The 121,896-nt window shown below is 40.5% G+C and overlaps 6 protein-coding genes and 1 long non-coding RNA gene across 7 annotated transcripts; all 7 read right to left on the reverse strand.

Annotated features, from left to right (window-relative positions):
- Positions 1-13,139: 13,139 nt before the first annotated feature.
- Positions 13,140-28,217, reverse strand: LOC311289122 (scavenger receptor cysteine-rich type 1 protein M130-like; the record flags this gene model as incomplete). The annotated part of the gene is made up of 12 exons (XM_084406879.1): positions 13,140-13,477; positions 17,738-17,833; positions 17,932-18,132; positions 18,237-18,551; positions 20,711-21,013; positions 22,315-22,632; positions 22,670-23,032; positions 23,125-23,439; positions 23,543-23,848; positions 25,675-25,989; positions 26,158-26,454; positions 27,908-28,217. The coding sequence occupies 12 exons, from the start codon at positions 28,215-28,217 to the stop codon at positions 13,140-13,142; spliced, it is 3,477 nt and encodes a 1,158-aa protein (XP_084263005.1).
- Positions 28,218-48,980: 20,763 nt separating this feature from the next.
- LOC311289124 (scavenger receptor cysteine-rich type 1 protein M130-like) lies at positions 48,981-55,681 on the reverse strand (the record flags this gene model as incomplete). Its single annotated transcript, XM_084406880.1, has 10 exons — positions 48,981-49,057; positions 49,529-49,624; positions 49,723-49,923; positions 50,019-50,333; positions 51,130-51,432; positions 51,587-51,904; positions 51,981-52,304; positions 52,389-52,703; positions 53,012-53,335; positions 55,654-55,681. 10 exons carry the CDS (start codon positions 55,679-55,681, stop codon positions 48,981-48,983), a joined length of 2,301 nt encoding a protein of 766 aa, XP_084263006.1.
- A 1,568-nt stretch (positions 55,682-57,249) lies between these two features.
- Positions 57,250-58,117, reverse strand: LOC311288805. The gene is made up of 2 exons (XR_014627004.1): positions 57,790-58,117; positions 57,250-57,666 (listed from the first exon to the last, which is right to left on the reverse strand). It is a non-coding gene; the product is annotated as an uncharacterized lncRNA (long non-coding RNA).
- Positions 58,118-59,808: 1,691 nt separating this feature from the next.
- LOC311289125 (scavenger receptor cysteine-rich type 1 protein M130-like) lies at positions 59,809-77,053 on the reverse strand (the record flags this gene model as incomplete). The annotated part of the gene is made up of 12 exons (XM_084406881.1): positions 76,777-77,053; positions 75,902-75,952; positions 74,643-74,957; positions 73,877-74,203; positions 73,555-73,757; positions 63,008-63,137; positions 62,460-62,783; positions 62,066-62,383; positions 61,122-61,424; positions 60,826-60,916; positions 60,313-60,611; positions 59,809-60,008 (listed from the first exon to the last, which is right to left on the reverse strand). Exons 1-12 carry the CDS (start codon positions 76,862-76,864, stop codon positions 59,809-59,811), a joined length of 2,649 nt encoding a protein of 882 aa, XP_084263007.1. The 5' UTR covers positions 76,865-77,053.
- Positions 77,054-78,455: 1,402 nt separating this feature from the next.
- Positions 78,456-121,695, reverse strand: LOC311289126 (scavenger receptor cysteine-rich type 1 protein M130-like; the record flags this gene model as incomplete). The annotated part of the gene is made up of 23 exons (XM_084406882.1): positions 78,456-79,183; positions 79,370-79,432; positions 79,563-79,616; positions 79,697-79,765; positions 79,863-79,916; positions 80,136-80,195; positions 81,733-81,828; positions 111,787-111,987; positions 112,077-112,391; positions 112,594-112,665; positions 112,748-113,050; positions 113,278-113,595; positions 113,672-113,995; positions 115,507-115,821; positions 115,929-116,243; positions 116,457-116,771; positions 116,909-117,211; positions 117,361-117,675; positions 117,865-118,140; positions 119,248-119,562; positions 119,702-120,004; positions 121,131-121,472; positions 121,629-121,695. The coding sequence occupies 23 exons, from the start codon at positions 121,693-121,695 to the stop codon at positions 79,137-79,139; spliced, it is 4,842 nt and encodes a 1,613-aa protein (XP_084263008.1). The 3' UTR covers positions 78,456-79,136.
- LOC311289037 (scavenger receptor cysteine-rich type 1 protein M130-like) lies at positions 81,862-101,288 on the reverse strand (the record flags this gene model as incomplete). The annotated part of the gene is made up of 17 exons (XM_084406790.1): positions 81,862-82,127; positions 82,232-82,546; positions 82,920-83,222; positions 84,611-84,928; positions 84,966-85,328; positions 91,793-92,107; positions 92,211-92,525; positions 92,662-92,976; positions 93,660-93,959; positions 94,339-94,653; positions 94,825-95,121; positions 95,536-95,700; positions 95,819-96,121; positions 96,374-96,688; positions 98,062-98,203; positions 98,467-98,484; positions 101,223-101,288. 17 exons carry the CDS (start codon positions 101,286-101,288, stop codon positions 81,862-81,864), a joined length of 4,431 nt encoding a protein of 1,476 aa, XP_084262916.1.
- Positions 108,435-111,732, reverse strand: LOC311289038 (uncharacterized protein; the record flags this gene model as incomplete). Its single annotated transcript, XM_084406791.1, has 8 exons — positions 108,435-108,534; positions 108,764-108,826; positions 108,917-108,979; positions 109,209-109,271; positions 109,393-109,467; positions 109,779-109,841; positions 111,596-111,688; positions 111,726-111,732. 8 exons carry the CDS (start codon positions 111,730-111,732, stop codon positions 108,485-108,487), a joined length of 477 nt encoding a protein of 158 aa, XP_084262917.1. The 3' UTR covers positions 108,435-108,484.
- Positions 121,696-121,896: the final 201 nt, after the last annotated feature.

Raw genomic sequence — 121,896 nt, forward strand, 5'->3', positions numbered from 1 at the left:
TATAAATGTCCACCAGCAGTGGGTCTGCATTTCAGAGGAGTTATATTTTTATAAGTTGAAGGTGCTGTGAAATGTTAAAAACTGTTGTGGTGGAGGCTTAAAGGTAAAGACATTTTTTTCCCTCAAATTTCTAAGGCTACATGATAGAAATGTATCAATTCAGAGAAATAGCAAAAAAGAAAAAGAAAAAAGCATGGTCTGCAAAAACTAAAACAATCTAATATTTTGAAAGCAATGCATTTTTTTTTTTTTCTCAGAAATTATTGAATTAGAAGATTTGAATACAAAGTGCAACATAAAACATTGCTGGACTGCAGCTAAAACATACAGTATATAGGATCTTAAACACCTAAACTCTGCAGACCACTTAAAAACTGAAAATTGATTTGCTGCAGTGGGTGTGGTTTGAGTTATAAAGTCCCTCCCTGTTCTCCTGGCTCCTCCCCCACATCATCATAGTCTGTTATTAAAAAACAAGAGCAAATTCATGTATCAACATGATTTAAAAAGTATTATAATGAACACAATGTTTTCAGTCCATTTAAATTAGCTTTTGAGACAACAGAACAAGAGAAATTTATATAAAAATATAATAATAATTTAATATAAAGCTATTATAAGAACTACACCAAAATTATTCAGTAAAAAAAAGTGTCAATAACGTACCAGATATGTCACTCATATATTCCCCGACATTCTTCACATCATCATACTCCTCCTGAACACCCTCTGATATAAATGTGTCTATTATTAATTACATGCAAAAAGTCTTCATACTTTACATGCTACTATAATTTGACAAAAAAATAAATAAGAAAATAAACCCTGTTCTAATGCATAAATGAATAATTTGAAACCCACACCTGCTTTATCATTGAAGAACTGTCGTACGATGACGACATCATCATAGTTTTCTGCTAAACAAAATAATGAAATGATATAAAATGATTATTTATATGTATTGTGTTAAGACCTAACAAAATAATTAAAAGAAATAAACCTGTATGATGATGTCTCCGTTCAGCACTGATTACATTGTAACCCTGTCAATTTTGCCCCAATAAAGTCCTGAAATGACCTTTAATGCAAACACTTAAAACTAGAGTAAAGTGCAATATCTAGTTCGCCACTAGGTGGCAATGCACAATGAAACGTTCTTCTTCTGCTGTTTTCTGCCATTCGCCTTGCCTTAAAGCAGCACTCAGTAGCTTCGGGATTTCTTCGCTGTATTCTCGCTTTTTGCTCGCAGGTTTCTCTCTAGAGCTCCCCCCACAGCTTCGGAATAGATATTTGACAACACTGTTGTAAAAACTCTTTGGTGATTCTCAGACACCAGAGGCTAGTAGATCAACGACATCAAAGCAGATGGAACATTCTTTAAAACGTCTTCTTCCTTTGGGTTCGGACAGCGTGAGGGAGCGCAATAATGACAGTATTTGAGCAGATTTCTTTTGGCCGTAAAGCAATTGTTTACATCGCGAGACCTGATATCACGCGATACTTCCTGCCGCGGCTGCCGGCGGCCCGCCGTCTCAAAGTTGCAAGTGCGAATTTTCCGCTCACGGGCACCAGGGGGGTGCGAAACGACCACCATTCAACCCGAAATAAGTAATATAACCATTCCAATGACTCCGAAGCTGTTCAGTTAAGGTAAAAAAGTTACTTAGTTCACCTTTAAAAAAACCTGGAAAAACAGGAGCTAGAGCAGAAGTAAATATTAAAATTGAAATTGATTTAGAAAACGAAATATATCCTCGAGGTTGAACTACATTGAAAATTAGACTACACCTGTTGTAAAACAAAGTTATCTCGGTGAGTGAAAACTATAATTTTGTGTTGATTAGCTTGAAGCTAAAATGGTGAAATTACTAAAAAGTTTACATTTCAAAATTACAGTGGATTACAGTGGATTAAAAAAAACCCCAGTCTGGCTATCTACAATAGCAGTGGATGTTACCACACAGGTACATTGTGTTGTATATTCTAGTTGTACATCTGTTGTATATTTTGGTACAATGAAAAATGCATTTTGAAAGGAAATAATTTTGTTTTGAGTCAAGTATGTCAACTTTGAGTTACTATGCTATACTGTACTTTTGTTTGTCCAATTCCATTTTATTGATTTTAATTTTAAGTTGTATTATTGAACATATGGACTTTTAAATGATGAAAAGATGGAAAAATGACATTTAGTTGAACATTAGTTAATCTTCTGCACATTTTTGTGTAGACTGTTTTTTTTTTTTTAGGCTTCTTCTGGTCCCGGATCCCTGGTGTTCTTTCCACCGAAGCTGGATTCCTCTCTGTTCGCCCTGGTGCCTGGTTCCCTGGTCCACTGCCTCAACTAACAGCACTGCAACGGTTCCATTGGGTGGTTTGATATGGACGCTAAGTATTTAAGGGGTGGTTGGACAATTAAAATATTTTGAGTGCACTCAAAGGGTAACTAAATTTTCTTTGAAAGATTTTCCCTTTTGTTTTTTGTTTCATGAGATCTCAAAAGTTGTGGCCGATTTGTTAACATCAATGGTATTAATGCTGTGTGAACTGAACTAAATATTGAATTTTGAATAAGAAAATAAGAAAAATAATTTGAATAAGAACTACATTTAAACTTTAATCTATTGTCCTGTGCGTCCTTTGGAGTGGAATCTATGAGTCCTTTGACCATATGATTAGTACATAACCAACCTCCTCATCGAATCTAGATTTAGATAACTCCTACAGTAGATTCTTAGCCTGCCTATAAGCAGAACTACCACCGTAGGGTTACAGTCGTGGCGAGCCAGCCAGGAGGTTGGTACAGTGTGTAAAATAGACTCCACCCCAAAGCTGAAGTAAACTAAGATCGTGTTTACTGCAAAATGGATCTTTGCAATCAGTTTGATGTGCATGGGCCTAGTTGTCTATATGTCACAGGCATAGACGAAGCCTATTCTGATGATGACATTACAGAGTTCTTTAAAGTTAACGGGGACATTAAGAAAGTAGTCAGAGTTCCCAACGACCCAGAACAACCCTGAGGCCGTGCACTTATTGAATACACAGCAGAGCGAACAATATCCAGACTCGACCCAGTACAATTAGGTAGCCTGCCCAGTCCCAATGATCCAGCAGTTACCTGGTGTGTCAAGACAGTCCGTGAGCTATGCCAAGAAGAACTAGGACGAGAACTCGCTCAGAAATGTTTAGCTGAATTGAGCTCTCTTGCTGAAATTAGTAAAGCTGGCTTTTGGGAAGCACTTCAAAGTGAACTGCAGAGTGCCCAGCCCCAGACAGAACTTGCCCCTCCGCAAAGCCCAGATACTCAGCTACAGCCCTCTGAGATTCCTGTTGCTGTCTCCACAAATGGTAGCAGTGCAGATGGTGATATGCAAACCAACAATGATATTGCTAATTCATTTGATGCAGTCACCCGCAACATCCCAGCTACTGCTACAAGGAGTCCATTTCTTGATGAAGGCACAGTTAACCCACCTCATGTACAAAAAGTTATTGTTGAACATTTCATTCGCAGTGACTCCACACCATCTAGCTACAGTCAAAGCAGGATCCGTACATTCTCTGGGCGGCTGCCAAAACCAAATGGAGAAGTTGATTATGATTCCTGGCGTACTCAGGTAGACCTACTTCTTAAGGACGTGTCTGTCTCTGATTCACAGAAAGTAAGGAGAATATTGGAGAGCCTCCTCAGCCAAGCAGCTGACATTGTTAAGCCGCTTGGGACGGATGCAACCCCTCAAGCTTACCTCACCCAGCTCGAGTCAGCATTTGGGGTGGTCGAAGATGGAGAGGAGCTATTTGCTACCTTCCTGGGCTCTAACCAAAACTCAGGTGAAAAACCCTCTGTCTATTTGGGCCGTCTCCAGACTCTCCTCACCAAAGCTGTAACCAGAGGGGGAGTTTCAGCTGCAGAGTCTGACAAGTACTTGCTCCGGCAGTTCTGTAGGGGATGCTGGGACCAGAGTCTGATCATTGGCCTGCAGCTCGAACACAGGAAACCCAATCCCCCCTCATTCCCAGAATTGTTGTTGCTTTTGAGAACGGAGGAGGATAGGAGAGCAGTAAAGATGGATCGCATGAAAAAGCACCTTGGAAGCATGAAAGCTGCTGTACATGTTCATTCAGTTATGAGCATGCCAATATTCGAACCTGAAGCTGCCCCCACTACAACAAAGAAACATGAGACAGATTCTAAACTAGAAAAGGAAGTTGCAGAGTTGAGGATACAGGTTGCAAAGCTAATACAGCAAGGAAAGAAAGGAGAAAGGCATGAGGGAGTGCAGAGCCGGCCAGCCCAAAGTGAACCGCCTGCTAAGACTGAAAGTTTACTCGTGCAAGCTTCCAATAGAGACTCAAACCCCCAATCTCCGACACCACCTAAGCCCTGGTTCTGTTTTAAATGTGGGGGTGATGGCCACATCGCTGCAAAGTGCACTTTTGAACCTAATCCAGGCCTTGTCCGCAAAAAGAATGCAGAGCTCAAAGAAAAACGAAGCAAATTCTGGGCCAAGCAGGCAGCCAACAAAACATCTTTAAACTTCTAGAGGCTCCTGCCTTGGGGCGACCAGGAGCTGAGGACAAAGAATGTCCCATAGCAATGACTCACAATGAGTGCTCTTCTGAAAGCAGTAGTTCTTCTGGCTGCAAATTGCCGCCTGGACTTGTGGGACCTCGTTGCACTTCGAACATCTCTGTTGGAGACATGAAATGTGATGCCATTCTCGACACTGGATCCCAAGTAACAACAATTTCAGAGACTTTTCATTCTAAATACATGTCAGACTTACCTGTTCAGTCGATACACAATCTTCTCGAGGTCGAAGGGGCTGGAGGTCAAGCAGTGCCTTACCTGGGGTACGTGGAAGTCCACTTAACCTTCCCTGAGAATGTTACTGGAACAGAAGAGCAAATGTCTGTTTTAGCACTCATTGTCCCTGAAAACCAGTTCAATAGCAAGGTTCCTGTCTTAATTGGCACAAATGTCTTGCTTGAGTTATACCAACGTGGAATAAGCTATGACAAATCCAAGTTTCTCAGAAGATCAGACAGTTTTGCAGTACTACTCCAACATGTGGCCCGAGTACGCGAAAGTGAAGCTAAAGCTTGCCTAGTGAAATTGCACGGAGAAAAGCCCATTACTATTCCGGCAAGACACAAAATGTATCTTTTTGGAGATGTTAGAGTCGGAAAAGCCAATTCCAATATGACATTTGTCGTTGAACCCCCCGAATCTTCCTTCCTGCCGGGTGGGTTGTTCATTCAGTGTGCACTAATAAACATAAACACAAGAGCTTCAAACAAGATCCCTGTAGTCCTCAGCAACACCACAGATCACACTGTCACCCTACCTCCAAAGTGTGTTATTGGTGAAGTGTCTGCAGTTCAAAGTGTAATGCCCATGACCTCCTCTGCACAAGTCGATTCACAAACATCAAATGGCAAACATTCATTCAATATGGATGACTCCCCAATGCCAGAGGAGTGGAAGACACGCATTCGAGATAAACTGAACTCCATCCCTGAGGTTTTTGCGCTTGATGAGCTGTCATTTGGCCATACCATCCCCGTGAAACATACCATCCGTCTGCAGGACGAGACGCCCTTCAAAGAAAGATCCAGGCCGATACACCCCAGCGGTCGAGAAGCTGTCAGGCAACACCTTAGAGAGCTTCTGGATGCTGGTATAATAAGGGAATCCGAGAGTCCCTTTGCATCCCCAGTGGTTGTCGTGAAAAAGAAAAACGGAAAGATCAGACTATGCATCGACTATAGGAAGCTTAACAGCCACACTATTAAGGATGCTTATGCTCTTCCTAACATCGAGGAGACGTTTTCTGCCCTGAGTGGAGCAAGGTGGTTCTCGGTGATGGATCTAAAGTCTGGTTATTACCAGGTGGAAATGGTGGAAGGAGATAAACACAAAACTGCGTTCACATGTCCATTAGGTTTCTACGAATTCAATCGTATGCCGCAAGGTGTCACCAACGCACCTAGCACCTTTCAACGCCTTATGGAAAAGTGTGTTGGTGACCTATATCTGAACGAGGTTTTGGTGTTCTTAGACGACATCATTGTCTTCTCCCAGACTCTAGAAGAGCACGAGGCAAGGCTCCTGAAGGTGCTTCATCGTCTCAAAAGCTATGGCCTAAAACTATCCCCAGAGAAGTGTCAGTTTTTCAAGTCCTCCGTGAAATACCTGGGCCATATTGTTGATGCTCAAGGAGTTCACACAGACCCAGATAAGGTGTCAGCTCTGAAAGATTGGCCCCGCCCTGGAAACAGAGAAGAACTGAAACGCTTCCTCGGATTTTCCGGGTATTACAGAAGATTTGTGGAGGGCTACTCAAAAATCGCCAGGCCTCTCAATGCTCTCACCGCTGGGTACTATCCACCTAAAAAGAGGGGTAAAGTTTATAAAACACTGAGACCCAACACTGGTATAGAGCTGGTAAGTCCCGCCCCTTCCGCTAATCCCCCTGGACCTCAAAGTTGAAAAACCGTCAATGCAAGTGAATGGGAGAAAATAATTATTTTCTGGTCCCGTTTGAATTTTGCCATGAATGTGAACATAAGTTGTCTGTGAATTTTTTATAGAACTTTTCGTGTAAAGAATGCTACAATTTAGCGGGTAGAAGTTTGATACGGTTAGACTTTGTGTGAAAGCACTTTGTGGACTACAACTCTTCGCTGCTTTCGACACGTTTGAAACGTCACCACCACTAGCACACGGCTCTAGCTCACGGATCCCGCTAAACATGACTGTGTCTTTGGTGCACTTCACCGCCTTCTTTCAGGGAGAGGACAAAATCGTTGAGGTTGGTGAAAACCACGGGTAAGTAAACTTTATGGGGTGACGTCACATAGGCGACATGTAGTCTTTCTCGTTATGTCTTTTCCACAACTGCTAGCCGACGAATCATACCATATACTGTCAAACTTGTAACATGAAAGATTATATAAAAAATTCACAGACAACATATGTTCACATTCATGGCACAATTCAAACGGGACCAGAAAATAATTATTTTCTCCCATTCACTTGCATTGACGGTTTTTCAACTTTGAGGTCCAGCGGGGTTTTACGGAAGGGGCGGGACTTACCAGCTCTATAAGCCCCAGAGCACCCTTTGGCTCAGAGTGGATGCCTGAGTGTGAGTCCTCTTTCAGAACACTGGTTGAAAAGTTGACATCGGCCCCTGTACTCGCTTTCGCAAATCCCAAGCTCCCGTATGTGCTACATACAGATGCTTGCTGTGAGGGGTTAGGAGCAGCTCTTTATCAAGCTCAAGATGGAAAGCTTAGAGTAATAGCCTATGCCAGCAGAGGCTTATCCAAGAGCGAGAAGAACTACCCTACTCACAAACTAGAATTTCTAGCGTTAAAGTGGGCAGTTTGTGAGAAATTCTGTGATTACCTGTATGGTACAGACTTTTCAGTCCTAACAGATAACAACCCGCTTACCTATGTCCTTTCATCCGCAAAGCTCGACGCAGCCGGACACCGCTGGCTAGCGGCCCTCTCAACCTTCAGATTCAACATCAAATATTGAGCTGGACGTGCTAATGGTGATGCGGACGGACTGTCAAGGAGACCTCAAGCAGCTCCTCAAGAGGATCATGAGTACCTGCAGGAAAAAGAACGGATCAACTCAATGACAAAACGCCTTATAGAGGGGGAGATTCCATCTGACGCAGTCTCAGCTGTATGTCAACGCCATTCAGTAACCATGCACTTACCTGTCCTTGCTGAGTCCCTTGTTGTTGACGTCTCCTCCTTACCTGATCTATTCACTGGTACTGGACAAGACACTGTACCTGGCATGACAAAAGAAAACTGGCATGAAGCACAAAGAATAGATCCATCAATTGGGAAAGTCATCACCTTGGTCAAAAAAAGACAAAGGCCCCACTTCAAATCTGTAAAAGCTGAGTCACCTGAAGTCAAGTTGCTCCTTCGGGAGTGGGATAAGTTTGAGCTCATTGATGATGTCCTTTACAGGACGTGTTTTGACAGAGGAAACAAAATTCATCAGCTCGTCTTACCTGAGGAATTCAGAGAAAGAGCTCTCAAAGGCTTCCACGATGAGGTTGGTCACCTAGGGCCAGAGCGTGTGTTCAATCTTGCTCGTGCCAGATGTTATTGGCCTAAAATGAAAGAATCAGTTGAGAAGAAGTGTCACACATGCGAACGTTGTTTCAGAAGGAAAGCTCTGCCACAAAGAGCAGCACCCATGGTGAATATTAAAACAACTTACCCGCTAGAGCTTGTTTGCATGGACTACTTGTCCCTTGAACCCGACAACCGTGACATCAGAAACATACTAGTCATCACTGACCATTTCACCCGCTTCGCAGTAGCTGTGCCAACAAAAGACCAAAAGGCCAGAACTGTTGCTAAAGCTCTCTGGGAAAACTTCCTGGTCTACTATGGGTTCCCTAGTCGCCTTCATAGTGATCAGGGACGCGACTTTGAATCCCACACAATCAAGGAGCTGTGTTCACTGATAGGGGCCGAGAAAGTGCGCACCACCCCATACCATCCTCAGGGGAATCCTGTGGAGCGCTTTAACAGGACCCTTATCAGCATGCTCGGTACCCTTGACGAGAAAGACAAACATCACTGGCGAGACTTTGTGAGGCCTGTTGTACAACTGCACCAGGAATGATGCAACAGGTTACTCACCGTATGAGCTGATGTTCGGCAGGCAGCCGACTCTGCCAGTTGACCTCATACTTGGCCTGAAACCTCCAACTGAGACTCATACAACTCACTCAGAAAATGTCCAAAACTTGCGCCAGAGACTCAAAGAAAGCTATGCACTAGCTGCAGAGAACTCCAAAAAGTCTGGAGAAAGAAATAAGCACAGATTTGATGCCAAGGTGAAAACTGCTGAATTAGAAGAAGGGGACCGTGTCTTGGTGAAGAATGTCAACGTCCGTGGCAAACACAAGTTAGCCGATAAATGGGAAAGGCCCATCCATATCGTTGTGAAACGGATTGACGGTGGTCCTGTGTATGTAGTCAAGCCAGAAACAGGAAATGGCCCTCAGCGTACACTTCACAGGGACTTACTTTTACCATGTGGATTTCTGCCAGTTGAGACTACTCCTGATTCAGTGCCACACCAAAGCAAACAAACTCAAATGCGCCTGAGGAATAGACAAAACCAAGAGATGGAATGCGAATATTCGGACAGAGAAGAAGAGGATGATGGCTACTATGTGAATGAACCTCCACAGGACCCTATGTGCAAGAGTTCGAAGTTATCCCCGTCAGTGGCTCTCAGTCTTCTCTGAACCCCATGGCTCCTGAATTCAAATCGCCAGAACCCCAACCAATTCCTGATCACTCGGTTGCACCTCTTGACACAAATACAGCTGTCCATCAGTCCCCAACCCAAAGTGACCATGTCATCATAGACATTCCTGAAAATGAAATATTGCAAAGCACAGTGGTCACAGACCCGACACCAGCTCACGACACGGACAATGCTCAGAACAGGTTCCCTATAACCCCTAAAAGGCACTCAGAAATTACTTGTGGGGAAGAACAAGGTGAGCCCAGACGTTCACACAGAGAAAGACATCCCCCACCCAAGTTCACCTATGAAGAGCTAGGGAAACCCCTAATCCTTGCCCTTAGTCAGTTTTTTGGGAAACTCCAAGACATTATTCCTGACCATCAGATACCTTGACAGGTTTAACACACATGCAGGGACTCATGTGGTTTAGAGGGGGAGGGTGTAACCCTGTCAATTTTGCCCCAATAAAGTCCTGAAATGACCTTTAATGCAAACACTTAAAACTAGAGTAAAGTGCAATATCTAGTTCGCCACTAGGTGGCAATGCACAATAAAACGTTCTTCTTCTGCTGTTTTCTGCCATTCGCCTTGCCTTAAAAAAACCTGGAAAAACAGGAGCTAGAGCAGAAGTAAATATTAAAATTGAAATTGATTTAGAAAACGAAATATATCCTCGAGGTTGAACTACATTGAAAATTAGACTACACCTGTTGTAAAACAAAGTTATCTCGGTGAGTGAAAACTATCATTTTGTGTTGATTAGCTTGAAGCTAAAATGGTGAAATTACTAAAAAGTTTACATTTCAAAATTACAGTGGATTACAGTGGATTAAAAAAAACAGTCTGGCTATCTACAATAGCAGTGGATGTTACCACACAGGTACATTGTGTTGTATATTCTAGTTGTACATCTGTTGTATATTTTGGTACAATGAAAAATGCATTTTGAAAGGAAATAATTTAGTTTTGAGTCAAGTATGTCAACTTTGAGTTACTATGCTATACTGTAGTTTTGTTTGTCCAATTCCATTTTATTGATTTTCATTTTAAGTTGTATTATTGAACATATGGACTTTTAAATGATGAAAAGATGGAAAAATGACATTTAGTTGAACATTAGTTCATTTTCTGCACATTTTTGTGTAGACTGTTTTTTTTTTTTTGAGGCTTCTTCTGGTCCCGGATCCCTGGTGTTCTTTCCACCGAAGCTGGATTCCTCTCTTTTCGCCCTGGTGCCTGGTTCCCTGGTCCACTGCCTCAACTAACAGCGCTGCAACGGTTCCATTGGGTGGTTTGATATGGACGCTAAGTATTTAAGGGGTGGTTGGACAATTAAAATATTTTGAGTGCACTCAAGGGTAACTAAATTTTCTTTGAAAGATTTTCCCTTTTGTTTTTTGTTTCATGAGATCTCAAAAGTTGTGGCCGATTTGTTAACATCAATGGTATTAATGCTGTGTGAACTGAACTAAATATTGAATTTTGAATAAGAAAAATAATTTGAATAAGAACTACATTTAAACTTTAATCTATTGTCCTGTGCGTCCTTTGGAGTGGAATCTATGAGTCCTTTGACCATATGATTAGTACATAACCAACCTCCTCATCGAATCTAGATTTAGATAACTCCTACAGTAGATTCTTAGCCTGCCTATAAGCAGAACTACCACCGTAGGGTTACAACATCATCATAATTTTCTGATGTGATTTGTTGCTTTTCTAAATAATAGAAAAGAGAGAATAAACAGAAACTAATTCACAAGCCAAATAGGTAATTAACTGATCACAGAAATTCACTTCATTTAAAGTCACTGACCTGTTGGGCCTTCAGTGGTGCTGACGTCATTATAGTAGTCAGCTGTGACTCCTACTGCAGATTTTGATGTGAAAAAGAAAATACACACATACATAAATACCAACATACATACAGTACATACTATTATTACTATACAGTACATATATATTATTGCATATAATTATTAAACACTGCTAAGATAACTTTTTTTATCTTAATGTTTTTAATTTAACAAACATAGCCTACATACTTTTCTGTATGTAACATTATTTTCAGTCCTCTAACCTGAAAGAAGCTCATCAGCATCTTCATACCCAGAATGCTGTTCGGTAGAACGGACACTTCCTGTTAGGAAGAAGCAGAACTATCAGATACATGTTCACAATCACAAATCAGCCAAAACCCCCGTATGCTTTGGATCATTTCAGAATCAGAAATCAGAAAGAGCTTAATTCCCAAGTGTGCTTGCACACACACAAGGATTTTTTCTTGTAAATGAAGCTTCCAGTGCACACATATAAGTACAACAACAAGACACATAATTATAAAAATAAGTATAAAAATATGAAAGGTATAAGACACAGACTAGGCATTTTTACAGATATTAACATATTTACAGTTAACAGTATTATGGTTAATAAATAAATATTTCACTAAATAGTGGGAGTATTGCACTAAGAGAGGCCTTATGGGGCATTTAACTGTTCAGGAGGGAGATGGTCTGTGGGAAGAAGCTGTTCCTAAGCCTAGATTTTCTAGTGCCTAGATTGTTCTGAATCGCCAGCCGGACGGCAAAAATGCAAAGAGGTTATAGCCAGGGTGAGTGGAGTCTGTGATGATTTTATCTGCCCTCTTCCTCACTCTGGAAGAGTACAGGTCCTGGAGGGTGGGAAATAATAATTTCAGCAGTCCGACCTGTCCATAGTTACCCTGGATGCCAGCCGAACTTAGCCCCGCCCACAAAATTTTTAGGTTGGGACGTTCGGTCTGGACTTGATCCGTTGAGGAGCTATTATGCCCGAACAAAAGTTGTTCAGACCAATCAAATTGTCAGGGCGGGCTTTATACGATGATGGGCAGATGATCAACAGTAACGTAATCATACGTCACCAACGAGCGCTTGGGTTGAATTTGTTTACAACAAAGATGACTGCCGCTGGAGAATTGAGATTTCACGAGTTCACACTTACAAATAAGTCAGATAGAATAAATGCATATTTGGCGTATTGTCCGAGGAGCTCCGCGGGCTTGGTATTCGGCCCGAACCCAAAGTACTCCCCCCGTATTCCAGTCTGTGGAAGAACAAGCTGAGACTAAGTGGAGGGATGCTGAAAACTGTCAAGGAATGTTAGGCAAGTTGACAGAGTGAATAAATATATGCTTCCTCTCATGCTGATTGGGTAGACATGGTAATAGTTTGATGACAAATTGATTGGATTGATTATTTGAACGTGCTCCTCCCGAACTTTGTTTATAAAACATCATGTGCAGATTCCGCCATCGCGTCTGTTATAGAAGATATCGACCGCGATCAAGGCATTTGTCGATCGGAAACATGAATGAAAAACATACGTCACTTACTCCGTTGCTCTGATTGGTTGTAGGTCTATCCAATTGAGTGCAGAGGCATTTTCTTTCCTGGTTCGGTTGAAATATGCCCCATAATCACAGCCCAATGGAGCAGTATCAGACTCACATTCTGACTAGATGATGAAGTATGACGACGTCAGGCTAGTCCATTGTAGTCTTCTGATGGCTTCTGATTTGGTTGCTGAACTAAACCAGACTGCTACTGAAGTGCATAGAACAGACGGCTGAATAAAACTGGCTAAGCAGCTCCTGTAGAAAGATGAACTTCCTCAGCTGGCGAAGCATTTTTCTCAATGGAGTCTATCTGGAACTCCCACTTCAGGTCCTGAAGAGATGGTAGATCCAAGGAACCACGAGGCCACAGTGCTGTTCATGATGGTAAAGGAGGGGAGTGCTGGGATGTTCCTAATGAAGTCCAATATTATCTCCACTGTTTTGAGCATGTTCAGGTCAAGGTTGTTGTGACCAGACAGCCAGCTGTTCAACATCTCTTCTGTATGCAGATTCATCACCATCCTGGATGAGGCTGATTACTGTGGTGCCGTCTGCAAACTTCAGGAGCTTAACAGCGGGATCAGTAGTGGTGAAGTCATTTGTGTAGAGGGAGAAGAGTAATGAGGAGAACACACATCCTTGTGGAGCGCCAGTGCTGATTGTGCAAGTGTTGGTTGTGAATTTTCCCAGCCTCACTAGCTGCTGCCTGTCTGTCAGGAAGTTGGTGATCCACTGACAGATGGAGGTGGGCACAGAGCGCCGAGTTAATTTGGATCTGAATAGAACTCCTCTGACTAAAATGTCCAAAAGATTGGGGTGTGTGCATTGTCTAATGTCCAGCAGTTTGTCTCTCATAAAAGTTATAGGTAAAAGTTGACTGAAGACAGGACAAACAATCAATAGAAACAAACACTGAGGAGCTCCAAAACAAGGCAGCCATCTGTGGCGGTGTAACGACTGAGACAAGTCAGACACAAGTATTTGTTAGTTTAACAACTGATATTTGGAACTCATTCTGGGAATCTGTGGCCACATGCCCCCAAACAGGGCAAGAAGGTCTTAGTTACCCTGGCAACAATCAGATAAGTGTTTTTATGACTCTTAGCAATGTGAACAGGGCCTCTGCTGCAATACCTATAGATATTAGAACAGACTCTCTTGCATTAATTTATCGATGAACTGACTAACATGAAATTAACATGCATTCCAGAATTCTTTTAATTGCATTCTTTTAATACTATTATCTGTTGATACTATTGTCTCTTTGATACAATGTACTTAGAACCAACAGTCAACATAACCTCACGCATACCATGTTTGGTCTCTATAAATTGGTACTTTGAAGTAGAGCTGAAGATCTTTGCCCGAACCCGACGGGTTTGGTCGGGTTCGGTCTTAATTTCTATTATTTTACACGGGCTCGGGCCGGGCTCGGGCTTGCGCTTCGGGTTGCGTGGTAAATGAGCGGTCAGGTGATGTGTTTAGATTAGCGTGAAAATGGATCCTGAGGAGGTGAAACGTAGGCTGGTCTCTGGAGGACTTATTTTATTACTTTGTTCCAACTTCCAAGTGGCCTCTAGCCTCTGTTAGTTATGAATAAATGAAGTTAAAAAATGTATAAATGACTCCTTTTTTACGAAAGACAAAGGTGCTGTGTGCGTGCGGCGCAGTCTTTTTTCTTTCTCTCCCTTTTCCGCCGAGTGGTGCGTGTGCCGGCTCGCGGTGTGAAGCGCGTGTCCGCGCTATTCTCCGACACTCTAATCACTGCTGATAGACGGCCTTTTGGATAGTCGGGCTGTAAACGGGTTCGGGCTTTTAAAAAGCTGTCAATCAAAATGTACTTGTCGGGCTCGGGCCAAACTCTGTCGGGCTCGGGCCTTTTCGGGCCGAACTTTTAAGGCCCGATTACAGCTCTACTTTGAAGATCGAAATGATTGTGTACATGATATGCCGATAGCTGTGCAACATATTAGTATTACAAGAATCTTTCTTAGTTTCGTCATCAGACACCAATCCAGCGTGCCATTGCAAATGAGCACGCTTAGAACAAAAACTCATAAATCAACCACAGAAGAATCTCCCACTTGGGAAATTCCACCCTTCTCATTGGTCAAGCAAACCCGGAGAGGTGGGGCCTTTCTCAGGCTTTATTAGAGACAATTGTAAGGATGGACTTTTACTAAGACTGAATTCAAGAATTTGAGCCTGCAATAAAACAATTAAACTCACTAATCTTAAGAAGAGATCTATGGGACAGAGAGCACAACACAACTTCTCCAATCTCGTCTCTTCGCCCCATGCTGAGTTCCTGACCCCTCACACTATCTTCTCTCCTCCAGGTCTCATTCAGTCATGCAAAACACACAAACCTACTGTCTCCAGCTGTTTTATGAGAGGTCAAAATAAATACTTCTGGTGCGAATGGTAGAGAAGCTTCATTCCCGCAGCAGCAGAACAGTCAGAAAAAAGAAAACAATGCCTGTTCTTCTGATGTGGGAAGATGCCCCAATAAAGATAATAAATTACCATTTGTGTTTATCCCCCAAAACTCAGGCGTGACCACTTGGGGCACGAGAAAGGGTCCAGCAAAAGCTGAATAAATATTTGGGTGCTAGATGTTTATTGTTCTTTTGTTCCACTTGGGTATTTAAAGGGAATTGGCAAACCACTCAAGGAAGCATCTGTAAACAGAACTTCCCACACTGTTGCTGTGTGTCTCTATTGCCAGGTATGCTGACTCTTTTAAACTATTTTTGATATTGCATTTTGAATTATGTTTGTATTTTATGTTGATCAGTTATGTATTGTGTATTCTGTTTAATCCTTTTAATTTATGCTTAATCCTGCCTGGCAAAATAAATGTTACATCTTGATTTATTCTGAAGTATTCTGAAATCATTATTTTAGTAAATTAAGGAGGCTGATGCTACCGCAAATCTTAGTTAAGGTAGGTCAAACTAAAGGCGCATGTATGAACGGAGCAGTAGGCACGTCATCTGAAGACCTTTTGATTTCTGTCTATCACTGATTTAGCAAGTTGTATGGAAATGGCTAAAATAAACTACACTCTCTTGTTCGAGTGAGCAGTAGGCAACCGACTTTAGAGGTATTAGCAAACCCTACATCCTCTAACTAAAATCAGAATTAACAAGTTTGTGTCCGTGAGAAACACGATCCGGCCGACGTGATCTCTATGTGGCATTGGGTCCATAATGAATTAATAACTGAAAGTATGGAATGTCAAGAATAATAAAAGATCTAAATTAAATCACAATTCATCTTTTGATCAGCTGTTAAGAGAGAAAATCAGTAAATACAAAGAGTCACTTAAATTTGGAGTCAGATTAAATTATTCATGGAGTCAAAATTAAAATTGGAAATCAACTGTTTAATAAATGAAAGTGATTTTTCCAGAAGTGCCCGAAAAGACATACATGTTGAATTTTTTCGACCAAGAGACACCGGACGCCGTCTTTGGGCCGGTGATTGGAGCTTACACAATCCACAGTGACCTCCCTCTCTCTTCTCTTCCGGCCTCAACTGCTGCTTTTGCTGATTTCCTGTTTCCGGTTCCATATCACTCACCATTTTACCTATGAATGTGCATGTATGAATGTATGTATGTTTGTTTAGTTTTAGTTATGTTTGTGAGTCAGTTAATGAGTTAGTTGTGCACAATATGTATTTGGTTTCTGATTCTCTGCTTGCAACAAAGTCCATTTTACGATTTTGATCTTGTTACATGCTCTAAGCGCTGTACATGCTGAGAAATAATTATCTTTCGGTGGCCATGAAAGATACACTTTTTTTAGAATAAATGAATAATCAAAAGAGTTCGTTGGAACTGATTCATTGATTGTAATATTAATTTAGCTACCTCAAGTTAATCTAATTAACTGACCCAAATATTAATAATTAATCATAATTGGTATGAGTTATAAATTATGAGTTATTATTAATATTTCCCCTTTGCGCTAATATTGTTACAGCGCCATCTTCAAGTTCAGCTCATACTAAGGCAATCCATTCCTTCTTGACTCTATAACACTAATATAACACTAACCCTTAAAGGGGGGGTGAAATGCTATTTCATGCATACTGAGTTTTTTTACACTGTTAAAGAGTTGAATTCCCATGCTAAACATGGACAAAGTTTCAAAAAATAAGTTGTACGTTTGATGGAGTATTTCTTTGCCAAAAATACTCCTTCTGGTTTGTCACAAGTTTCGGAAAGTTTTTTTTCGAGTATGGGCGTGTGTGACGTCAGATGGGGCGGAATTTCCTTATAAGGGTCCTAAGGGCACTTCTCCCAGAAGGGCGCGCACGCACCCGTAGACCAGAGCGAGAGAGCGAAAGCAGTACGCCCATCAAAGCGCTGTGCTCGGCTTTAGCACAATGTCAAAGAAAGAAGTGTGTTTTTGGTTGCCATGGCAAGACAACCCTGCACAGATTCCCAAAGAACCCAGCGTTAAGGGACCAGTGGATGGAGTTTGTTTTTCCAGAGCATCAACGGAGTTGTGCAAGTGTTCTTGTTTGTTCCCTGCATTTCGACGATGATTGTTTTATAAACAAGGCCCAGTTTGACGCCGGATTTGCAGATCGTCTAATGCTTAAGGATGGAGCAGTCCCAACGATAAAGGTTCACGGTTGTGCATTGGAACTGCTTCATGTAAAACTGCTTCATGTCTGTGTGTTGTTAGCTATCGGCGCGTAAGCACAGCAAGTAAACAGTGAACAGCGCTCGTGATTCTTTAGCTCCGCCCACACGGCACGCCTCCAGCCGCTCGTTTTTTTCCAGAAAGACTCGGTACAGCCTATCTTTCTTTTATAAATATAATAAAACTAAAGACTTTTTGGAGATAAGAAGGATGCAATACTACTCTATAGGTACTCAAGATTAACATGAGATTGACTGAAACTGAGTGTTTCACCCCCCCTTTAATCATCACACAAACAAGGTCACAGATGAATCTGTGATTTACTCCTCTTACCCCTCTGAATTCAGTGATGAGTCTGTTGATCACGACAAATCAAGCACTATGACATTTACTCACCCCTCTGAGTGAAAACACTCTGTCTATTAGTGGGTCTGTGATGAATCTCCTCATAAACGGCCTCAGTCTTCGTCTTGTGTCTCCTCTTAGAGAGAGCTGTGAGTGTAGACAGACAAACCTGCTGTCAGTTCACAACACATGACTGATCACACACTGAATAAGACACAATATGACAGTCTCTGGATCTCTCCTACCTCTCCTCATCACTCTGTTCTGCTGAATCAGTATAAGCAGTGGCACTAAGAGCAGTAAGAGCAAAACTCCCATAACAGCCACAAGCACAGAGAGAGACGCTGGAGGAGTTTGTGGAGGAGTGACTGATGTTGAGCGCACTGTCTGAGAAACTGGAGGAGAAGCTGATGTTGTTGTGGCAGGAGTAGTGGACACTGACAAATCTGGCAAAACAGACACAAACACATTGGAAAAAGCCAATACACAAATATTATTACCACTTAAACGATTTAAAAATTAATAATATTGGTCAGTGTGTTGCTGTGACCTGCACAGGTGAGTCCAGCGTGCTCTTTGTGGGAGCAGTCAGTGTGGTTCTTCAGGGAGAGAGGACAGTCCCACAGGTGAATCTCATTCCCTCTGCACTCGACTCTGTTCAGCCACACAACACCTTCACCAGCACCAAAGACTGAATTCCCATCAGCCCTCAGTGCTGCTCCACAACCCAGCTGCCTGCAGACCACCTGAGCATCGCTGATGTCCCACAGATCAGCACAGACTGAACCCCACACAGCGTTATGATACACCTCCAGCCTCCCAGAGCACCGGCCCAAACCTCCACTCAGTCTGAGAGGGACATGATCTAAAATCACAGCCAAGTGGATACATTATTGGCCAACAGAGTTTTGTCAAGACAGAAACACCTACAGTGGGGCATGTCTGTGGAGTGAGATTAAATCCTCTTGGTTCCCCAGAACTAAATCACATACATACAATACATACACACTAAAAACTCCTGGGTTATTTCTTCAACCCATTTTCTGGGTTATTTGTGTTGGGTTAAAATTATGGGTTTTTAAACTTCAGAGAGTAACCATTTTCTGGGTTATAGGGCTAATATTTTGCCCCAATTCATGGGTTGTTTGGGTTTCTGGGTTATTTTTCAAAGAGTAACCCATGTTCTGGGTTATAGGGTTGGCTTTCTCTCTCTCTCTCTCTCTCTCGCCCGCCCACAGTTGTTCTTGAATTTTCTCACAACAGTAGTTTGAAATAACCGTCGCTTCGCGCTCGATCCGTTTTGGCCGTGCTTCTTCGGTGCAACTTCATCTATATTCAAGGTAAGAGAGTATTTTCAGTGTTGATGTAACGTAAACTTTTCTGTGTCCATGTCCCTGTTGCTAGTTTAGCACTATTTGCTAAAAAAATACGTTGTTGAGACTAGAGTTAACTGTGGTAATTCTGTGGTTGGCATGTAGCCGCGGCTATCACGACAACTGAACCTCTCGAGGTATCGCACACCGGACGCGATTTTTTTGTCCAGATTTCGTCATGAGTCATTTTGTACCCACCACTTTTAACTTCCGTCCATATTAATTTGACTTTTGGTTCGATTTTTTGGACCGTTTTCAGTGGTTTCAGAGTTAAAGAAGTGGGTCAAGTCTTCAAATTGTTGCTAACCTCTATATGTTTTCTCCAGGTCATTTTGAATGGACAGTTTTGTCGCTGATCAGCTAACTGAGTGGCAGCTGATAGAGAATTTTAGAGGTGAGCATTTTACTCTTATTGCCCTTATATCATCTCTCTATACCTAAACATTTTTCTTTAATAAGGATTAAATGTGTCAGTGCAAGATTTTGTGAAAGTCACAACTTCTTCGACAGTGGGGTATGCATATCTATATAACCCTAAAAGATTTTTGTGCCTTGTCTTTAAGCTGTTATGCATAAGAATGGGCCAGATATTCACCTTTGCATTAATGTCATTACACTTTTTAATGAAAGAAAAGATTGACAATATAGACTGTCATTCACACAAAATGGGTAATGCTGCAAAAGAACCACATTAGTTAACTAGCAATTTGGGCCACGTAAAAAAAAAAAAAACCCACAGCATTCCCTTAAAAGTGATTATTTGTTAGCTTGATAATGAAAGAGTGTCTGGTGAGTGGTTCTCAATTGTCTCGACTTATTACAATACTCATGTTGTCTTGTTTTCTGTCTTTCAGATGAAGACATAGATGAGGAGGCATTTCTTCTCTTTGATGAGGACACTATCAAAAATCTTGTCCCCAAAGTTGGCCCCAGGCTTAAATTCCTGAGGCTCTTCAGAGAATTGTTGTTTATTTTTCTATTTTTTATTTCTAGTATTGTTATTACAGTGTGACCTAAAATAAATAGGAAAATAAACATGTCCAAGTGTGTGTTTTTTCATATAGATTTTAATTTAATGCAATAAAAATGTCAAAGTGCTTGAAGTGTGTAATATAATGTAAAACAAAGTTTTATTTTCTGAAATAAGGCATACTGGTAGTAACCCAAGTTAGTTTATTTTTGACCCAACTTCTGGGTTAAAAAAGGATCAACTAATTTTTGGGTTATTTCTACCCAGATTTTGTTTTTTTTAAACCCAACATTTGGGTCAGGTATTTAACCCAGAATTTGGGTCAAAAAGAATAACCCAATTTTCTGAGTTGAAATTATCCATAAATTAGTTGGTCCCTTTTTTAACCCAGGAGTTGGGTAAAAAATAACCCATTATGGGTTATTTTTGACCCAGGAGTTTTTAGTGTGTATGGCTGTTATGATTTTTATGTTCTTCTAAATCAAATAAACTTACTCGAACACTGTCTATGATGTGGAGATGTGGAGCAAGTCAAATAGCTTCTAGGGGACTCATGACTCTCCTGTTCTGTAATCACAAGTAAATTCAATATTATATAGACACATTTTGTTTATATACTCAATAATGTTAACTGATTATTGTTGTATTTAGAGATGGAAATTGCAATGAAATCAGTCTTACCAGAGCAGGTGATTTGGGCCACTTCATCTTCACCACAGTCATTCTGTCCCCAGAGTGAAGACGGACACTGCCACAAATTGGAATCAAGTGGTCGACATTTCAATTTATCCAACCAGTTTCGAGCTGATTCCAGTCTTGGGATAGAACTGGAAAAAGCACCAGATCTTCCACAGTTCAGCTCTTGACAGATCAGACTCGTAGTGTCTCTGTTCATCTGGTTCCAGCACACATTACCCCAGGATCCATTGTAGAAAACCTCCACGTTCCCTTCACAGCCCTCAGTTAACCTGATCTCTTTAAACTCTAGATGGCAACATGAACACAACCTCTGATTTCATCCAACCCCATTCATTTCAACCACAAACACATACAGGTAACATTACATATATACAGGGGTTGGACAATGAAACTGAAACACTGGCCAATAAAGTGTTGGAGGTTTAATGCCTATATATGCCTATATGTATATATATTTGGTGGACATTCTTCACTGATTTTACATTCTATCAGCAAGAGCAGAATGTGAGAAGGTTGAATTAGTAGAGCAACAGCACAGCTGTACATAAAATATTGCAATCCACACAACATAATGGGAGACATATCAGAGTTCAAAAGAGGACAAATTGTTGGTGCGCATCTCGCTGGCTCATCTGTGATTAGACCAACACGTTTTTGTGGTGTATCGAGAGCTATGGTATCCAGGGTAATGTCGGCATACCACCACGTAGGACGAACTGCATCCAACAGGATTAAATTGACACATGAGGAAGCTACTAGGACGAGGATATCCAGGTACTAACACGGATTGTGTCCAAAAAACATAAAACCACAGCTTTTCACAGTTTCCACCAAAACTGTTTGTCGGGAGCTCCACATGGAACAGATGGTAGGGCTGTTATAGCCAAACCTTTGGTAACTCGTCACAATGCCAGATGTCGGTTTCATTGGACTGTGGACAATGTGAAACGTGTATTGTGAGTTCACTGTCCACCTTCACTGTCTTTCCCACATGCATGGGAGTTACAGTGTGGAGAAGCCCTAAAGAGGCTTAACACCCGGACTGTTGCGTGCCCAGAGTAAAGCACAGGGGTGGATCAGAGATGGCTTGGGCTGCAATATCATGGCATTCCCTACTGTGCTTGATGGGCACGTCACTGCCAAAGACTACCGAACCATTCTGGAGAACCATGTGTACCAAATGGTTCAAGCATTGTACCCTGAAGCACATTGTCCCGTGTATCAGAATAATAATGCTACATACAGCAAGACTTGTGACAGAATGAATTGATGAACATGAAAGTGAAGTTGAACACAGCCTGAACAGTCACCAGAACTAAATAATATTGAGCAACATTTTGGAGTAGCAAGTCAAAAAACATTTTCCTCCACCAGCATCACATAGTGACCTGGCCACTGTTCTGGAAGAGGAATGTCTCAACCACATACTACACCATACTAATCAATTATTGTGGTCTCAAACCACAGTTTCAGTTTCACTATACAACCCATGTACGTGTAACTGAAATTTTTTAGATATTCCCAGAAGATTTGTTAGATTTTAAATGTTACTGAATAAAAAATGTTCTCAACACTGAAATGTTTACCTGAGCACACGACTCCTACATCCTCCTTGTGTTGACAGTCATGTTTCCCCCAGCCTGGAGAAGAGCAGTTCCACAGGGACGTCTCATTCCCCTCACACTCCACCTCATCCAGCCATATGGGTCCAGAACCAGGACCAAACCAGGCTGGTACCTGCTGGTTACTGAGGGCCACTCCACACTGCAGCTGTCTGCACACCACATGGGCATCTTTAATATCCCAGGAGTCATCACACACTGTCCCCCATGAGCCGCTGTGAAAAACCTCCAGCCTCCCTGCACAGTCTCCCCCAGAACCCACCAGCCTGATGGACCCGCGACCTGATATTCAGAGAGAGAAAAACACATTATTGATCACTAACAACTGAAGAATCTGCCCAGATGTTGTTGTTCTCACCAAAGCAGGTGATTGACAGCTGTTGTGTGGAGCTGCAGTTGAGAGTTTGTGGAGAGCTGCAGTTCCCCAGATGAGCTTCACTCCCAGAGCACTGGAAGCCCGTCACACACTCATGACTGTGTTCAGGACTGGATGAAGAGGAGCCGGAGAAGTTCAGCACAGAGCCACAGCCCAGCTGTCTGCAGACCACAGAGGATTCAGTGAGACTCCAGGAGTCCAGCAGAACTCTCCTCCAGACCTGATGGATGGAAACTTCCAGCTCCCCCTCACACTGTCTCTCTCCAGACAACCGCACCAGACCGTCATGAACAGCCAGAGAGGAATCTGAGGAGAAGATCTCATGTTTTACTAAAACAAGAATTGTTTCATAACATGGTGAAAAAGAGTACAATGCTCTCAGTGTCAAATAAGTTTACCAGAGCAAATGACTCCAACATCTCGTCTATGAGAACATTCAGCTCGACTCCATGAAGAGACGGAACATTCTGAGAGTTTTGTTTCATTCCCGTCACAATCAAACACATCAGCCCAGATTTCAGCACTTCCCTCTCCAAACCAGTCTGATCCCACAACAGACACAGCAATCCCACAATTCAGCTGTCTACAGAGGACACTGGCAGCTCTCATATCCCAGCATGCATCACACACTGAGCCCCACTCATTAAGGAACCGAAGCTCCACTCTTCCAGAACAGGAGTCTGAACCGTTCATCAGTCTGAGATCGGTGTAACCTGAATAAAGAACATAGAGGTTAAAATAAAGTAAAATGCAGCTGACAGAGAACATATACTGTTTTAAATACAAACAAAGAGACACTGAATATTTATAATTTACCAGAACAGATCAGTCCCACATTATAGTCACTGGTACAGCTTTGTTTGTGTGATAATGAAATTGAGCAAAATGAAATCTGAGACTCATTTCCTCTGCACTGAATCTCTTGTGTCCACATCTGAGAGTCTCCTTTGCCAAAAACATCTTCTCCCAGCACCTGTACAGGAGCCCCACAGTCCAGCTCTCTACACACAACCTCTGCATCCTGCTGGTCAAAGGCAGCGTCACACACTGAAACCCACGACTGATCATCAAGTATCTCTAACCTCCCAGAGCACAGGTGAGATCCATTGACGAGTCTGGAAGCTTGATGACCTGTTAATATTAGGAATGACAGTGCACAGTAGACAAAAACAAAAGCTTGATAGTTAAAAACAATAAACATACAAACAGTTTTCCAAACAAAATATTCTTTATGTCACACCAAATTAATGGGCAATCAGTTAAATTATTCACCCGAACAGATGACACCGGCATCATAACTGTGAGCACAGGCATGTACGCCCCATCCTCCTGACCCACAGTTCTTCAGTGTTGACTCTGATCCAGTACATAACACACCACTCATCCAGACTGGTCCTGATCCTTGTCCAAAATGAGCATAACTCAGAGCATCTACAGGTTCTCCACAGTCCAGCTCTCTACACACCACTGCAGCATCAGCCAAATCCCAGAAAAAACCACACACTGTTCCCCACTGACCTCTATGAAGAACCTCCACTCTACCAGCACAGCGACTGTTGCCACCAACCAGCCTCACATTCTTTTTATCTAAGTGGCAGAAAAATACAGATAGAGACTGTGATTGCATCTCCGTAAGCACACTAGTTCGTGTATCAGTATATTGTGTACACAAATTCGGCACTGGTAAAGCACACTGGCTCACTACACATTTGGACACTGATTTTTCAATTCCCGGTGATATGACTAGTGCTTGTGTCATAAAACGTCACCACTGGTATTTATTAACAACACACATAACATCTTTCTGACATTTTTTATGCTGTTTAAAGTATGTTATGAAATATACTTTGATTGTTGTTATATATATCTGAAACATCTTAGCCAAATTTTAATTATAAATATGTACTACACTGTTCACTACCTATGTTTATACTGACATATAATTAAATAACGATTTGTCTTTTCAAATCTTTCATCCCATCTCATGATGATATTGTGTTGATATTGTGTTGGTTTGTGCAATTTGTTTTGCACTTAACAGAATTTCCATTAAGGGGAATGTAGTGAGCATCTAGTTTTTGAAGTGCATTGTGGGATTTTTAGGGAGCGAACATTCCAGTGAACTTGAAGGATTTTGTGATTGAGACAGACCTTAAAATGGCTGGCTCCTTGGTCAGAGTTCTGACTGTGAAATATGAAGCTGACTGAGATGCACCCTATTAGTAAAAGGTATGATATTACTATATTCTTTTAACTCACCAGCACAGATCAGCCCCTGGTAATTATAATGTGAACAGCTGTTTTTGTGTAAGGATGTTGGACAGAGGTGAATCTGAGACTCGTTTCCTCTGCACTGAATCTCTTGTGTCCACATCTGAGCGTCTCCTTTGCCAAAAGCATCTTCTCCCAGCACCTGTACAGGAGCCCCACAGTCCAGCTCTCTACACACAACCTCTGCATCCTGCTGGTCAACGGCAGCGTCACACACTGAAACCCACGACTGATCATCAAGTATCTCTAACCTCCCAGAGCAACTCGAGTTTCCAATAAGCCTGACACCTGAAGTAGCAAAAGATAAGAAACGTTTCAATTTTGTTTATCTAAAGGCGTGTAATTCTTGTCATTATTAATAAGCACCACTTATTAATGTGAAAGGAGTAAAATAGTCAAATTACTCAATCTCTCATGTCAATCCATATCATCTGACTTTAATTTTTATGGAACATAAAAGAGGAATTCTACAGCATATCCTGGTACTCTTTTCAATATAATGAGAGTAAAATAAGAAAGAAAAAAAAAACATTGTGTGCTCTACAGAACAAAGTCATAGAGGTTTGAAAAGACACAAAGTAAATGATGACTGATTTTTCAGTTTTGGTTGAACTTTCCATTTAAGGCAGTTGAATTATCAGTGATGTAAAAACAGTGCAGGGTTTGGAGCAGTTTACCTGAGCAGATTACTCCTGCATCTTTAGTATGATCACAGTAATAATGCCCCCGATTTACTGTTCCACAGTTCTTCAGTGTAGATTCTGATCCAGTACATAATGTGCGATTTGTCCAGATTGGTCCTGATCCTGGTCCAAAATGAGCATCACTCAGAGCATCTACAGGTTCTCCACAGTCCAGCTCTCTACACACCACTGCAGCATCAGGCATATCCAAGCCAACATCACACACTGTTCTCCACTGACCTCTATGAAGAACCTCCACTCTACCAGCACAGCGACTGTCACCACCAACCAGCCTTACTCTCAAATTGTCTATAAAATAAATAAAGAGGGAGTAAAGACATTGGACAAAAGGAAAGAATGAGGAAAAAAGTATCACAATAAGAGAAAAAAACTATGATAAAATTTACTAATATTTAGTGTAGATTTTGGTAACATTAAATTTTATTTCAGTTTATTAAAAAAGGCTCAAACCTGCACACACTAGTCCAACATCATTTTCATATGAACAGTTGTTTTCATCTAACAGTGATGTTGGACAGAGGTGAATCTGAGACTCATTTCCTCTGCACTGAATCTCTTGTGTCCACATCTGAGCGTCTCCTTTGCCAAAAGCATCTTCTCCCAGCACCTGTACAGGAGCCCCACAGTCCAGCTCTCTACACACAACCTCTGCATCCTGCTGGTCAAAGGCAGCGTCACACACTGAAACCCACGACTGATCATCAAGTATCTCTAACCTCCCAGAGCAGCGAGAACCTCCAACCAGCCGGACTCCTGAAAGAACAACACAGGAAAAAATGTAAAGTTAAAGAACTTCAATAATGAGTCAGTCATATACAGTAATTAATATATCAATCAACGAGAAATCATATTTTCCTTTATCTTCTGAAATAAAAGATATTTATTATGAAAACATATTATACATGTCAGCAAAACTTTTTCCCAGTCCAAAAGGACTTGAAAGTAACCTACAAAAACAGCTCATATACAAAACAGTGTATAGTTATTGTTAATGTAAAAATCTAAATGCATTACATGACTGCCCACATTTCAACATTTTCATGTCAACAATGTCTATGAATGAATCCTATCAGGGATTTACATTAGAATGTAGAGTTAGAAACAAGCTTCTAAATTTTATTTTTAACAAGGTCTCTGATTATTACAGTCTGACCTTAACAGTTTGTGCTGTCAAAAAGAAGCTGGAAAATGAAATTATGACTGCTTTTGGTGCAATTGTTTTGTACATTAAGACAGGATTTTTAGCTTTAGCTTACCTGAACAAATGACTTGAGCGCTCTTATCAAGACACACATCAAGATCAGTTGGTTCTATGAATCCACATTTCTTAAGTGTAGACTCTGATCCAGTACACATTGCATTTTTCATCCAAAACGGTTTTGATCCCAGTCCAAAATGAACATCATACAGAGCATCTACAGGTTCTCCACAGTCCAGCTCTCTACACACCACTGCAGCATCAGCCAAATCCCAACCATCACCACACACTGTTCCCCACTGACCTCTATGAAGAACTTCCACTCGACCAGCACAGCGACTGCTGCCATTTACCAGTCTCACATTTCTTATGTCTATGAATGTAAGAGAAAAGGCTATTGTAAATTTAAATTGTTATAATAAAATGAAATGAAATCTGCTTTGTTGTACTTTGAACTGTTACCAGTACACAGCAAACCAATGTTGTGCTCATGTGAACAGTTGTTTTCATCTAATGGTGATGTTGGACAGAGGTGAATCTGAGACTCATTTCCTCTGCACTGAATCTCTTGTGTCCACATCTGAGCGTCTCCTTTGCCAAAAGCATCTTCTCCCAGCACCTGTACAGGAGCCCCACAGTCCAGCTCTCTACACACAACCTCTGCATCCTGCTGGTCAAAGGCAGCGTCACACACTGAAACCCACGACTGATCATCAAGTATCTCTAACCTCCCAGAGCAGCGAGAACCTCCAACCAGCCGGACTTCTGAATAAGACAACACAGATCAACAAAAGCATGGCTTATTTATGGGGCTTCAAGATAATGATTTGTACATCAAAGCCATTTTATTTTTAGTCTTATAATGAATAAAGTAAAAACACAAAAGAAAACCACAACAATTATAAATATAAAATGTATTCATTATTGAAGTCAACATTTTAAAACTTCTTTAAAAATTAGAAGCCAATCTGGAAGCGCATATGAATTTTAATATGTAAAATACTTTACCTGAGCAAATGACTCCAGCATCATTAGTATGATCACAGGTGCTTTTAGCCCATCCTAATGATCCACAGTTCTTCAGTGTAGACTCTGATCCAGTACACATGACACCACTCATCCAGATTGTTCCTGATCCTGGTCCAAAATGAGCATCACCCAGAGCATCTACAGGTTCTCCACAGTCCAGCTCTCTACACACCACTGCAGCATCAGCCAAATCCCAGAAATCATCACACACTGTTCCCCACTGACCTCTATGAAGAACCTCCACTCTACCAGCACAGCGACTGTGACCACCAACCAGCCTCACATCCATACGGTCTAAATATTAAGCAGTAACAATGAGAGATGAAAGATGAAGGGATGAGAGTTAAAATTACAGCATTACAAAGTGGGACAACTGGGAAATGGGACTCATATGTCTGAGTATTTAAAATGAATATTCAGAGTTCAATATAAGTTTAGCTCAATCAATGTTGAGTTATGTTGGTATGTTGATTAACAAAAAAATTATTATGCTGACTCCCTTTTATTAAAAAAAATAGGGTTTCAATTATCCTAATATGTATTGTTTCAGTTGTAAATAGTTAAAAACAATGACAGGGTTTATACCATTATGTTGTCATGGAAACAAAGTTTAAAACTGGAAATAACTTTGCAGAGAAAAGATTAGTGAGCATTTTTTTCCAGACTATAATCATGTTAACGCATATTTGTTTAAGTATTGTTTCTATGTTATTGAGACAGTGAGTATTTTAAAGTCTACAGAAAACTTTTTTTAAAGGGGGGGCAAGTAGAAATTTATTATTTAGGTAAAAAAAAAATTTGCCACAAATTATGTTGATTGAGCTTAAACTATATTAAACCTGGTGTATTCTTTTAATATATATATTTTTCCTCTATATAGTTCTTCTGTAGCTGAGGTCTTGGCATTGTTTAAGACACTAACATTGTAACCCTAAAATCAGAACTCCAAATGTGTGATCAATTTTACGGCCACCCAACTCTAGGGACAGAGATGCCTGCATGGTTATAGAATAATGTTTGACACATGGCGATTAAATCGTTTTCAGAGAAAAGGTGATCAATGTATGATTGTTTTTTTGTTGTTTTTTTAGATAACAGAAGATTGAGACAACATTTACAATGTTGATATCACATGAAATTTTTTATTGCGATCACAAGATAACAAGACAAAAAAACTACAATAATGGCCTCTTAGGGTTTCAATAAATAAATATTAATATTATTTTGATAACAATATATTATAATGAATAAAAAGAAGACACTCATGTAAAACTTATTTGTAGCTCTTTATAAATTGGAGAGACAGAGAGAAAAAGAGATAAACTGCCTGTTAAACACAGGAGCACATTCATTATATAGTGACAATGCGATTACACGGGCATCTAAAAAAAAACACATTACAATATAGTTTAATTTTAAGATCTTAAATAACATAACCATAGCCCTTCATTTAAAATAAATAAATAAATAACAACAAAAAACAACAACAATCTCTTTAATTTCACGTCTACTTACCAGCTGTGATGAGTATTATAACTGAAGTCAGTAAAATGAGTGTCAGGCATCTCTCCATCTCTCTCTGCTTGATTAATTCAACATCCAGTACAAGCTTCTCCGCACTGATGATACAGAAGTACAGGCGTCCTCTCTCAGCCCCCTTAATGAGAGAGAAAGAGGTTCAAAACCCTCCAATCACACTCGCTGTTACCTTATTAGACAGAACAGAGGAAATCATCAAACAACTTCAGTGACAAATCAGATCAGGCTTTTATGATTTTCTCCATATATATATATAACTGTCAGTGCTTATGAACTCCTCCTCCCCACCCATCAAGACTGAGGGGATGCAGAAACACACACACACACACACACACACACGGCTTACAGGATACAGGAAACTCTCCAGTTATTTACAGCATCAAAGCCCAACACCTGCAGAGAAGAGATAAAAGCACTGATAACTGTGATATTAGTGTATGCATATGTTAGCATGATATTAACATGTAATAAACTCAACTATTTAAATTAAATATTATTGTCAAATAGCATTTTTTTTTTAAAAGAGGCAGAAAAGACATTCTCCTTAAAATGTATTTTTGTGAAACATCTCATCACTTTCTCAAGATAATTCTCATCTTTTTTAAATGCATGTACATTTACCACTTAGTTTGTATTATATTACAAAAAAAAAAAAAAAAACTACTTAACGCTGCTCTGGGGGTGTTTCTACAGCGGCTGTGACAGTAAAGTTGACATCTTTCTCTCTTCTGACTGCAATTATCAATCTCTCTTTTTTTTACTCTTTTTGAAAGTTGTGAAAACTCTGTTGTGGCGTTTTTTTCTTTTGCTATTTGAGCAAATGGAAACACAAAAAATATATATTTAATGTAGTCTCTCATGCACTGCTATAGAAGTTTACACGCCTTTCACTTCTGAGACTGTGATAGGCAATTTCTTTAGCTAATTTCCTTAATGTTTAAACTGTTATAGAATATATATATATATATATATATATATATTTTTAATATATATTTTTTATAATAATTAAGAATTACATTTTACATTCTAAAATAGCAGAGGGAATAAATATGAAAAAAGACAGTGCTTCGGAAAATCTGAACTTTGCAATTTATGTATGAAAAAGATTATGGCCTTAGAAGGTACTTACATCAGGAGCTGCTAAGTTAAGACTGTGTCTTAAGAACTAGTCTGACCAAAAGCAATTAATCACTGCTAATCAGTCTTACTTTTCGGATTCAAGTTCGACCAAATAACATTTTTTATGTAACTGATAAAAAATAAATAAATAAAAAGTCCAATCTCGAAGAAAATAATGAGATAACTACCTTGTAAGTCTAATAAGTTTGTGCAACCGGCCCCAGGTCTTAAATCAGCTGCCTTCCCATAATACCTTTCAGCTGCCTCATCCTGTCTGAAGACAAACACACACATTTACTAGAACCTGTAAGTTGTTATGAAAATGATTATGCATAAATACATGATAATAATAATTATTATTATTATTAAAATAACAATGCAACTATAAGTATCTGAAACACTTAATAATAATAATAAAATACTTAAATTAAGTATTTGACAAAAACAACAGCAACGCAACATTATGAAATTTTTGGTCTTCATGATTAAAACATTGACTCCTATAATTAAATAATTATACATATTATGCATACACTGTAAAAAAAAAAAATCCCATAAAAAAAAAAAACCGTAAATCTCTGGCAGCAAAGTTTCCAGACGGATTCTGTTAAATTACAGCAAATAACCATTTCACAAAATTACAGGCAAAAACCGTAAAAATACAGAATTGACTTTACGGTCAAAATTAATTAAATTACAGTACATTACTGTTGATAATGGCTTATTATACCGTGGAAAAACTTATACATTATGTCAAATTACATAAAAAGCACATTTAACTTTAAGGTTAAACTGTAAATTTAGGGTTTTATAAAGTTATTTTATAATAATGCTCTGTCTATCTACAGTAATTATCTTTTAATATATAGTTTTTCTGTGTAAAATAACTATGAAGTTATGTATAAAAATGCAATAAGTACATAAATTCAAACACAAAGTTTGTATATTTACAGTTTTAATTTTTGCAGATCCAGTTTCACAACTTTGACCAATCTCTAATTAAGTACTTAATAATAGCAAATGTACAGTCAATTTCTGTTAAATTAAAACTAAACGTACAAGTACAGAATACCTGCACATTTGCAGTACTCATTAAACAAACACTGAACATCAAGATACGTGAATGATAGGAAATACAAGCTTAGTATATAATTTAGAACATGTAAAAATATCCACATTAAAAGACAATTGCTGTATACCTTTATACTCTAATAACTTATTTTACACATTTACAATTACATTTTATCCAAAGTGACTTTAAATTAAGAGAACAATAGAAGCAACAAGTGCAGTGACAAGTCCCAGTTAGTGTAGCACAGTGCACAATCTTTTTCTTTTTTTTTTATTAAAACAAAGATTTAGTATTATTGGGTCAAGCGTTTATGAAAAGATGGATCTTTAGCAGTTTCTTGAAAATGTGTTGAGTTGGGCAGGTCATCCCACCAGCAGGGAACAGTCCAGGGAAAGGTCAGTGAAAGTGATTTTGTGTCTCTTTGGGATGATGGCACCACAAGGCACCGTTCACTTGCAGAACACAAGCTTCTGGAGACACACAGATCTGAAGCAGTGAGTTTAGGTCTTGCTGCAGCATCTGGATCAGTTGCAGAGGTTTGACTGATGCTGGAAGAGCTGCCAGGAGAGCATTACAATAGTCCAGTCTGGATAGAACAAGAGCTTAGACAAGGAGTTGTGTGGCTCCGATAGGAAGGGCCGGATCTTTCTGATGGCAGGATCACACAGCAAGGATGGTTTGGCTGAAACCATAAGCAGTTCTGTCTTGGCAAGGTTGAGTTGAAGGTGAAGGTCATTCATCCAGCAAGAATCCATCAGGTAGGCTGAGATGCGAGCAGCAACCGTCAGATCCTCTGGCTGGAATGAAAGGTAGAGATGTGTGTCATTAAGTGGTAGGAAAAGTCATGTTTCTAAATGACAGAGCCTAGTTACACTACAAAAAAAAAAAAAAAAATCCATAGATGGGTGAAATGATATCTAACACAATCGTGGTCTTACTGCAGTAAAACCAAACCTTGTGCAGCTACAGTGGCCTCACAAGGATCAAATGAATATTCACATGGGAAAATACAGTATAAAACAAATTAAATTTTCTGCCACTTTTAGTGCAATCATATGGCATCAGAAGACTCGGCTATTACAATATTTTAAATGACTTCTTCCCATACCTTGTTTGCCATGATCCTTCTGCTTTCCACTTGACCTTGTAGCGACAATGGCATCTGCTTTTCAAATTAAGGAATCATGTGACGCCAAAACACAGCGCCTTTGTCCTAACTGGTTAATAATTACCCTACAAGGACCAATTTGCCAGCGCCAGTTTGGCTGGGTCTCCCCCGACTTTACAGCCTCATGACATTCCACACACACACACAAACACCCTTTTGTGTATAACTGAGAATACGAGAAATATCTTTTCTTTTCTTTTCATAATGTGTGGACATTCCTATATGCACGTGTAATAGAGGTGTGGGTTGCTAAGAGTAAAATCTTGAATTCTAAAGATTCATTGAAAGGAAATCACTCCATAGTGTCTTGTAACTCGAACCTGGTCATAAACTTTTATGGCTCCAAAGCTGCAGCTCATCCAGCTCCTTTGCAAGCCAACATTCCAACACCTTAACACACATGGAACATTTCAGAGAAAACTCTTCAAATGTTTGATATGTATTCCTGTGTCTCAAGTGTCTTCACATGCCATAACGGAAATACTGACCATTTTATTGTGTGTTTAAGCAAGCTTTATTTGTGTGTAATGATGCATATGAACATAATGTTATGTGTGTCCAATATCTACCTGTAATTCTTGGTATCTGTCTGACCGCCCTGTTTTAATTCAACCAGTCCCGCACATAGTATTACAGTAAGATGTATTGTTCCAGGTGTACAATCTTAAGAAGAAATATGAATTCTTTCTCTCATAAGACATATGGTGAAAGTAGGCGTTTTCTTCTTCACACAAAGAGAATTTTCCCGCTTCAGAAAAGACAATCTGATTCGCTGTCATTCCAAGAGAAGGCGTAAACAGATGTTTGTTAAAAGGCAGAAACCCCCTCATCACTCCCTCTTCCTTCTTCGACCTCTCTTCTCTCTGATCGCTCTTCTCTCTTCGATCCCTGACCTCCTCCTCTACTCCCCGGCGCAGCGCTTCTCCAAGGATCATCTGAAGAAGGCCTTAGTCTTCTCTATCGAGCGAGCACATGTCCGAGTCGTAGCTGCGTCCCTTGCAACAAAGACTTTAAACCTCTCCCATCCAGGGAGATGAATCTGATTTTCCGGTAACTTTACATTCAGTGAGCCTTTTCGAACTTCGCGGCACCGGAAGACCCAGCAAAAACAGGACGCCACCCTCAGCATCAGCCTCACCCGAAAGGGCACAGAATCGCAAGTACATTGTCTGATAAAAGCTGTTTCCCGGTGTCTCGTGAACCTAGGTTTCTGTATGTAATAATTACTAGCTTTTCCCTTCTCTATATTTCTTTCTTGCTTTCTTTCTTTCATTTCATTTCATTCTGATCACTTATGTTATTGTTTGGTTATATGTTGTTTGTTTATTGTTTGCATTTTTACGTACGTTTATATTCGTAGCTCATATAATCTCTAGTTTTGCATTTATTAAAATTCATAAATACTTTTCACTGCCTCTGTGTTTGAAGAATCCACTTTTTATGAAGTCAATGAAATCAAAGATCTTATTTAAGCTACAAGCTCGATATTAGACTACATTCAGTAGTTTTAATTTATAAACTCAGAAAGTTGGGTGTCCGTGGCCAGGACATGAAACTCTTCTGAAGTTCGTGAATACCTCTTCTTGACTGTAATGATTTTACATTTATTTCGCTGGACGAATTAAATGTTGGTCAGATAGTTATAGAACAAGGTAATCTCGATAATTGATAAAATAAATGTACATGCGACTTATGAATTATGACCATGAGCCATAAATATTAATATTACCAAGATTCCCCATATCCTTGAGCTAATTCATATTTACCCAGAGTCGTATTCGTTACATGTTTGGTGGAGTTATTTTAGGCAGTTTCAAACTTCATATGGTGGTGGAACAAATTCAGTTTCAGTGAATGTGTATTATTGGTATTAATAATTGTAACGTTACACGCGCGTTTTGAATTGTGAGGTAAGTCGCTAAGGCGAACTCACCCAGCTGAAGGCAGGCACAAAGCCAGCTCAGCTCTGCTAAAACTGCAGTTCATGACATTACATTGTGTCTCTGTAAAGACGAAGCAAAACTCTTTACAGTTAGTTCATGTAATACGATTTAAACCGACTAAATGAAGACGAAAGGATCTCTTTTAGGACGAAGACGTAAATCTGACCTGAGCAGTGACTCAGTTGTTTCAGTCGTAATAGGCCTTATTATATACAATACGTTAACTATAAGCTCCTGGTCAGAAATTGGCCTCGCGATCCAATTTCGTAAACCTACGCATTATCATAAAGTGCTATTTTGATTATTGCTTATGGGAGATGAGCAGATGGTATAGTTCCTGCTCACAGCTGTTCTGATGCCTGTCGTGCTCACAGCTTAAGTAAATAGATGTTTTGATGCCTGTCGTGCTCACAGTTTCTAGTGATTAAAACAAGAAGTTTTAATACCTGTTTCTATTGTAAACCATATGTAATGTGTAATTGGAGACCAGTTTTATGAATTAAGAAAACAGATGATAATCCCTGTTCTTCTTCTTTAAACCGTCTCATGTGTATAATATATAATGTGTAATTGGAGACCAGTTTTATGAATTAAGAAAAGATGATAATCCCTGTTCTTATTCTAAAACCGTCTCAATGTGTAATGCATAATGTGTAATCCCCGTAGTCACGTGCTGTAAAACTCGCTCATTTTCCGCATGCAACAGAGCGCAAAATACTCGCGATTCCACAGATAAAAAATCTGCTGTCTTAACTGCTGAATCACGTCACCGACCCTAGAGGGCAGCCTCTAGAGGTGTGGCAGTGCTCAAATTACGCGCCCCCACCGACGTCATCCTGCGTGAGCGTCGCCTCCCACTGACGTCAGCCTGCGCGAGCGCAACTACGCCATCTCGTGGCGTTCTAAGATAATACCTGCTATCAATTTCTTTTTCTCTCTGCATTCATTTTCTCTCTCAAATACTTAACTGCATTCAAAGCTTAGCTTATGCTGATATTATTTGGAGTTAGACAATTCTCTTTGCTATTTTTGACTGTCACACTTTAAGTTAAGTTCGAAAAAAAAAGAAAACTTTTCGAATTAAAAACTTAGATTTGATTCACTCAGTTCATTGATAAGTCCACCCAGGAAGAAGCACGCCACCGTGTGGCCATCGTGGGTCGACTCATCAATATCTGTTTCACCCCCAAGTCTCATTGAAGTGTCTCAACATTGCTACCCTTCTCGTTTGATTATTTTATAATCAATACTAATAGCTTCAGTGTTATTGTAAGGATTATGGGAAGTCATTCTGAATTTCAGTTTTGATTATTTTTAGTATTGATACTCCCCTGTTATCATTCTAATTTTCTTTCCTTCCTTATTATAATTATTTTGGACCTCTCCTTGCATGCTTGTTTGAATTTTAATTCAAACAAGTTTGCATTTTAATTCAAATTGTGTCTACTCAACCAGGTGGACCACTCAGAGGAAACACGCCCCTCACCTTTGTGGCACAAACCCACTGCCGAGGCCTATCCCTCTGCCTGCGTCTCAAGCCTGTGTTGTTACTCACATTTTATTTCATTGATAATTTTTTTCCTCTTCCCTCTTTTCTCCAAAAGGGGGGGGGGTGGGGTAGTTTATTCTGATAAATCACCATCAGTTATCATAATAATTTTTTTTTTGTATCACTATTTTAGTAAAGCCTTCGCCTCGGACTCCTGCATACATATTTACTCAATTTGATGACACCAGAAAGCCTTAATTTACATTAAGTCTAACATCTTAATCCCTTATTGTGTATCTATTGGCAGGACTCAGTCAGTGTTTAGGCTTAGGCCTCTTTATTTTTATTTTATAACACTCCCCGTGTTATTGTTTGTGACATTTCATTGCAGACCAATTCACTTCCTTGTGTTGTGTTCCCCTTTTGATCTTCCCTACCTTCAACTTTGTTTTATTTTAATTTCTCTCCATTTCTGTTGTGATTTGTTTCTCTCATTTCACTTACAGACAGAACCTAAGAGAGACCCCAGGAAAGCGAATAGAGTAACGATCAAAGCCGGCGTCATTAGACGACCCCCAGGCTACCGCCTGTCAAAATCTCTATTGTGGGTTTAGCCATACCCACGAAATTGGCTCCGCTAACTGTCGGCATCAGTTAGCCCGAAATTCTCATAAACGGCCTAGCCCGTATGAGTATAGCTCATTTGACCCTAAAACAAACTTGCATTTTGTCTCTTTTTGTGTGTGCTGTGCTTCTCTCGCCAACAGTAAGCCGAGATGTCGAGCTCACCCTGTCCTGCAGTCCGCTGGGACGACCTTGAGGCATGGCTGAGGGACATAACAAAGACCGTGCTGCCCCAGGACCCACATCGCTCGCGCCAAGAGCAACGGGACACAGACCTGAGCCAGTTCGAGTCCCATGATCCAGCCCAGACATACAGCCACGAGCAGCTGTCCAAAATCTTCGGAAACCTCGCACTCAAACTCGTCGCCAGGGCCCGGGACAGCGAAAGGAGCAACGCCGACCTGCAGCAAAAGACAGCCGCACTACAGCTCCAGGCCACAGAGGCCCTGGAGGACCGAGCACACACACAGAGCCGTCTAGACCAGCTACTCTCCCTGACCGAGGAAGAGGACGAGACGGATACAACGCTACAACAGGAAGTTGAAAGACTTCAAAATGCCCTAGACGATCTTCATCGGCACACAGACCAAAGACAACAGTCGGAGGAACTCACCCGGAAGGAACTCAACGAACGGCTCCAACGGGCTGAAGCTCTCCTTGAGAGAGCAGAGACTAAAATCCATCAGCTCACTCAGCAGAGACACGAGCTCCAAGATGAACTTGACACTGTTCATGCAGAACTAAAACATGCTTACAGATTGCAGAGTGTCTGGAACGGAGAAACACACATCACAGAGTTTCTCCCGGTCAGCCAAACACCAAAAGCTGAAGGGGGCGTAGCTGTAAAGGGTCAGAATCCTTTCCAGACGGATTGGGCCCCCAGCAACAGCTCTCCTCCCCGAGAACTTGACAAGCTAGCTCGAAACATTCCTATGTTCGATCCAGTTTCTGCAGGAGACTGCAGTGTTCATGCGTACCTTCAAGACATTGATTTTCACCTGCAAACTGTCGCTAATGTGACAGCTTGGGACAAGTTGTACTTGTTACGAATCACCGCAAATAGAGAAGTGCGTAGCTTCCTGGATCGCCAACCAGAGGCGGTCAAAGCAGATTACAAGCAACTGCGACAAGCTTTGATCCGTGAATTCTCTGATCCAGAATCAGACCAAGGGTTTATCACAGCCTTTGACGTCAAACAGGCCCGACTTGAACACCCACACTCCTACTATGGCCGACTCCGACAAGCGTACTTCGGAGCAACCAACACCCCACATATGGAAGAAGATGTAACCTTCAGAACTTTGTTTCTGCGAAATCTACATAGCACTGTGAGTAAACATCTCGGTGTGCTCGTCTGCCCACGAACCATGTCTACTCGAAAACTCAGAGACTTAGCCCACAAGGCTTACACCAAGCAAAGGGCTATGGATGAAAAGACTGTCAAAACACACACAATTTACTCCGTCTCTGAGAACTGCTCAGAGCCAGACAGCAGGTGGCAGCACGACTGTGACGGTGCTCATCCAGAGCGTCAGACCGAACGCTCAGAAAGATTCTGGAACCAGCATCATCCGCCATCCAGAACTCCAAGCCCAGACCGTCGAACCTGCAACCTCTCTCCCCAGAACACTGGTGAGCCTGAGTCTTCTTACACGACAGATGAAGACAGTGCAGCCACGTCTGACACCGACACAGAAAACGAACACTGACACCTGCTGCTTCAAGGTCATCTCTGACCTGCAGCTGTGCAACCAGACCAATGTCTGCGCCACATACCTACCACCATCACGATTGCAGTGACTACACAGCACAAACAAACTTTACCAACTACACTGCACGCCTCAGAGCCGCTTACGCCACCTCCGCTGTGTACAAAGAAAGGTCATGCGGGCCTCTGATGAACAGACCTTTCCTATACCAACCTCAGCGAAGCAAAAGGGACCGTCCTACCAACCAAGGACAACCTTCGCTGAAAATGTTCCTCCCTTCCTCTCTCTCTCTCTCTTTTGCCTCTAACAGGATGCTGTGGTGGTTCGCGAGAAAGCAGCCACAATCGGAAATCACCAGGTCCGGCATCCGGCATCGCATTAAGAGAGAACACCCCCGACTCCTGATCACCAAGGCAGGACTCACACTCAGAAAGTCTAACACGGTGATGGGCATCACCACGGTCACCGACCACGCCCTGACACTCGTCTTGGCTTTCATCCTGTACCAGACTCAACGAGACGTGAGCATCCACAGCCAAGCTCACAAAGCCGTGTCTGGTAATTTCCTACGAACCCTGGAAAAGGGGTGGTCCCACACCATCGACCACCTCAACCTCACTTGAGCTGAGTCATCAGCCTAGCAACCACCTGCTATTTGACCAACATGATCCACCTGCTGTCCATTGTGCCCATTTGTTGTTCGACGAAGTCCATCCCGGATTTCGTCTAACAACAGGGGGGATTATGTAGCGACAATGGCATCTGCTTTTCAAATTAAGGAATCATGTGACGCCAAAACACAGCGCCTTTGTCCTAACTGGTTAATAATTACCCTACAAGGACCAATTTGCCAGCGCCAGTTTGGCTGGGTCTCCCCCGACTTTACAGCCTCATGACATTCCACACACACACACAAACACCCTTTTGTGTATAACTGAGAATACGAGAAATATCTTTTCTTTTCTTTTCATAATGTGTGGACATTCCTATATGCACGTGTAATAGAGGTGTGGGTTGCTAAGAGTAAAATCTTGAATTCTAAAGATTCATTGAAAGGAAATCACTCCATAGTGTCTTGTAACTCGAACCTGGTCATAAACTTTTATGGCTCCAAAGCTGCAGCTCATCCAGCTCCTTTGCAAGCCAACATTCCAACACCTTAACACACATGGAACATTTCAGAGAAAACTCTTCAAATGTTTGATATGTATTCCTGTGTCTCAAGTGTCTTCACATGCCATAACGGAAATACTGACCATTTTATTGTGTGTTTAAGCAAGCTTTATTTGTGTGTAATGATGCATATGAACATAATGTTATGTGTGTCCAATATCTACCTGTAATTCTTGGTATCTGTCTGACCGCCCTGTTTTAATTCAACCAGTCCCGCACATAGTATTACAGTAAGATGTATTGTTCCAGGTGTACAATCTTAAGAAGAAATATGAATTCTTTCTCTCATAAGACATATGGTGAAAGTAGGCGTTTTCTTCTTCACACAAAGAGAATTTTCCCGCTTCAGAAAAGACAATCTGATTCGCTGTCATTCCAAGAGAAGGCGTAAACAGATGTTTGTTAAAAGGCAGAAACCCCCTCATCACTCCCTCTTCCTTCTTCGACCTCTCTTCTCTCTGATCGCTCTTCTCTCTTCGATCCCTGACCTCCTCCTCTACTCCCCGGCGCAGCGCTTCTCCAAGGATCATCTGAAGAAGGCCTTAGTCTTCTCTATCGAGCGAGCACATGTCCGAGTCGTAGCTGCGTCCCTTGCAACAAAGACTTTAAACCTCTCCCATCCAGGGAGATGAATCTGATTTTCCGGTAACTTTACATTCAGTGAGCCTTTTCGAACTTCGCGGCACCGGAAGACCCAGCAAAAACAGGACGCCACCCTCAGCATCAGCCTCACCCGAAAGGGCACAGAATCGCAAGTACATTGTCTGATAAAAGCTGTTTCCCGGTGTCTCGTGAACCTAGGTTTCTGTATGTAATAATTACTAGCTTTTCCCTTCTCTATATTTCTTTCTTGCTTTCTTTCTTTCATTTCATTTCATTCTGATCACTTATGTTATTGTTTGGTTATATGTTGTTTGTTTATTGTTTGCATTTTTACGTACGTTTATATTCGTAGCTCATATAATCTCTAGTTTTGCATTTATTAAAATTCATAAATACTTTTCACTGCCTCTGTGTTTGAAGAATCCACTTTTTATGAAGTCAATGAAATCAAAGATCTTATTTAAGCTACAAGCTCGATATTAGACTACATTCAGTAGTTTTAATTTATAAACTCAGAAAGTTGGGTGTCCGTGGCCAGGACATGAAACTCTTCTGAAGTTCGTGAATACCTCTTCTTGACTGTAATGATTTTACATTTATTTCGCTGGACGAATTAAATGTTGGTCAGATAGTTATAGAACAAGGTAATCTCGATAATTGATAAAATAAATGTACATGCGACTTATGAATTATGACCATGAGCCATAAATATTAATATTACCAAGATTCCCCATATCCTTGAGCTAATTCATATTTACCCAGAGTCGTATTCGTTACAACCTGAAATCACAAAAAATATATTTTTTTTAACAACTCAGTATTACATTTACACATGTAAGAATATGTTCCACTGAGACAATGCAAAACCTCAACTGACTATGATCTGGAAGCTGAGCAGGAAAGGCTAACAGTTAAGTTTTGAGATGAGACACCTTAGGGGTGTAACTGTCTGTTCATCTGGATCAATGCAATTTTCATAACCAATGATCACAAGTATCCTATGAAAAAGGCTACTATGATGACCCCAGGCCATCCAAAATGTAGAAGTTAATTTCTTCATCAGAACACAAACATTCTATCAACTTTTATTTTATAAGCCTAATATATGCACATGTATGCATTCTATAGCTACGTGTTAACACGCAGATGCAGCCAGAATATGCAATTTATCATGTTGTGTTCATATTCTAGTCTCATGTGCTTTCCTGTATCAACAAGTACAGTATTTACTGAATTCGTTTTCTTAACAGTCTTGATAGCCACGTTAACGTTAACCCTTACGAAAATTAACTATGGTTTAACCACAAAAAAAATTAAAATAAAACATGGTACCGTAGACTCACCATGTTCCGTACACTTTTCACCTTTCACCGCCGTTGCTGAGAGCATGACTAGCATGTTTGTGTTATCATTCTCTGGGGGAATACCCATTGATTGGTCCACAGTTTGATTGATGTCTTTTGGACCAATAGTTTTTTAGAAAAGTGGGAAAAAGTACCTCCTCCGCCTGTGTACGGATGATGATAGGAGTTAACGATGTTCTGTACAGGCATAAAATGGTGTTCCGTACAGAGCGCATCATTTGATTTCAACCGCGAAAATGGACGTTTAACTGATCAAGAAAACATCATTTAACATCATTTAAGTGAATAAGAAAGGTGAGTACCTTTTTATTTGATTAAAATGTTAGTTAATTGCTGCTTTAATAAGCTAGAGGACCATGCAAGTTAGGCATGATTGTGTCCTGATATTAATCATGGCATGTGAGTTAAGCATGAACCATGTGAAATGTTAGTAAATAACCATATCTTTCTGAAGACAAAGGACAAACAATTTGCATTGATTTTAAAAAAAAAACTAAAATCTGCTGAGGTGAAGTGACGCGGCTAACAGCAGACAAACGGCTAGCATTGACATCAGCGGGAATCCACCTGTCACTCAAAAGTGGACACACCCTTAATTATGCAGAATTTTAAATATTAATCAACTAAACGGATGAGTTATAAAAAAATTCACCCCCCTCACAGTTGTTATGAAGGGCAAAATTAGCTGTATAGACCAAAGCCACATAGAGATCCAGACTGTAAACATGCTTTTTTTCTGCTGTAAAGTTGGTAATTTTAACATGGGGGAGATACAGATTTGACTCACTTCTGCAGCCAGCCTCAAGCGGCCAGTCAATGAATTGCAGTTTAACTCACTTCCGTGTTGGTTTCAAGAGAGACGGGGAGGTTGCCGCTCGGTATTAACGCAGATTTTATACACAATTAAACGGACTTTGATATGTATAGCAAGTCTACGAAAGCTTGTTTTAGGTCTTTTGAGATGTGGGTTAAACTGATCTTTCTTAAAACAGATGGAAAATGTAAAGACGCATGCTACATTTTCAGTGTTTTGCCCTCCAGCTCTCGCCAGTTAACTGAACATCATTTAAGAATGTTAACGTTAGCTTGAAAACTGTAAACTTAACACAAATGTAATATAAAATATCGTTCACATGTAACTTAGTAATGAGACTCTTACCTCAGCCGGTGATCGGTTGGCATGATGTCCGCTGTGACGAACAAGGCTCACTGAAAAGAGCGTTATTTCCGAAGAATCCAAACGGACTGACTGACAACAGGGCTCCTGCTCACGGCTGCTCTTGACGAATACGATAGCTTTGAACCACTGTTGATCTCACAATCCACTTCACGAGAGTAGACTGAATTCAAATCTCCCGCTTGCCCAAACTCGACTGATCAGCTAACGTTAACCGTTGTGGGCGGAAGTAAACAGCGGAAAAGTAATGGCGGCGAATTTGAATCTGCGTCATCCCGCGCGCGCGCACTCACACACACAAAGACTGTCCCAAACTCCAAACACGACGGGCTCACAGAGAGCGCGTGCAGGTCACCTATGCGCTTCACTGAAGCAAGAGCCAGCAAGAACACTGTCTTAAATGACAGATGTCTGAGGCTAATCGTCTGGATGGGCTCGAAAGGGGAACCTTTCATGGCCTCCAGAACCGTAGAGAGGTCTCAAACAGGGACCGATGGGGGTCTGGGAGGGTTCAGTCTCCTAGCTCCCCTGAGGAAGCGGATGACCAAATCATTCCTTCCTATCGACTGACCGAGCTTTGTTTCAGCGAACGCTGCGATAGCCGCCACATATACTTTGAGCGTGGAGGGGGCTCTGCCCTTATCCAACAGCTCTTGAAGGAAGGAGAGAACCTCCGTCACCTCACAGTCGAGGGGTGAACATCCCCGAGCTATACACCAGCTGGAGAATACCGACCACTTTGAGGCATAGAGCCGTCGAGTCGACGGTGCTCTAGCCTGAGTGATAGTATTTAGCACTCCTACTGAAAGATCAGCGGGTAACCTTTGAGAGCCCACACGTGTAGGGACCACAACTCCGGTTGAGGGTGCCAAATCGAGCCCCTGGCCTGCGAGAGAAGGTCCCTTCTCAATGGCACCGGCCATGGGGCAGTGTCTGCTAACTGCATCAGCTCTGGAAGCCAAGGTTGGTTCCTCCAGAGTGGTGCTACAAGTAGCACTGAGCATTTCGTTTCCCTCACCCGTTCTATCACCTCTGGAAGGAGGGAGACGGGGGGAAAAGCATAGAGCGGGCAGCGCGGCCACCTCTGGGACAGCGCGCTTTCGTTCTTGGAAAAGAACGCGGGGCAGTGAGCGTTTTCGCTGGACGCGAAGAGGTCCACTTCCGCTCTGCCAAATCTCTCCCACAGCAGCTGGACTGTTTGTGGGTGTAGAGACCATTCGCCCGCGGGAATGTTGTTCCTGGACAGTCTGTCTGGACCCAGATTCTGTAGCCCAGGCACATGAGCTGCTTTCAGCGAGCGCAAGTTGTGCTGAGCCCACACCAGGAGGCATTCCGCCAACCTGTACAGATCTCGGGATCTGAGACCGCCCTGGCGATTTATGTAGGACACCACAGACATGTTGTCCGAACGGACTAAGACGTGATGGTCCTTGATATGGGGACGAAAACGCATCAGCACGTTTTCCACTGCCAGCATTTCCAGACAGTTGATATGTCGGAGCTTTTCTCGTTCTGACCACAGGCCACATAACGGTCTGCCCTCGAGCAGCGCTCCCCATCCCGAGGTGGAGGCGTCCGTCGACACCACTCTCACTCTCGAGGAAGTCCCCAGGCTTGCACCTGATTGGTACCAGCCGTTCGCTGTCCAAGGTTCTAGAGCTGTAACACAGCTCTGGTTGACCTTGAGGCGCAGCCGACCGGAAGTCCACGCTCTGCACGGTACCCGCGCTTTCAGCCAGAACTGCAAGGGGCGCATGCGGAGCAGCCCCAACTGAAGAACTGGTGATGCTGAGGCCATGAGACCTAGCATCTTCTGAAACGCCTTGAGCGGGAAGGACGCGCCGCAGCGGAGAGATCTCGCTGCGCGCTGAATGCCGAGCGCGCGCTGTGATGACAGCCGCGCCGTCATAGACTGTGAGTCCAGAACTATACCCAAAAACGAAATCGTTTGACTGGGGTTCAGTGAACTCTTCGTCCAGTTGACTCTGAGACCAAGTTTCTCAAGGTGATCGAGTAACATGGTCCTGTGTTCCACGAGCTCTGATCGTGATTGAGCCAGAATCAGCCAGTCGTCCAAATAGTTCAGCACTCGCATGCCTCTGAGTCTGAGAGGAGCGAGCGCTGCGTCCATGCACTTCGTAAATGTGTGAGGTGCCAGGGACAGGCCGAATGGCAGGACTGTATACTGGTATGTCTGGCCCTCGAAGGCGAATCTCAAGTATTGCCTGTGACGTGACGCTATCTGTATTTGAAAATACGCGTCCTTCAGATCTATTGACATGAACCAGTCTCCTCTGCGAATATGCGTGAGGATTTTCCTGGTCGTAAGCATTCTGAAACTGTGTTTCACTAATGCTTTGTTCAGCTGTCTCAGATCCAGTATGGGTCTAAAGCCCCCGTCTTTCTTGGGCACCAGAAAGTATCTGCTGTACAGCCCCCGTTCGCTTTGAGCTTGAGATATAGGTGTGCTACTTCCGAATTCACCGTAGTTTCGACACGCGCCGTAAAGCGGGGAGGGCGTTGATAAAACTGTAGCGAGTAGCCTCTCTTTATAATGCCTAGCACCCATCCCGAAACCCCTGGAAGCGCTGCCCATGCATCTGCATGAATGGCTAAGGGTTGGATGCGAAGCACACTCTGTTGACTGGGCAACAAGAGCGCTTCGGTGTGCTGTAACATAGGCGTTATGTCTGTGACATTCGAGGCGGGGGGCGCGCTGATCACAGCGGGCAGAACGCTCGTCCTCGACCCCGCTACGGCGCTTAGCCGAGTGAGGGAGGGCTGAGCGAGTCCCGTGGGACTCGTACCGTCTGTGAGTAAGTGTGGGCTGGAAGCGTGCACATTCACTGCTTTTGGCGCGTTGTCTGTCTGAGCAGAACGAACGTGCACGGGTTTCGTTTTTAAAGAAACCGCATGAGGTGTGTGACATAGTGTTTGTGGGCACTGAGGAGTGGGCACGTTTACTATGTAGTGCGCGCGATCGACCTGAGTCGATTTTATGGGCGCGAGCCCTGTGTGAAGGGCTGTGCTTGTGTGTACGGATGGGCACTGAATTGTGGGCATCAGCACTACATTTATAGCACCATCGGCCGTGGCCGGGACACCAGAAAATACACTCTTTTCGGGATATATCTGGGTAGCCGTAAAAACGGCTTGTGTGTGCAGGCAAGCGGGCAACTGTACAGGCTTGCGCGTTGCATAGGACGCTGAGACAGTCGCAATTCCTGGGACTGAAACAGCGAGCTTGGGTGGGAGCCCGGCCGCAGCGGGACTCGTACACCGGCGCTTTCCTAGGCGTGCTAGGATGTGTTCGGAGCTTCCGGTTTCACCACAATCCTCTGCCGTGGTCCACGCGGCGCGGGGCGACGGCTGGTAGAGCGAGAGCGGGGTCTCGAGCTGCGTTGCTGTCGTGATGACGCAGCAGGAGGAGGGGGCTGTGGCTGAGAGCTCCGCTGGGTCGGTTTAGCACGACTCGCTGCAGAACTGGAGCGCTTCGGCAGGAAGTGCTTAAAGGCTTCCAACGCTTTCTGATCCTCGGCGAATTTCTCTATAAACTCGTTGACAGAGGATCCAAAGAGGCCAGCGGGATTCAGCGGGGCGTCGAGGAACGCGGTGCGTTCAGACTCGGCCATGTCTGAAAACGTCAGCCAGAGATGTCTCTCAGCCACAGTGGCGGAAGCCATAACTCGTCCCATAGCCTGAGCGGCAGACTTAGTAGCGCGAAGGGTGAGATCTGAAGCGCTCCTTAAATCCGCGGGGCAGATTGAATCAGGTCCCATCTCGTCCAGTTTACGGAGGAGATCACCCTGGAAAATCTGCAGCGTGGCCATGGTGTGTAGTGCAGACGCAGCCTGCCCAGCAGCGATGACGTCATGCGGCAGGCTTTGGATGGCAATACTGGTTTCGTCCGCCGTCCAGCAGTGGGCGGGCAAAGGTGCGTCGCTATCGCCTGTTCCACCGGCGGAAGTGACTCGTAGCCTCTGTTTTTAGCATCATCCAGAGCGGAGAATGCTGGTGAAACAGACGAACGTGTTCGTGCTGAGAAGGGAGCGTTCCAAGCCTTTGCCACCTCTTCATGAAGCTCAGGAAGAAAGGGGGCGGGCTTAGACTCAGGAGAAGTACGCTCACCCGGAAGAAAGCTACCATCCAGCCGGGTCCGAGAGGGAGATACTGGTGCAGACCACTCGAGGCCGAGACTCGTCGCGGCCAGCGTGAGCACTCGCATCAGCTCCTTCTCGATGTTAGCTCGTCTGTTAGGCTTACGAGCAGCAAGTGCGAGATCCTCGGAGCTCGTCCAATCACTGCTGCCCGAAGCTAACAGAGAGCACGTGTCCTCATCCCCCGACGCGGCTCTGAAATCGACTTCCTCTGATGAAGCGGCGGCAGACGGCGGGCGCTGAGCATCAGGAAGTGATTCAGGCGAGGCCGGTGAAGCAGGCGGGCGCACCGGCGAGCTCGGTCGGGTTGTAGAGGGTTCCGGGATCCGCTGAGAGCGGCGCTTTTTACGGCGCGGCAACGCGGTGGGGAGTGCAGGCTCGGAGAATACCGCCAGGCGAGTCCTCAGAGTCACCATAGGCATCAGCTCGCAGTGAGGGCAGCCGCCGTCAGCGAGCGCTGCATGGTCTTCACCCAGACAGGAGACACAGATCACATGACGGTCTCCCTCGCTGAGTGGGGCTCGGCACGAGCCGCAGGAGGGCATCTTTAAAAAGACGCAAGCTCTTTTACGAGTGTGTGTCGCGGGGCGAACACACACACACACACAAGAACAGTTGGAAAAGCACATGAGCGCCGGAAAGCGCAGCAGGTACGGCAGTGGAAGGCGGCGAAGGCCAGCAGCTTCAGATGGCTCGTCCCGCTGAGGTGCTTACACTCAAACGACGCTTGCTTCTTATCGAGATCCAACGATGCGTGAGCTTCGCTGAAGAGATGAAAAATCAAGTGAGTCAGCCTTTTCAAGCTACCTTTATAGGGCTAGGCCACGCCCGTGTCGGCGGGAAGTGGCCTCATTGGTCTGATGTTGCATCAGCCTGCGCTCGATAGGCTTATGCATTTGCCGTAGAGCAGCCAATGAGCAAGCGAGCCGTCTTGCCTGTGGCTGTATACTGCTGCAAATGCGTTTTACAAATATTATAAAATTAAGGATAATTTTTTGCTTCAATATTCGTGAAAAGAGACTTTTCCCCGCAGCGTCTTAGCTAAGACGCAGTACGAGAGAACTCTCGTAAGAGAACTTAAATGCTTTAAAAGGATTTGAGGCAGTGGGTGTGGTTTCAGTTATAAAGTCCCTCCCTGTTTTCCTGGCTCCTCTTCCACATCATCATAGTCTGTTATTAGAAAACAAGAGCAAATTAATTTATCAATATATGCTTTAAAAAGCATTATAAATGAACACATCAAAATTGGCAGTCAAGTTAAATGAACCATCATGATCGCAGAAATTTATATTTGAAAGTGATTATAAAAAACTACATGTAAACGTTCAGTATAGGGTTAAAAGGTGTCAGTAACGTACCAAACATGTCACTCATATATTCCCTGATATTCTTCACATCATCATATTCCTCCTGAACACCCTCTGATATAAATGTTTCTATTATTAATTACATGAGTATAAATGCCACTATAATTTGACAATAAGACAATCAAATAAACAAACAAAGAATTTTTTTTATTTATTTGAGAGAGTAATTTGAATCCCACACCTGCTTTATCCTTGGAGAATTTTCGTACAATGATGACATCATCATAGTTTTCTGGCAAGTCAAAAGAGACAAATAGACAAAATAATGAAAAATTAAATGCATCCAATAAATGTGCACAATTTGGGATTTTGAAACAGTGCAAATGTATAATTATGCATATAAATCTATATTGTTAAAACCTGTAAATGATAATAAGAAATAAACCTGTATCACGAGATCTCAGTCCAACAGTGATTATATCATCATAATTCTCAGGTGTGATTTGCTGCTCTTCTAAATGAGTAAACAACAAAGAGGGAATAAACAAAAACTGCTTTTACTATTGAGAGGCCCAATAGTTCATTTAATTTAGTGAAATGAGTTAAAGTCACTGACCTTTATTTGACCCTTCAGTGGTGGTGATGTCATTATAGTAGTCAGGTGCTGCTCCTACTGCAGAATTTGCTTTAAAAAGAGTAGATGAAAGAAACAAAAGATTCAATAAATCCTTATCTGAATTATTACATGATGCTGAATGGTTTATATAATTTAAACTTAGTAACCTGCTAAGTGAATGTTTTTAATTAATTTACTGTAACATTCATTCATTTCTGTATGTAGAAGATAAGATTTGAGTTATATTGATTTATATTTGAGTCCTCTAACCTGAAAGAAGCTCATCAACATCTTCATACCCAGAATGCTGTTCTTCTGAAAGGACTCTTCCTATTATGGAGAAGTAGATTCATCGGACAGACACGTTCACAATCGTAAATCAGCCAAAATCTCCACTTCCTTTGAATCACAACTGTACACTGTATAATTTCAGATAACATACAAAAGTCCCTCAAATGGATATATGTGATTAACTCTACTCTCCCCTACGAATAAAGTGATTATAATCTCCTAAAATCAGACTCTATGACATTTACTCACCCCTCTGAGTGAAGGAAATCTGTCTATTAGTGGGTCTGTGAAGAAGCTCCTCATAAACGGCCTCAGTCGTCGTCCTGTGTCTCCTCTTAGAGAGAGCTGTGAGTGTAGACAGACAAACCTGCTGTCAGTTCACAACACATGACTGATCACACACTGAATAAGACACAATATGACAGTCTCTGGATCTCTCCTACCTCTCCTCATCACTCTGTTCTGCTGAATCAGTATAAGCAGTGGCACTAAGAGCAGTAAGAGCAAAACTCCCAGTACAACCACAAGCACAGAGAGAGACACTGGAGGAGTTTGTGGAGGAGTGACTGATGTTGAGCGCACTGTCTGAGAAACTGGAGGAGAAGCTGATGTTGTTGTGGCAGGAGTAGTGGACACTGACAGATCTGGCAAAACAGACACAAACACATTAAAAATCCTGCAAATAGACAAAGATTATTAGCATTAAAATGACTACTATTGCTCAGTGTTTTGCTCTGACCTGCACAGGTGAGTCCAGCGTGCTCTTTGTGGGAGCAGTCAGTGTGGTTCTTCAGGGAGAGAGGACAGTCCCACAGGTGAATCTCATTCCCTCTGCACTCGACTCTGTTCAGCCACACAACACCTTCACCAGCACCAAAGACTGAATTCCCATCAGCCCTCAGTGCTGCTCCACAACCCAGCTGCCTGCAGACCACCTGAGCATCGCTGATGTCCCACAGATCAGCACAGACTGAACCCCACACAGCGTTATGATACACCTCCAGCCTCCCAGAGCACCGGCCCAAACCTCCACTCAGTCTGAGAGGAAGGCGTTCTAAATTGCACATAGAAGACAACACATTAATATCCAGAAGAGTACTATTCCGGTCACATAACTGTTATGATGTTCTTTGCCATCAAATTAACTTACCTGAACACTGTCTCTGGTAGGGAAATGTAGACCATGTCAAATAGCTTCGAGGGGATTCAAGACTTTTATGTTCTGGATTCACAAGTTAGAGCATTATAAACATTATTCATTTTTGTTAATGTTTATTAATAAACATGCTAATGTTCACTAATGAAACCCTTTTGTAAAGTGTTACCAAAAAAGGATATGTCTCCATAATGCTGACAATTTACAGTGTCGCAATGACTGTCTTTTGGCAGTACCACAGCTGTCAAGAGTTCAGTGTGAGTAGATGACATGAAGCGGCCTGAGTTAAACTACACTGATAACAGGTGGGCATTAATTTCCCAATACAGCTGCAGATCGCAGTGAAGTTCAGTGGGATTTTTGTCCCCAAAATGATAAGCAGCAGTCATATACCTTATTTGGGAGTATTTTAACTTCTGGTGCTGGAAGCCATGCTCCCATTCTCTCATTAGTATTTAGCACAGAATGCAATTCATACATGTTTGTGGGGTAGTGCTCAAAACAGAATTCCTTAATTTTATTGGCTTGACCCTGAGCTTATTTGTATTCTTAGTAGTGTTTAAAAAGTTTCTGTTTAATTAATTCAGTTGCTGTTTTTATCTAGTATTGACATGGAGAACAGAAATAGGACAACGGAAGTTAGAATCTGTCATGGCAGCACTTAAGGTGGAGAATATATTATATTATACCTTACCTGAGCAGGTGATTTCGGCCACTTCATTTTCACCACAGTCATTCTTTCCCAAAGGTGAAGACGGACACTGCCACAGATTTGTATCATGTTGTCGACATTTTACTTCATCCAGCCAGTTACGAGCTGATTCCACACTTGTTATAGAATTGGAAAAAGCACCAGATCTTCCACAGTTCAGCTCTTGACAGATCAGACCCACTGTGTCTAATTCCATCTGGTTCCAGCACACATTACCCCAGGATCCATTGTAGAAAACCTCCACATTCCCTTCACAGCCCTCAGTTAACCTGATATCTTTAAACTCTAGATGGAAACATGAACACAACCTAATAGCTTTCATCGAATTCCATTTATTTCAACTACTGAATTTTACATATATATGGATGACTGAAATATACCAAATAATATTTTTGATTTTAAATGTTACAAAATAGTTTTGTTTTTTAGTTGTGTTCACCTGAGCACACAACTCCTACATCCTCCTTGTGTTGACAGTCATGTTTCCCCCAGCCTGGAGAAGAGCAGTTCCACAGGGACGTCTCATTCCCCTCACACTCCACCTCATCCAGCCATATGGGTCCAGAACCAGGACCAAACCAGGCTGGTACCTGCTGGTTACTGAGGGCCACTCCACACTGCAGCTGTCTGCACACCACATGGGCATCTTTAATATCCCAGGAGTCATCACACACTGTCCCCCATGAGCCGCTGTGAAAAACCTCCAGCCTCCCTGCACAGTCTCCCCCAGAACCCACCAGCCTGATGGACCCGCGACCTGATATTCAGAGAGAGAAAAACACATTATTGATCACTAACAACTGAAGAATCTGCCCAGATGTTGTTGTTCTCACCAAGGCAGGTGATTGACAGCTGTTGTGTGGAGCTGCAGTTGAGAGTTTGTGGAGAGCTGCAGTTCCCCAGATGAGCTTCACTCCCAGAGCACTGGAAGCCCGTCACACACTCATGACTGTGTTCAGGACTGGATGAAGAGGAGCCGGAGAAGTTCAGCACAGAGCCACAGCCCAGCTGTCTGCAGACCACAGAGGATTCAGTGAGACTCCAGGAGTCCAGCAGAACTCTCCTCCAGACCTGATGAATGGAAACTTCCAGCTCCCCCTCACACTGTCTCTCTCCAGACAACCGCACCAGACCGTCATGAACAGCCAGAGAGGAATCTGAGTTAAAATATATGGCATTTTAATCAAGGTATTGCAAGTTAATTTATGCATTTAATAATTTTTTCAATAAAACTCCCTCACCAGAGCAGACGACTCCAACATCTCTTCTATGAGAACATTCAGCTCGACTCCATGAAGAGACGGAACATTCTGAGAGTTTTGTTTCATTCCCGTCACAATCAAACACATCAGCCCAGATTTCACCACTTCCCTCTCCAAACCAGTCTGATCCCACAACAGACACAGCAATCCCACAATTCAGCTGTCTACAGAGGACACTGGCAGCTCTCATATCCCAGCATGCATCACACACTGTGCCCCATTCAGTGAGGAACCGAAGCTCAACTCTTGCAGAACAGGAGTCTGTGCCGTTTACCAGTCTGAGATCAGTGTAACCTGTGCAAAGAACTTTTGTCATTACAATGCCTATTACAAAGAAAACAATATATCATGTAAACCAATCTTGTTTGAGAAAATGCTTCACTTTATGTGTGCAATATAATGTAAAGAGGGGTCAAATATTACTTAACCATTCAGTAACAATGAAAAAAAAAAAAAAAAAAAAAAAACACTTAGGGAAAGAAAGTTATATAATCTAATAGATTTAAGACTTATTATAGTATATCTAAGACTTGATAGAGTATCAGTCAAAATAAAAACAGAGATACTTAATATTAATAATTAAATTAAATTAATTAATTTACCATAGCATATCAGGCCCACATTATTGTCACTGGTGCAGTTCTGTTTATGTGATGATGATATTAAACAGAATGAAATCTGAGACTCATTTCCTCTGCACTGAATCTCTTGTGTCCACATCTGAGCGTCTCCTTTGCCAAAAGCATCTTCTCCCAGCACCTGTACAGGAGCCCCACAGTCCAGCTCTCTACACACAACCTCTGCATCCTGCTGGTCAAAGGCAGCGTCACACACTGAAACCCACGACTGATCATCAAGTATCTCTAATCTCCCAGAACAGCGAGAACCTCCAACCAGCCGGACTTCTGAATGAACATAAGAAAATCCTTTGAATTAGTGAATGAAACTTACATCAGTTATTTTATTTTTCTTAAACTTTTAAAACAAAATATACATAAAACATAGGGAATTTATTTTTTAAAATGTGCCTTTTTCTAAAATAATAAATAAATAAATAAACCTATATTAAAACTAAGCTACAAAAATGGCTCTTAAAAAAAAAAAAAAGATTATTAATCATTTTGAATAATTATGGTTTGCTGACATCCCTGTTTTTTGTATGTTAATGAATGCATTATATACATATACAGTTCAAAAATGTGGAATCACTTTCAAAAGGTTATATTTTTAAGAAAAAAATGTGTTCTTACCAAATTGATAAAAAAATACAGAAAAAAACATTTGGGTAGCACTTTATTTTACAGTTGTGTTTCACATGTACATACTATTTACTGTGATTTTTTTTAAAATCATAAATAAAAATAAATGTTCTTGCAGGCTTAACATTTATATGCTTTTGAGAACAAAATGTACCAACACTTTAGCCAAAGTTAGAGTGTTGAAATTACAGAAGCATTTGGACATGGCTAGCGGCTAACTAAATATAACAAAATATAACAGAAAAAAATGATGTAATGAGTCATGTTACCTTGGCCATGTACTGTACCTATTCTATATAAACTGTTAGAATATTAAATTATTATTATAATTCTTAGGCTAGGTTTTTCAATGTGGTCAGAGTAGCTACATATTGGCATCTGGGGGTCACCAACACGGTCAGAGTGGCAATCACCTGAGGATAATATTGGAGTTGTCGGGGACACCTGGTTTAACTTAAGTCAGGTGCATACCTCCTGTAGTTATTACAATAACATGGTAATAAGGTACTAGCCCTGAACCGACCCCTAAACTTCAGTATTTGCATTCACTGTTTGTTCTCATCTATTTTATGTCCAAATGGTAAAATAGGCATAAGTAAAAAAAATTATAATAATAAAAACAAATATTTTATATATATATATAAATAAAAGATGCTCTATTGGGTTGAGATCTGGTGACTGTGGGGGCCATTTTAGTACAGTGAACTCATTGTCATGTTCAAGAAACCAATTTGAAATGATTTGAGCTTTGTGACATGGTGCATTATCCTGCTGGAAGTAGCCATCAGAGGATGGGTACATGGTGGTCATAAAGGGATGGACATGGTCATAAGCAATGCTCAGGAAGGCCGTGGCATTTAAACGATGCCCAATTGGCACTAAGAGGCCTAAAGTGTGCCAAGAAAACATCCCCCACACCATTACGCCACCACCACCAGCCTGCACAGTGGTAACAGGGCATGATGGATCCATGTTCTCATTCTGTTTACGCCAAATTCTGACTCTACCATCTGAATGTCTCAACAGAAATCGAGACTCATCAGACCAGGCAACATTTTTCCAGTCTTCAACTGTCCAATTTTGGTGAGCTTGTGCAAATTGTAGCCTCTTTTTCCTATTTGTAGTGGAGATGAGTGGTACCCGGTGGGGTCTTCTGCTGTTGTAGCCCATCCGCCTCAAGGTTGTGCGTGTTGTGGCTTCACAAATGCTTTGCTGCATACCTCGGTTGTAACGAGTGGTTATTTTGAGTCAAAGTCGCTCTTCTATCAGCTTGAATCAGTCGGCCCATTATCCTCTGACCTCTAGCATCAACAAGGCATTTTCGCCCACAGGACTGCCGCATACTGGATGTTTTTCCCTTTTCACACCATTCTTTGTAAACCCTAGAAATGGTTGTGCGTGAAAATCCCAGTAACTGAGCAGATTGTGAAATACTCAGACCGGCCCGTCTGGCACCAACAACCATGCCACGCTCAAAATTGCTTAAATCACCTTTCTTTCCCATTCTGACATTCAGTTTGGAGTTCAGGAGATTGTCTTGACCAGGACCACACCCCTAAATGCATTGAAGCAACTGCCATGTGTTTGGTTGATTAGATAATTGCATTAATGAGAAATTGAACAGGTGTTCCTAATAATGCTTTAGGTGAGTGTATATTTATGATTGATTGAGGGCTGAATGATGGGAAGATTGATCATTTAGTTTAACAACCATTATAAATAACAAAACGTGGATTTATGAACAATAAATTAACAGAAGGCAATAATGAGAATTTAGACTAAGTAAAGCTGGTACAAGCTAGAGACATGTTTAGCCTTCTGTGTTTATACGGCAATTATGTGAATGATGAAACAAGTGGAGTTCACCTGAAACAAAAGTGTGCAGATGTAGCATGTGAATGTTTGACACACACACACACACACACACACACACACACACACACACGAGTATATAAGCAGCGCTGAACACCACTCAAACTCAGAACTGTCCAGCTCTGCAGCTTTCTGTGCCATTACTGCTGCCACTCCCAGACGAGACTCTTCACACAGAAACTGGCCTGAGAGAGAGAGAGAGAGAGAGAGAGAGAGAGAGTCAAAACAAACACACCAAGCCAGAAGACCGCAGGTTCAACCGTCGAAGATCAGATATGCAGAACAAGCAGCCAAAAACACAGAGATAGAGCAAAGAGAGAGAGAGTGGAGGATGGAGTATACAAGGCAAAATAAACCTTTGCTGCTTCAGGATTTAGTAAGATTACTGATTCATTTCAGTGATAAATGAAGTGGTTTGGTGAGAGATGAGATTTGGCTATTTGCTATCTGTTTACACAGTCATATTTTTAATTTATGTTTTTATTCAATTTAATTTAAAGGTGCAGTAAACTATTTAAAAAAAAAATGTTGTTGGTATTTGAAATCCCCAAAACAAACATGCCCCTACCCCAAAGGATCACACCCCCATCTTAATAGCCCAAAATTCACGAACACTCTATATGCAACACAGGCACCTCCCCCCTAATCAGTGCATACGCCCCTTACTGCTGATTGGCCACAAGTGTATTTTGGCACTTGGACTCCGATGCACTTTCAACAGTGTTTCTCAGAAATCGCTTACAGCACCTTTAATGTACATGACTCTGGTACACTTCATCCCTCTATATAAGTCCCGATCATTGTCCAAAGTGAGTAAAGCCAACTGCACGTAATGCTTTACCACAGTCCTGCTCTCTACACACCACCCCAGCAGCTTTTGTATCCTAGCCATCTGATTGGTTTCTCAAGGATCATCAAAGATGTTGATCCAAGAACATGTATGATCCGAATCAGGTTCACCAGCACTTGTTACTGATGTGACTGGCTTGTCGGGCATTTCTCACTCACCACAGTCTAGCTGATCCCACAAAAGTGCAATGGGGTTAGGATCAGGTGTATCGGCCAGTCCATCCTGTCAGTCCTCCTGATGACTGCTTTGTCCCAAATAGTTTTTGCTGTGTTAGGACCACCCATTGGCCCAACGACGGAATCCAACAAGGTGGGCGAAGGTATAATGCATTTAGGTCTTTTACATGCGCTTCTGTAAAGTTTACTTAATGTATTAGAATTTAGTTTCAATTTTACTTCAGCTCCATACTTAATCTAACTCCAGTTCCATATCACTATAAAGTTTAGACTGAGATTATTACTAATTTTAGTTTTGTTGTTAATTTAGATATTTGATTATTCTAGTATCCCCTTACTCTTCAGTTCCTCATTTATTAGGGACCCGAATGCTGGCCGGGTTACATGGATCTTCACGGACACAAACACACCAGTCTGACCTTAGTCGTTAGTCTTAGTTAGGGTTAATTACCTTTTTAGTCGGTTGCCTACTTCTCGCTCGTACAAAAAAAAGTGTAGTTTATGTAGTTATTATTAACTCGTTAATAAGTCGTTGATAGACAGAAATTAAAAGGTCTTCATATGATGTGCCAACTGCCTACTCCTCCATTCATTCATGAGCCTTTAGTTTGACCTATCCTGGACACGTATTTGAGAAAACACCAGACTCAGCCTATACTGATTTCAGAAGAATACAGAATCAATCAAATGTAACAATTTATTTGTCAGGTAAAAATGTATCATGCCTACAACACAATTAAACAATTATAAGCCAATTCAGAAATGATAAATACACAACATCACTTGCTCAAAGATATATCTAAGAGTGAGAAACATTCCTTAACATTCCATGTTATGCTCTATACCCATGCTATTTTAATCATATGTTGGTAGATAAGGCTGTTAAAATGATGTCTAAAATTATTTTTGCTTTTTTTGTGGTAAATATAGGATGAATAGGAAAGATTTATCCAAAATCATAAGGCACTGGATCTTTAATAGCAATATAAGAACCTCCCAGCAGCTCCCATGATTTCATGAAAAGATGAAGTGGGTGTGGTCATTGAGTCATATGGCCCCACCCTCTTTATTTGACTCCTCCCCCACATCATCATCATAGCCTGTTATTAAAAACAAAGGCAAATTCACATTCTCTGTTGTTTTAATTGCATTTAGGCTTAGTTTAGTTGAGCAACATACAAATTAAATGTATCTGGCTATATAAACAGATGACAGTATCTTACCTAACCGTTTTTTTCCCATCTTTATTGCTGTTCTTCACATCATCATACTCCTCCTGATCGCCCTCTGATACACATGTAAAATAAAACCACATTATAACTTGTAATACACTTTTAATACCATAGATCCCTCAGATTATCCTCATGACTATTAGACTATTAGTCTATTAGATTATGATGCAGTGAGATCCAGGCAGACGAGATTATTTCTTGAATTATTAAGGAATAACACATTTTATTAAAATGTAGCAAATAAGTTTCAATATAAGATAGAAAAGTAAATACAAGTATTAATATCCAAAAGAATTGTATCTAAAAGATAAGATCAGAGTGTAGAGAAAGAAGAACCCAAAATAAGTATAATATTTGCAGAATGAAAGGAGAAAAAATAAATCTCAGGAGAGAAAAGAAAGAAGAGGCAGAAGAAGAAGCCCAGAGTCTTCTGAAACGAAACATTTTATTTGCAGTGCCTACGTAACAGGAAAGGACTAGGGAAAGTACCTATTGAAGTTCTTCTCTTGAAACCATTTAATGATGGACACAAGACAAAATGTACCCTAGCAGGTCTGATTATGGTCTAGTGACATGGATTAATTTAATAAGCAATTGTGGTTTTGCACCTTTAAGACCTTTAAGAGAATATTGCAGATTTTGCATTATCTCATGTCTGCAGAGTTAGAAAGAGACTTATTTTGATACCATGTTACATCACATAATCAATCCTGATGGAAAATACCCCAGTCAACATGATGAACCAATCAATTGACGAAAATTTATGAAAATCAATGAACATGTAAAATAATAATCGTGCAACACAAGGAATAGAACAATTAGGCTAATAATAGTTAAATTAATATAGCAATCAATGACTAGAATTCATAAAGAGAAGATTAATAAGATGCATAGAAAGGAAACATTTCTAAAAAAAAAAATGAATAAAAGACATTAGTAAAAATCTTTGATCTCGGTGCATGTTTTTTTTTTTTTACAATATATATATATTTTTTTTTTTGTGAAAAAACATCACCAGCCATTCAGAAAGATTATAGAGATGCACCGAATACAATTTTCTAGGCCGAATCCGATTTTTCATTGAGTTTGACCTGCCGATACAGACCTGCCATTCCAATTTCATTTTTTCAAACCACTTTACAGCACACACAAATATTTATTTTCATATATAAAAATAATTTATATTTTATATATAATATATATAATTATTTATATATTTATACATTTTCATTTATATATATATAATTTTTTTTAAACACCACTTTTACCCAAACTTATTAATAAAAACAAGTTTAAATGGGTAAATTTTCTATAAATATTTTTTGCGTCTTCATTTTCTTTTCTGACATAGCATACTCCAGTTCTTGTTAAAACACACTATACATGCAAATTATGTGCATTTTAGGTAGCCTACCTTTTGTGTGAAAACATTTATTTTGTCCATCAAAAGTGTGCTTTCACTTTAATTAAGCGTGAGCAGCGCAGCAAAAGTAGACTCGGCGCCGAAACCCTCCGCCTCACTACTGCTCACCCGCTGCTCCTGCTCGCGGTGTGAATGCACTCACTGAACATGCACGCCGAAAAAAAATAAAATAATTCGCGCTGCTCACGCGCGCGGTCTAACGGCCGTAATTCACAAGGTTTCCTACATGTGTGCACATTTCCATTCCGTGTGCACATGTGATGCTGATGTTGCGCGATGTTAATCATGCAAATAAGTGCATTTAACTGGCATAAAATCGGCATTTCAGACTGAAAATCACGTGAAAATCGGCCAATTCTGGTCACCAGCCGATCAACCAGTTCATCTCTAAAAGATTAGCATTAATAGTATAATTTTCAGATAGGTTATGCAACAAATTATTATAATGCTATTTCATAACAATACTCATATGAACAAATATTTTTTAAGTTTTTTCACTTTTTGTTTTCTCACTTTTTTTCCCAACTTGCTGCGGCCCCCACAAAACCCTGTGAATAAGACTCAATATGACAGACTCTGGATCTCTACTACCTCTCCTCATCACATAGTTGAATCAGTATAAGCAGTGGCACTAAGAGCAGTAAGAGCAAAACTCCCAGTACAACCACAAGCACAGAGAGAGACACTGGAGGAGTTTGTGGAGGAGTGACTGATGTTGAGCGCACTGTCTGAGAAACTGGAGGAGAAGCTGATGTTGTTGTGGCAGGAATAGTGGACACTGACAAATCTGCCATGACAGACACAAACACACTAAAAATCCAACAAATACACACATATTATTAACATTAAAATGACATTGCTCAGTGTTTTGCTCTGAAAACTCAAAACTCCCAGACAGTACAACCAAAAGCAGAGACGCTGTTTGTGGAGGAGTGAGTTATGTTGATGTGGTAGTGGACACAGATAAATCTGTCCTTGTAAAAACAGACAGACACAAACATTTAAAATAATGAAAATGATCTTTTAATATAAAAATATTATTAGCTCTAAATGTAAAAAAATATAAATAATTCTCAATGTTTTTCTCTGACCTGCACAGGTGAGTCCAGCGTGCTCTTTGTGGGAGCAGTCAGTGTGGTTCTTCAGGGAGAGAGGACAGTCCCACAGGTGAATCTCATTCCCTCTGCACTCGACTCTGTTCAGCCACACAACACCTTCACCAGCACCAAAGACTGAATTCCCATCAGCCCTCAGTGCTGCTCCACAACCCAGCTGCCTGCAGACCACCTGAGCATCGCTGATGTCCCACAGATCAGCACAGACTGAACCCCACACAGCGTTATGATACACCTCCAGCCTCCCAGAGCACCGGCCCAAACCTCCACTCAGTCTGAGAGGAACATGATCTAAATCACACACAGCAACATCACTGACCAGCTTCAACACAACATTTACAACAAAACACACTTAAGCTTAACTAAGACGGCTTTAAATGTATTATTAGTGGATTACATTTATAAACTTGATTATGATTTTTAAATGTAAATAAATTCTTGTTTAAATGCACATTTTAATGGAAAACAGTCTTAATTTAAAAATCTTACTTGAACACTGTCTCTGGTGAGGAGATGGAGAGGTAGAACATGTAGAACAACAGACTCACGACTTTCCTCCACTGATTAAATATTAAGGGAACTGAACATTAGGACACAAAAATCATAACTTCTCTCAGTAAAACATATCAATGTGAAAACAATTTAAGCCTCATAAATGATTGTGGCTCTGTCCAACATATTAGTTTAGTGTTTCAGAAACAGTTTATTCACCACATTATATACAAACATTATGTTTAAAGAAACATAACTAGTTAGACCATCTTACATTATTTAAACAATCTCACTTGAGCAGGTGATTTTGGCCACTTCATCTCTATTGCAGTCGTTCTGTTCCCAGGGTGAAGATGGACACTGCCACAGATTTGAATCATGTGGTCGACATTTCACTTTATCCAGCCAGTTACGAGCTGATTCCAGTCTTGGTGTAGAATCAGACAAAACACCAGATCTTCCACAGTTCAGCTCTTGACAGATCAGACTCACTGTGTCTGTGTTCATCTGGTTCCAGCACACATTACCCCAGGATCCATTGTAGAAAACCTCCACATTCCCTTCACAGCCCTCAGTTAACCTGATCTCTTTAAACTCTAGATGGAAAAGGATGTGCATTAAAAATATCAGAATTTAGGTTGTGCTAAACCTAAAATTTTTGGGTGAGTGGAGTGGTTCGGTTCTAATAAATTAGGTTCGGGAGTATAGATAAAAGCCCGCCCGCACTGACAATTGATTGGTTGGGTCCTTACATGCGCTTCGTGAGGAACACACGCACACTAGCACAAATGCGCAAGGTCTCTCGCTCCCTCTCTCTGCTCGCTCGCTCTAAATTCCGGGAGATTTTAACTAATTTGCGGGCATTAGGGAGCCGCGATCAACATGTGGGAGACTCCCGGAACTTCCGGGAGACTTGGGATGTCTGGCATGCTGCTAGCACTGATAGCATATGAAAAAGATACTTAATTATATTTGTATAATACATTATATATCGTACTGTATGTATTACTTGATTCTGCTTGGTCAATAAAAAAAATATTTAAAAAGTAGCAGCATCCATGGCAGCGCTGTCTATCAGACCGTCGATACAGTAAGATGGTCTTTGTTGTAAAATATGAGCCATTCGCTCCTGATTATCCTGGTGTTTATTTTGCAAAAATTATCAGCTGCACATTATTCCTTTAAACATTTGAAATTATATATTTAAAAATAGATCACATTATACTTTACTGATTACCTGAGCACACGACTCCTACATCCTGCTTGTGTTGACAGTCATGTTTCACCCAGCCTGGAGAAGAGCAGTTCCACAGGGACGTCTCATTCCCCTCACACTCCACCTCATCCAGCCATATGGGACCAGAACCAGGACCAAACCAGGCTGGTACCTGCTGGTTACTGAGGGCCACTCCACACTGCAGCTGTCTGCACACCACATGGGCATCTTTAATATCCCAGGAGTCATCACACACTGTCCCCCATGAGCCGCTGTGAAAAACCTCCAGCCTCCCTGCACAGTCTCCCCCAGAACCCACCAGCCTGATGGACCCGCGACCTGATATTCAGAGAGAGAAAAACACATTATTGATCACTAACAACTGAAAAATCTGCCCAGATGTTGTTCTTCTCACCAAGGCAGGTGATTGACAGCTGTTGTGTGGAGCTGCAGTTGAGAGTTTGTGGAGAGCTGCAGTTCCCCAGATGAGCTTCACTCCCAGAGCACTGGAAGCCCGTCACACACTCATGACTGTGTTCAGGACTGGATGAAGAGGAGCCGGAGAAGTTCAGCACAGAGCCACAGCCCAGCTGTCTGCAGACCACAGAGGATTCAGTGAGACTCCAGGAGTCCAGCAGAACTCTCCTCCAGACCTGATGGATGGAAACTTCCAGCTCCCCCTCACACTGTCTCTCTCCAGACAACCGCACCAGACCGTCATGAACAGCCAGAGAGGAACCTGAAATATGTGGCATTTTATTAACATATTGCAAGTTTGATAATATGCTTTACAATAATAATACATTTTACATAATAATAAATTCAGAAATTAAGGGCATTAATCATTTAGTCTGAAATGAACATGTGAAATACAGTACATGGAAAGAAATGAAATATTTTATTTATACTATAACATTTTTCAACAGCATGAAATCAATAATTCTTCCAGTTATATGGACTCACCAGAGCAGACGACTCCAACATCTCGTCTATGAGAACATTCAGCTCGACTCCATGAAGAGACGGAACATTCTGAGAGTTTTGTTTCATTCCCGTCACAATCAAACACATCAGCCCAGATTTCACCACTTCCCTCTCCAAACCCAACCTGGTCTCACAGGATTCCGTGAAATGTCCACGGGCCCTTAACTCAAAATCCGTGTAGCCATCACGGAATCGCCCCAAATTCCGTGATGCTGCCACGGATATTACTCCAATGCAAGTCAATGACACTGACCTTCCGTGGTCCACACACGGATACCCGTTTCAATGACGGAGTACAGATCTCACTCAACGGACGTGCTTTCATTTGAAGTATTTGTTTCTTTTCCAACATCAAATGCCATAATGACGTTAACCTGACTGTTATTGTAGCTATTGCATTGTCCTGCCATCATAAAAATTCAGTCTGATTTTGTTAGCCTAACTGAAGTCCCGTGATGGCACCACGGACCTCAACAACCTGACCTCACTCACTGGATGTTGTAATGTTGCTCACTTGTTTAGACACTTGAAAGCTTTATGTCGACTGTGTTGCAATTTTGTCTTGTCCTGTCATCATAAAATCCAGTTTGATGGCGTTTTACACCTATTCATTCGGTTCACGTGACGTCACTGTAGCTTTGCGCCGCCATCTTTGCGACCGATCTTAGTAATGCCTGCAATATGTTGTGCAGTTGGCTGCAACAACAGCCGAAAGAGGAACCCTGAACTGGTATTTTATTCTATACCAAAATAATAATTTATTTAAAAGACTTGAAGTCTCGATCATGTTGGTTTGTGGTTAATTATATTTCCATTATACTCTCAGTGGCCAACATTATACAGACAGATATCGACAGAGAATGTTTTGTCTTCATTTTATTGTTGGATCTGTTTAAATGCATTTTATCATGGTAATTAGTAAGATTTGGGGTTGTTTTGAATATATCTGTCTGTCTGTCTGTCTGTTAGTTAAAAATATGTAGATTTAGGTAGGTATTATGAAGTTCATAAATTGTCTTCGTCACATGCGCTTTAGATGTTATTTTGTGTAAGTAACGTTAACGTTAGCTCTGCAGACGATGCATAATCTCAGCCTTGAAATGCATATTAAAGGACTAGCAGCTAGTTCTTCCAAAAATGATAATTCTGCCGTCATTTACTCGCCTTCATGCGCAAATCCTTGTTTACTTTCCGTGGAAGACAAAGGGACATTTTTGAATATGTAGCCTAATGGAGACTCTTCTTGTCGATGTAATGAAAGTGAATGAGTAACATTAGCCTACTGGGGGCTGTCACACAAAAAATTATAATAATAAAAGACAAAAAAACATCACTAAAGTATCATAAAAGTGATACGACTCGTCCGTTATATTAATAGCGTTATTTATTCATATGATAGCTTTATGTGACGAACAAACTGCAATTTAAGTCGTTATATTATAATCACTGGTGAGCTTACCTCTTGATAGCTTTTAATCGCAGCCGAATCATTCAAAAAGATTCGACTCAAAAGATTCTTTCGATATTTGTGTGTATTAAACCTTCTCTCTGTAATTGAACATCTGTTCTTTCGGACAGATATGGCAGTCTTTTATGATATTCGGCTGATGTCTCTGGCTGTGCTGATGGACGGATTAGATAGATTCATTCATGCCAGCCGAACAGCTGCAGATTCATAGATTCATTCATGACATCGCCTCGACTCTCATGAACGCGCGCCATGAAGCTCTATGACTTTAAGTATTTCTATATCATGAAAGGCCAATTGGGGCAAGCCTGGGGCAGATAATAATGGACTAAAGAAAACTGGCGGTAACAAATAAGGATCGGAGGAGCCTAAATAGAAATTTTCTCCAGGTATCTCTGTCTCTCTCTCTAATTCAAATGGGCAGTTTGGGCGGCCATACCGGGCGAGTCGGTCGCAAATATGGCGACGTTCTATTTTTAGTGACGTAGGTGGCATCTATGAATTGCTAAAATCTGTGATAGGAGCACGGATTGAGTCTGTGGTGAGACCACGGATAACTCCAACGTTCGTGATATGGTCACGTAATTTAATCTATTGATTCGTGCCACGGACACGTTTATTTCGTTATTTTTCGTCTTTCGTGATCACAGCTCGATTCTTTCTGCCTGTCGGCTGCAGCAGAGAAGCTGTTTACATTTATTCACGAGATCTTATCTTATCGTGGTTTATGTATTTTTTTAATGTTATTATTTCGGTCTTATTGCCAGGGAAGCTGGATTGCTTTGCTGTTTATTGATATTTTTAAAAATGATATTTTATCAGTAGGAAATCGCGCTGAAGAAGTCTCGTTCTGAACACATCGCGATATTTGGCATCAGTCACGTGTGCTGTTGGTAAGTAGCCTAGTAAATACATACCTAAATACGCTGTCCTAATAATGTGTGATATAATGTCTTTTCTGTTTGTCGATATTAATCTGCCATTATATCTGCCATTTCCAAGGAGACTTTGCTTCATTGCTTTCTAATTCAAAATAGGGTGATTAAACACTGCCTGTCACGTGACGTGCTATAGGCCTAGATATTCATATCAGATTAAAAATAGTACAATTAGTTCCAAAGTTGTATTTGTAGTAGAAGCACAGTAAAAACAACACTTACCATGCTTTTACCACAGTAACATTAGTTTTGCTGTGATAAGTGTAGTAAAAAGACAGTAATCACAAAACTTACCATGCTTTTACCACACTATTGGTAGTTTTAATGTGATACTTATTGTAAATGCACAGTAACCACAACACTTACCATGCTTTTACCACAGTAACCCTAGGTTTACTGTGATAGGGTGTGGTAAAAGGACAGTAACCACAAAACTTACCATGCTTTAAACCTCAGTAACCTTAGTTTTACTGTGATTGGTGTAGTAAAGGACAGTAATCACAAAATTTACCATGCTTTTACCTCTGTATTGATAGTTTTAAAGTGATATTTGTTGTAAATGCATATTAACCACAACACTTGCCATGCTTTTAATGCTTTATAATGTAACATCCAATATTTGTAAGGTAAATCAGTACTTTTTCCTTTAAATAATCCTATATATTATACATAATGATATTTTATTTTCTCTTTTTTCAGCTGAAAAGACCAAAGGGGCCTTTCGGACTCAGTCAGCCCATTATTGTTTGAGGAGAAGTAAACGGGGGAGACGGACAGCTGCAAAGGCAAATATTCACAATGGTATGTATGTGTTGGTTTTAACCCTAAATCAAACGTTTTATCAAGCATTTGTTGTTTCTTAAAAAAACCCATAGCCCAATCAGTACAAACATAGTCTGAAAGTCTTAATAATTCACAAGATTTAACAAGTTGTCAAATTCGTATGATACTCGTACATATTTGTATACTCGTACACAATCCTGCAGCTTTTACTCCTAGTGCTGTCATTGGCTACTGCCTCAATTCCTGTACATATTTATCGCGATATTTGTAAATCAGTTGCGCCCCTTCTTGGAAAGTTGTCGGATGTCACACACACTGTCAGAAAGTTTATATTAATTGCAAATTGGTCCCTGTCTGTTCATGTTCCAGTGATACATGATGTCTCTCCACACCTCATAACCTACCTCTGTTTGCAAGGGTGGAAAAGCTTATGTGACTTGTCACATGACATCAGATACTCGATTATTTTGTCATAATCAGATCAGTTACACTGCTGATAACTGTCCCGTTTGCATGTAAATCATTTTCATATGATTATTGCTTGCTATTAAAGACATACTTTTATTCATAGAAATGCCCACATATCAGTGAACTTATAACATAAAAATGCTTTTAACATTTAATTATGCAACACTCTTTACAGAAAACATATCCCACGCTTATGGATAAACTCACAACGTCATCATCAAGTGCTGTGCTGGGCACATTGGGCAACAAGTGTCCTCCAACGTATTCAATCCGTGGCCAGGTTCTTCACATCTTCCCATGGGACACTGACATTCTTCAGGTCTTCGTGAAACATCTGTCTCCGTGTCTTCTTTGGTCTTCCCTGTCTCCTGCATCCTCCTGGTGGTGTCCACTTCATCACTGTGTTTGGGTGTTGTTGTTTGGGCATGCGTAGGATGTGTCCAGCGAGGTGCACCCTTTGCTCTGTCACAGTTTCTGAAAGTCTTCATGTGGAGTCCCACTCCTCCTCAGGATCTCTCTGATATATGTAGAACCAATATTGAAAATAGTGATTTATCTTTTTCCATATTCTTAAAGTATTTTGTTTTCTCTTTCAGCTTCATAAACTGTACTTGATTTCTGCCTAATACCTTTATCAAAAAATTGTCAGTGCTCATCAGGTGTTTTGCTAAAGGACATATTCATTGCATAGTTACAATAAAAGTGACCAATAATCACAAGGATATAGAATGAAAGTTGAGAATGCAAAATGTTGTGCTTATGTTTTTGCCTATTTGTTCTTTAAAGCGACGAAACAAATGTATTTTCACATAACAAAGTTGAATCTCATCTTTTGGTTTGTAAATATATAACTTCATCATAGCAAATTTTTTTAACGTTAATGTATGTGTCACTATAATAGATTGCCCCTGTATCTGGATATTTTTAATTAACTGATCTTTATACTGTTGTGCAGTAGTTTTGGCGCTACATTTGTCTTTAAACAGTTTGACATTAAATATTGGAATAAGCTTTCAAAATTGTGTCCATTCATTGTGCTTTTGTTACATTTATTTGAATATAATTGATATATCTTTGACTATACATACACTGTAAATGTTAGAAGCACGTTAGAAGCACTTTAGTAGGCCTACATGCAATTATCTTTAATTAAAATACTGCAAAACTACCCTGTTGTAGGACATTGCTTAGAAAAAAGTTTCTCTTTCAAATGTTTTTATGCATCAGTCTAATCAAATGAGCAAATTTGTGTCATTGATCATGTGAACTCGTTTTTGGATGGTAACCACACAAAGGAGTCTTTTGTTTTTAAATATGAGCTTTATAATTTAATTAGAAATAATACATGTTTAACAGCCTAAATATTAAATATTTATCTATCCCTGCAGCCAGAACCAGAAGAGAGCTGTCATCATTTGCCATAAATGGGCATGTAAGTGTGACGCATTTGTTCAGCTGGGTTTTTATTGGCTGTGACTTTATCGCAGAACTCGCTGTGATTGGACAATCGTTTAACCCATATAAACTGGCGCTTCATGTTACAAAGTATGGTTTGGTGTTATTATTATATTAGTTATACATTAAGCTAACTATAAAGTGTCTCTATAATGTGAGAAATTACTCCTTTACCGAGATCCTAACCCTAACCCTAAGCATGTCTGCACATTTCAATGAACTACAGGACAGTGTTTCCTGTTCCATTGATAGAATGACAGAGATATGTGGGTAATGTAGTATAAAACGTTTAGTAATAAAACAATAAATGTTAAATAAATAATATATTTAATGGACAACTGGATATCTTCATTGTGCAAACCTTTATGACATATACTGTATGAGGGACAGGCTAAAATTAGATATTTTACTGTGAGCACTTTAAAAATAACCTTTATGCCAGCTTTCCATATATATCTGAAAACTGTGGCCAACATTATTTATTATACATAGCATAAGCAGTCGTCCTGCCGATTTTCTCTTTGATACACTAACCGGACTTTGAGTTACAGCCATTTGAAATGTGCATTTGTTTGCTCTTCTGGGGGCCATTGCTGGGCCGTACAATCTACACAGATCTACACACACTATTACTATTACACAAGGATAATGCACCATTCAGTAAAACAACAAAAAAACAGTGCCAACATTTCCTTTTCACCCCCTCTGATTGCTGCTTATATGCCTGACATCAGTGATATATGCTTTCATTCGAAAAGCAGTTGTAGATGTACTAGAATGATCAACATGGATCATCTTCAATTAAGCGTTAAGTATTTATAGCAAGATAGCCCACTGCAGCCTCTTGTTATTCACATAGCTTCCTTTTATTTCACTGCAAACTGGCATACATGCAAGTATGTGCAACTTTTGTTGCATTGTTGTCCCAGATATCATTAACCAGATCTAAAAAAAAATATGTCCCAAGTAAAAGAATTATATGTAGTAATTTATAAGTTATTAATTATATGTAGGCCTAGTTATTTTTTAATTAATTAAACTAAAGAAATAAGAAATTAAAATTTCTCAAATAGAAATGTCTATTTACTGTACCAAACACCACTTTCAATACACAATAGTCACCATACTTTATTAAACAACACTTTATTGGAGGACAAAGCATAAAGTTAATAAAGTAGCATAAAGACAAATGAGATTCAAGATAAATAAAAATGTGTCTTCAAAAATACATTAACATCATAATAGTCCATTCACAGCTGCTGAAGCCATAAAATTAGTGCCAGAGAATCATATTTAGTCACCTACAGAAAACAGATTTGATATTGAGTTGGAAAATAATGATTCATTATCACAGCTAAACTGGTTTCTTGTTCTTCCCTGTACATGTCTCTATCGTGTTCGTGTTCTTCTTCTTCGTCTAAACAGTTTGTTCAGTTGAAGAACAGAAGATGTGATCACTGATGTGGTGTAGCTTTTTCTCAACCAGAGGAAGAAGTCTCAACATCCCATTGTCAGGCGTTCTCCAGTCCTGGTCTGAAAGTAAAACAGAAAACAGAAACCATTCAAATGAAGTTGTTTAATGGATAGTCAGGTCAGCTTATGTTCTGCATGATTTAAAGCAGTGATGGTTTACTCTGGCCCTCAGCGTCCACTGTCCTGCAGATTTAGCTCCGACCACAAACCCTCCTGCCTATTGTCTAGAAATAAACCTGAAGACTTTGGTTAAAATTTTCAGATGTGCTCGATTAGGGTTGGAGGTTAACTCTTAATTAACCTCAAAAAGTAGAATGCAAAGGGCCAGAGTTGCCTGTTCCTTACATAAATTTACAAAGCAGCAGTCAGTACATTATATAATATACACATTGAAGTATTATATATATATATAAAATATAATATTGGAGCACATAATATAAGCTAAGTACTGAACAAAAACAGTTTTACCCATATCAACAGCAACCTATTTTAAAAGATTTTTAAGAAAGGCATTGTCTCTTTTGAGCCTTTGCCAGTGATGCTTGATTTCTTTCCAGACAACATACTCTTCTGTCATTTGTTTCAAGAGCTTCACATGATCAAAAACCAAGTGAAAACCTGTACAATGTAAAATTGTCAACATCAAATTATGTACTACATTTTACAGCATTGTTTCAATTCAAGACATACCAATGGACTCACGCACCTTTCTGTCTTCTTTGGGCACCAGATGTTCTTCCTCACCCGAAACAAAGGACTTATTCGATTAGCTTGCGTTGATTTAAGGACTGGTCTTCCTTCTCTGCTGTAAAACAAGAAAGCCTCGACTTACTCTATGTGCAATTACTATTGTTCCTGAAACATAAATTAAGACAGTATTAAATAAGTTAATTTACCATATGATTCAGGAGAGAACATTTGATGAGTAAATACTGATTGCAATATTCTAGAAACTTCACCTGGGAAGGGCTGATCACGGCAAGATTCGCTGCGAGTCACTAGTAGCTCTGGTAATGGTTGGCTCTTAAAAGAGCTGTTGAGTTTGATATTGGTAGAGCTTTAAAAAAAAAGGACTAAGTAATCCTGCAAAACAGAAAAGAAGGACATTTTAATACATTACTTGCAAATAGTCAGTTTATAACTGTAGGATATGTTTTCTGTAAAGAGTGTTGCATAATTAAATGTTAAAAGCATTTTTATGTTATAAGTTCACTGATATGTGGGCATTTCTATGAATAAAAGTATGTCTTTAATAGCAAGCAATAATCATATGAAAATGATTTACATGCAAACGGGACAGTTATCAGCAGTGTAACTGATCTGATTATGACAAAATAATCGAGTATCTGATGTCATGTGACAAGTCACATAAGCTTTTCCACTCTTGCAAACAGAGGTAGGTTATGAGGTGTGGAGAGACATCATGTATCACTGGAACATGAACAGACAGGGACCAATTTGCAATTAATATAAACTTTCTGACAGTGTGTGGGACATCCGACAACTTTCCAAGAAGTGGCGCAACTGATTTACAAATATCGCGATAAATATGTACAGGAATTGAGGCAGTAGCCAATGACAGCACTAGGAGTAAAAGCTGCAGGATTGTACGAGTATACAAATATACATATTTGTATACTCGTACAATCGAGTATCATACAAATTTGACAACTTGTTAAATCTCGTAAATTATTAAAACTTTCAGACTATGTTTGTACTGATTGGGCTATGGGTTTTGTGAGAAAAGTTTTAAGAAACAACAAATGCTTGATAAAATGTTTGATTTAGGGTTAAAACCAACACATACATACCATTGTGAATATTTGCCTTTGCAGCTTTCCGTCTCCTCCGTTTACTTCTCCTCAAACAATAATGGGCCGACTGAGTCCGAAAGGCCCTTTTGGTCTTTTCAGCGGTAAAAAGAGAAAAGAAAATATAATTATGTATAATATATAGGATTATTTAAAGGAAAAAGTACTGATTTACCTTACAAATATTGGATGTTACATTATAAAGCATTAAAAGCATGGCAAGTGTTGTGGTTAATATGCATTTACAACAAATATCACTTTAAAACTATCAATACAGAGGTAAAAGCATGGTAAATTTTGTGATTACTGTCCTTTACTACACCAATCACAGTAAAACTAAGGTTACTGAGGTTTAAAGCATGGTAAGTTTTGTGGTTACTGTCCTTTTACCACACCCTATCACAGTAAAACTAGGGTTACTGTGGTAAAAGCATGGTAAGTGTTGTGGTTACTGTGCATTTACAATAAGTATCACATTAAAACTACCAATAGTGTGGTAAAAGCATGGTAAGTTTTGTGATTACTGTCTTTTTACTACACTTATCACAGTAAAACTAATGTTACTGTGGTAAAAGCATGGTAAGTGTTGTTTTTACTGTGCTTCTACTACAAATACAACTTTGGAACTAATTGTACTATTTTTAATCTGATATGGCAGATTAATATCGACAAACAGAAAAGACATTATATCACACATTATTAGGACAGCGTATTTAGGTATTTATTTACTAGGCTACTTACCAACAGCTGACACACGTGAACTGATGCCAAATATCGCGATGTGTTCGGAACGAGACTTCTTCAGCGCGATTTCCTACTGATAAAATATCATTTTAAAAATATCAATAAACAGCAAAGCAATCCAGCTTCCCTGGCAATAAGACCGAAATAATAACATTAAAAAAAATTTAAAAAACATAAACCACGATAAGATAAGATCTCGTGAATAAATGTTGATTAAACAGCTTCTCTGCTGCAGCCGACAGGCAGAAAGAATCGAGCTGTGATCACGAAAGACGAAAAATAACGAAATAAACGTGTCCGTGGCACGAATCAATAGATTAAATTACGTGACCATATCACGAACGTTGGAGTTATCCGTGGTCTCACCACAGACTCAATCCGTGCTCCTATCACAGATTTTAGATCTGACTATAGCCAAGCAAGCAATAGGTGTAAAACGCCATCAAACTGGATTTTATGATGACAGGACAAGACAAAATTGCAACACAGTCGACATAAAGCTTTCAAGTGTCTAAACAAGTGAGCAACATTACAACATCCAGTGAGTGAGATCAGGTTGTTGAGGTCCGTGGTGCCATCACGGGACTTCAGTTAGGCTAACAAAATCAGACTGAATTTTTATGATGGCAGGACAATGCAATAGCTACAATAACAGAGAGGTTAACGTCTTTATGGTATTTGGTGTTGGAAAAGAAATAAATACTTAAAATGTTGTGTTTCCAAATGAGAAAGCACGTCCATTGAGTGAGATCTGTTCTCTGTCATTGAAACGGGTATCCGTGTGTGGACCACGGAAGATGAGTGTCATTGACTTGCGCGTTGGAGTTATCCGTGGTCTCACCACAGACTCACTCCGTGCTCCTGTCACAGATTTTAGATCTGACTATAGCCAAGCGAGCAATAGGTGTAAAACGCCATCAAACTGGATTTTATGATGACAGGACGAGACACAATGTCAAGTTAATTACATGCCATTGCAACACAGTCGACCTAAAGCTTATAAGTTCCTAAACACGCCAGCAACATTATAACGTCCATGAGTGAGGTCAGGTTGTTGAGGTCCGTGGTGCCATCACGGGACTTTGATTAGGCTAACTGAAACAAACCGAAATTTTATGATGACAGGACAATGCAATAGCTACAATAACAGTCAGGTTAACGTCATTATGGCATTTGATGTTGGAAAAGAAACAAATACTTCAAATGAAAGCACGTCCGTTGAGTGAGATCTGTACTCCGTCATTGAAACGGGTATCCGTGTGTGGACCACGGAAGGTCAGTGTCATTGACTTGCATTGGAGTAATATCCGTGGCAGCATCACGGAATTTGGGGCGATTCCGTGATGGCTACACGGATTTTGAGTTAAGGGCCCGTGGACATTTCACGGAATCCTGTGAGACCAGGTTGCCAAACCAGTCTGATCCCACAACAGACACAGCAATCCCACAATTCAGCTGTCTACAGAGGACACTGGAAGCTCTCATATCCCAGCATGCATCACACACTGTGCCCCATTTACTGAAGTACTGACGCTCAACTCTTCCAGAACAGACGTCAGGACCGTTGACCAGTCTGAGTTCAGTGTAACCTGGACAAAGAACAGAGATCTTACTGAAATTGATCAAACCAAGAAGAAACTGATCAAATAATTAGATTTAGTATTTAATATACAGTATACAGTAGAGAGGCTGAACATTGATATTTTACCAGAACATATCAGTCCCACATTGTGTTTATGGGTGCAGTTTATATTATGTGAGGTTGATGATTGACAGCGTCGAATGTGTGATTCATTTCCTCTGCACTGAATCTCTTGTGTCCACATCTGAGCGTCTCCTTTGCCAAAAGCATCTTCTCCCAGCACCTGTACAGGAGCCCCACAGTCCAGCTCTCTACACACAACCTCTGCATCCTGCTGGTCAAAGGCATCGTCACACACTGTGTGCCAGGTGTTCCCATGAAGGACCTCTAGTCTCCCAGAGCACAGGTGAGGTCCATCAACAAGTCTTGTAAACCGTCCATAGTTTATGGTTTCTGATTATATTGAGAGAGTGCACAGCACAGAAGAACACTTTAATTGGATGTGTTATGTCCTGAAGAGACATCTGGCACTGTCATTTTTATACAGACATAAAGCAACAGCAAGTCACTGTCCTTTAATTAACGCTTTTCATAACATATCGTTTCAAAGCAGCTTTACAGAAAATGTATGAGTCCACATTACAATTTAGAGTGATCTGTTATCAGAGGTAAGCGACTGTGTCCAAGTTATGTATTTCAGAAATGTACATATACAAATCACACAGTTAGCTAATAATGTATTCATTTAAACAATGTATTAATTTAAGGCAGACACAGTGAGCTCTTGAAGTAATGAATACATGTTGTTAACAAATGATATAGAAAGTTGAGTATTGGTGCATGTTGAACCATGATTAGTGATGCATTAACAGAGTAATATGGAGCCGCTCACCTGAGCATCTGACTCCAGCATCTTCATGATGACCACAGCTATGAACACCCCATCCTCTTGATCTACAGTTCTTCAGTGTTGACTCTGATCCACTACAGCCCACATTAGTCATCCAGATTGGTCCTGATCCTTGTCCAAAGTAAGCATTACGCACAGCCTCTAGAGCCTCTCCACATCCCAGCTGTCTACACACCACTGCAGCATCAGTCATATCCCAGCTCCAATGACACACTGTTCCCCACTGACCATCATGATGAACCTCCACTCTACCAGCACAGCGACTGTTACCACCAACTAACCTCACAGTCTCAAAATCTGTACGTGAAAGAGAGATTTAGCTAGCAGTAGAACATTGCAAAGTTGAGGATATATTCAAATTATGAGAAACTCATTGACAAATTAAATTGGTTGCCTGTAAAAATTCATTATTAAAATTGAATTAGTATTAGATAAATGATCAAGTGTCATAAGTTCTATTTCTGGATATTACACAGGCCTCTATTCAGTTTCTAGTGGTATGTATATCACACCAATGCGACGAGACGGTGCGGTGCATCATTTTGATAGCATAACAACGACTCTTTGTAATTCTGTCCAACTTCCGACTTTTCGGCTATTTTTTGTAGCTGGATATATATTATTTGTTGCGTCTAAATATGAATGAGGATACGGTTATTGATAAATCGAATTGTTATTGCTATATTAGGAACATTTTAGGGTTGCTTCAGCCCCCCTAAAATCTAGGTCTAACGACTTCCTATATACCCTACCACATGCATTGTTCCTGTTTCGGCCACCTTGGGTTTTTCCAGAGAAACCGGGAAAACACAGTCTTGTGATTTTTATGCTTAGTTTGCAACATGCAATCCTTCATGGATGCAGATAAGTCCTCTTGTGTCACTCTTATCTTGTTTTGTTGTTTCCTTCCATTTTTCTTCTTGTGTGTCCGTGTGTGTGTATGTCTGAGTGTATTTGGAGGTACATAGGCCTACTCCTTATTAACCCATTCCTACAATTTCACAAAAGAAAGAGCACTTTCTTATTCAGTCACATCTGTTTCTGTTTGTTTGGTAGTTACAGCAAGGACATTTACATAACATTTAGAAAGAATGATAATTTCTGCAAATATGCCACCAAAAATACGACCTGAGGAGCTTTAGCACTCTCTCCCAGTAGTCAAACAAATTGCTGGAGAGGGAATAGGCTACTGGAAAGAGGTAGGCTACTGAAACGTGTGGTGGCAGTAATAAACATTTTACCCGAAAGTGACTGCTGCCTCTCCCAGACGAGACTCTTCTCACAGAAACTGCCTGAGAGAGAAAAAAAGAAAGAGGAGATCACAAGATGAAAAACAACTCAAACACAGCAGTCGAAGATCAGATACGCTGATACCAAAAAGACGCTTGAGAGACTGGAGGTTATGAGGCTCAATGAACCTCTGCTGCTTTAGGACAGTAACGATTACTGATTCACTGCAGTGAAAAAGGATGTGGTTTGTAAGATATGAGAATGGCACAATCATATATATTTTTAATTTGTGTTTTTATTCCTTTTCAACATGACTCGGATCTAGTACAATTCATCCCTCCATATTGGTCATGATCATTGTCGAAAGTGAGCATCACCCACAATCCAGCTCTCTACACACCACTCCAGCATCAGACAAATCCCAGAAATCATCACACACTGTTCCCCACTGACCTCTATGAAGAACCTCCACTCTACCAGCACAGCCTGTACACAAGGAGCAAGTCTTTTCCATACACATTTTATAGGTATTTTATGCTCTTACTTAAAATGATTTCCAAAAAAAATTATTTGCAGTTCACTGTTTCTGCAATATGACACTACTTTTTCTATTTTTCATAAATTAATGAGGTAATTAAAAATGCATGTAAAATGTAAAATGGTGCCAGCAGCATCTTGAATATTATTTTTATGTGAACAACTTTACTATTTAATAATTAACTTAAAACAAAGATAAGTACAGAGGAAATATGATAGGCTACAGTGAACAAAAACAAACTAAGTAAAACTTATTTCCCAGCAAATAAGTACATTGTTGTATTTCTATACCGCTGTAAATCATTCTCATACATCTCCATAATTTGTTGCAATTAAATATTGTTCTTACCTTTGGGAACAAGGATGTAGGATGTCGGTTCAGGGTCCTCGGCGGTGCCTCTAACCAGTTCAATCATGAATTCGAATGCACTGGGCATTTGCCAATATTAATATTCCATGACCAAAATCATGAAATATTTATAGGGAAGAATTACTCTGAGACTTATTTAAAAAGTTTCACGAATCACCACAACATGATTTCGTTTTATTTAAAAAAAGATTCAGAATAATACATAGACAAAAATTTCAAAGGCAAAACACGTAAAAGTCTTCACCCGAAGTGTGGCCCCGAAAAACCCTCTTCCAGGTCTTTTATACTAACTCTATCTTTTTGGGCCGCCTTTTAATTATGGGCTGTCATTATAGTACAGACAATTCCCTTATAAGGTAATACTTGGGACTTATCCTGTCCCTCTACTTAGCATTGCTAAGCTTTTGCAAGCTTTGCACAAGCACACATACAAATTCTCTATTATTGTTGTTCACACTTATTTTATGCAGCACGTAGGAAAAGGCTCATAGTAAGTTCCTCTATCGCAACCCTTTTGACCCTTCTCCGACCTCACACATTTTCTATGTTTGAAGCGAGAGACGTCAAAAGTTCTTCTACAAAACTACATTGGGTTTTAACTCCCCTAAACATGTTGTATAGCCTACTTATAGCTACACACATACAATACACTTCTAAAAATGACCCTTAAGGTTGCCGGCCAAGCTCAAATTAGGCTTTAAGTAGGCTAACTTGAGCTTGCTCTGCAAATTCAACACATCCTCATTTGAACATTTTATTTCATTTTCAACCATAAAACTGTTTGCAATGTTTATTATCTTCTTATTTAATCGTTCAACTTGTTTGATAATCTTTATTAACTGCTGAGCACGATGAATCTGTTCGTCTCAGTGGGGTTGAGCCTTTGTGGAGGACCTTAGCCAGCACCTTTCTCTCCTTATTCTCTGTCTTGCGAGCTCTTTTTGCGTGGTCCCTCTGGAGCTGTTTAACTATGAGATCGTCCATAAAAATCTCAACTTTGCCTGTGACTTTAACATTTCTTTTTTTTCTGCTTGTTCTTCATCAGTTACAGTCAATCCATTCAACCAGTCTTTTATATATTCTATTTCTGGGGAGTTTTCAGAAGAAGGTTTTTCAGAAGTAGATTTATCAGAAAAAATCATAATCAACTGTTCGCCAATATTTAGCCTATTACAAAGTAAATAAATAAATAAATAAAACCAGTAAGAAATCTGAAAGGAGGAAGGAATCAAGTTAAACACTGAACTCTACTTACATTAAATATTTTGACAGAAACTGTTTGGCCCTTCCTCCTTACAGAGACACTTTACTGAGGAGACACACACATGATAAAGTGCTGACAAAGTCCAGCTGTCATGAGAGTCAATGTGGGAAACACAAAGTCTGACACCGCAGAGAAGAGATGACAAACACTGACAGCTACCCTGGCTTGAGGAGCACTGGGTGTTAATAATATGCTAGGAAAGCATTTACACAGCAAACGACAATTTGTGAATAAAAAAAAACAGAAATATATCACAGAAATGTATTGTTTTTTTTCTTTTTCTGTACAAAAAACACAATGTGTTGAAATAAATATTTTCAGCCTTCACAACCCCCCCCCCCCCCCCCCCCAAAATAAAATAAATTTTCCATGCACATAGTCAGTCTAATTTAATCCTTTAATAGAAAATATAGACATCAATTCAAAACAACAGTTAAGCAAATCTAAAACAAATACATGAAACAAACAGAGCCTCTATACAGTATATTAAAAAGCTCTGTTATAAACACTGAAGATTAAACTCAGAGTTCATGCCATGTGTTACTTTCTGACTGTCAGAACTCCTTCTGCAGGACATTAAGTGAACATGCTTTTCTGATAATTGCTCACAGCTGCTGTTTGTTAACGTATTTCCCAAAGTAAATTCCAAAAACTTTTAGCAAAATATAAAAGTCCACCAGCAGTGGGTCTGCATTTAAGAGGAGTTATATTTTTATAAGTTGAAGGTGCTGTGAAATGTTAAAAACTGTTGTGGTGGAGGCTTAAAGGTAAATAAATTTTTTCCCCCCCTCAAATTTCTAAGGCTACATGATAGAAATGTATCAATTCAGAGAAATAGCAAAAAAGAAAAAGAAAAAAGCATGGTCTGGAAAAACTAAATTCTAATATTTTGAAAGCAATGCATTTTTTTTTCTCAGAAATTATAGCTGAATTAGAAGATTTGAATACAAAGTGCAACATAAACAGCTAAAACATACAGCTAAAACATACAGTATATAGGATCTTAAACACCTAAACTCTGCAGACCATTTAAAAACTGAAAATTGATTTGCTGCAGTGGGTGTGGTTTGAGTTATTAAGTCCCTCCCTGTTTTCCTGGCTCCTCCCCCACACCATCATAGTCTGTTATTAGAAAACAAGAGCAAATTCATGTATCAACATGATTTAAAAAGTATTATAATGAACACAATGTTTTCAGTCCATTTAAATTAGCTTTTGAGACAACTTAACAAGAGAAATTTATAATATAAAGCTATTATAAGGACTACACCAAAATTATTCAGTAAAAAGAAAGTGTCAATAACGTACCAGATATGTCACTCATATATTCCCCGACATTCTTCACATCATCATACTCCTCCTGAACACCCTCTGATATAAATGTGTCTATTATTAATTACATGCAAAAAGTCTTCATACTTTACATGCTACTATAATTTGACAAAAAAATAAATAAGAAAATAAACCCTGTTCTAATAAGTGTATAATTTGAAACCCACACCTGCTTTATCATTGGAGAACTGTCGTACGATGACGACATCATCATAGTTTTCTGCTAAACAAAATAATGAAAAATTATATATATGTATTGTGTTAAGACCTTGTGTAAAAACAAAATAATTAAAAGAAATAAACCTGTATCATGATGTCTCCGTTCAGCATTGATTACATCATCATAATTCTCTGATGTGATTTGTTGCTTTTCTAAATAATAGAAAAGAGAGAATAAACAGAAACTAATTCACAGGCCAAATAGATAATTAAATGAAGTGAATTTCTGTGATCAGTTAAAGTCACTGACCTGTTGGGCCTTCAGTGGTGCTGACGTCATTATAGTAGTCAGCTGTGACTCCTACTGCAGATTTTGATGTGAAAAAGAAAATACACACATACATAAATACCAACATACATACAGTACATACTATTATTACTATACAGTACATATATATTATTGCATATAATTATTAAACACTGCTAGGATAACTTTTTTTATCTTAATGTTTTTAATTTAACAAACATACATACTTTTCTGTATGTAGCGGGTAACAACATTATTATATTTCAGTCCTCTAACCTGAAAGAAGCTCATCAGCATCTTCATACCCAGAATGCTGTTCGGTAGAACGGACACTTCCTGTTAGGAAGGAGCAGAACTATCAGATACATGTTCACAATCACAAATCAGCCAAAACCCCCGTATGCTTTGGATCATTTCAGAATCAGAAATCAGAAAGAGCTTAACTGCCAAAAATGAAGCTTCCAGTGCACACACATAAGTACAACAACAAGACACATAATTATAAAAATAAGAATAAAAATAAAAATATGAAAGTTATAAGACACAGATTAGGCATTTTTACAGATATTAACATATTTACAGTTAACAGTATTATGGTTAATAAATAAATATTTCACTAAACAGTGGGAGTATTGCACTAAGAGAGGCCTTATGAGGCATTTAACTGTTCAGGAGAGAGATGGCCTGTGGGAAGAAGCTGTTCCTAAGCCTAGATTTTCTAGTGCCTAGATCGTTCTGAATCGCCAGCCGGATGGCAACAGTGCAAAGAGGTTATGGCCAGGGTGAGTGGAGTCTGTGATGATTTTATCTGCCCTCTTCCTCACTCTGGAAGAGTACAGGTCCTGGAGGGTGGGAAATAATAATTTCAGCAGTCCGGACTGTCCATTGTAGTCTTCTGATGGCTTCTGATTTGGTAGCTGAACTAAACCAGACAACTACTGAAGTGCATAGAACAGACGGCTGAATAAAACTGGCTAAGCAGCTCCTGTGGAAAGATGAACTTCAGCTGGCGAAGCATTTTTCTCAATAGAGTCTATCTGAAACTCCCACTTTAGGTCCTGAAGAGATGGTAGAGCCCAGGATCCATGAGGCCACAGTGCTGTTCATGATGGTAAAGTAGGGGAGTGCTGGGATCTTCCTAATGAAGTCCAATATTATCTCCACTGTTTTGAGCATGTTCAGGTCAAGGTTGTTGCGACTTACCAGACAGCCAGCTGTTCAACATCTCTTCTGTATGCAGATTCAACACCATCCTGGATGAGGCTGATGACTGTGGTGCAGTCTACAAACTTCAGGAACTTAACAGAGGGATAATTTGTGTAGAGGGAGAAGAGTAATGAGGAGAGCATACATCCTTGTGGAGCGCCAGTGCTGATTGCGCAAGTGTTGGATGTGAATTTTCCCAGCCTCACTAGCTGCTGCCTGTCTGTCAGGAAGTTGGTGATCCACTGACAGATGGAGGTCGGCACAGAGAGCCGAGTTAATTTGGATCTGAAAAGAACTCCTCTGACTAAAATGTCCAAAAAGATTGGGGGGTGTGCATTGTCTAATGTCCAGCAGTTTGTCTCTCATAAAAGTTATAGGTAAAAGTTGACTGAAGACAGGACAAACAATCAATAAAAACAAACACAGAGGAGCTCCAAAACAAGGCAGCCATCTGTGGTGCCATCTTCAAGTTCAGCTCATACTAATCTAAGGAAATCCATTCCTTTTTGACTCTAACATTGACTCACACCTGAATATAACACTAACCCTTAATCATCACACAAACAAGGTCACAGAGATGAATCTGTGATTTACTCCTCTTACCCCTCTGAATTCAGTGATGAGTCTGATGATCACGACAAATCAAGCACTAAGACAATTTACTCACCCCTCTGAGTGAAAACACTGTGTCTATTACTGGGTCTGTGATGAAGCTCCTCATAAACGGCCTCAGTTGTCGTCTTGTGAATCCTTTTAGAGAGAGCTGTGAGTGTAGACAGACAAACCTGCTGTCAGTTCACAACACATGACTGATCACACACTGAATAAGACACAATATGACAGTCTCTGGATCTCTCCTACCTCTCCTCATCACTCTGTTCTGCTGAATCAGTATAAGCAGTGGCACTAAGAGCAGTAAGAGCAAAACTCCCAGTACAACCACAAGCACAGAGAGAGACACTGGAGGAGTTTGTGGAGGAGTGACTGATGTTGAGCGCACTGTCTGAGAAACTGGAGGAGAAGCTGATGTTGTTGTGGCAGGAGTAGTGGACACTGACAAATCTGGCAAAACAGACAAAAACACATTGGAAAAAGCCAATACACAAATATTATTACCACTTAAACAATTTAAAAATGAATAATATTGGTCAGTGTGTTGCAGTGACCTGCACAGGTGAGTCCAGCGTGCTCTTTGTGGGAGCAGTCAGTGTGGTTCTTCAGGGAGAGAGGACAGTCCCACAGGTGAATCTCATTCCCTCTGCACTCGACTCTGTTCAGCCACACAACACCTTCACCAGCACCAAAGACTGAATTCCCATCAGCCCTCAGTGCTGCTCCACAACCCAGCTGCCTGCAGACCACCTGAGCATCGCTGATGTCCCACAGATCAGCACAGACTGAACCCCACACAGCGTTATGATACACCTCCAGCCTCCCAGAACACCGGCCCAAACCTCCACTCAGTCTGAGAGGAACATGATCTAAAATCACAGCCAAGTGGATACATTATTGGCCAACAGAGTTCTGTCAAGACAGAAACACCTACAGGTATGTCTGTGGAGTGATATTAAATTATCTTGGTTCCCCAGAACTAAATCACATGCAGTACATACAACACATATGGCTGTTATGATTTTTATGTTCTTCTAAATCAAATTAACTTACCTGAACACTGTCTCTGATGTGGAGATGTGGAGCATGACAAATAGCTTCTAGGGGACTCATGACTCTCCTGCTCTGTAATCACAAGTAAATTCAACATTATATAGACACATTTTGTTTATATACTCAATAATGTTAACTGAATATTGTTGTATTTTTAGAGATGGAAATTGCAATGGAAATCAGTCTTACCTGAGCAGGTGATATGGGCCACTTCATCTTCACCACAGTCATTCTGTCCCCAGGGTGAAGATGGACACTGCCACAGATTGGAATCATGTGGTCGACATTTCACTTTATCCAGCCAGTTACGAGCTAATTCCAGTCTTGGGATAGAATCGGAAAAAGCACCAGATCTTCCACAGTTCAGCTCTTGACAGATCAGACTCGTTGTGTCTCTGTCCATCAGGTTGACACACACATTACCCCAGGATCCATTGTAGAAAACCTCCACATTCCCTTCACAGCCCTCAGTTAACCTGATCTCTTTAAACTCTAGATGGAAACATGAACACAACCTCTGATTTCATCCAACCCTATTCATTTCAACCACAAACACATTCAGGTAACATTACATATAGACACGGGTTGGACAATGAAACTGAAACACTGGCCAATAAAGTGCTGGAGGTTTAATGCCTATATATGCCTATATGTATATATATCTGGTGGACAATCTTCACTGATTTTACATTCCATCAGCAAGAGCAGAATGTGAGAAGGTTGAATTAGCAGAGCAAGAGCACAGCTGTACATAAAAATATTGCAATCCACAGAACATAATGGGAGACATATCAGAGTTCAAAAGAGGACAAATTGTTGGTGCGCATCTCGCTGGCTCATCTGTGATTAGAACAACAAGTCTTTGTGGTGTATCGAGAGCTATGGTCTCCAGGGTAATGTCGGCAAACCACCACGTAGGATGAACCACATCCAACAGGAGTAACTGTCGACACATGAGGAAGCTACTAGGATGAGGATATCCCGGATTGTATCCAAAAAACATAAAACCACAGCTGCCTAACTCACTGCAGAATTAAATCCCCACCTCAACTCTCCTGTTTCCACCAAAACTGTTCGTCGGGAGCTCCACATGGAACACATGGTCGGGCTGCTATAGCCAAACCTTTGGACACTCGTGACAATGCCAAATGTCAGTTTCATTGGACTGTGGACAATGTGAAACATGTATTATGAGTTCACTGTCCACCTTCGCTGTCTTTCCCACATCCATGGGAGTTACAGTGTGGAGAAGCCCTAAAGAGGCTTAACACCCGGACTGTTGCGTGCCCAGAGTAAAGCACAGGGGTGGATCAGTGATGGTTGGGCTGCAATATCATGGCATTCCCTACTGTGCTTGATGGGCACGTCACTGCCAAAGACTACCGAACCATTCTGGAGGATCATGTGCACCTAATGGTTCAAGCATTGTACCCTGAAGCACATTGTGCCGTGTATCAGCATAATAATGCTACACACAGCAAGACTTGTGACAGAAGGAACTGATGAACATGAAAGTGAAGTTGAACACGGCCTGAACAGCCACCAGATCTAAATATTTTTGAGCAACATTTTGGAGGAGTTTCAAAAACTTTTTCCTCCACCAGCATCACATAGTGTCCTGACCACTGTTCTGGAAGAGGAATGGCTCAAAATCCCTCTGGCCTCTATGAAGGACTTATATCTGTCATTCCCAAGACGAATTGATGCTGCAAAAGGAGTCCCTACACCATATTAATAAATGATTGTGGTCTCAAACCACAGTTTCAGTTTCACTGTAAAACCCCTGTATGTGTAACTGAAAAATGTTAGATATTCCCAGAAGATATTTTAGATTTTAAATGTTACTGAATAACAATTTTTCACAACACTGAAATGTTTACCTGAGCACATGACTCCTACATCCTCCTTGTGTTGACAGTCATGTTTCCCCCAGCCTGGAGAAGAGCAGTTCCACAGGGACGTCTCATTCCCCTCACACTCCACCTCATCCAGCCATATGGGTCCAGAACCAGGACCAAACCAGGCTGGTACCTGCTGGTTACTGAGGGCCACTCCACAATGCAGCTGTCTGCACACCACATGGGCATCTTGAATATCCCAGGAGTCATCACACACTGTCCCCCATGAGCCACTGTGAAAAACCTCCAGCCTCCCTGCACAGTCTCCCCCAGAACCCACCAGCCTGATGGACCCGCGACCTGATATTCAGAGAGAGAAAAACACATTATTGATCACTAACAACTGAAGAATCTGCCCAGATGATGTTGTTCTCACCAAGGCAGGTGATTGACAGCTGTTGTGTGGAGCTGCAGTTGAGAGTTTGTGGAGAGCTGCAGTTCCCCAGATGAGCTTCACTCCCAGAGCACTGGAAGCCCGTCACACACTCATGACTGTGTTCAGAACTGGATGAAGAGGATCCGGAGAAGTTCAGCACAGAGCCACAGCCCAGCTGTCTGCAGACCACAGAAGATTCAGTGAGACTCCAGGAGTCCAGCAGAACTCTCCTCCAGACCTGATGGATGGAAACTTCCAACTCCCCCTCACACTGTCTCTCTCCAGACAACCGCACCAGACCATCATGAACAGCCAGAGGAGAACCTGAGGAGAAGATCGTAATCGGTTACCTAACGTAACCTCTGTTCTCTCTAGAAGAGGGAACGAGTATTGCGTAAGTTGCTTACGCTACGGGTAAAGTCATCTTTTCTCAAGATATGAAGCCAAAAAATGATCCTTAATTTTTATAATATTGTCAACGCAGTGCAGCAGCAGGCAGACCTAGAGCAGGCTATCTAGCGTGCTCATTGGCTGCCCTGCGGCAACTGCAGCAGCCTACCACTGAGCCTGGCGTGACGTCACGCCCAATGGGGGCGCTTGGCGCCCTCACGCGTCACAGCCCGCCAGAAGGGGCGTGGTTAAGCGTATAAAAGGAAGGCTCGGAGGCTGGTTCACTGGTTTTCGTCAATGAAGCGAATGAGCTTGTGGCGCGAGCACGGCGGGTTACGCAATACTCGTTCCCTCTTCTAGAGAGAACAGAGGTTACGTTAGGTAACCGATTACGTTCTCTTACGAGAGGTTCTCTCGTATTGCGTAAGTTGCTTACGCTACAGGAACACCCTTGTCAACGCCGTGCGCGCCCAGCATCCACTGAATGAGTCCCAGAGAAAGCCCGGGGAACACGATAAGTGGGAGCCGGGCGGCCAAAAGAATGGCTAGCGCATGTACATAAGCACACAGTAGGGAGTGCAGAGCGGCCCAGCCGGTCTGTACTGAAACTGACACAACCCTTTATAGTGCAGATCAACCAGGAGAGCTAAATTGAACAGCAGTAGCCTGCGCACGAGAATGTGGGCCGGGCATACACGCGACTTAGACTGATAAAAGTTAAGCCTGCAGGGCGTGAACTTCCAGGTTGTAAAACCTAACAAATGTAGAAGGGGAGGCCCAGCCCACCGCCGTACAAATGTCATGAATGGAAATCCCGCTGGACCAAGCCCACGACGAGGCCATGCCTCTAGTGGAGTGAGCTCTGATGCCCAAGGGGCACTGCAGGTTTTTAGATGCGTAAGCAGCCGCAATAGCGTCTACTATCCATCTGGACAGACTGTGTTTCGAGGCGGCGAGAACCCTTGGTGCGCCCACCAAACGAAACGAAAAGCTGCTCCGAGCGCCTGACAGCGGCGGAGCGTGTGATGTAATTTCTCAGTGCTCTGACAGGGCAGAGGAGGTTATTATCGACCTCGCTGCCGGATGCCGGCAAAGCTGAGAGAGAAATGACTTGCGCTCTGAAGGGAGTGCCCATCACTTTGGGGACATAACCATGCCTCGGTTTGAGAATGAGTCATTAGGTCCGAACTCGAGGCACGCGGCGTTAACTGATAACGCGTGTAGGTCACCCACACGTTTGACTGATGACAGAGCTATCAGAAAAACGGTTTTGAGCGTGAGATATTTGAAATCCACAGTTTCTATTGGTTCAAAGGGATGCGCTTTCAAGGCCTCTAGGACCAGGGAAAGATCCCAAATAGGAACCGATGGGGGCCGCGGGAGATTCATCCTCCTGGCTCCTCTAAGGAAGCGGATGATGAACTCGCCGAACCATCCCATGATGAACTTGCGTGGCCATGCGCCGAGTCGGCGAACGCTGAAATGGCCGCAACATACACTTTGAGGGTGGAGGGGGACCTGCCCATGTCCAACAGCTCTTGAAGGAAGCAAAGCACCCGCGAGACTCCACACGCATGTGGGTCCAAATCTTTGGCGGTGCACCACTTATCGAACACAGACCATTTCGCCACGTAGAGCCGTCTCGTAGAGGGAGCTCTAGACTGTGCGATCGTGTTCACAACCCCTTTTGGCAGTTCAACGGGTATTCGTTGATTATCCATGCATGCAGAGACCAGCGCTCTGGATGAGGATGCCAGATCGAGCCGCGGGCTTGAGAGAGAAGGTCTCTCCTCACCGGGATCGGCCATGGGGCTGTGTCTGCCAGCCGCATTAACTCCGGGAACCACATTTGATTCTCCCAGTGCGGGGCTATGAGGAGCACCGAGTGGCGCGCTTCCCTGATTCTCCCGATGACCTGTGGCAACAGTGAGACCGGGGGGAAAGCGTACAGCAGGCCGCTGGGCCAGGTTTGGGCCAGCGCATCCTCGTTCTTCGAAAGGAACCTTGGGCAGTGAGCGTTGTCTTTGACGCAAAAAGGTCGACTTTCGCTTTGCCGAAAAGGCGCCACAATAACTGGACTGTCTGGGGATGCAAAGACCATTCCCCCTGGGGGAACGTTGTCTCTGGACAGTCTGTCTGGACCATCGTTCAGGTGACCGGGCACATGCGCGGCTCTCAGCGAGCGCAGTGAGTGCTGAGCCCAAACGAGGAGGCGTTCCGCCAGGGCGCAGAGAATTTTGGATCTGACACCGCCCTGACGGTTCACGTAGGACACCACTAACGTATTGTCCGTGCGGACTAGTACATGGTGATCCTGCAGGTATGGGAGGAAGTGCTTCAGCGCATTCTCGACCGCCAGCATCTCTAGACAGTTTATGTGAAGGCGATTCTCTTGGTCTGACCAGAGGCCATAGACCGGTCTGCCCTCGAAAAGAGCCCCCCAACCTAGGTTGGAGGCATCTGTCGAGACAACTTTTTGGTGCGAGACAACTCCCATTGTCACCCCCGTGTGGTACCATTCGGCCGCCAGCCAGGGCTGCAGGGCTGAAACACAGCCCTGATTCACACTGATTCGCGAGCCGCCAGCAGTCCAGGCTCGGTGAGGTACTCGCGCTTTCAGCCAGCGTTGTAGCGGGCGCATGCGCAGTAAGCCCAGCTGGAGCACAGCTGCAGCTGAGACCATATGGCCCAACATTCTCTGAAATGTTCTCAGCCGGACCCGGCTGCCTGTGTGGAAAGACGCGGCGAGATGTCGAATGCGGCGCGCGCGCTGCGTTGACAATCTGGCCGTCATAGCCACCGAGTCCAGTTCTATTCCCAGAAAGGAAATTGACTGACTGGGCAGTAATGAGCTCTTGGTCCAGTTGACCGAGAGACCCAGGCTTTCCAGATGGCTGAGGAGCGCTGTTCTGTGAGACATAAGCTCTGTCTCTGACTGCGCCAGTATCAGCCAGTCGTCCAGATAGTTTAATATCCGCATCCCCTGTCTTCTCAGTCTTCTCGCGAGGGACGCGTCCATGCACTTCGTGAATGTACGGGGTGCTAAAGACAGGCCGAACGGCAGGACGGTGTATTGATATACCTGACCATCGAAGGCGAATCTCAAGAATGGCCTGTGACGGGGTATAATCTGGATCTGAAAAAATATGCATCTTTCAGATCGAGAGAGATAAACCAGTCCCTCGGGCGAATTTGCACGAGGATTTGTCTGGTTGTGATCATTTTGAACGGCCGTCTCATGAGAGCTTTGTTCAAATATCTCAGATCTAAAATAGGTCTTAGAGCTCCTTCCTTCTTGGGTACGAGGAAATAACGTCTGTAAAAGCCCGTCTCGCTCAGAGAAGGATGCACCTTTTCGATAGCCCCCTTGCACAGCAGCTTTGCTATTTCTGCCTGAAGTAGGTGCGCTACTTCTGTATTCACTCTCGTCTCGGTCCGTGCTCGAAAGCGCGGGGGACGGCGAGCGAATTGTGGCGAATAGCCCTGCTTTATAGTATTCAGCACCCATTCTGACACGCCCGGAATCGCTTCTCATGCTTTCGCACGCATAGCTAGGGGTCGAATGGTCTCTGGGTTCAGATCGCCGCACTGCGCGGGATGGGGAACCTGTATCAGAGAGGATGGGGCAGCACACGCGCCGCCGGTGCTCGAATTCGGAGGCTCGCTGACAGCGGTGGCTGGCTGGACAGCACACAACGGCTCGGTCGCTATGGACGGAGAACATTTTGTGGCGAGAAACCCGTGGCGCGAGAGCGGCGATGGGGTTAACGTGTTTATTGGTAAGTGCGCGCGCTCGTGAGCGGGCACAGGGCTTACGTTAGCAACACGGCCAGTGTTTGGGAGCTTTAGAGGATCTGAACCCCGGGACAACTGTGTGACAGAGCGGGCAGTGGGTAGGTGTGGGCACGGGATCGTGGGCACATTTCCTACGCTTAACACTCGAGCGGCGCGTGCCTGCTTTATGAGAGTGAGCTCTGTGAGAGACACCGGGGAGATCGTGCTTGTGTGTAGGGGTGAACACTGGGACGTGGGCACATTTTCTACACTCATAACACCATCGGCTTGAGCCGGATAATCAGACATTATACTCTTTTGAGATTTCTCAGCTTATGAGATTTCTCTGGGGTGCCGTAAAAAACGGTGTTTGGGTGCAGGCGAGCGAGTTGTACAACGCGCTCGTTGGCTGCAAAATACACATCTGCAGTCGCCTTTTTGAGGGGACTGACAGAGCGAAATGCTTTGAAGACTCATATGTTTAGACGCTCATAAAACTCGAGCACCGTCATGCGAGCGGGAGAGTGCGAGAGGCGGGTTCGCTTTCTGTATGTAAGAAAGCTGGCCGCGAGCTCGGAGAAGGAAACAGCATAATTTTATCTGCCGCCAGTGCCGGGATTCGAACACGGGTCTCTGGCGCAAAAGCCTAACATTCCGCCACTGAGCCACAGGGGGAGAACACATAAGCTTTTGGTATAATGTTTTGTGTCGGCGTTTGTTTGCAGGCGTGCGTGTATTATAACAGGCTCGTTTACTGCAATATAAAATTTTCCAGCCGCCTGAACTTAGGAGGGGACTGAGAAATGTGTGAGAATGAGGTTGGTCCGGCCTCTTGCGGGACTAAAAACACTCTTTCTCTTCCTTTCGCCGGTGAGTGAGGCACGCGGGGTGCTGAACATCGCCCGTGACAGTCCGCTCTGAAATCCCTTGTGAGCGGCGCAGTTTGTGTGGCTCAAACAAAAGGAGAGAGAGAGAGCGGGAGAGGGGTCGTAATAGGCGAATAGCCAGAGAGCGTCGTTATGTCTTGTGACGGCATTTGTTTGCAGGCGTGCATGTATTGCAACAGGCTCGTTTACTGCAATATTGATATTTCCAGTCGCCTGAACTTAGGAGGGGACTGAGAAATGGGATGGTCCGGCCTCAGCGGGACTACAAACACTCTCTTCCTTCCTTTCGCCGGTGAGTGACGCACGCGAACGGAGCGGGGTAGCTTTCTTATAACGTAAAGAAAAACTAGCCTGGTGTCCGTCCGCTTCTGACATCCCTTGTGAGCGGCGCAGTTTGCACGGCTCGAACAGAGGGAGTGCGAGGAAGCTAGCCCGTGACCGTCCGCTTCTAACATCCCTTGTGAACGGCGCAGTTTGGGCGGCACAAGCAAAGGGAGAGAGAGCGGGAAGAGGGGCAAGTAGCCAGAGAGCGTCATCATGTTTGTATCGGCGTTAGTTTGCAGGCGTGCGTGTATTGTAACAGGCTCGTTTACTGCAATATTGATATTCCCAGGGGCGAATAGCCAGAGAGCGTCATGTTTGCGTCGGCGTTTGTTTGCAGGCGTGCGTGTATTGTAACAGGCTCGTTTACTGCAATATAGATATTTCCAGTCGCCTGACCTTCAGAGGGGACTGAGAAATGTGTGAGAAAAAGGAGGTTGGGTCCAGCCTCGGCGGGACTAAAACACTCGTTTCCTTTCGCCGGTGAGTGACGCGCGCGAACGGGGCAGGGTAGCTTTCTTATAACGTAAAGAAAAACTAGCCTCGTGACCGTCCGCTTCTGACATCCCTTGTGGGCGGCGCAGTTTGCGCGGCTCGAACAGAGGGAGTGCGAGGAAGCTAGCCCGTGACCGTCCGCTTCTAACATCCCTTGTGAGCGGCGCGGTTTGCGCGGCTCGAACAGAGGGAGAGAGCGCGAGGAAGCTAGCCCTGTGACCATCCGCTCTGACGTCCCTTGTAAATGGCGCAGTTGCGCGGCTCGAACAGAGGGAGAGAGAGCGGGAGTGGTGCGAGGCATTTGAAACAACGCCTCGTTGGAAATTTCTCTTTTAGAAGAAGTTCGCAGCGGCGAAACACACACAGCAGAAAAAGGATATGACGCCGGATAGCGTAGCAGGCACGGATGGCTGAAGGCGGCGAAGACGACCGGCTTCCTCAGACGCTTTCCTCGGCCTGCTGGTCGCTTGCTTCAACGGCGGCGGCTTCTCTCAGAGTCCAGCGATGCGAAGAGCTTCGCTGAAGAGACGAAAATCAGTGAACCAGCCTCCGAGCCTTCCTTTTATTCGCGTAACCACACCAATTCTGCCGGGCTTTGAAGGCCAGCGCCAAGCGCCCCCATTGGGCGTGACGTCACGCCAGGCTCAGTGGTAGGCTGCTGCAGTTGCCGCAGGGCAGCCAATGAGCACGCTAGATAGCCTGCTCTAGGTCTGCCTGCTGCTGCACTGCGTTGACAAGATTATAAAAATTAAGGATAATTTTTTGCCTTCATATCTCGAGAAAAGATGACTTTACCCGTAGCGTAAGCAACTTACGCAATACGAGAGAACCTCTCGTAAGAGAACTCATGTTTTACTAAAATAAGAATTGTTATAACATGGTGAAAAAGAGCATAATGCTCTCAGTGTCAAATAAATTTACCAGAGCAAATGACCCCAACATCTCGTCTATGAGAACATTCAGCTCGACTCCATGAAGAGATGGAACATTCTGAGAGTTTTGTTTCATTCCCATCACAATCAAACACATCAGCCCAGATTTCACCACTTCCCTCTCCAAACCAGTCTGATCCCACACCAGACACAGCAATCCCACAATTCAGCTGTCTACAGAGGACACTGGCAGCTCTCATATCCCAGCATGCATCACACACTGTGCCCCATTCATTGAGGAACCGAAGCTCCACTCTTCCAGAACAGGAGTTTGAACCGTTCATGAGTTTAGCATCTGTGTAACCTGAATGAAGAACATAGAGGTTAAAATAAAGTATAATGCAGCTGACAGAGAATATATACTGTTTTAAATACAAACAAAGAGACACTAAATATTTATAATTTACCAGAACAGATCAGACCAACATTATAGTCACTGGTACAGCTTTGTTTGTGTGATAATGAAATTGAGCAAAATGAAATCTGAGACTCATTTCCTCTGCACTGAATCTCTTGTGTCCACATCTGAGCTTCTCCTTTGCCAAAAGCATCTTCTCCCAGCACCTGTACAGGAGCCCCACAGTCCAGCTCTCTACACACAACCTCTGCATCCTGCTGGTCAAAGGCAGCGTCACACACTGAAACCCACGACTGATCATCAAGTATCTCTAACCTCCCAGAGCACAGGTGAGATCCATTAACGAGTCTGGAAGCTTGATGACCTGTTAATATTACAGGAATGACACAGCAGACAAAAACAAATGCTTGATAGTGAAATACAATAAACATACAAATAGTTTTCCAAACAAAATATTTTTTATGTCACAACGAAAGTTGGCAATCAGTTAAATTATTCACCCGAACAAATGACACCGGCTTCATGACTGTGAGTACAGACATGTGCGCTCCATCCTGTTGACCCACAGTACTTCAGTGTTGACTCTGATCCAGTACACATGACTAAACTCATCCAGATTGGTCCTGATCCTTGTCCAAAATGAGCATCACCCAGAGCATCTACAGGTTCTCCACAGTCCAGCTCTCTACACACCACGGCAGCATCAGCCATATCCCAGAAAAAATCACACACTGTTCCCCACTGACCTCTATGAAGAACCTCCACTCTACCAGCACAGGGACTGTTGCCACCAACCAGCCTCACATTCTTTTTATCTAAGTGACAGAAAAATACAGATAGAGACTGTGATTACATCTCCGTAAGCACACTAGTTCGCGTATCAGTATATTGTGTACACAAATTCAGCACTGGTAAAGCACACTGGCTCACTACACATTTGGACACTGATTTTTCAATTCCCGGTGATATGACTAGGTGCTTGTGTCATAAAACGTCACCACTGGTATTTATTAACAACACACATAACATCTTTCTGACATTTTTATGCTGTTTAAAGTATGTTATTAAATATACTTTGATTGTTGTTATATATATATGAAACATTTTAGCCAAATTTTTATTATAAATATGTACTACACTGTTCACTACCTATCTACTGATGATGTTTATACTGACATATAATTAAATAACGATTTGTCTTTTCATATCTTCCATCCCATCTCATGATGATATTGTGTTGATATTGTGTTGGTTTGTGCAATTTGTTTTGCACTTAACAGAATTTCCATTAAGGGGAACGTAGTGAGCATCTAGTTTTTGAAGTGCATTGTGGGATTTTTAGGGAGCGAACATTACAGTGAACTTGAAGGATTTTGTGATTGAGACAGACCTTAAAATGGCTGGCTCCTTGGTCAGTGTTCTGACTGTGAAATATGAAGCTGACTGAGATGCACCCTGTTAGTAAAAGATATGATATTACTAAATTCTTTTAACTCACCAGCACAGATCAGCCCCTGGTAATTATCATGTGAACAGCTGTTTTTGTATAAAGATGTTGGACAGAGGTGAATCTGAGACTCATTTCCTCTGCACTGAATCTCTTGTGTCCACATCTGAGCGTCTCCTTTTCCAAAAGCATCTTCTCCCAGCACCTGTACAGGAGCCCCACAGTCCAGCTCTCTACACACAACCTCTGCATCCTGCTGGTCAAAGGCAGCGTCACACACTGAAACCCACGACTGATCATCAAGAATCTCCAACCTCCCAGAGCAACTGGAGTTTCCAATAAGCCTGACACCTGAAGTAGCAAGAGTTAAGAAACGTTTAACTTTTATTTATCTAAAGGTGTGTAATTCTTGTCATTATTGTTCTACCATAAAGCACCACTTATTAATGTGAAAGGAGTAAAACAGTCAAATTACTCAATCTCTCATGTCAATCCATATCATCTGACTTTCATTTTTATGGAACATAAAAGGGGAATTTTACAGAATATTCTGGTACTCTTTTCAATATAATGAAAGTAAAAAACATTGTGTGCTCTACAGAACAAAGTCATAGAGATTTGAAAAGACACAAAGTAAATGATGACTGATTTTTTTTTTTTTTTTGGTTGAACTTTCCCTTTAAGGAATTATCAGTGATGTAAAAACAGTGCAGGGTTTGGAGCAGTTTACCTGAGCAGATTACTCCTGCATCTTTAGTATGATCACAGTCATAAAAACCCCAATTTACTGATCCACAGTTCTTCAGTGTAGATTCTGATCCCGAACATAAAGTGCGATTTGTCCAGATTGGTCCTGATCCTGGTCCAAAATGAGCATCACTCAGAGCATCTACAGGTTCTCCACAGTTCAGCTCTCTACACACCACTGCAGCATCAGGCATATCCCAGACAGCTCCACACACTGTTCCCCACTGACCTCTATGAAGAACCTCCACTCTACCAGCACAGCGACTGTGACCACCAACCAGCCTTACTCTCAAATTGTCTATAAAATAAATAAAGAGGGAGTAAAGACATATGGACAAAAGGAAAGAATGAGGAAAGAAGTATCACAATAAGAGAAAAAAAACTATGATAAAATTTACTAATATTTAGTGTAGATTTTGGGAACATTAAATTTGATTTCAGTTTATTTAAAAAAGGCTCAAACCTGCACACACTAGTCCAACATCATTTTCATGAGAACAGTTGTTTTCATGTGATAGTGATGTTGGACAGAGGTGAATCTGAGACTCATTTCCTCTGCACTGAATCTCTTGTGTCCACATCTGAGCGTCTCCTTTGCCAAAAGCATCTTCTCCCAGCACCTGTACAGGAGCCCCACAGTCCAGCTCTCTACACACAACCTCTGCATCCTGCTGGTCAAAGGCAGCGTCACACACTGAAACCCACGACTGATCATCAAGTATCTCTAACCTCCCAGAGCAGCGAGAACCTCCAACCAGCCGGACTTCTGAAAGAACAACACAGGAAAAAAATAAATTTAAAGTTAGAGAACTTCAATAATGAGTCAGTCATATAATTAATATATCAATCAACGAGAAATCATATTAGTGTTAGAAACAAGCTTCTAAATTTTATTTTTAACAAGGTCTCTGATTATTACAGTCTGACCTTAACAGTTTTTGCTGTCAAAAAGAAGCTGGAAAATGAAATTATGACTGCTTTTGGTGCGATTGTTTTGTACATTAAGACAGGATTTTTAGCTTTAGCTTACCTGAACAAATGACTTTAGCGCTCTTATCAAGACACACATCAAGATCAGTTGGTTGTATGAATCCACATTTCTTAAGTGTAGACTCTGATCCAGTACACATTGCATTTTTCATCCAAAACGGTTTTGATCCCAGTCCAAAATGAGCATCACCCAGAGCATCTACAGGTTCTCCACAGTCCAGCTCTCTACACACCACTGCAGCATCAGCCAAATCCCAACCAGCACCACACACTGTTCCCCACTGACCTCTATGAAGAACCTCCACTCTACCAGCACAGCGACTGCTACCATTTACCAGTCTCACATTTCTTATGTCTATGAATGTAAGAGAAAAGGCTATTGTAAATTTAAATGTAAATTAAATTTTGAAATGTATGTAGCAAATGTAAATAAAATGAAATGAAATGTGCTTTGTTGTAATTTGAACTGTTACCAGTACACAGCAAACCAATGTTGTGCTCATGTGAACAGTTGTTTTCATCTAATGGTGATGTTAGACAGAGGTGAATCTGAGACTCATCTCCTCTGCACTGAATCTCTTGTGTCCACATCTGAGCGTCTCCTTTGCCAAAAGCATCTTCTCCCAGCACCTGTACAGGAGCCCCACAGTCCAGCTCTCTACACACAACCTCTGCATCCTGCTGGTCAAAGGCAGCGTCACACACTGAAACCCACGACTGATCATCAAGTATCTCTAACCTCCCAGAGCAGCGAGAACCTCCAACCAGCCGGACTTCTAAATAAGACAACACAGATCAACAAAAGCATGGCTTATTTATGGGGCTTCAAGATAATGATTTGATAATGGCTTCAAGATAAACCATTTTATTTTTAGTCTTATAATGAATGAAGTAAAAACACAAAAGAAAACCACAACAAATATAAATATAAAATGTATTTATTATTGAAGTCAACATTTTAAAACTTTTAAAAAAATTAGAAGCCAATCTGGAAGCACATATGAATATTAATATGTAAAATACTTTACCTGAGCAAATGACTCCAGCATCTCTACTATGATCACAGGGGCTTTTACCCCATCCTGATGATCCACAGTTCTTCAGTGTAGACTCTGATCCAGTACACGTGACAAAACTCAACCAGATTGGCCCTGATCCTGGTTCAAAATGAACATCACCCAGAGCATCTACAGGTTCTCCACAGTCCAGCTCTCTACACACCACTGCAGCATCAGCCAAATCCCAGAAATCATCACACACTGTTCCCCACTGACCTCTATGAAGAACCTCCACTCTACCAGCACAGCGACTGCGACCACCAACCAGCCTCACATTCACACTGTCTAAATATTAAGCAGTAACAATGAGAGATGAAAGATGAAGGGATGAGAGTTCAATTTACAGCATTACAAAGTGGGACAACTGGGAAATGGGACACATACATCTGAGTATTTAAACTGAATATTCAGAGTTCAAAACAAGTTTAGCTCAATCAACATCATAGTCGATTATGTTGATTAACAAAAAAAATATTATGCTGACTCCCTCCTTTTATAAAAAAAAATAAAATAGGGTTTCAATTATCCTAAAATGTATTATTGTTTCAGCTGTAAATAGTTAAAAACAATTACAGGGTTTATACCATTAAGTTGTCATGGAAACAAAGTTTAAAACTGGAAATAACTTTGCACAGAAAAGATTAGTGAGCATTTTTTCCACACTATAATCCTGTTAACACATATTTGTTTAAGTCTTGTTTCTATATTATTGAGACAGTGAGCATTTTAAAGTTTACAGAAACCCCCCTTTTTAAAGGGGGAACAAGTAGAAATGTATTATTTAGGTAAAAAAATATTTGCCACAAATTATGTTGCTTGAGCTTAAACTATATTAAACCTGGTGTATTCTTTTAATATATATTTTGTCTTGACATTGTTTAAGACACTAACATTGTAACCCTATAAAAGGCCTTTAGTTTTAGTTTTAGTTTTTTTCATGATCACAACTTCTTGACATAACATAATACAGCATTTATCCTGCTATGAATGAGTGATTATTTTTCTTTTATTTAAACATGTTCAAGGGACTTACTCAAGCTAACATGTCTGTCACTAATATTTCCAAATCAATGTTTATCAAATCAGAACTCCAAATGTGTGATCAATTTTATGGCCACCCAACTCGAGGGACAGAGATGCCGGCATGGTTATAGAATAATGTTTGACACATGGCGATTAAATCGTTTTCATCCAGAGAAAAGGTGATCAATGTATGATTTTTTTAACAGAAGATTGAGACAACATTTACAATGTTGATATCAGATGAAAAACTGAATTGCGATCACAAGACAACAAGACAAAAAACCTACAATAATGGCCTCTTAGGGTTTCAATAAATAAATATTAATATTATTTTGATAACAATATATTATAATGAATAAAAAGAAGAGACTTATGTAAAACTTATTTGTAGCTCTTTATAAAATGGAGAGACAGAGAGAGAGAGAGAAAGAGAAAGAGATAAACTGCCTGTTAAACACAGGAGAACATTCAATATATAGTGACAATGCGATTACACGGGCATCTAAAAACACACATTACAGTATAGTTTAATTTTAAGATCTTAAATAACATAACCATAGCCCTTCATTTAAAATAAATAAATAAATAACAACAAAAAAAAAACCAACAACAATCTCTTTAATTTCACGTCTTACCAGCTGTGATGAGTATTATAACTGAAGACAGTAAAATGAGTGTCAGGCATCTCTCCATCTCTCTCTGCTTGATTAATTCAACATCCAGTACAAGCTTCTCCGCACTGATGATACAGAAGTACAGGCGTCCTCTCTCAGCCCCCTTAATGAGAGAGAAAGAGGTTCAAAACCCTCCAATCACACTCGCTGTTACCTTATTAGACAGAACAGAGGAAATCATCAAACAACTTCAGTGACAAATCAGATGAGGCATTTATGATTTTCTCCATATATATATATAACTGTCAGTGCTGATGAACTCCTCCTCCCCACCCATCAAGACTGAGGGGATGCAGAAACACACACACACACACACACACACACACACACGGCTTACAGGATACAGGAAACTCTCCAGTTATTTACAGCATCAAAGCCCAACACCTGCAGAGAAGAGATAAAAGCACTGATAACTGTGATATTAGTGTATGCATATGTTAGCATGATATTAACATGTAATAAACTCAACTATTTAAATTAAATATTATTGTCAAATAGCATTTTTTTTTAAAAAAGAGGCAGAAAAGACATTCTCCTTAAAATGTATTTTTGTGAAACATCTCATCACTTTCTCAAGATAATTCTCATCTTTTTTAAATGCATGTACATTTACCACTTAGTTTGTATTATATTACAAAAAAAAAAAAAACCCTACTTAACGCTGCTCTGGGGGTGTTTCTACAACGGCTGTGACAGTAAAGTTGACATCTTTCTCTCTTCTGACTGCAATTATCAATCTCTCTTTTTTTTACTCTTTTTGAAAGTTGTGAAAACTCTGTTGTGGCGTTTTTTTCTTTTGCTATTTGAGCAGACGGAAACACAAAAAATATATATTTAATGTAGTCTCTCATGCACTGCTATAGAAGTTTACACGCCTTTCACTTCTGAGACTGTGATAGGCAATTTAGTAGTATTTTATATGTCTATGGTCCTGTTAAAGGGATACTCCACTTTAAAATGAAAATTCTGTCATCATATACTCACCCTCATGTTGTTTCAAACCTGTATGAATTTCTTTCTTCTGCTAAACAGAAAGGAAGATATTTTAGAAGAATATCAGTAACCAGACAGTTTCTGGTCTCATTGACTTCCATAGTATATTTTTTTCCTACAAAAAAAAAAGAATTTTCATTTTAAAGTGGAGAATCCCTTTAAACCTGGTGATGAAAGTTAATATGCTAAATAAAATGATATATTTAAATAAGTATTTTAAATACAAATTACAGTCCCTTAAACTTTAAGGCTTAAAGTATTTAATTACAAATTACATTTCATGTATTTTTGTTGAGGAAAATTCTAATTACTAAATATTTAAAAGTAATTAAATACATATTTCAAATACGTGTGATTAAAATACTGCCCATCTCTGCTAACAACTAGGGATGTGCGCCACAGCAAATTTCCTTAATGTTTAAACTGTTACAGAATATATATTTTTTTTATATATATATTTTTTTTAATAATAATTAAGAATTATATTTTACATTCTAAAATAGCAGAGGGAATAAATATGAAAAAAGACAGTGCTTCGGAAAATCTGAACTTTGCAATTTATGTATGAAAAAGATTAAGGCCCTATGCAAGGTAAGAAGGTACTTACATCAGGAGCTGCTATAAGTTAAGACTGTGTCTTAAGAACTAGTCTGACCAAAAGAGATTAATTACTGCTAATCAGTCTTACTTTTCGGTTTCAAGTTCGACCAAATAACATTTTTTATGTAACTGATAAAAAATAAATAAATAAAAAGTCCAATCTCAAAGAAAATAATGAGATGACTACCTTGTAAGTCTAATAAGTTTATGCAACCGGCCCCAGGTCTTAAATCAGCTGCCTTCCCACAATACCTTTCAGCTGCCTCATCCTGTCTGAAGACAAACACACACATTTACTAGAACCTGTAAGTTGTTATGAAAATGATTATGCATAAATACATGATAATAATAATAATTATTATTATTAAAATAACAATGCAACTATAAGTATTTGAAATACTTAATAATATTAATAAAATACTTAAATTAAGTATTTGACAAAAACAACAGCAACGCAACATTATACAATTTTTGGTCTTCATGATTAAAACATTAATTTGACTCCTATAATTAAATAATTATACATATTATGCATACACTGTAAAAAAAAATCCCATAAAAAAAAAAAAAAAAAAACGGCAAATCTCTGGCAGCAAAGTTTCCAGACGGATTCTGTTAAATTACAGCAAATACACATTTCACAAAATTACAGGCAAAAACCGTAAAAACACAAAATTGACTTTACGGTCAAAATGAATTAAATTACAGTACATTACTGTTGATAATGGCTTATTATACCGTGGAAAAACGTATAAATTATGTCAAATTACATAAAAAGCACATTTAACTTTAAGGTTAAACTGTAAATTGATGGTTTTATAAAGTTATTTTATAATAATGCTCTGTCTATCTACAGTAATTATCTTTTAATATATAGTTTTCTGTGTAAAATAACTATGAAGTTGTGTATAAAAATGCAATAAGTACATAAATTCAAATACAAAGTTTGTATATTTACAGTTTTAATTTTTGCAGATCCAGTTTCACAACTTTGACCAATCTCTAATTAAGTACTTAATAATAGCAAATGTACAGTCAATTTCTGTTAAATTAAAACTAAACGTACAAGTACAGAATACCTGCACATTTACAGTACTCATTAAACAAACACTGAACATCAAGATACGTGAATGATAGGAAATACAAGCTTAGTATATAATTTAGAACATGTAAAAATATCCACATTAAAAGACAATTGCTGTATACCTTTATACTCTAATAACTTATTTTACACATTTACAATTACATTTTATCCAAAGTGACTTTAAATTAAGAGAACAATAGAAGCAACAAGTGCGGTGACAAGTCCCAGTTAGTGTAGCACAGTGCACAATCTTTTTTTTTTTTTATTAAAACAAAGATTTAGTATTATTGGGTCAAGCGTTTATGAAAAGATGGATCTTTAGCAGTTTCTTGAAAATGTGTTGAGTTGGGCAGGTCATCCCACCAGCAGGGAACAGTCCAGGGAAAGGTCAGTGAAAGTGATTTTGTGTCTCTTTGGGATGATGGCACCACAAGGCACCGTTCACTTGCAGAACACAAGCTTCTGGAGACACGTAGATCTGAAGCAGTGAGTTTAGGTCTTGCTGCAGCATCTGGATCAGTTGCAGAGGTTTGACTGATGCTGGAAGAGCTGCCAGGAGAGCATTACAATAGTCCAGTCTGGATAGAACAAGAGCTTAGACAAGGAGTTGTGTGGCTCTGATAGGAAGGGCCGGATCTTTCTGATGGCAGGATCACACAGCAAGGATGGTTTGGCTGAAACCATAAGCAGTTCTGTCTTGGCAAGGTTGAGTTGAAGGTGAAGGTCATTCATCCAGCAAGAATCCATCAGGTAGGCTGAGATGCGAGCAGCAACCGTCAGATCCTCTGGCTGGAATGAAAAGTAGAGATGTGTGTCATTAAGTGGTAGGAAAAGTCATGTTTCTAAATGACAGCCTAGTTACAATAAAAAAAAAAAAAAAAAATTGTATTACATAGATGGGTGGAATCTAACACAATCGCGGTCTTACTGTAGTAAAACCAAACCTTGTGCAGCAACAGTGACCTCACAAGGATCAAATGAATATTCACATGGGAAAATACAGTATAAAACACATTACATTTTCTGCCACTTTTAGTGCAATCATATGGAATCAGAAGACTCGGCTATTACAATATTTTAAATTACTTCTTCCCATTGTTTGCCATGATCCTTCTGCTTTCCACTTGACCTGAATTTTTTTTTTTTTTAACAACTCAGAAAAGATGTCAGAATTGCGAGATATAAACTCGCAATTGTGTGTTATAAAGTCAGGTGCGAGATATAAACTCGCAATTATGTGTTATAAAGTCAGAATTGCGTGATATAAACTCGCAATTATGTGTTATAAAGTCAGGTGCGAGATATAAACTCGCAATTATCTGTTATAAAGTCAGGTGCGAGATATAAACTCGCAATTATCTGTTATAAAGTCAGAATTGCGTGATATAAACTCGCAATTATCTGTTATAAAGTCAGGTGCGAGATATAAACTCGCAATTTATGTGTTATAAAGTCAGAATTGCGTGATATAAAGTCGCAATTGCGAGAAAAAAAAGTCTTTTGACTTTATTAGACGCAATTGCGACTTTATTTCACGCAATTCTGACTTTATATCTCGTAAAATGTAAAAGTTATAGTAAAAGTTAAAGTAAAATTATATCTTTATTTATGTAAAATGTAAGTTATTATGTAAATGATTATGCAAATACATGATGATAATAATAATAATAAAAATAATTAAAATAACAATGCAACTATAAGCATTTGAAATGAAAAATAAGTATAAAATACTTAAAATAAGTATTAACACTATCAAATATTTGGTGTTCATGATTAAAACATTAATATGACTCCTATAATTAAATAATTATACATATTATGCATACATACATTATTAACAACAACAACAATGTGATAATAACGGGCCCATGATTTAAATAAATTATAGATTAGGCTACTTTTAGCCTTTCTGTCATGCTTGATTAAGATTGGTTAATCATAAAGTCACCACAAGATGGCAGTAAAAGACTGTAAAATTCAATTGAAATGTGCTGGATCTGTTTGAACTGTCATTAGGGGTTAACCAAGTTCATTTTATCTGTCTATATAAATCAAAGCATAATCTCAAAGTCTCAGACAATATTATAAATTATTATTTTAAGTCTCTCTATATGGCTCTGGTCTAGCCTATCCAAAAGCGCCGAGAGGCATTTGAGTGACGTCCACTCCGTTGGTGAAGCGCACCACCTTTTAAATGCAGCATTATTCAAATTGCAAACAGATGAGGACAGTCTCCATGAAAGACCCACTGACAGATGAACGTGCTACTACATTTCTCTCCGAAACGGTAGGAAATTAAATTAGATTTAATAGAGGATTTTAACTGTGACAAGATGATTGGCAGGGCAGTTTACAAGACGGAATGCACGCGACAGATCCGTCCGATAAAGATGACGAAGTAGTATGTCCCAAAGTTGCTTACTTTTTTGCTACACATTCAAAAGTAAATGGGTGGTTGACATATTTGGCTAAAAAAATGTAAGTCATGGAACTCATTGGGTTATATTCTACCAACTCTTATATTTCCAAATATATATGTGGTCTTGTAGATTTTGTCCTAAAATTTACATTTATTCACTAGTTTACTGTCTTAGTGACTAAAAATGTCATATGGTGTGACATGAATGTTATTGTGTATTAAATTAAAAAGGGGTATACTATAATGTGATAATGTAAGTGAGTTTATCCTGATTCTTTATCATTACTATATAAAAGTATAGCATTTCTTATGTGCAGATATGTTACATTTTGCATTATTTTACTTTATCATCACTCATAGACAGGCGTTTACTTGTAATCTTTCAATATACTTCAAATTAATTTGGGAATACCTTGTTATAAATGTACCAAAATGCTTGTAACCTTTGCTGGCACTATTCCCCATCTGTCACATTGATGATTTTATGATTAATAACCAAAAAGCCTTAATATCTTTCAAAATTCTGAATGTCACACCAAATGACATGGTGTCACACCATATGATGTCACACCACACAACAATCTGTATGCAAAAATCTGTATTAGCTGCATTTAACAAACAACCCAACTTAGTTTGACAAGTGAATCATTGTTTCAGTTACAGCAAAAATCACAAAATTGTTTAAAACACTGAGTTCTACTCAAAGTAGCAAAGAATCATGTTTACAACACATTCATTAATCCACTTACTGTATTCATTTGATGTTGCACTTTTTATTTTAATCTGCTGAATATTAACTACATGAATTCTAATAATCTTTATAGTAAATCATTGAACATTTTTTTATTTAATGCATAAATTCATTTCAAAATGAGGATGAGTAGGCTAAAACAATGACTGAACAGCAAGCTAATCATTTCCTTGTTCTTTCTTTATTCGCATTATCTCGCCATATACTGAAATCTACCTCAAACTGAAAAAATAAATAAATAAATAAATAAAGGGAAACATTTGAGTGAGAAAATGCTGTAGTTTAACATGGATTCAGCTTGAAAATGGGATAGTAGGGATTCACCAAATTGAGTTGGTGTATAGATATTAAATTTGTACATAATATAGTATCAAAATGTGTTAAAAGGACGAAATATTCAATAAACTTAACTATTAGTTATAAAATATGTATCTAAGAGCATTATTTACGTATTTAAATGCAATTCATATCATATAGTGTGACAAAATAATCATATGGTGTGACAAGAAAACCCTGTCACACCTTATGATTTTGTGTCACACCATATTAAGTTTCATGTACTTAGCATGACATTAAGCAATGTGCTTTTATGCTAACATGCTAGAACCATGCTAACTACAATTTGACAATAAAGTTTTGAAGGTAATTTTGACTGAAAAGTAATTTCATTTGGCCATTTTTGTGTAAAATGAGTCACACCAAAAGACAGCGCAAAAGGGAACTGAAGCTGGAGTGCCGGATATACTTGATTTTTTTTTTAAACATGAAGAGAGAAAACTCACATTGTAACTTTCAGTGTCCTTCTGAGGTGTTGTTCTTCCTCCTGAAAGAAGGAGGACCCCCACACCCCAAAGGTCTCCAAACAATTGCCCGTTTAAAAAAAGGAATATGGCGTCACACCTAATGATATCCATTTTCGGGACAAAATGTTTTAGTTAAGGGCTGCTTCAAAATATTATGCCTGAACTTTTAGTCAAGCAGACTCACAAGTAGACATCTGGGATATCAATATATGATTGAATAAACAGAAAATGAATTCATTTTCTTGTTTTTATTCAAAATCAAAATTTGTGAAATGTGCTTGGGACAGTCACGCCATATGAGCTTATTCTGGTTTGGCTGAAAATTGTGAAAAAATGGAAGATTAAACCCATGAATACTCTGTATGTCCATATAAAACAGCACTTTCTGAACAATATCACCACAGTTTTTGATATATTTTTCTATAATTTACTTAAAGGGATAGTTCACCCAAAAATGAAAATTATGTCAGTAATTACTCACCCTCATGTTGTTCCAACCGCGTAAGACCTTCGTTCATCTTCGGAACACAAATTAAGATATTTTTGATGAAATCTGAGCCTTGTCTTACTCCTCCATAGGCTGCTAGGTGGCCCAAACTTGCTGGCCCAGAAAAGTTATTAAAGAGATCGTTAATATAGTCCAAGTGACTCCAGTGGCTCAATCTTAAGTATATCAAGCGACGAGAATACTTTTTGTGCGCAAAAACAAACAAAAATAACGACTTTATTCCACTATTCATTTCTTTCTCTCTCGACCTCTAGTTGGTTCGCGTAGTGTTTTTGCGCAGCGCGTCTGTGTTACACGTCACCACGTAGGCTCACTATTGGCCAACGCTGGTCATGTGTGTGAAGCGTGATGACGTGCAACACAGACGCGCAGCGCAAAAACACTACGAGGCCCAGAGAGAAGGAAATGAATAGTAGAATAAAGTCGTTATTTTTGTTTGTTTTTGCGCACAAAAAGTATTCTCGTCGCTTGATATACTTAAGATTGAGCCACTGGAGTCACTTGGACTATATTAACGATCTCTTTAATAACTTTTCTGGGCCAGCAAGTTTGGGCCACCTAGCAGCCTATGGAGGAGTGAAACATGGCTCAGATTTCATCAAAAATATCTTAATTTGTGTTCCGAAGATGAAAGAAGGTCTTACGCGGTTGGAACAACATGAGGGTGAGGTATTACTGACAGAATTTTCATTTTTGGGTGAACTATCCCTTTAACATTGACACATTGGACCAAAAAAAGGCCATGTCATGTCAACCACCCAAATACATTTTCTTCACAAAAAGAGTACTTTTATGGCGTAGTGTAACATAGGCGAATTGGGACGCAGCATATGGCTTTACACATGACGATCGCTCTGATTGGTTTTAGGAGTTTTAGGTCTATCCAATCGCGCCCAGAGGCATTTGAGCGAAGTCCGTTGGTGACGCCCCTTTGGAAATGATTTGTCTATGGAGCTTTGCCAGACGTCTGGTTTTAACCAGGCTAATTCTATCCCCTAACCCAGGGGTGTCAAACTCAGTTCCTGGAGGGCCACAGCCCTGCAGAGTTTAGCTTCAACCCTAATTAAACACACCTGATCAGGTAATCAAGTCATTCAGGCTTATTTGAAAACTGCAGGTGTGTGTGTTGAAGCAGGGTTGGAACAAAACTCTGTAGGGCTGTGGCCCTCCAGGAACTGAGTTTGACACCTGTGCCCTAACCCTTACAAAAAAAACCATTCAGCATTTTATATTTTCATCATCTCCACAAGATGGCAGTAAAAGACTGTAAAATTCAACTGAAATGTGCTGGATCTGTTTGAACTGTCATTTGGGGTTAACCAAGGTCATTTTATCTGTCTATATAAATCAAAGCATAATCTCAAAGTCTCAGACATGTTTATATACAAACCAGCATGAATTGTTTCAAGTTATATTTTGTCAGTGTAATACTTTAGACTGCATTCATTTTGAATTTTTTTTTTTTTTTTTTGAGTTAACAGAAAACAGTTTTGATAACATGAGAAAAATCACAATAGAGATGAAATTATTTTTTGTCTCTTCAAAAAGGCTGTTAGCTTAAATATTCAATGCACACAATTTGTAATATTTTGTCATCTTTATTTGGGTGACATGTACTTATTGCATTCTTATTAAGTTGTTTTCTGTTGGAGTAAATGTACAACTTCACAACAACAACACAGACACTGAATATCATTTATGCAAACATCATATTTCAGGGTATTTACGAATGTTTTCTAACATATTCAAAAATGTTCAGAAAACGTATTTTTGTATTGTAACTATCATGTTTTTTCACTGGAAGAGGAAATAAATGTCAAAAGATTTAACCCTGACTCTGATTCATAACCCTGAACTGTGGCAATCATGGCAATAAACAATGCTTACTACACTCTTAAAACGGATGTGTTAAAAACAACACAACCTGTGTTATATCTTAACACACCTGTGTGTCTAGTTAAGGACAACACATTTTGTGTTACTTTTAACTCAACCAGTGTGTTATTGTTCTTAACACAGGGAGTGTGTTGAAACCTTTTACACACTAATGTGTTATAATTACACAACTTGTGTCAGATATGCGTCACATGTGACTGTAGTCGGTGTGTATTTGCCAGAGTTACTTCCTGTGTTTTTACAACTGAGTGTCTGGATGAACACTGAAACGTATTGTTAACTTGTGTTTATGTGACATTTAATAAAGAGTTTGTTTGAACATTTGGATGGTTTAGACATCATGAATCTACATAGACAAGCTCTTATTGAGAATTAACTGAGGTTTAGATGTTGATGTTTCACTGAATGTTTTATTTGAAGTCACCAGAATCGTGATTAATGGCTCCTTTATTTGAGCTCTTGACCCTTTACTCTTCTTTTAGTTTTTCTCTGGCTGCTTTAACTGTATTTTAATAAAATAGGCCTACATTTGTTATGGTGAGAGAAAATATGATCAGATGTTTCTTGATGATGTCATAATCAACAAGTGCTGATCTGATCAAGTCTTTGAGTATATGGATGGTGTGCATTTAATTTATATATTTGCTAGTTATAACAATCTTGTGACACTACATCATGCTATCCATCATAATAAAAAATGTTTTCTAAAAATTTTAATCTGCAGCAGAAACTAGACAAATACAGACATCAAGAATCAGCGTATGAATCTCAACAATGGTGATAAACAAAAAGCTCCATGCCGCAATGCATGCTGGGAGTCATGGATGAGATTTGTACTATGGTGGCACCCAGCATGCATTGCGGCATGAAGCTTTATGTTTGTCACCATTGTTGAGATTCATGTGCTGATTCTTGATGTCTGCTTGATACCATAGACTGTAAAGTCCTGTATGCACTGTACATTTAAAAACTAATTTTAAGCTAATTGTAATATGCTAATCTTTTTAAAAGTCATCTTTTAAATATTACATTAATCTTATAAATATTGAACTCTTGCTGAGCTTAACAACACTACATATCCATGGTGATAATATTATCATCTAAACATATTTTTCTCATGATTATTTCTGCTGTTTAAAGTGTTAAAATAAATACACATTTACAGCAATCACAGAAAACGAATGTTAAAGAGTTAAAGGTCAAGAGCCCAAATAAAGCTGACACTAATCACGATTCTGGTGACTTTAAATGAAACATTCAATGAATCGTAATCGTAATAATTAAATTCCAAAAGCTGATATGAACAGTGGCAGTGGGTGTGGCCATCGAGTCAAACAGCTTCTCTGTCATCGTTTGACTCCTCCCCCACATCATCATAGTCTGCATTAAAGAAAGAACAGTTCAATTTTGTGATTGCATCAGTTTTTCAAACTGAGTTCATTTAAAATATCAAATGATTATTAAAATTATTTTATAATTTTAATCAGATGTAAAATTCAGTTGTAAACTGATGAAGTGGTCAATTCGTAAATTGTGAATCTTTAACATGAAAGATATTCCAATATAGGCCTATTTAATAAGCGTAGGAATCATAAGACATAAAGCTTACCTAACAAGTTTCTCACATCTTCAGTGATACTCCACACATCATCATACTCATCCTGATCTCCCTCTTTACACATATATAAAAAAAAAACAAAAAAAACATGTTCACTATATCTTGTAGATTAATGTAGATTAAAAATTAAATTGTGTGACTCACCCATTACACATTGAGAGTTCTGTCCATTAATGATGACATCATCATAATCCTCTGGTGTGTCCACTACACACAAACACAAGGTCTTAAATATAACATGGATGGAAAAATGTGTACAATTATAAAAAAAATATAATTTTAACTTCTTTGGAGAGCAGAAGATATATATATATATATATAGTGAGAATTTTTATTTTATATAGGCTATAAGGAGTAGAGGCAAAAACCTCCTAATTACTGCTTATTAATAGTTAGTAAGGTAGTTGTTAAGTTTAGGTATTAGGGAAAAAAACACCTTTTCCAGGACCATAGGTCTGTCCACTGGTAATGACATCATCATAGCCCTCTGGTGTGTCATCTACAAATTGAACATGAAATCAATGCCATCAAGCTCAAAACAAACTTGAATGTATATATTAATATGTAGACTGTACAATAACAGAGAGAACTACAACTACAGTACAGAAGTGAACCAGCACCTGTCTCACGATCTGGTTTTGGTACATGAATGATGATTTCCTCATAGTATCCGGATGTGTTTGCATTCCCCCTCTCTTCAACATCAGAACAAAATATGAATATAGAAAAATAAAGATATTTGCAGAAATAAAATGCAGGTAGAGAGGTCTTTATGATTTTAATCATCTGGTAATTAAATTACCAGTTTACAAAGCCAATGTCATATTATGTTATGCTATTCAAAACATCAGACTCTATTATTTACAGTAGGGCTAAGCATTGTATATTGGGGTGCACATTTACAGGTCATACATTTCATTATACATTATACAATATTTCATTATACATACATATATATATACATACATACATATATTTTTTTTACAGTTTGTAAATCAACTCTAACCTGAGAGAAGTGAATCAACATCTTCATACCCAGAATTCAGTTCTTCAGAGATGAGACTCCCTCCTGTTAAAGGAGAGCAGAGCAGAAACAGACTGAATCCTCAAATCCTTTGGGTCATAAAGCTCTGTGATAGTGAGAGCAAGAAAAGACTATAAATTGGGGGGAGGGGCAATGCTTGATGCCATTTTCTCAGCAAGGTTTTCACAATGATCTAAACACATAAATTAGTTGCATTCCAATAAATCGAATATGCCCTGTGAAGTGGACTTCATGGGGTATTACTATATCTGAAGTGAGATTCCCTTTCAAAAGGAGCATACACTCACCTAAAGGATTATTAGGAACACCTGTTCAATTTCTCATTAACGCAATTATCTAATCAACCAATCACATGGCAGTTGCTTCAATGCATTTAGGGGTGTGGTCCTGGTCAAGACAATCTCCTGAACTCCAAACTGAATGTCAGAATGGGAAAGAAAGGTGATTTAAGCAATTTTGAGCGTGGCATGGTTGTTGGTGCCAGGCGGGCCGGTCTGAGTATTTCACAATCTGCTCAGTTACTGGGATTTTCACGCACAACCATTTCTAGGGTTTACAAATAATGGTGTGAAAAGGGAAAAACATCCAGTATGCGGCAGTCCTGTGGGCGAAAATGCCTTGTTGATGCTAGAGGTCAGAGGAGAATGGGCCGACTGATTCAAGCTGATAGAAGAGCAACTTTGACTGAAATAACCACTCGTTACAACCGAGGTATGCAGCAAAGCATTTGTGAAGCCACAACACGCACAACCTTGAGGCGGATGGGCTACAACAGCAGAAGACCCCACCGAGTACCACTCATCTCCACTAAAAATAGGAAAAAGAGGCTACAATTTGCACGAGCTCACCAAAATTGGACAGTTGAAGACTGGAAAAATGTTGCCTGGTCTGATGAGTCTCGAATTCTGTTGAGACATTCAGATGGTAGAGTCAGAATTTGGCGTAAACAGAATGAGAACATGGATCCAACATGCCTTGTTACCACTGTGCAGGCTGGTGGTGGTGGTGTAATGGTGTGGGGGATGTTTTCTTGGCACACTTTAGGCCCCTTCGTGCCAATTGGGCATCGTTTAAATGCCACGGCCTACCTGAGCATTGTTTCTGACCATGCCCATCCCTTTATGACCACCATGTACTCATCCTCTGATGGCTACTTCCAGCAGGATAATGCACCATGTCACAAAGCTCGAATCATTTCAAATTGGTTTCTTGAACATGACAATGAGTTCACTGTACTAAAATGGCCCCCACAGTCACCAGATCTCAACCCAATAGAGCATCTTTGGGATGTGGTGGAACGGGAGCTTCGTGCCCTGGATGTGCATCCCACAAATCTCCATCAACTGCAAGATGCTATCCTATCAATATGGGCCAACATTTCTAAAGAATGCTTTCAGCACCTTGTTGAATCAATGCCACGTAGAATTAAGGCAGTTCTGAAGGCGAAAGGGGGTCAAACACAGTATTAGTATGGTGTTCCTAATAATCCTTTAGGTGAGTGTATATGTTCAGTTTGAATGACACTGCAAATACTATAGGGAATAAGGGTTCATCAACTTCACTTCACAGGAAGTGGAGAGGGAAATTTACCCACCTATTATTGTGCATCACCACAGTACTTGAAGTAATTAATACATTTAATTAGACCCAGGTCTGTTCATGAGTCCAATGTGCACAAGAAGCAACAGTTAAAATGCAAGAGGAGAAGTGAACACTTTGGGACCCTTTGATCAGAATGCAGCAGTTAAAGTTTTGAACAATCTCTGATGATGCCTCACCTGTATGAGTGAATTGATTGTGTCTGTGATAAATTTCCTCATAAACTACCTCACTTGGAGCCCTGTGTAGTCCTGTGTACCAGTCAGAGAGAGCTGTGAGTGTAGACAGACAAACCTGCTGTCAGTTCACAACACATGACTGATCACACACTGAATAACACACAATATGACAGTCTCTGGATCTCTCCTACCTCTCCTCATCACTCTGTTCTGCTGAATCAGTATAAGCAGTGGCACTAAGAGCAGTAAGAGCAAAACTCCCAGTACAACCACAAGCACAGAGAGAGACACTGGAGGAGTTTGTGGAGGAGTGACTGATGTTGAGCGCACTGTCTGAGAAACTTGAGGAGAAGCTGATGTTGTTGTGGCAGGAGTAGTGGACACTGACAAATCTGGCAAAACAGATACAAATATATTGGAAAAAGCAAACACATATTATAAGCACTAAAATTATGTGAAAATTATGATTTTTTGCTGTGACCTGCACAGGTGAGTCCAGCGTGCTCTTTGTGGGAGCAGTCAGTGTGGTTCTTCAGGGAGAGAGGACAGTCCCACAGGTGAATCTCATTCCCTCTGCACTCGACTCTGTTCAGCCACACAACACCTTCACCAGAACCAAAGGTTGAATTCCCATCAGCCCTCAGTGCTGCTCCACAACCCAGCTGCCTGCAGACCACCTGAGCATCGCTGATGTCCCACAGATCAGCACAGACTGAACCCCACACAGCGTTATGATACACCTCCAGCCTCCCAGAGCACCGGCCCAAACCTCCACTCAGTCTGAGAGGAACATGATCTAAAACACACACAGCAAAGACATAGACACATTATTGTATACCATCAAAGTACAGTACTGTCAGAACAGCAACATTTACAGCGAGGCATGTCTGTGGTGTGAGATTAAATCATCTTGGTGTCCCAAGCACAAAATAACATGCATACATACATAACATATGGCTTTTATGATTTTTATGTTCTTCTACATCAAATTAACTTACCTGAACACTGTCTCTGATATGGAGATGTGGAGCATGACAAATAGCTTCTAGGGGACTCATGACTCTCCTTTTCTGTAATCACAAGTTAATAAATACATTTTGTTCATCAATCAATCGTGTCTTGGATTTTTAGAGATGCTTGCAACAGTCTTACCTAAGCAGATGACTTTGGCCACTTCATCATTATTACAGTAGTTCTGTCCCCAGGGTAAAGATGGACACTGCCACAGATTTGAATCATGTGGTCGACATTTGACTTCATCCAGCCAGTTACGAGCTGATTCCAGTCTTGATATAGAATTGAAAAAAGCACCAGATCTTCCACAGTTCAGCTCTTGACAGATCAGACTCGCTGTGTCTCTGTCCATCTGGTTCCAGCACACATTACCCCAGGATCCATTGTAGAAAACCTCCACATTCCCTTCACAGCCCTCAGTTAACCTGATCTCTTTAAACTCTAGATGGAAAAAGCAATTCTGGTTGTACTAAATCTAAAATTTCACCAAAATAACTGGTTAATACAAGGCCAATGCTGCAGGCACTAATAACGTCTATTGAGGCAAAAGGCATATATATATATATATATATATATATATAAAATTTTATTAGGCTTATTTTAGACGTTATTAGTGCCTGCAGCATGCATTGGCCTTGTATGTATGTCAAACATTTCCACTAGTGTACCTGAGCACACGACTCCTACATCCTCCTTGTGTTGACAGTCATGTTTCCCCCAGCCTGGAGAAGAGCAGTTCCACAGGGACGTCTCATTCCCCTCACACTCCACCTCATCCAGCCATATGGGTCCAGAACCAGGACCAAACCAGGCTGGTACCTGCTGGTTACTGAGGGCCACTCCACACTGCAGCTGTCTGCACACCACATGGGCATCTTTAATATCCCAGGAGTCATCACACACTGTCCCCCATGAGCTGCTGTGAAAAACCTCCAGCCTCCCTGCACAGTCTCCCCCAGAACCCACCAGCCTGATGGACCCGCGACCTGATATTCAGAGAGAGAAAAACACATTATTGATCACTAACAACTGAAGAATCTGCCCAGATGTTGTTGTTCTCACCAAGGCAGATGATTGACAGCTGTTGTGTGGAGCTGCAGTTGAGAGTTTGTGGAGAGCTGCAGTTCCCCAGATGAGCTTCACTCCCAGAGCACTGGAAGCCCGTCACACACTCATGACTGTGTTCAGGACTGGATGAAGAGGAGCCGGAGAAGTTCAGCACAGAGCCACAGCCCAGCTGTCTGCAGACCACAGAGGATTCAGTGAGACTCCAGGAGTCCAGCAGAACTCTCCTCCAGACCTGATGGATGGAAACTTCCAGCTCCCCCTCACACTGTCTCTCTCCAGACAACCGCACCAGACCGTCATGAACAGCCAGAGAAGAATCTAAGTGAAAAATCTGGCATTTTATCAAGATATTGCAAGATTTATATACAGCTATCATATTCAGCTGTTTGCAATGAACAAATAAAGCAAAAGTAATTGAAATAGCTCAACACAACACATTTTCCAAGTGGTTTAAAATGAAAATTTTCCAACTTTTTTTTAATGACTTCTGCAGTTTTAAAATTATTCAACGCCCTGAAGAGAATCCCTCACAACAGCACACATCTGCAAAAAAGGTGTTGTCTCAAGCACACCTGATACAACTAATCAAGGGCTTCATTAGTTGCCCCAGGTTTGCTTGAGCTAGAACACACAAAATATCTGAACTGGCTAGGGTTGTTGAGTTTCACGTTTGACTCCAAGTTAGAAATATGGCTAAGTCAAAATAAATGATACAAAAAGTTAAGAGAAGGTATAATCACCCTTCACAAACAAGGAACAGAACCAGGTTTCTGAGAAGGGAGGTTTAGAAAAGCCCTTGAGTGTCTGCAAAAGACCTGCAGCAAGACTTAGTGGCAAAAGGCACTGAGGTTTCAGCTTGCACAGTAAGGCGTGTGCTAAATGCATCCCAGAACTTCAAGACGTACACCATTACTGACCCAAAAGCACAAGAAAAGTCGGCTCCAATTTGCTCAAAATCATATAAATAAGGCACAGAAGTTTGGGGATTCTGTTCTGTGGAGCGATGAAACAAAACTGGAACTTTTCGGCCCTATGGATCAGCGGGATGTCTGGAGGAAGAAGAATGAAGCATATGCTGAAAAGAACACTCTGTCTACAGTTAAGCATGGTGGAGGTTCGGTAATGCTCTGCAGCTGATTTACATCCTCTGGCACTGGAAACCTGCAGTGTGTGGAACGCAAGATGGATTCATTGAGGTACCAGGAAATCCTAGGAGAAAACATCATGCCGTCAAGTGAGGAAGCTGAAGCTTGGGAGCCATTGGACCATGACAATGACAACCAACAACCAGCAGGACAATGATCACAAGTATTACCACAAATTCCACCAAGGCTTGACTGCAAAATAAGTCCTGTAAGATTCTACAGGGCATCACAGTCACCTGACTTCAACCCCATAGAAAATCTCTGGTGAGATTTGAAGAAGGCAGTAGCAGCACACAAATCCAAGAATATTGCTGAACTGGAGTCCATTGCTCATGAGGAACAGGCTCAGATTCCTCAGAAACGCTGCCAGATGCTGGTGTCTGGTTCTACATCTCATTTGCAGCAGGTCATAACAGCAAAAGGTTGTAACAGCATAAGGTTCCATAGAAAAGGGGTTGAATAATTTTGAAACTGCAGAAGTCATTAAAAGTTGCATTTTCAGTTAAATTTGGGAAACCACTTGAAACTTTTGTTGTGTTGAGCTATTTCAATTACTTTTGTTCACTGCAAACAGCTGAAAATCAGTAAATTTTGCCAATAAACCTGATTTGCAATGGGGGTTAAATAATTTCGATTGCAACTGTAGGTAATTTAAAACTTATTTTTTCAATAAAAACCCCTCACCAGAGCAGACGACTCCAACATCTCGTCCATGAGAACATTCAGCTCGACTCCATGAAGAGATGGAACATTCTGAGAGTTTTGTTTCATTCCCGTCACAATCAAAGACATCAGCCCAGATTTCACCACTTCCCTCTCCAAACCAGTCTGATCCCACAACAGACACAGCAATCCCACAATTCAGCTGTCTACAGAGGACACTGGCAGCTCTCATATCCCAGGATGCATCACACACTGTGCCCCATTTACTGAAGTACTGACGCTCAACTCGACCAGAACAGACGTCAGGACCATTGACCAGTCTGAGGTCAGTGTAACCTGTTTAAAGTACAGAGTTTACTTAAACAGTATGAAACATGAAATAGAAAAGTTTTTAAAAATTGTTTATGATTATTTCAATAAGTTGAAAACTACAGTTCAATTACCAGAACATAACAGTCCAATATCATTCTCATGAGTACAGTTGTGTTTGAGAGAAAATGATGTTGGACAGAAAGATATATAAGACTCATTTCCTCTGCACTGAATCTCTTGTGTCCACATCTGAGCGTCTCCTTTTCCAAAAGCATCTTCTCCCAGCACCTGTACAGGAGCCCCACAGTCCAGCTCTCTACACACAACCTCTGCATCCTGCTGGTCAAAGGCAGCATCACACACTGAATTCCAGGTGTTTCCATGAACCATCTCTAATCTCCCAGAGCACAAATGAGGTCCATTGGTAAGTCTGGAATGTTTATGATCTGTTTTTATTACATTCAAAATGGTACAAAACAGAGAAAACACAGTTACTAAGAGTGGGAAGCTTAAGAGAGTATATTGTATTTAGCAGTTGCAGTCCCTAAATAACAATAATCATATGAAAATTACTTCACATCAGATTAGTTGTTCTGTCAAAAGAGTTTTGTGTAATTTATGATGTTTATCACAATGTAAAAGTACACTATGTCATTCACCTGAACAGATGACTCCAGCATCACCATTATGATCACAGGTATGTTTACCCCATCCTGCTGATTCACAGTTTTTCAGTGATGACTCAATTCCAAAACAAACTAAAACACTCATCCAGATTGGTCCGGATCCTGGTCCAAAATTAGCATCACTCAAAGCATCTACAGGTTCTCCACAGTCCAGCTCTCTACACACCACTGCAGCATCAGCCAAATCCCAGAAATCATCACACACTGTTCCCCACTGACCTCTATGAAGAACCTCCACTCTACCAGCACAGCGACTGTTTCCACCAACCAACCTCACATTCATTACATCTATGAGAGGGTAAAAGAAATGGAGAGAGAAAAGCATTTATCAAACTTAAAACAATATACTAGACCAGCGTGTTGCTTTGTGATGGGTTCATATACAGTATATGCGTATCATTTCAGTCTTTTAATTCAGCTCTTACCAGCACACACCAGTTCAACATTGTTGTTATGTGAACAGTTGTTTTCATATGATAGTGATTTTGAACAGAGGTGAATCTGAGACTCATTTCCTCTGCACTGAATCTCTTGTGTCCACATCTGAGCATCTCCTTTGCCAAAAGTATCTTCTCCCAGCACCTGTACAGGAGCCCCACAGTCCAGCTCTCTACACACAACCTCTGCATCCTGCTGGTCAAAGGCAGCGTCACACACTGAAACCCACGACTGATCATCAAGTATCTCTAACCTCCCAGAGCAGCGAGAACCTCCAACCAGCCGGATTTCTAAAAAAGCAATAGAACAGAAATATTTTCAGAAAAAAATAATCAATGACAAATGATTTATTTTAAAAGAATACTGGTGTGTACGTATATAATTTAAATATATACAGTATGTTATAGAATAAAATGAGGTTTGGAGCAGTTTACAGTACCAGAACAGATGACTCCAGCATCTTCAGTATGATCACAGTTGCTTTTACCCAATCCTGCTGACCCACAGTTCTTCAGTGTTGACTCTGATCCAGTACACATGACAAGATTCATCCAGATTGGTCCTGATCCTGGTCCAAAATGAGCATCACCCAGAGCATCTACAGGATCTCCACAGTCCAGCTCTCTACACACCACTGCAGCATCAGCCAAATCCCAGTCATCTCCACACACTGTTCCCCACTGACCTCTATGAAGAACCTCCACTCTACCAGCACAGCGACTGTGACCACCAACCAACCTCACATTCGAACCTTCTATATATTGAACAGAGAGCATGAGAGATGAAGAGACAATGAGAAACAGAGAGAAATAAAGAGTGAGATAAAAGAAATCACACAATGAAGAGGGAATGCATATTGATATAACATCAAGTTTTAATCTGGGGATTTGAATCAGAAGTGAACATTTGTTTCAACCTGCACACACAAATTCAACATCGTTGCCATGAGAACAGTTGTTTTCATCTAATGGTGATGTTGGACAGAAGTGAATCTGAGACTCATCTCCTCTGCACTGAATCTCTTGTGTCCACATCTGAGCGTCTCCTTTGCCAAAAGCATCTTCTCCCAGCACCTGTACAGGAGCCCCACAGTCCAGCTCTCTACACACAACCTCTGCATCCTGCTGGTCAAAGGCAGCGTCACACACTGAAACCCACGACTGATCATCAAGCATCTCTAACCTCCCAGAGCAGCGAGAACCTCCAACCATTCTGACTCCTGTAACAACAATACAGTTAATTTAAATAGTTAATTGGACAAAAAATATATAAATATATAAATATTTATAAACTCACACCAGCTGACTCAGCTGGTCAGACTCTGACCACCAACCAAAGGTGTGTATGTATATATCAAATTATTCAACCCCATTGCAAATCATTGCAACTTAGCCATATTTCTAACATGCTCAACAGACCTAGCCAGTTCAGATATTTCATGTGTTCTAGCTCAAGCAAACCTGGTGCAACTAATAAAGCCCTTGATTAGTTGCATTCGGTGTGCTTGATTTATTAAAACATTATATAATATACATAATTATAATAGGTATCATAACATGTAATTTATGGTGAGAGGTGAAGAAACAGCCACCTCTGAACTAAAGACAGTGTCTAATTGGTCAGAACTCATCTGAGAGGCTGGACCAACTCCTCAGGGTAAAATCTCAGGGCACGAACAAAGGATCAGAAGACAGAGTCATATCAAGATCAGAAGAACATGGGTTAACATTTTCATTCAAGCCATCTAACTACTCTCGTCTCACTTTTCTTCCTACTTAGTTTCCTTTTCTTTCCGTTTATATAAAATGTATTAACCCTGCATAAGAAACGATAGAAGGGTTAAAATGAATGATTGATGGTTCGTTCAGGTCAGGTCAAGTGCACAAAGAAACTTAGGATTTCATCATTTCACCCCTAAAACTCATTCTTTCCTCACTTTCTTTCTTTCTGTAACTCATGTGAATGTGTGTGTGCATGTGTTTGTGTTAAATATTAGTTTTATGTGTTAGAAATATCAATAAAGTCTCATTTGCATTTAAAGAGAAGTGTTCTTGTGTTATGTGCTTACAAATTTAATGTCTTAAACTGCTGATAGTGGAATTGGTAATAAATAGTGTTTTCACTTTAGTTTGGATATTAATATCCGCTGCAGAGCTGATAGTTACCATGATCACTCAGGGTTGTTTTACACATTAAACTCGTGGCCTCAAGAAAGAAAAAAAGTCGTTTCCTCAACAATAAAATAGAAAATACTCTACATTTTGGTGAAATGAGGACACTTTTAGTAATGTTATATTAAGGTGAGGTACTGTACAAAGCAGTTTACCTGAACAGATGACTCCAGCATCTTCAGTATGATCACAGTTGTTATTACCCCATCCTGATGACCCACAGTTCTTCAGTGTAGACTCTGATCCAGTACATGAGAGATAACTCATCCAGATTGGTCCTGATCCTGGTCCAAAATGAGCATCACCCAGAGCATCTACAGGTTCTCCACAGTCCAGCTCTCTACACACCACTGCAGCATCAGCCAAATCCCAGTCATCTCCACACACTGTTCCCCACTGACCTCTATGAAGAACCTCCACTCTACCAGCACAGCGACTGTGACCATCAACCAACCGCACATTCACACTGACTGTATATTAAATAAAGAAGTGAACAGATGGAGAGATAATAATGAACAGTCAGAAAAAGAGAGTTAAAAGAATCACACAAAGAGAGAGAGAGAGAGAGAGAGAGAGAGAAATAATCAAAGATTTGAAATCCACTCTGACCTGCACACACCAGTTTAACATCATTTTCATGAGAACATTTGTGTTGGTGTGATTGTGATGTTGGACAGAGGTGAATCTGAGACTCATTTCCTCTGCACTGAATCTCTCGTGTCCACATCTGAGCGTCTCCTTTGCCAAAAGCATCTTCTCCCAGCACCTGTACAGGAGCCCCACAGTCCAGCTCTCTACACACAACCTCTGCATCCTGCTGGTCAAAGGCAGCGTCACACACTGAAACCCACGACTGATCATCAAGTATCTCTAGCCTCCCAGAGCAGCGAGAACCTCCAACCAGCCGGACTCCTAAAGGAATCCAGATCATTTAAATGATTTTTTTGGGGGGGGAAACCCCTGCTGTACACTTGCATAAAAATATTTTATAGATTCCTATATCATATTTTATATGTAAGAGAAACACCACATGTTGTATATGAAAAAAAAACAACTAAAATCTAACATTTTAAAAAGTGAAAAAAGAAAATTGAGAAAATTTTTTTTTAAAGAAACATGTCATACATAGGTTTATTCTCATTTATTTATTAGCATACATAAGTAAGATACAGAGAAACAACAGAATGAGTATTTAAACAGTTGTGATTTAAGGTCAGTAAGATTTAGTTTGAAACACAAATTTTATTGAGCAAGATGCATTCATTTAGAATGTTACAAAATATTTCTGTTACAAATAAAATGCTTTAAACTACTTAAAAAAAAACATCCACAATTCATTAAGCAGCACAACCATTTTCAACTGCGCGCACCAAATCTAAGATTTCAGGAGGATCATGTGACACTGAAGACAGAGGTAATGTCTGCTAAAAAATACATTTTAAAATATGTGACCCTGGACCACAAAACCAGTCACATGGGTCAATTTTTGGAACTTGAGATGAATAAATAAGCTTTCCATTGATGTATGGTTTGTTAGGATATGACAATATTTGGCTGAGATACAACTATTTGAAAATCTGGAATCTGAGGGTGCAAAAAAATAAAAAAAATAAAAAATAATAATCGAAACATTGAGAAAAATCGCCTTTAAAGTTCTATATTTATGTTCGCGATTTTGCTGCATTCACTCACAAAAATAAATGTTTTATATATTTACAGTAGGAAATTTACAAAATATCTTCATGGAACATGATCTTTACTTAATATCCTCGCAATAATTTTGACCCATACTTGTTGGCTATTGCCACAATTATACCTACTTGCTACTTGTGACTGGTTTTGTGATCCGGGGTCACATGTGTTAAAATAGAAAACAGTTATTTTAAACTGTAAAAAAAAAAAAAAAGTAGTTTTTGCTGGCACATCAGCAAAACAGTAACAGTACATCTTACTGACCCCAAACTTTTGAATGCGGTGTATAAAAAAGCAGGACTATTTTTAGTGATGTAACATTATGGTGCAGAATGTAGCAGTTTACCTGAACAGATGACTCCAGCATCATTAGTATGATCACAGTTGCTTTTACCCCATCCTGCTGACCCACAGTTCTTCAGTGTAGACTCTGATCCAGTACACATGACAAGATTCATCCAGATTGTTCCTGATCCTGGTCCAAAATGAGCATCACCCAGAGCATCTACAGGTTCTCCACAGTCCAGCTCTCTACACACCACTGCAGCATCAGGCAAATCCCAGCCAACACCACACACTGTTCCCCACTGACCTCTATGAAGAACCTCCACTCTACCAGCACACCGACTGTGACCATCAACCAACCGCACATTCACACTTTTCTTTTGTGCAACAGAAAAATGACAGACTGGGAGAGAGAAAGAAGGAAAAAAGAAGAATTTAACAACAACGCACAAAATATACATAATGTGCCAGTTAGACAGCAAGTCAGATGCAGTATCGTATTGCATATAAATGTTTGAATTGAGATCATTTCATCCTCAAATAAAAAGTATAAACCTACTAGCGGTGATGAGTTTGATTAGAAACATCAGGCTCCTTATCATCATCTTCTGCTGGACGCACACCATTTCATCAGCTCAGAGAACGCAGCACACTTTTCTTTTCTGTTCCTTAAACACACTGAAGAAACTGGGTACTGTCAGCCCCCTAAAGAGGAGAGCCCTAAAACTTTCCAATCAGGTTCATCATTACCTTATTAGACAGAACATAGGAAATCATCAAACAACTTCAGTGACAAATCAGAGGAGGCATTTCTGATTTACACCATA

The sequence above is a fragment of the Rutilus rutilus genome (genome assembly GCF_951802725.1).
Source record: "Rutilus rutilus genome assembly, chromosome: 4".
Classification (NCBI taxonomy): Eukaryota; Metazoa; Chordata; class Actinopteri; order Cypriniformes; family Leuciscidae; genus Rutilus; species Rutilus rutilus.